The 140,973-nt window shown below is 42.8% G+C and overlaps 13 protein-coding genes across 24 annotated transcripts in view; 6 read left to right on the top strand and 7 right to left on the bottom strand.

Annotated features, from left to right (window-relative positions):
• Positions 1–30,481: 30,481 nt before the first annotated feature.
• Tl (toll like receptor) lies at positions 30,482–78,419 on the top strand. The gene is given in 5 exon segments (XM_086840276.1): positions 30,482–30,914; positions 60,115–60,220; positions 73,721–74,211; positions 74,213–74,997; positions 75,102–78,419. Coding segments are annotated over 3 exon segments (3,303 nt in total). The 5' UTR covers positions 30,482–30,914; positions 60,115–60,220; positions 73,721–73,770; the 3' UTR covers positions 77,179–78,419.
• A 137-nt stretch (positions 78,420–78,556) lies between these two features.
• Lerp (lysosomal enzyme receptor protein) lies at positions 78,557–103,664 on the bottom strand. 7 transcript variants are annotated; one of them, XM_086840277.1, is made up of 19 exons: positions 103,574–103,632; positions 103,285–103,502; positions 103,150–103,226; positions 103,005–103,079; positions 102,404–102,620; positions 102,177–102,340; positions 101,834–102,117; positions 101,633–101,780; positions 101,429–101,550; positions 101,249–101,361; positions 95,831–96,300; positions 95,548–95,661; positions 86,809–86,955; positions 85,922–86,101; positions 85,723–85,849; positions 83,681–83,748; positions 79,642–79,915; positions 79,432–79,562; positions 78,557–79,371 (listed from the first exon to the last, which is right to left on the bottom strand). In XM_086840277.1, the coding sequence occupies exons 3-19, from the start codon at positions 103,207–103,209 to the stop codon at positions 79,291–79,293; spliced, it is 2,775 nt and encodes a 924-aa protein (XP_086696403.1). In that variant the 5' UTR covers positions 103,210–103,226; positions 103,285–103,502; positions 103,574–103,632; the 3' UTR covers positions 78,557–79,290. The 7 variants fall into 7 exon arrangements, 6 of the variants coding, with proteins under 6 accessions (XP_086696403.1, XP_020811995.2, XP_086696405.1 ...); XR_015273333.1 differs by having other exon boundaries at positions 79,738–79,915; positions 85,922–86,523; positions 103,150–103,502; positions 103,574–103,647; XM_020956336.2 differs by lacking the exon at positions 103,285–103,502 and having other exon boundaries at positions 103,574–103,664.
• Positions 103,665–103,922: 258 nt separating this feature from the next.
• IntS12 (integrator complex subunit 12) lies at positions 103,923–105,152 on the top strand. Its single transcript, XM_020955972.2, has one exon. The coding sequence runs from the start codon at positions 104,071–104,073 to the stop codon at positions 105,067–105,069; it is 999 nt and encodes a 332-aa protein (XP_020811631.1). The 5' UTR covers positions 103,923–104,070; the 3' UTR covers positions 105,070–105,152.
• On the bottom strand, positions 105,141–107,443 carry ball (nucleosomal histone kinase 1). Its single transcript, XM_020955691.2, has 2 exons — positions 106,906–107,443; positions 105,141–106,848 (listed from the first exon to the last, which is right to left on the bottom strand). The coding sequence occupies exons 1-2, from the start codon at positions 107,146–107,148 to the stop codon at positions 105,211–105,213; spliced, it is 1,881 nt and encodes a 626-aa protein (XP_020811350.2). The 5' UTR covers positions 107,149–107,443; the 3' UTR covers positions 105,141–105,210.
• Positions 107,444–107,790: 347 nt separating this feature from the next.
• Positions 107,791–109,638, top strand: His2Av (Histone H2A variant). The gene is made up of 4 exons (XM_020955719.2): positions 107,791–108,085; positions 108,423–108,500; positions 108,711–108,824; positions 109,081–109,638. The coding sequence occupies exons 1-4, from the start codon at positions 108,083–108,085 to the stop codon at positions 109,309–109,311; spliced, it is 426 nt and encodes a 141-aa protein (XP_020811378.1). The 5' UTR covers positions 107,791–108,082; the 3' UTR covers positions 109,312–109,638.
• A 130-nt stretch (positions 109,639–109,768) lies between these two features.
• On the bottom strand, positions 109,769–112,740 carry SPARC (secreted protein, acidic, cysteine-rich). The gene is made up of 3 exons (XM_020955717.2): positions 112,554–112,740; positions 110,732–110,903; positions 109,769–110,676 (listed from the first exon to the last, which is right to left on the bottom strand). Exons 2-3 carry the CDS (start codon positions 110,888–110,890, stop codon positions 109,924–109,926), a joined length of 912 nt encoding a protein of 303 aa, XP_020811376.1. The 5' UTR covers positions 110,891–110,903; positions 112,554–112,740; the 3' UTR covers positions 109,769–109,923.
• Positions 112,741–113,272: 532 nt separating this feature from the next.
• Positions 113,273–117,040, bottom strand: Rb97D (Ribonuclear protein at 97D). Of its 2 annotated transcripts, XM_020955603.2 has the most exons (6): positions 116,855–117,040; positions 116,451–116,680; positions 116,145–116,389; positions 115,234–115,995; positions 115,006–115,171; positions 113,273–114,440 (listed from the first exon to the last, which is right to left on the bottom strand). In XM_020955603.2, exons 1-5 carry the CDS (start codon positions 116,966–116,968, stop codon positions 115,011–115,013), a joined length of 1,512 nt encoding a protein of 503 aa, XP_020811262.2. In that variant the 5' UTR covers positions 116,969–117,040; the 3' UTR covers positions 113,273–114,440; positions 115,006–115,010. The 2 variants fall into 2 exon arrangements, with proteins under 2 accessions (XP_020811262.2, XP_020811261.2); XM_020955602.2 differs by having other exon boundaries at positions 113,273–115,171.
• A 2,025-nt stretch (positions 117,041–119,065) lies between these two features.
• On the bottom strand, positions 119,066–125,658 carry Kif19A (Kinesin family member 19A). Of its 4 annotated transcripts, none has more exons than XM_086840275.1 (6): positions 125,482–125,658; positions 121,698–121,908; positions 120,174–121,614; positions 119,965–120,113; positions 119,567–119,910; positions 119,066–119,514 (listed from the first exon to the last, which is right to left on the bottom strand). In XM_086840275.1, exons 2-6 carry the CDS (start codon positions 121,806–121,808, stop codon positions 119,271–119,273), a joined length of 2,289 nt encoding a protein of 762 aa, XP_086696401.1. In that variant the 5' UTR covers positions 121,809–121,908; positions 125,482–125,658; the 3' UTR covers positions 119,066–119,270. The 4 variants fall into 4 exon arrangements, with proteins under 4 accessions (XP_086696401.1, XP_086696399.1, XP_086696400.1 ...); XM_086840273.1 differs by lacking the exon at positions 125,482–125,658 and adding an exon at positions 122,544–123,556 and having other exon boundaries at positions 121,698–122,436; XM_086840274.1 differs by having other exon boundaries at positions 119,567–120,113.
• Positions 125,659–126,492: 834 nt separating this feature from the next.
• Abi (tyrosine kinase Abl) lies at positions 126,493–129,257 on the bottom strand. Of its 2 annotated transcripts, XM_020955809.2 has the most exons (7): positions 129,091–129,257; positions 128,570–128,936; positions 127,839–128,467; positions 127,693–127,783; positions 127,606–127,617; positions 127,347–127,534; positions 126,493–127,290 (listed from the first exon to the last, which is right to left on the bottom strand). In XM_020955809.2, the coding sequence occupies exons 2-7, from the start codon at positions 128,923–128,925 to the stop codon at positions 127,127–127,129; spliced, it is 1,440 nt and encodes a 479-aa protein (XP_020811468.1). In that variant the 5' UTR covers positions 128,926–128,936; positions 129,091–129,257; the 3' UTR covers positions 126,493–127,126. The 2 variants fall into 2 exon arrangements, with proteins under 2 accessions (XP_020811468.1, XP_020811469.1); XM_020955810.2 differs by lacking the exon at positions 127,606–127,617.
• Positions 129,258–129,419: 162 nt separating this feature from the next.
• On the top strand, positions 129,420–131,072 carry twf (twinfilin actin binding protein). The gene is made up of 4 exons (XM_020955811.2): positions 129,420–129,566; positions 129,626–129,703; positions 129,803–130,578; positions 130,643–131,072. The coding sequence occupies exons 1-4, from the start codon at positions 129,542–129,544 to the stop codon at positions 130,790–130,792; spliced, it is 1,029 nt and encodes a 342-aa protein (XP_020811470.2). The 5' UTR covers positions 129,420–129,541; the 3' UTR covers positions 130,793–131,072.
• 140up (RPII140-upstream gene protein) lies at positions 130,832–132,161 on the bottom strand. Its single transcript, XM_020955812.2, has 5 exons — positions 131,887–132,161; positions 131,657–131,822; positions 131,504–131,592; positions 131,058–131,444; positions 130,832–130,999 (listed from the first exon to the last, which is right to left on the bottom strand). The coding sequence occupies exons 1-4, from the start codon at positions 132,057–132,059 to the stop codon at positions 131,078–131,080; spliced, it is 795 nt and encodes a 264-aa protein (XP_020811471.1). The 5' UTR covers positions 132,060–132,161; the 3' UTR covers positions 130,832–130,999; positions 131,058–131,077.
• A 420-nt stretch (positions 132,162–132,581) lies between these two features.
• Positions 132,582–139,634, top strand: Nup205 (nuclear pore complex protein Nup205). The gene is made up of 10 exons (XM_020956288.2): positions 132,582–132,711; positions 132,799–132,944; positions 133,011–133,436; positions 133,497–134,059; positions 134,125–134,616; positions 134,680–136,216; positions 136,277–137,619; positions 137,702–138,763; positions 138,828–138,985; positions 139,066–139,634. Exons 1-10 carry the CDS (start codon positions 132,705–132,707, stop codon positions 139,497–139,499), a joined length of 6,168 nt encoding a protein of 2,055 aa, XP_020811947.2. The 5' UTR covers positions 132,582–132,704; the 3' UTR covers positions 139,500–139,634.
• A 1,122-nt stretch (positions 139,635–140,756) lies between these two features.
• Positions 140,757–140,973, top strand: part of Polr2B (RNA polymerase II subunit RpII140) — a 4,059-nt gene continuing 3,842 nt past the window's right edge. The window contains exon 1 of the mRNA XM_020956289.2: positions 140,757–140,963. Within this exon, the coding sequence (XP_020811948.1) occupies positions 140,942–140,963 (22 nt within the window). The 5' untranslated portion in view covers positions 140,757–140,941. The remainder of the gene's footprint in view (positions 140,964–140,973) is intronic.

Raw genomic sequence — 140,973 nt, 5'->3', positions numbered from 1 at the left:
GCGGCAAAGTCTGCGTGTTTATAATTCACACTTCTGTTGAATGCCATTCGGGGAGTGCATTTCGCAATGCAATTTCTTGCCGGACATGGGGCATAGGGATATCGGGATGTAGTAGTAGTTGCTCCTGTTGTGTAGTCCTGGGGCTGAAATGAAGTCATTACCTATCGCCTGGCACTAGTTGTTGCATGACAGACTTTAGTTGTCGTAAATAGCGGGCCAAGACAACGCCTTTTTTGTATACACAAAACAAAAATGTGTTATACCTGAATAACTTCCCTAACTTTTTACTTAGGTTTCAGATAATATTTTTCCCCAAGTGCACATAGTTCCCTCTTTTATTCCAATTAAAACATTAGCATTAACCCATTTAGGGGGAATGTGTTGCGAATCACTCACATAACTCATCGGGCATTGCGTGTCCTTAGTTATCAGCGTGTGGCCCGCTTTGACATTTAATATTAAATCCCGAATAAGTTTCGCAGTTGTTGAAAGCTTAGCTGCCTTTTAAGCTGAGCCCGTCGAATGCCTCGCTTACACGCAACAAAGGATCCTGCGGCGTTTTAGATTTGCGTATTTATTGCCAAAAGGCTCGGCATAATTTCTATTTGTGTTTAATGTAAACAAATGTCTATGTGTGCAACGACTTCCTTTTGTTTTCCATAATTTGCGTTTGTTCTCAGTTTCAAAATGTCGCAGATTTCCCTACATATATATGTATACAAATCTATGTTTATTTTTTGTTGTGTTGTTGTTATTGTTGGTGGTGTCCTATTTTCGCCCCACGTGTTGACACTTGCCAAGTGGCAGAGCCCGCGGCCATTTCACAGGGCCATTGTGCATCAGCATTCGGAGCCATTGTTGGGGTTCCACCCACTTCTTAGCTCGTTAGGCTCAAGGTTTTGCAGAGAACAGAGCGAAAAAAGGACGTTTTAGATATAAATCTCCTTTAATTTAAATTTCAGAAAATAAAAAATCTTAATTCGCTTTTTGGCCTTTGAATGCAACCAAGAAAGACCAAAATATATCTATTCTAGGTATATGAAATCAAGATTTGTATAAGCTAATTTTTTGGTTAAGTCCAAGCTTTTCAAATAGCATAACTTAACCAAAAATGCATTATATTTAATTCGGAATATTTTTCTTTGATAGTTTTTATAGGGCTAACAAATATGCAAGCTTAGTTTAAAAATTTAAGAAATTCAATTTTTTTTGTCAAATTTTAAAATTTTTAATGATGTAACCCCTTATAAAATTGTCAAAATTTTGAAACAATTAAATTCTGTTCAGACATAGCTAGATCGATTCAGCTAATGATGCTGATCAAGAATATATATGATTTATAGGGTCGGAAATGACTCCTTCACATAGTTTAAAGCTTCTGACTAGAACTATAATACCCTGCAAGTCTAAAAAAAATATGTAATTATATTTTAAAGAATTTTCTTCCTCTGTACCCTCGAGAGAAACGAGGACATGGATGAGTGGGTAGTGGTGGTGGTGGTGGGCACTTGAAAGCGACACGACTAATTGGAACCAGCTTTCTTACATACGATTAGACGTTACGTATGCGCCCCGTTGCTCGGCATGTGCCGAATTTATGAGGGCCTTTTTAGCCATCAGGGCACTGAGCTCTCTGCCAGAGCACCACAAATGGGTCACAAAGCTGTCGTCGATGGGCGGGTCATCGGCGAGGACAGCCTTCAAATGCAGGAGCGTCGGGTAATTAACGACGAGCGACAAGAGGAAACTGCTGAAATGGCGCTAATTGCAAAGCAATCGTCGCACGTGAAGCGCGCGCTAAATCACGGTCTATATATCTCCGATGGCCCACACACGTTCCTGGCCAAATGGCCACATGCTCTCCGATCCGATCCGGTTCGGTTCGGTCCGCTCAGCATTATTTGCTCTCGACTTGTGGCTCGGGAACTCCGCTGGGAAATGGCCGAGGAGAAGTCCAAAGAGCCTGAGGTGGGAGTTGGCCTTCTTGGCCTGACGCTGACGAAGGTCAATATGCCTACACTTAGCCCGATTTGCTTTCGCCTTTCGGGGTGACCTTCTTGGCCCCTTTGTCTGTGTCTGTGTGTGTGTGTATTCGGGTTTTTATTGACAAACGCATAAAATTCGCTTGAACCTTTTGTTAACCTCGGGTACACCTTTGCGGAAGGAGGGTCCTCGGTGCCATTTCCTGCCCAGGTGGTCCCTTTTCGGTAGCCAGTCACCGGGTTTTGCCTTTCATTTCGCTTACTTAACTATTTATGAGCTAGCAATCCCTGGAATGCTGTGTGTCTTTATTTGTGCTGCTACTTTGCTGCCTTCTGGGCGTTAAATTGAGTTGGCCCACACATGGCCACACCTGAGCGATCTTAGAGTTTCACTTAAGTGGGAATCCCTGGGTTTGGTTTCCCCCTGTCGTCTCGGTTTCCGATTCAGCTTTTCGTCCTGGCCCTTGCCTCTTTAAGTGCCGAACATTGAAACTTTAAGGACCTGTCTGAGTAGCAATAATTTGTAGCCACCCTTGCCCCGATTACATGAAACTTTAGCGTGTAATTTCCTTGGGAAAATTTAGTGCAGTCGCTAATTTTCTACCCAAAAAATAAAACAGATAGAAAGGAATCGCTTAGTCTGCTCTCTAAGCTGAAACGGTTAGCGCTCTCTTTTTTTTATCGCCACTCCTGTGCCATAAATATGCCTAGCCGGTTGACAAGGCTAGAAGAAGAGGGGACTAGTGGCCAGGTTCACGATGTCTCTAAGTAGCTACAGCACTCCGGGGACCAATTACCCCATAGAGCGGAGCAGCATCGAGTCAGGTAACAAGCTGGGTTTGACCCGCAGCTGGGAAAGCCAAAAAATTAAGTTACGTTTAGGCAAGCGAAAAAGTTTTTTTAGGGCCAAAGAAGGAAAGGTCCGTCTCGCTCCGAACGGCCATATGTTTCACTAATGGTCGCGCACATTGCGGCCATTAGGATACGGCGCCCAGCAGGTGGGGGACATCCGACATCAGCCCAATGCCTTTTGCAACCATCTCCAAGGTTTTGGCAGTGAAGCCAAGTTTTTCTCTCCATATTGAGTGCTTTTTTTGTGGTTTACATTGAGGGTTCTTTGGCAAAATCCATATTTGGAAAGGAATACAAAGATTACAGGACAAAGAAGTTGCTGGGATATAACATATATGATAGTATGTATAAATAGATTTCAGAGAATGTTATTATGAATATTGAATGTTTGTAAATCTTTAGGGTTTAACCATTTTTAACTTCTTGTAAATATCACTAAGGATTATGTGATTTAATATTTTGAATTTCGAGAACTTTTGTCGATAAATCATATCGGTATTATAAATTATAGTAAGTCCTTGCCAACCACTTAACTTTAAAGTCCTGGCAATCATTAGGACCTTGCATACTTTGCTTCATATTGACACAACAAATTAAAATGTGTTTGATTAATAGCCATTTTGTTGGCCTTTAGCTTAACATTAAATGAAAGACAACCAAGAATTTAAGATTATATCTGACGAGTACCATTTGTACCTGCCAAAAAAGTCCTTCCCCCTTCTTAATCTCTTAATTATGAATCTTTGGCTTACCACATTGAATTCGAATTTGGGAGATTAAAGCCTGGGCTCGTCATTTGGAGATATAAGTAAATACAAATTCGGCTCAGTAATCCAAAATGTTTAATTAAATTGCATAATTGTCTGTATTTAACTTGGCATATAATGGACAATATTTGAGATAATATCTGCATTGCGGACAGAAGGCATTTTGTGGAAATATTCCGCACTACCTGATGCTGTCGCTTAACAGTCTCCCATTAGTTATAAAATCACTTATTTGCTATGCAAATTGATTGAAGTCAGATGCGGTTGAACATTTCGTCTTGAGTTTCAACGAAATTGCATTTGTGCATGACCAAATTGCCAAAACTTGGGCAATCATAATAATAATTATGCAAAGTAGCAGGGACGTGGAGGCGCAGGGAACACCTGGAATTACGTACACACACAAACAGAGAGGTACTTGGGCTTAAGGGAGGACAAGGACGAAGGCTGCAGGACGACAAGTGCAAATTACTTTGGCTTTGTTTGGCCGTCGTGACTGTGTTTATTTACTCATGGGCGAACAGGAGCATTATACACACACACACTCGTGGTGGGTGCAAATAATTTCCATTATCAATGGAAAATTCAGCCCCCTTAAGTTTGCCATATTGATGTCGAAAAGTCATCTCGAGTTTTCATTCAGTTACATCATCGAATATCGGAGTTTGTCAAACTAATTTGGAGTACTCCTCGCTCTACTATACTATATATATATGCCCTATAGTTTCCTGTCCTCCCACTTTCTTGTGTACTTTCAATTAAATAATTGTCAGCTCGAGCATGTGTCAATAGAGCCGACAAGGAACTGCACTCGAAGTCAGTCAGCAATTTATGCCTTGTTAGGTTCAGACACTGCCAATCCTGCCGACGAGACATTAATCAAGCTCTGTAGGTCTTCCTTCGGCCAGGTCTCGACCTAACCCAAATCACAAAGTAGAATTTTATGCAAAGAACCCTCCAATCTCTCAAGATAAGGCAATTGTTCAGGCAGAAGAAGGAAAAAGGTATTCGAATGCCCAGCGCCAAATTGTATGCAAATTTCGAAAGGCACTTTTACGAGGGCTGCTCCACTTTTTCGATCAGACGCTCCGCCATATGCCGCTGGGCCCTTGGCTAATTATGATATATGAAGGTGCGAAGGCATTCAAGGAGAACGCATAAAAACCCATTTAAATTAATATTAATTGCGGTTCTAGACTGGCATCTCTCCGCCTAATTGTTTTTTGTTCATTACATTTTTCGCCCCCTTACCCTGGTGGATTCAGGGGTTTCATGGCAGACAGCAAACATATTTCCACAACGTCATTAAATCACAGCGAAGAAGTAAAAGCACAAATAATCATTTAATTGCCTTTTCAGTCTCGGCTTGAGTCACAGTCGTTACCCCGTGTAGCCGGCAAAGTGTTGGCCATAAATAGTAACTACTGCTCAAAAGTGAAGGGCTGAGCCGTGTATCCTGCAGGAATGCGCAGGACCAGAGGGGAATGCCGGGGCATGTGAGGTAACCAGGATGTTGGACACACCAAAGAGCAATGGCGCAGTCAAAGTGCACTGCGAATAATTTCTAAGACTGTACATTTGACATTTGTTTTGTTTTGGAAACTATCTTGCTTTTTCCAGCTTCTTTGGGCTTTTGTATTACATTTTTGTTGGGTTTCTAAAATCTGTTTAAATATTTTCTTCGAGTGCTTGTAGAGCTCACTGATGAGTGGGCAAAAATGTTGCTGCTTAATCATGGGGCTGGAATGGTGCTACTGGGAGGCGGCAAAGGAAGCGGAAATGATGCTCGCTGGCAATTTATTTGAAACCGCATAAAACAAGCGACGAGTAAAAATGTAGCCGCCACTCCTTTGGCTGTTTCTGTTGCTATAGCTGCTGATGTTGCTGTTGCCGCTGCTGCCGAGCGGCTAATGAACAAACAGAGAAGCGCAGATAGGGAACGGATGATGGAAACCTCAGTAAACAACTGCAGTGCTGGTAAATAGACGGCGGCAAGGACTTGGCCCGTAAACAGGCCCGGCTGCATAAGCAAAAAGGAGGAGGGGGAGGTTATGGAGAGCCAGCGGAAACGGCAAACCAAAGCTGCCAACTAGAGCAACGTTATTAACTTGAATAAAAATATTTACTGCCCGTCGAGCACTCGAGTTATCAATGGCGTTGCAGCAGCAGCAGCTGCAGTTGCCTTGCGATGACAAGTCGAGGGATCCTGCAATCCTGCAATCCTGCAATCCTGGACTCCTGACGATGATGAAATGGAGCACTTAGTGCTCGGCTGCCGGCATTTACTTTGCCACTCGCCGCTTCTTCTCACTTTTGTTTATCCACCCTGATTAAAGTTTATTTTAATTTGTTGCTGTTGTTCTTTGCCTGGCCTGGCTTGCTGTTTTTTACTTTGACTTTTTTGCTTCTGCTGCTTCCCCTTTAAGTGGCACAATTTGGTGCCCGTCCTGGAAGGGAACAGGCTCCGCCTGCCTCCATCTCACTTCATAACGCATCGGCGCTCAGGCGTGACCCAAAGTGCAACCGAGTGGTAAAAGCAACCGCGACTGATGGCTGCGGGAGGTGCCAAAACGCGGGCAGCCCCTGCCCATATCCTTTTCCCACTGCGATGCCACATGCCACCAGCAGCCAGGCTCAAGGTGCCAGAGCTGGCAATACATGCGCGAATTAATCTTAATTGAAATTCCTTGCTGCCGCGTTGCACCCACCCACATATGCCACATGCGCCTCTGTTTGCTCATGCAGATGTTGGGGCCTTAATGAAAAATTAAAGGAAATTAAAAAGCTTACGCAAAACAAGCATCTCAAAAAGTATTTGCACCGCATTAAATTTTATTTTCATACTTCTGAGTTCCCTCGACAATTGTGAGGGATGGCAAGTACTAAGATATGTACTTGTAACTTGGCTAAATTTCATCGTATATTTCTGGAAATGACTTTTTGTTTATTTTATACATGCATTAAATTTTGTAAATTTTCGGTTTCACTCTCCTGTAAATTGTAACATATTTTGATGCTCTTATTCCCATCTCTAAATACTGAAGTATTAGGGTGGCAAAAGCATATACATGTGCGAATGGCATCCACATCCTTAAGCTCGGTTTATGTTCCATTAAAATGTTTTAAAATTCTATACCACATGAGTCCCCGAACGCTCCCTGTTCCCCATCACTGCTCAGCTCTGCCAACAATTAAGCAAGATGCTAATTGTTTCACAAAGCATTCGCACTTCGTCGCTTTCCAAGGACCAAAAGCACCCAGGATGGAGTCCTCCCTCGATTCCGAAGCGTCCAGCTTAAATTGAAATTTAATGCTGGGAGCATAAGGAGCTTAGCTCCCTGCTGGATATGGTTGTACACATGTTAAACACTTTTTTGCCAGCACTTGCTCTGCCGTGCCGAGGCTTGCCCTACCTGCGTTTCAAACTCCTTCTCCTCCCGTCGGCATCCTGGCAGAGTTTTTAGTCGGAAATCCTTTGGCAGATTGCTAACCAACTGCCTGGAGAGCTCTTTCTCCCGCTTTCTCCTCATCCCTCTGTGGTTCAGCAGATTCTAATTTGTATGCAAATCAAAATCAATAGGATTAACCAAGTTACATAGTTGGAAGCATTGTTGAGTTTTCCACTGGCTGTGCAGTGCCATGGAGCTGTTTGCTGTAAAATTGTTTTCTCAAAAATATTTCATTGTCTGAAAAGTGTGTGGTGTGTGTGTGCGTCAATTGCGGATAGTGTTGGGCTTACCAAACTTTTTGTACTTTGCCTTATAAGTGCGAATTTATGTTCAAATGAAGTTACCTGACTCGATTGTTAATGCCAGAGGACAGAGTCTGAGAACAGGATGTGGTCTTGATAAAGTCAAAAAGGATCAAAAGGAAGGGTTGTTTCGAAACAATTGCACAGACTTTGATAAGATTTAGAATAGTTGAAAGATGAATGAGGAATATATTTAAAATATTAAACATTTAAAAGCAAGAAGCTAACTTTTTATAATCATTCTTGCTTTCTTATACTACCAAGAAAACTTAAAATATGTGTATTCTACATATATTAAATAGATATTTTTATATGCTTAGTTTTTGGGTAAATCAAAGTATTTCAAATAGCATAACTCAGCCAAAAATGCATTAAATTAGATTCGGAATGTTTTTCTGTTTTAATTTTTGTAGGACTAATAAATCTGCATACTAAGTTTTGAAATTTAAGAAATTTAATTTTTTGGTCAAATTTTGACAATTTTAATGATGTAACTCCTTATAAAATTTTCAAAATTTTGAAAAAAATTAATTCTGCCCAGACATACCTAGATCGATTCAGCTTTTGATGCTGATCAGGAATATATATGATTTATAGGGTCGGAAATGACTTCTTCACTGTGTTGCAAGCCTTTGACTGAATTTATAATACTCTGCAGAATTGCTAATTTAACTAATATATCCAAATATTATCATTTAAAATTCAACGCAAATTTAATTTAAAAACTTTACAAATTATAGTCAATTTCGGCAACAATTAGGTAACATAAAAACTTTTAATAATAATTTTTAATTATATTAAATAGTACAGTGCTACAAAGCGAATTGTTTTCACTTCAACTTTAGTAAACTTTCCTCCACTAAACAGAGTCCGTAAAGTACACACTCACAAATACAATAAATATAGAGACTCCCCCGCACATGTGTAAATATTAAAAAAGCAACGACTGCCAGCGAAGAATAAAGGGAATTACGAGTGAGGGTGGTGTGGCTTACGTTTAGCCAGCGGGACTGCAGTGAATATGCCAGCCTGACACTTTGCGATTCCACAGTGCAGACATAATCCCGCGGCTATATGTATATATTTTATTTTCCGGGCCGCATCTGTGTTCGGTTGCGATGGTCCCGATTCCGCTTCAGTTTCAGTTTCACAGCCATAATCGCCGATGTCGTCGCACTGGGTGTGGTTGTGTTTTGTGTCCTGATCCTGTCGCAGGTGCTGCTCCTGGCCATGTGCTATGCGAACTTAAACTGGCAGCGCAGCTGGCAAGGATTATCGCCCACCGATCGAGCCCAGGAGGGAGTGGGTGGAAGGGGGGGCAATTAATTAATCTAATTAGTACACAGAGTAGGGATGGGCGGCAAAGAAATCTCTCCAGTGTGCAAAAAAACACTTTTGCTAATTTCATTAATTGTTTGCTCGGCTCTCGCTGCCGCGTGCCATTTTGCGTACAAGTGGCGCATTTAATTAGACTAATAAAGTAATTCAGGCAGCGAGTGTAAATGAAACAAGCGGAGCGAACTGCGAACGGCGAACGGCTCCGGCTAGAGTTTCCCGCGCAAACTGCTAATAAAACAGTTATAATGAGTTAGTAGTTGGGCGGGAGGCGGCAAACAGAGGGGGCGGGCCATGGGCCGAGGGCCATTCATGCAGACAGTTAACAATTGTGGCTGGTAGAATAGCACTTATAAGTTAATATCCTAGTAAAATCAGAAGCTGATTTATGAAAGAGGTATCAGTACGAAAAATGTCCTTATAAAATGTCATAATATTTTTTTATGGTTACGATTTACTTCATTTATATTCTCTGGTAAAAGTAATAAAATTTACGTTATATATTATACAAAATATCGGGTTTAGAACAGTTCAGTTTTAATTGTAGACTGAAGAAGAAATTAAATGCAATTCCATTATGGTAAATATATTTAAAAGATTATTTGAATTAGTTTACATTTTTCCCAACGCACTTAAGAATTTTCTTCGTATAGAAAAGATATCCCTTAAAAATTATTGCTTATAAATATATTAAAATAATATATGACAATGTTCCTAAAATTTTTTTCACAAAACAAAGTTCTTCCTGGCCAATCTACATTTTCCTGACTGATTATATTGATTCCCTTAATCTCAGACCTATTGTTGCCACCTCAGCTGTTCAATTTATTTCCTTGCTAACCGTTCGTGCCTGGCTCAATAAAATTAAATTATCTTTATGTGTGTGCGTGTGTGCGTTGGCTGAATTTGTTGCAAGTGATAAAGTGATTAGCACATAGTGCCACCAATACGTGTGTTTGTGTGTGTGCCTGAGCCTGCGCCTATTGGGTATGCAACAACATTTTTAACACCGCATTGTACGTGGCCGGTAAATCCGTTTTTAATTAATTTCATAAATCAAGCTCAATGCATATATTTATGCGTATAAATCATGTAATTAACTGGCGCATAGTCACATGAGTGTGTGTGTGCAGCCATTGCTGGACCTGGGTCAACATATGGCCACCACTGGGGCAATGGCCAATGGCCAATACTATGGCCACCGCCATCCAGAAGAGGCAGCAAAGGCAGCAGAGGCAGTAGCAGCGGTAGCAGCAGCAGCAGCAGAAGTGGAGGCCATGATAAACAAGATATTAACGACTTAATTTACTGCAGCCCGTGTGCCTTGGTGAGTGTCTGCCTGGCCATAAAGTGCAGGCACGCAACACAAATATAAATGGTTGAATAAATAAACGCCGGATGAGCTAACGAATAATGGACGCCTTTTAGGACTCGGATATGCAGGACGAATGCAGAGTGTTGGTATAATAACCATAATTTATTTTAATATATTTTTATGCTGAGTAAATAATAAATAAATTTATTTTCCCGGAGGTCAAAAGGAAAATATTGAAAATATTATTTTACATCAAAAACTAAGATATATTTATATTTAAATGTAGCTACAGTAATAAATTTTAGATAAAATAATATAGCAGTTTCAAAATATAAGAATGTGTATTAAATGGTATTTACTAAGTTACAAATTATATGAGTACCAAAGTAATTTAGAAAACAAAGTGAATCCTAAAAAACCCAGAAATCAAAATGTTCTTATATAAGCTTCTGTTTTAATTTCACCTTTTAATTTCCCATATTTTGTATACTTTATTAATATAAACAATTTAGTAAACCGAAATGCCTTAACAGATCAATTGTAGCGCATTAAACTTTGCGTCTCTTGTGTGAAATTAAAACGCTTAACGGTCGCGCAAATTTCCCCGCTCTGGCATTCCGCTTACACTCTGCTTCTGTGTTCGATAACCGCCAATTTTTCAATAAACTGCAATAAATGTTTATCCATTTATATGCTTGATGCAATTCTTCTTTATGTTGCTACTGTTGCTGTATGTTTTAAGAGCAAAGGTTGCAAAAAGAAAAAAAAATATACCAACATCCGTATTAATGGCCGTTCCGTACTGTTGGGCAACCACGAACTCTGAACCTACCGCTGTCCACTCTTTTGATGTTAAATTGACTGACTGGAAATAAAATATGGCATTCCACTGTTAAAACTATTACGGAAGAGGATTTAACAAACATTAATAGATGATAAAAAAATGTTTTTTTAATTATAAACTTGGAGTATAAGCAACTGATCTTGACTTGAATCCTCTGAGGAATGTTTGGCCAAAAGCAAAGGATATAGTAAGTAACCTTTAGAACTAATCTGTAAACAAAACTCTGATTTATGACAACGATTGGGTGTGGCTAATGGACCTCTGGGAAATTTAAATAATCACCGCATGAGTCAGGCCTCTTAGTTTATGAGAAATTCAATTACAATAAAATTATAATTGCTGTAATATACATTGCGGTAGGAACTCCTCCAAGGAAGTTATGTTAGCAAAAAGAAACCAACTCCCAGGATGTTGCATGTTGCTACTGCTGCTACTGCTGCTGCTGCTGTTGGTGTTGCCATTGCCATTGCTGGCCAACTGGCAACTACCAACTGCCAGCAAGGAAATGAAAACGCCCCCCATGTGAGGCAAAAAGCCAACGACCTGGGCAAGGCAGAGCAGTTGCAGGAATGGGCACGGGCACGAGAAAAGGAACGAGAACGGGAACAGGAACCAGGAAAAAAAATAAATACACCAGAGTCAGAGGCAGAGGAGAAGCCGGGACATCGTTGGTCGTCCTGCCGCAGAGCAACTATAAAAAGGACTCCCTGCATGCAGAGAAAGTTCGCACCTTGGTCAGTTTACTTGGAAAATATTTAAATATATGATTAGGTCTCAAAATTACATTTTTAATTATTCATAAAATTAATCATTTTCCTTTGATTAAATTCTTTTTTTCTTTAGACTATATTAGAACCATAAATACCTCATTTTTCTCTCAGTGCTTTGCTGTGTACTGAAGCTTCTGTTGGTGTCAGCCGGCAGCTTACAAAGTCAGACGCATGTGTGTGTGTGTGTGTGTGTGTGTGGAGGACGAGGACGCTCCCAGCTTTTAAGTATAATTTTCCAGATACCGAGGCCGACTCGTAGCCGGCGTCTGGAGTCCGGGAGTCCAGGAGTCCAGGTGGCAAGTGCTAGACAAAAACGATGTGCACGCCCCCACACAGGAGCTGCAGGAGCTGCAGCAGGACTCCGAGGACTAGCAGGACAGCTAAACGAGTAGGTGGAGAAAATTTAATATGATTATGTTGAAGTAAATTGCTTGAAACAAATGTTGCATGGGCATCCGCCCTCTGATCTCGCTCTACTCACCTGCTTGGCAGCCAGACGTTGACTTGATTCGGTCTGTGCCCGGCCTCTTTACCCAGTTGCTCCTCCTGGCAGGACCTTTAAAAAGCAATTAAGGACAATACGATTTGGCCCTCAAAGGCTTTGGCTTCGGCTTTGGCTTCAAGCTGTCAACGACTCGAGACGGGGGGCAAGTCGACCGTTTATTGTGTGGCCAATAAAATTCATTTTTTGGCCCAGCCACTGTGTGTATGTGTGTGTGTTATAAACTTGCTATATAAATAATAAATTCGAGAGAGTAAAAACAAAGCGCAGGCACCCCGGAAAATTTAATAAAGTTGTTCAAAAGTTAAGGCTGGAACATTTCCTTGGGAAAAAGAGGGCGACGCCAGCGATTTCTGTGTAATAAGTGGCAGCCGGCACAGCATGTGTCTTCGCACCACCACCACCACCACCACCACCACCCCCTCGTATCGCATTTGGGCCAATATTCACAGGCATTCGAAGGCATTCGATGCCGTGGCAAAGCGAAGTCGCAAATTCTTGCCAACTGCCGGCATGCCGGCTTGCCACGCCCCTCCGTGGGCGGATTTGCATGCCACACAAATGGAATTTACGGCAATGGTTATTGCAACACAAAAATGCACCTAAGCTTGCACTTGCCGAAGGTTTTCCCATTCAGTGGGAGAAATACTTTGGGGTACAGAGTTCTGTGAAAATAACGAGGATTAAAAAGAAAAAGGTGTGCAATAAAAAATACATTGAGTTGCTAATATTAAAACAATATAAAATATTTAAATTATATAAACAAAATATTATTAATAAAATTAGTTAAATTATCACTACAAGTATCACTGTAGATGCAAGCACTTTGAACGCCGCGGCCAGAATGAGGGCAGGGCTACCGGCGGTGGCTGTATTTATAGTGTCCGAGTGAAGAGAATAGAGAGAGAGCGAGAGAGAAAGAATTATCTCTAGAGATTGGTAGAGAGTGAGAGCGAGAGAGAAAGAAAATTTTTAGAGATTGGTAGAGAGTGAGAGCGAGAGAGAAAGAGCCTTCTCCAGAGATTGTCAGATATATAGAGAGATAGAGATAGAGAGAAAGAAATCTGTAAAGATACACAGATACAGATAGTCATGCATTTAACGATCGTTCCAATGGGATCTGTATAATATAGTCTTTCGATCTGGCCCATTTCGACTTACACATATACTAGTTTGCTTTCCAAACTTTTCACTAAAGTTATAATACCCTCCAAGGGTATTTAAATTACGAATCAAAAGAAATTTCCAATTAAAAAAAAAATAAACTAAAACTAAGAGAATAACGCATAGTTAGAGCTTTTATTGCTGCCTCATTTGCATGCAACCAAATACCGATATGCAATTATTTCAGCCCATCCCCCCAATTGATGGCCAACTAACTTTTAGCCACTGCAACACTAATTAGCAAATGAGGCAGCCAACACAGCCAACCCCAAACCAGCTTCCAGTTACCAACAATATCTGGGAAATAGCAAACACGGCAACTGTGACAACAATGTTGTCAATGTCTGGGACGCGGCGGCATGCCAGCATTCCAGCTTCTCTGCCAAATCAATTGCCAGGCATTCCCGTCAACGGCCCTCCGCCCATCCACCAATGATAATTAAATTGCACATCGAATTTTAATGCAATTCAATTAAAATATAAAATATTTTTCAATTGGTTCACTGAAGCGGTTAGCCTCCGCCCCGGCTTGAGCTTCGGCTTCGGGCCACGTAATTAAATTAATCAGCGATGCTTTCACTCATTGCCACCAATGCAGCCAATGTCGATCTGCTGCTACCACTTTTGTCTGCATATTTCCCCATGAATTATTTATATCGGATTATTCAAAATGTGATTGCCAAGTTGGATAAGCCAAGGCATTGACAGACAGGCAGTAATTTGAATGTAATCTCTCGAAACTATAATCCTTGTGAGGGGTAAATGAAAGCTATATATACATAGATACTATATATTTTATAATATCCTTGCATAGGAGGAAATTTTTGATAAGTTTTCTAAGGTATAAAAAGGGGCATTTCCTATTTAATATAAACTTTGGGCTTATTCCAATGACTTCTGAATCCGAAATCATTAAAGACTCATCGCCTTGGCTGATTTAATAGTCTGATTTGTCACATTTCCCTTTCCCCAACCATTTGGTTTTTCAGTTTTAAATCGATTTTTTTGTCACTGGTCAACCGCACTTGCAATTGAATGTATAATACAAAACCTAAAACCAAACAGAGAGTTCTGATGCCGTCTGCGGCTTTGCCTAATCGAAATTAGCTTTGGCCTCAAATAGGCGGTGGCAATTAGCAGTCGCGGTGCACCGGCGGATGGAGGTGACGGTGGCTTTGACAAGCGAATGGCTGATGTCACATTCAATCGAGAGCAAAAGCCCAACATCCATTAAGCCACTGTCACAGAGTCTGTGCCCTTTTTTCGGTGGGATCCCTTCCCTTCTCCATTGAGCTGCACAAAAGCGAAACAAAATAATTTAAAGCCGGCACACAGGACACAGTCATTGGGAGCAGCGGCGGTGGCAAAAAAAAAACAATTATCTTCGCACTAAAGCCAGTTACAGGCTGCCGCAGTGGCAAATGATTGACACAAGGCTGACAGGCATTGCAGCGCCTGACAGGAGCAGGATCAGTCCGGGAAGTAGGATTCACCAGCCAGCAGCCAGGAGCCACCAGTCAGGAGCCAGGAGCATGCTGCCCGCTCTCTGACAATACCCATTCCCAGTTGATGTTCGTCCTGCATGCGCTTGTTTTGTAATCTGCTTAAATGTAAAGTTAACAATTTCACCCATTTGGTCAGGGCACAATGACAGCAGGAAAAATAAAAAAAAAAGGAAATGCAAGAGCAAAACATTCACAGTCGGCAGCAGAAAACTTTTAGGACTGAATACAACATACATTTGATCCTGTTTTTCTGCCGGCTAGAGGAAAATGCATTCAAATGCATGGTCGAGTGGATGAGGGACGAGAGTGCTGCACATGGAAAATAAAATATGTTTTGGTGTTTCACAGATAAAATAAAAATTCTAAATATAATAACAGATTACATTAATATACAACATTGTTAATAAATAAATAATCTTTATGCTGTATATATTTGTAAGTTATGTTTATTATACACGAATTATAAATAAATAATTCAAATAAATATTCTTTATGCTATATATATTTGTAAGCTATGTTTATTATATACAATTTATTAAATGCTCAGAAATTATACAGATATAGGTAAAAGCATTACAATCCATATCGAAAATTTTAGAAATATTTAACAATAAATACATTACATGGATGTATCTCACATTTATGCATTTATGATTTATATATTGATTTTTATATTGTCCTGTTATCTATTTATATAATAAATATAATAAATAAACCTATTTTTTGTATGTAAAATTAATTTAAACCTTCGGTTTGTTGGGACAGTTAAAAATATTAGATTAATAAACCAACACAAGAGTTTCCTTTATTTAAATGAAGATTTTCTTTGTGTGTGCAGCCATTTTAGGGTAGTACCACTTTGCCTTTGCCTGTTTCAGGTCAATGGTTGAGCATACGCACACACACACCTCCACACACACGCACACCCACCAACAAGAACCACTTGAGAGGAGGCATCCTCTTTGCACGGCCGCCACACGGGGCGTATGAGTAATGCGAGGGAGCCGCATAGAAACGCTTCAGTTTAGCAGACTTCAAGCAGGGAATTCTGAAAAGGCAAGAGCAGTTGAAGAGTTGGAGTAGAGAGGAAAGCGACACCAAGACGTTGCGGGCTGTTAATTTGATTTCTTGTCAAAGCAAACGGCAGGTGCCAGGCAGCGGAATCCAAGGCGTCCATGGCCGCACTTTTGACTTTCTCTGGTTTGCCGTTGACGTGACAATTTCACACACAACGCACACAGTCGCACCGGCTCGACATAAATAAACAATGGCTGGCAGGAGACAGGACGGAGGAGCACGTCCTGGGCCCCGCCGCCCACCGTAGCATCGAAGCGTTAAATGGTTAACTCATCTCATTTGGACGTATTAAAGTCAGCAGCATAAAGCGTTCAGCAAGATGGCTGTCAAGGGCCAAAAGAAAATAACTAGAAAAACACACTTCCCAGTGCAGCGGGTAAAAGTGCACTTGAAGTGCCTGGTTAATTATGCAAACTGCAGCATTTAATACATAATTAAATAGCTCGTTTAGGGGGGAGAGGACAGAGGAGCTGGCATTTGCATACAGACGAACCCCTGGCCAATGGCAGGGCTTAAGTCTTCCGCTTACAAAACCGCGATGCGCTTCATGAATTTCAAACAAAATGATGGCAAAACGTTGGCTCCAAAGCGCATTAAAATCATGAGCGCATAAAAAGAATATTTTAAGCCAGTAGAAATGGCCGCAAAGCGGGTAGGTTGGGGTCCAGCGGAGAAAGAATGGGCGCTTAAGCCAAAACGCTTCCCCAAAAATGGCCGACAGCAAAGCGAATGATAAGAGTCGTTTTTTATGGAGCCTGGCAGAGCGAACGATGCATGCATAAAGCTACAAAATGGTGACACATTTCAATTGGCGGGGACACCGAAATAAAAGTGTGTGTAAAGTGTAGTCGAATTGCAAACACTCTTCTAATATCATAGGAAAATCAACTACAATGTTTTCTGGCTACCATAAATTCCGGGAAAAAATCACAGTTTCTGCTTTGTAATTTCCGTAAATCTTGAACTATTTGGGCTTGGCATTGCACCTGTTCCAGTCGCTTTTGGAGGGCATAAATCCCGGCCAGAAATAGAAAGAAATCAACAGCCAAGAGCTGCACTTTCCCACCCTCGATAGCTGCTCGCTCTCTCACTCTTCACATGGCTGTGAAATTGACAATATTTCACTGGCAAAAGCCGAATTTAGTTGCAGCTTGGCATCCGTTTTGGCCCATTGAACTTTGCCGTTGATTGCGGCAGCCCTCCGAACAAAGAGGCTGAAAAAAACCGAGAATGAAATCGGAGGGGGGAAAAAAAGAAACTCTTTAAAGGCCCAAAGGCCCAGGTCCTTTAAGATGGGAAAAAATAAAGCGCAGCCAGGCGTGTAAAATGTTATCGCAACATCAAATTTCATACATCATAAAACATATTGGCTTAGAAAGTAACAATTTTGATTGCGGTAAGACGGAGCCCACAAAACGGAGCGTGGCATGCAATGAGCCGAGCACCCAGAACCAGGGACCAGGGACCAAGGACCTCGGGCCCCGGGTCCGAAGCGGATTTGGGTCCTTCTTGTGCTTTTTTTTCCTCCCCGTTTGTCTCCTTATCGCCGCCAATGAATCTGTAGCAGGCTTCACGGCGCCAGTAAGTGGGTCATTTGGGGGCCATGGCGACGTCCTGATGTGGTAGTTTCTGGCTCTAAACCCGCTCAGACGAGAGCGAATGACTTTATAACTAGTTGCCAGCCATAAAGCAACTCCGCCCACCACCAATCCAATTCCGATGCTGATTCCAAGGCTGCCTGCTGCTAATCATCGATTCCACTCTCTCTTTGTATAGTATAACTTTTCACTTTCCAAACTTTGGCGAAAGTCATGCCCGCCGAAAACGAAAGAAAGAAACTTTCGCACGGGAAACAGGAAGCGATCGTCTTGGCTGAGCACAGGCACTTCATTTCGGTGTCTCAAAGTTAAGGGCAACAGATGCCCATCCAAGCAGTGATGGCATTATGTCCTTTTCCTTGGAATTTTTAAGTTATGCTTAATATATTTATGAAAGAAAGCTATTGTTTTTAATCTGCAGAATAGCAATCAAGGCAAAAAGTCATAGAAAACAATTAAAAAATATAATAGAATAAATAACTCCTCAAATCACTTCTTGGCAGCACTGTTGTCTTATGAATAAATCTTCAAGGAACTTCCCTGTGTATGAGCCATGTTCGCAATTAATTTGGCCCAGTGCGAGTGCGTGTGCTAACCCGGTAACTGCAGCCGGCGGAAATAGTTCAAAAGTTCAGAACGCTGGCAAGAAAAACGGGTCGACAACCTGGGTATATATCCTTTGTATATATATATATATATCTCCTTGCCCACGCACAGCATTGTCTGCCCGCATTGTTGTCAACATTTTTGTCGTTATATCCTTTAGTCTGTCCGCAAACGTGGCCAAGTGTGGCACACACACATCCAGCATGCTGCAGCTTCTGCTTAGACACATTCACTTTTACGTCACTCAAATTGCAAACAGCAAAGGTCATGACAATAAACCAAGAAAGGTGAGAGTATTGAATAAATACTAATTAAATAACTGTACAATTAGAGAGATTCCTAACACTCTGCAAGTTCAGTTATTTTTAATCATATATTTATTTTTAATATAATTATTCAAGTCAGCTCAACATTCCTCTCCTAATCATATCTGTATAAGTTACTGATGCTCAGTGCTCAGTGCTCATCTCAGCTGGCTGTTCATTTGAATATTTTATCTGACTCTGAGGCTGCACTTACTTTCGTTGCTCGTTCCGGGTGCACTTTAAGCAAGCTCCTTGCCAGTGTTTATGTCACCGGAAGTTAAGTTTTCACATGCGGTTAACGTCGCCTGGAGAGGAACGGAGCGGAGCAGAGCTCCTACGGGATGCTCCTTCTCGGTCCTCCTACTTTTTTGACCCATTTGTTGGCAGAGCAGAAGACAACAGAGGCAAACTCTGGCTTTGGAAGGGGAGGCTGTCTGGTGTTCCTGTCTGTGGCCGCATCTCCTAGCCAGTTTCAGTCATGCATCTGAGGCCTGTCGGCTGCATAAATGTGAATGCAAATGTGGTGCACACAGATACACCTACCATGCATTGAAAAAAAACAGCAGCAACTTCCGAATATATTAATCAAAATTTTGACAGTAAATTAGAAGATGTTTAATGATATTTTATTTGAAAATAGAGACCTTAAAACAGATAAATAATAAAAAATAAAAGGTTTTATCATCTGAAAAGCTTCTTGTTACCTGAGGTAACAAACTAATGCTCAACAAAACCAAAATCTCAACTAGTTCTCATCCAAACACTTAAGACCTCTTATTACAGTGTATAAATTGTGTAAATATGAAGAGTACTTAGTGCAACAATGCCAGGATTATAGTTGAATTTATTAGCTAGTGTGTGCAGCTGGCAAATGGGTTGATAGCATCTTCATCCCATCCTATGGAAGCTACTCGTCTGATCCTGCTGCCAGGATAAAACTCGCCCATGTTGAGTGTACACTTTCCTGACTGACTTGGCTGCTAATTAGTTTTGCAAGTTGTGCACTCGGGCGAAGGCAGCCCGTCTCTCGTTGCCGCCGGCTTAGCCAAGTGATAAGTGATAAGAGCTTTGGCCAAATTCAATTTGCAATGCAGCCGCAAAGCGTTGTTTATCCAACCGATGCAGCCAGCTTCCTCCCTCGGCTGCTTTTCCACAATGAAATGGAGATGGGAAAACAAAATCTCGGCAGCAGTTTCCCCCAAACGACTGACGTCGAGCTATAATTAATGATAAAGATGTTTTCTACTAATTGACATGTGTCCGAGGGGGAGTGAGCATTCGCATCCGCATCTGAGAGATAGAGATACTCGCAGACAGACAGACCAGACACGTGGAAGTGGCGGCAGGAAGTCGTCGTAACATTAATCCCAAATTAATACCTACACAGAGACTGCATAAGTGATAAAATATAATTGGAAAATCCACTTCACAAATCGGAGAATGCCTGGTAATTATCAATTTGGAAAGTGAAAGAAGATATAATCGCACTTAAAGACCTCGCCCGGACTTCGCTTAAAGCACAGCAGGAAGATACATTTTGCCTGGCTTTCCACTTTTTCCGCTCGCTGCGCTCCATTTGTATCTTTTATTCGTCCAACTGTCAGCAACAGAATCTGAATTTCTGTGTCACTAAGCAGCAAGTCCTCCCTCGTTGTTGTAATTGTCCTGCAATTGTATTGGAGGCTCCCAGAGGCGGGGTTTATGCCATATCCTGTATCCCCGGCATAGAACACTGCGAAAAGTGTACAAGAAGTTCGATGATTGCTAAACTTTTGCCTTGCCATTGCTTTGATTTCTGTTGCAATTTATTGTGTGACAATCGCAAGTTTTATTCCTGACATTTTTCCCATCGAGCTAACATTTTTTTGTTGCTGCTTTGTTATTGTTGCGATTATTATGATTCTTCAGTTGACTGCCGGCCCGTTTTTTAATAAATCATTTCCGCTGCTTGAGCTGGGGGAATATTATTTCCGCTTCCGCTTGGCATCGTCCTTTATCCCTCGTTCCGGTCAGCCCATATTTTGCATGGCTGAATTTAAGTCCAACAGGACAATAACCTGAAAACGATGGAGAAGTTTTGCTGGGCAGCAAAAGAATTGCTTGAAATCGTTTGAATAATGGCAAATCGATTGAAACTCTATCGACACAAAAAACCAACGACCATTAGAAGATTAAAAACTAGCCAAGGACTTGCAATTAACCAAATGGAGAAAGGATGAAGTTAATGGAAGCATTCAACCGACCAAAACAAGCAATCCAAACTGCTGTCGATGCTATCCATACATGTGAATCTATACACGGACATAAAAACTATGATTCATAAGCATTTAAACCTTTCTTAATTATTACAGGATGTGTAATACATCTTGAAATCTTCTTCAAAATGTTTCTTGTATTAAATATATCTATGTTTCGAACTACTTCATTCCTCTATCTTATCCTATATAGATAAACTTCCATAGTTTTCCTCTCTGCACATCCTTATCCTCGGAAATAAACAACTCGGGCGGAGCTCAGCGTGCGGTGGCAAATGGCAGTAAAGCAATAACTGTAACCATTTATTTTTTGGCCACCCAACAAACACACACAACACACACAAACGCACAGCGGGTGTCCTGCACTAATGTCACCACACACACAACAGCAACACAGGCGCAATTCGATCTGACCTCAATGAGCGCTGGGATTTGTTCTCCTCTGGCTACCAAGAGATACAAAAGACAAAAAACAAGAAGGAATGATATAAATAGTTCAAGTGGCTTGCCGTTGCCGCTGCCATCTCGTACTCGAAATTTAATTCGTTTGTTTGGCAACAATTTCGGAGAAAATTCCGCCAAAGAATTGGAACGGCAGCAGTGCCCCAGCCAGACAAAGGAAAAGCGCACGGAAAACTCCACCGACAAGGCAATCGACAGATGGGCGGACGCCACTCGCTCCGTTTCTGCCAATTTCGAGGGCTGAATGTAAGCGTTAAATGCATTAAACTTGCACAAGACAACTCGAAAGGCCCTAGGAAGGTGAGTGAAGGCACTGAGAGAAAATTTTAGAGATCAAAGAACAAAGGAAACTAAAATGTCTATACCCTTGCACTGAAAATCCATCATCACTCGGCCAGAAATGTATTCATTTTTAATCGGAAAGCATTTTTGAGTAAGTTTTTATTGGTTTAATAAATCTGCATACTTAATTTAATCTTTGAAAAAATTCAAATTTTTCGATCGATTTTTGCCAATTTTTAACGATGTAAAAAAATGTCAAAAAAATATTTTCTTCCGAGCTAGGCTAGATCGACTCGCCTGTTGATTCTGATCAAAAATATATATGACATGTAGGGTCGGAAATGGGTCCTTTATGAATAAGAGATAAAATATGTCCATTTTAGAACCTTTAGATGATTGTGTTTTTATATATATTTTTTTAGGATGTATAACTCTTTTGCAAATATCATAACTAAGCCAAAAATTCATGGATTTAAATTAAGAAAACGCCCCTATGTTATTTTTTTTTTAGATTAATAACTCTGCTTACTCAATTAATAATAATAATTTTAAAAATGTACAATTTTTGTAAATTTTTTTTTCAGTTTAAACGATGTAACGATGTTATAAAATTTGGAAAGAAATTGGTAAAAAATGTTTTCCTGTCGGAGATGGCTAGATCGATTCGGCTTTTCAAGCTGATCAAGAATATATATGGTTTATGGGGTCGGAAATTACTCCTTCCCAACATTACAAGCTTCTGAACCATATTTTAACACCTTGGAAAAGTATCAAAATACCCCTTACAATATAGATAGATTTACGTCTCAGCCCTACTGTATCATTATTTCATTCAAGTGCTTGAAAAGTATTTTTCTGCGAGTATATCCTGCGCACAGGATGTGCCAGCCGAACGGTAAGCGGAAACGGAAACTGCTAAATAAGCTTACCCGGCTGAAATGGTAGAAGGCGAGACCGAGACAGCAGCATCTCCTCCTGTCAGTTGGCAGGTGCAGGAGCGGAGAATCGCTAACTTTAACCACCCATAACCACACCATCAGAGGGCCGAGCCGAGTGCTTCGCTCGCAGTTTGATTGTTTAAATATTTCATGGGATTTTATGGCAAGTACATGCTCACCCTTTTTCCAGCCACCTTTCTCTCCATATTGATTCCGAGTCGAGTCTCGCGTGCTGCCTCTTTCTCATTCTGCAAATAAAATCAACAGCTTCCACTTGAGCACCCCCCACAAGGCTCAGATCGCACATAAATACCGCGGTGGCAAAAAAAAAAAAGGAATAGCAGCAATCCTCCCAGATGACGAGGAGGGGGCGAAGTGCATTTAAAAATTAACAACCCATCATAAAACAGGGCCAACAACACGGAACAAGTCTTGGCCATAAAACAATGTCGGATCGAGTGCCACTCAGAGCTGAAATATTAATTTATATATTCCCGCTGTTACGTTTTTTTCTTTTTGTATGGATCTCATAAAATTCCAGCGTTGGCATAAATTTTAATTCTTGACTTTTATGCGGAAGAGCTTCCCAGTTTCCCCCCATTTAATGAAATGACTCCCCACAAAGTGGTCAGGGCTTTGGCAGGACTGGAGCTTGATCTCTTACCTGACTGGATCATCCGCTCAAAAGTTGGGCTATCAATTTCAGCAACTACCTTTTGCCGCGTAACATGAACCAATTAAACGATTAACTCAAGTGCAGTTTCAATGGCAGCAACTTAATTTACCGCAAACAACCGCCGCAGCAGCATCATCAGCAGCAGTTCCAGTTGCAGCATCACAAACAAACAACTCAGCAGGACTCGAGCTCTCAGTCAGAGTCCTGAGTCCTGAGCGGGAGTATCCGTGGCAGCTGAATGTCCGAAAGTTGTCGAAAAGTTTTCAAGTGAAATATCAGCAGAAGGCGGAAGGAGTGCATCCTGTGTCCTGTGCACTTTCGAGTCCCCGTCGCGAACTGCTAAAAGCCAACTAAGAAACCCGGTCACGTTATGCACATTTCGCTGCACTCGGCCAGGATAACGGGGCCAGGCATGGAAAACAATAAGCGACCGGGGAGCAAAAGGACAACGCTCACGTACAGAGGCCAAAAAACGCATTTCATGCACACGGACCGGGGGGAGTGGGAAAGCAAGTACAGCAGAGAACGGGAAAAGGGCCAGGACAAGGGTCAGGGAAAAGGAAAAGCCAAAGGGATACAACACCAACAGTAGCGATGAAGACGCGGCTAAAATCAACGGCCAACATGGCCAGAAATATTGGTGGCAACAGTTTCGCCCAACGTAAATTACCTGGAAAATACGTGACTTTACCGCGGAACGTGCGAGGCGGACAAAGAGGTCGCAGCCGGGGGCATCATCAGGGGGCAGCATCGGCAGCATCGGCAACATCGGCAACATCGGCAACACCGACAACAACTGGACGTGAGGCAGGGCAGGCGGCGTTCAACTGCAAACAAACAACAGCCACCTCGAAGCGAAAAAGACAGGCAAACAACTGCAAGTTGGTGTTGCCATACATATATCCTCGGCTCGAACGCCTTCACAGGACCTCTTTTTAAGTTTGCACTTCCTTTTTTTTCAGCGGCACAGCGAAAAATCCATCTTCCATCCATCACTTAGGGATAATGTGTAATTTATATTCTTGTAAGATATTTTCAAAGGTTTTAAGTATAAATAAATGTTAAAAGTGTAATAAGATATACTATAAAATAGTGTTTATTAAAATACTTGATAAAGGATATTAAGAAAATGATTTTACATAGATTTTTGAATCAAATATGGAAGAGATTTTAATTAAGAAAAATTTTAAGAAGAAAGGTTGTTAAAAATGGAGGCTAAAAATGATTTTTAAATTATTAAATTAAGTGTATTTGTTCATTTCTCTGAGTGTAGGACCCCTGTAAATGGACGTGATTTTTACGCGGCCAGTGCACTTAATTCAATTTTTGAGCCGCCACACCGCTGATAAGCCACCGGCACCACGTGCCTCCACCCCCCTTGAAATAAGGTCCACTTCGTGGATGAGTTTTCCATAATGCGTGCGCCCCTTAAATCAATTAGAGCACTCTGAGCCGCCCTCATAAACGTCAAAATTAATCCACTATCCAGCTGCAGGCTCCCCAGTTTCTATCTATGAATATTATTCTACTCGAGCGTACGTCACACTTTCTGGCACTGGCAGCAGCTGTAATGACTCTTGAACTTGACATTTCCCAGTCCCAGTCCCAGTCCAGAATCCGGAGTCCCTCAGCCTCCTTCGCAGGGCTGTCACTTATATTTTTAATCTCCAGCAGCAGCAGCAGCAGGCGAAGGGCTACGAAAAAATACACTCCGCATATTTACATCTATATATCTTTGCCATGAGGGAGGCGAGTGAAAAGTTAAGTTCGCTGCCATGGAGATGGCTCGAATCTCCCTGTTCTTTTTTTTAGGGCGATTAACGCGAATGCGCAATTGAAATTAATTGTCAGTCAAAGTGGAGGGGAGACTCCCCGTCAAAGTCTAGAGTCTGGAGTCTGAAGTTGTTGCATTCGGGAGCTGTTTCTCCCCCCAGGGCTAGCTACTTCTCGCACGTGTTTAAAACGAATTTTTATTTTTAACTTTATCCAAAGGAAGCGCTCTTCCTGGCAACCGCTGAAACGTATGCCACAGTCTGTTGGATGTTGCTCGTGATGTTGCTGCTGCTGCTGCGTGTTGCACACACATGTGGCGCAAATTATGTCAACGTGGATTTGGTAAGTCAACTCCGTTTCTGGGGATATCGCATACGAATCCCCCACTAACTTCGCTTCTGTTGTTTATTTTCATGCAACAGCTACTGTGGCATCAACTCTTCCCAAATGGCCCATGCAACACAATTTGAATTAATAAATTTTCTTATAAATTACGACTCCTCCTTTTGTCTTTGGGCTGTCTCTCGAATGAATGTTTGTAGAATGTGCGCCTTGATCTTTGCCAGCAGCGGAAGCATCAATTAGGCATTGGGGAAATTTATGAAATACTTTGGGATAAAGCCGTGAATCGTCTCAAGTGGAAATCCCAATCGTTGACGCCACGCGACAGGATGTTTATATGGTGGCTTGAGATACTCTATACACCTCTAAAAAAAGGGAAAACTATTTACACCAAGATATATACATCCTTTGGGTTCTGTAGGAAAAACCAGCAACACCTTAACGACTTTCCCTTACTCAAACCTGCTTTTGACACTCTTCTTCTCTTTATTTTTCTCTCTGCATTGAAACTAGAAATGGCATAAGCCCTAGCACCTAGATAATAACTAGCTACAATGACATCAACTGGTCTAGACCAGTTTTTGTCTGATTTGCAGTTCCTGCCCATGGGCAGCCACCTCTTTTCCCGAACCATCCACGCTTCATTTATCGCATAATTTGCATGAGCCGCCTCCGTCCCTTCCCTTTTTCCTGATGTGAAATTATTTTTACATTCGCGAAAGTCATCTGGAATCGGAGAATGGCATCTGCTTTCGTGATGCTGCGGCTCAGAGATGCGAAACTTCCGGCCAAGCTCGAAGTTGCAACGATCCAGCAGATTGCAACATTCATACAGATGTTGCGCATGTGCCGTGGCATCAAATGCATCGCTGCCACTTGAGATGGGCATGGAAATTGGAAATGGGGAAGTCCCTTATGCATATTTCAACGCCTTTTTTGGGTAAATACAATCGAGTACAAACCTGAGAAGACGACAACCAGAAGCCGACGAACCGAACGGAACTCACACGAAATCGTATCAAATATCGAGGGAAGCTGACAGCTATGGCATAAACAACAAAGAGTCAAAATATGAAAAAACAATAAGGCCGAAATGGGAAAAACGAAAGGGAAAGGGTCCCAAGTGGGTGGAGGAGAGGGTCCAAAACAAACAAATATGAGAGTTCGGAGTAAAAAAAGAGAAACAATGCGGATATACACTTGCACTGGTAAGTTAAATATGCACAAAAAGAAATTATAATATAAAATAATATATAATATAAAAATTAATTTTAGTTCATTAGTAAATAAAATTTAAGTCACATATTAAAGTCTGGCTATTTAACTAGCTGGTTTGTCATTTAGAGAGCATCATTTAAATTATTTTATGACACATGTGAAAATAAATTTATAATTGGTTTAAGCTACATTTGTTTTGATATTAAAAGTAATACTACAAATCTTAACAGAATGTATATAAAATAATTAATTTTTGATAACTAAGCTAAGTTACTTGTATAAAGATCTTGATCCTACCATTAAGGAACTCTTCCCTTAATGTCTCAATCGTATTTTATATTCATAAATTCAGTAAAAGAAAGTACTTGTTATTTATTATTTCAGTGTTGTTCCCCTATAGACCGGATCCATTTCCAAGCCTTTGTTTGTTCCTCGCCCTCTCTCCCCCTCTCTCCATGTGTGTTTGTCCAAAAACTTGGTAACTTCTCCGACTTGCCATTTGCATTTCCCACGTTGCCAAAGGCTGGCTGGAAAACCTTTGGGGTACAGGGAATGCCAAAGTCAACGTCAAAGTTGAACGTGTCAGATACAATTGTTGTTGTTCTTGTACTTGTTTCGGTTATGTCTTTGTTTTGTTTTTGAGGCCAAAGAAGCTGGCAAACTGTTAATTGGAATTCGGACCCAATCCCCGTATCCCATACCCCATGTCATTCCCGATTACGTTGAAATTAATACAATCTTTCTATTTGGCCGGGGAGCAGAAACCCTGAAACAGAAAGATAAATATACAAAATTAACACGTACTCAGGTGAAAATGAGCAGGTAGTTTACCCTTGTGTGAGTGTGTAAAAGGACGGGACACACACACACAGAGAGAGAAAGCCGTGGCACTCGTAGAGCAAATAACCCTAATAAATAAGCCAAGTCGCTCGATTGCCAAGCCAAGATGTTCATGAAAAAAGTTAATTAAGGTGTTTGCCCAACAACAACGCCGGGGCATTATATGAGAGATATTTATCTCCCGCCGGACACCACACAAGGCAATGAGGATGTGGCTGGAGGGGATCCAATGGCCGGAGGGATCTGGATCTCGTTCTGGTTGTGGGTCCCCGGGAGGGTCTGCTTATGGCTCGGTTGCATGCCTCGGAGTGTTTGCCTTTAAAATGTTTGTCATTATCGTCGTTAACTTTTTGATGAGTCGAACGTGTGTGATAAAAGTGTCACAAGGATTGAAAAGAGACCGATGCGAACAAAGAGAGAGAGAGGGAGAGGGTGGAAAATGGGAGAGTGAAAGGAAAAACTAATAACGGAGGCAGCAGAAATAATTTTGTACGTGAGTGTCGGATGTTGGAACCAGAGATGACGCTCCTTTTTAACAAAAATATTCAATGTTTTTGGACACTGCTGGGAAAATAAACTAACTGACGTGACTTTTTCGGAATTATTTGTATATCGAAGGATTTTCTTGATTTTCTACATTTTTATATCCTTGCAAGGTAAATAATTTTAGTCAGAAGCATGTAAATATGTGAAGGAGTCATTTCCGACCCTATAAATCATATATTTTCTTGATCAGAATCAACAGCCCAGTCGATCTAGCCATGTTTGGAAGAAAAAAAATTTTGAAATTTTTTAACATTTCATTTCTTAGAAATTTTGGGAAAAAAAAACGATAAAAATTTAAAATTTTTTACTTTTTAAATTGAGTATGCAGAGTTATTAAGCTACAAAAAACTAACATAAGAGTGATTTCCGAATTAAAAATAATGTTTTTTTGGCTTAGTTATGAGATTTTTAAATTTGATTTGTAGAACATATTTTCATATAAAAATATGGATAAATATCGGCTTAAAGAATAGTATTATAATTGTAGTCAGAAGCCTAGAACAATGTGAAGAAGTCATTTCCGACCCTATAAATCATATATATTCTTGATCAGCATAAAAAACGGAGTCGATCTAGGCATGTTTGGCAGAAAACAAATTTTTGAAATTTTTTCAATTTTTTTTTTAAGGGGTTGAATCATTAAAATTGACGAAAATTTGATCAAAAATTTTAAATTGTTAAAATGGTAAACCGAGTATGCAGATTTATTAATTTGCTAAAAACTAACATAGGAGTGATTTCTGAATTAAATTTAATTAATTTTTGGTTTAGTTATGTGATTTTTAAAATTAGGTTCTTCGAAAAAAATGCCATATAAAAATACCTATAATTATATTCTATATATATATTGCAATTATATTAAACTTGGCTTTATATTAAAAAAAATCTCTACTTTATTCAACATTTACAAAAACAACATTTTAAACTTTGCTATTTACTTAATATAATTCCTAAAAATATTCAAGCTTATATATTTAGAGTCGAATTTAGTTATAAAAAAATATTTGTAATTCAATATATCTCGGAAAAGTAGTCAATCCCGCATCTCTGGCCAAGAAGGAATGAGGCACAGTTAGCGAGACAGCGCAACGAATGTATCTTTCGGATACCAATTGCCATTAGTTTATTGAGAATCTCGAATTTATGGCACTGCGTGTCGTGGCCAACCACGCACAAATGGTCACAAATCTGAGCCTGCAACACATGTGGGCCTGGCCAGGCCAGTGTCTCCTCCTCCTCCTACTCCTCCTCCACCGCATATATTTACTCTGGCTCCTCCGGCATTTGTGGCACGTACAAAATTCATTTGTTGCACTATTTATGTGTCGCCCTGATGAAAATGAAATCAAATTAAATTTTCGGCACAATTCAAAGTGAAATTTTGCAGGAAGAATAAACAAAGCAAATGAGGAATAAATCTCTCGAAACGACGGCTTACGTGATGTGCGTTTTCCCATGTGGGAACCGTGAATGGGAAATTACAGGAATTTCCACACTGGTCGAAATTACATACTTAGGTAATATCCGAAATACTTATCCTGCCTAAGGATACGGATACTAGGAATTCCAAATGAGAACCGTAGGGGGAATAGGTAAACGGTTAGGCGGAATAATAAAACAAACAATTACAACATATTCATGGTAAACTACCTGTACTCTTAAATCATTTTGGAAATATATAATTACATTTTAGGAGTAGAATTATTACTTTGAATATGCGCAAGAAATATATAGCAGGTCGTAGGACTAATTTCCCTTTCAATGTCAAGATTCTGGGAGGTCCTTATTTTCTAAAAGCCGTTAGTAATTCGCAAAAGGGATATAATTTCCATCTCACACTTGGCACTCCTCCCCTCCCCTCCCCTGGGGACGATGCCTCTCATGAGGAAGGAAGCACACAAACAATTGCATCGCTTCCACTTCATTTAAGTCGCATGATACACCGGGCCGGGGGGAGCGAGAAGTTGTAAAATTAATTGCCAACATGTCTCTTACGTGCGCTGCAATTACATTTTACATTTTACATTTACGACTGGCACGCTGGCCGGGGACAGGGGGAGAAACTAACTAATCAACTAATAAATCCATAATCACTGTTATTAGGCAAGATGCTCTCAACCGGTCCAGCTTGGCTAATAAGAACTAACGTGGCCAACAACAACTGCCGGCATTTTCCCCGAAAACAAAACAAATCTCTCTTCAACTCTTATATTCACCGAACACCTTTCGTGGGAGTTTTACTCTCTCTCTCTCGTGTTTTCTCTTTTATCGCATGCGATTTTGCTTACTCGTGTGAGACTCTCTTCTATGATATATATGTATATATATTCTGATTCGGTCTTTGATTATTCGCTCTTTTTGATACCTATGAGTGATGGAAGAGGTATGCTCGACTGGTGGATAACATAACATAACATAATCTCGCTGTTAATGTCCCTTTGGGACAACATTTCGCGATATTATTTAAAAATAATATTTTTCATTATTTGACATCTATTTATCATGCATTTACTTTCCATCATTACAATTTGTAAACATATTAAGGACTTGCATATATCCTCTTGTACTTAAAAGTTGCGTATACGTAATGGCTTTAAAGCTCATCACTCATACGCCCTGTTATTTTGTGAAACTCAAGAACAAGTCTAAAACTCTCTGTAATTAAATTTAAGCTGATAAATAACAACCGCTTTGAGTACGGAGTATCATGACGGCGACTTATACGTTTCCACACCCTGCCTCGGACCGAAGTCAGAGCGCTCGACGGCAGCCAGCTCTCAGTTTTTTCCGAAACGCCGACGTGAACGGACGCAAGCGGACGTGCTGTTCGCCGTTTTGAAAACTTTGGATTTTCCCAAGCCAGACTCGCGCGTTCGTGTGTTGTGGGCCGCCTTTGTTTGTCTCATTTAAGCGGCCAGCGATTTGGCAACCGATGCGAAGGAGCCAAAAGGCCCCGAAAAACAAGACACGGCGCGCAATTAAATGCAAATGTGTGAAAGTGAAGCGCCCGCTCAACCAAAGGCATAATAAGCATAAGCTCCACAGTGCGAACAAGCGCGAAGCGGGGGAGCAAGAGACAAGTGCGTGATTGTTCGCGAACAAGTATTAATATTTGCGAAAGAGATCGCCAGATCGACATATCGCCAGATCTGAGCAGCAGCAGCAGCAGCTAACCTCACATCGCATCGCAAAAGCGAGTATTTAAAACGGTAAGTTTTTACGCCGTCTTGTTCGCATTACACTTTGAGCCTAGGCCCAGGCCATCTCGCTCTGGCACACACTATCTCTCCGCGTTTTGTGCTTTGTGCTAAGCTTCGCTTGGCGCGCGTTTCGCGCTCTGCCACTCCCCCATTCCCCATCCCCCCACCCGCAGATCAACCGATATTGCCTATTACTGCGGTTCATTTGCGTGTCTCCTAGCTCCATCTCTTTCCGGCGAGTGCAAAAATAACTGTTACAACAATCATTGCTGTTGTTGCACAATTTTCCCATACGGTGTGTGTGTGCGTGTGTGTGTCACTTGTTGTTTGTTTCCTTGGTTTTCCGGTGGGAATTGTGCGGTGGAAAGTCTGGCACTTTCAGGTGGAAAACCCAGCCCAGCAAGTGCATTTCGGCCTTGGCTTAAGGCCCAAAAAAAATCAAAACAAAGAAGAAATCAACATTTTCAGGCTTACGCACCCAAAGCTTTAGCCACTTAGCAATGCGATTTTGGCCAAAATAAAAACCAGTTTCGAAAATCAGTAAACCACAACAAAAGTTTATTTACTCCGAAAGAGAGCTTCGCTCAACAGGTTTTATTTTTATTTTTTTTTAGCGAGAGGGGACTTTTATTGGCTCAGAAGCCTCAGACGATGGGTATTTCTGGTTAATGCAATTCCGATTTGTGCAATTAAACGAACATGATTTATAGGACCTTTGAGGTTGAGGATGCTGAATCAAGGGAGTATTATAACAATATTCCCGGTGTGGTTTTTCCAAGTTTAATAATCTTAAAGGTTTAGTATTTGTATATTATTTAAATATTTACAAACCTTTGACGTTGAAGACTCTGATTAAAGGGAAAACAAAAGAAAAATTCTTCGTATTTTGCAACAGGTTTTCCAGAGCTTACACATGTAACGGATATAGAAATTCTACAGATTTTCCACTTACTATATAGTTTTTATAGAATTTTATGATAAAGTAATTTGTATGCTTTTAAAAATATTCCTTATTTAATTTTAAAATAAAAGAATTGAAAATATAATGAAAATAAACGTGTATATTTTTGTTTCTCGGGTTTAATTTATTTATTATAATGGTTTTTCTTATTCTTTGTCTCGAATAATTGATGGCTTTCTTTGTTTTTATAAAAACACAAATAAATGAAATAAACAGTAAAACTGATAAGCTGAATATACGATCACAAGTTCAATGCTTATCAGGCTGAGAGGCGAGCTTAATTCCGTATTATCAGTTCATGTTCCTAAAATATACTCTTAATTAGAGGGGTTTCTCTGAACCTTAAACTATTTTCCAGCTTCTAGGCATTTTTTAGTAAGTAGTTAAAGTAGGGCTTTGGGTTAAAATATTTCCTTTGTGGCCCAAAATCAAAGGCGAAAAGCTCTCAAAGAGTCTACAACAATGGCGCGAAACAAAACGAAAAAAATGCGAGTCTTTGAGTCTGTAAAGGTAAAACTGCGGAAGTCATTTAACAGTCTACTTAACTTCTGCCAAAAATGCTCAGAAAAAAGGTGAAAAAAGAAGCGGGAAAAGGGAAAAAAAATGAAGTTGAAAACGGCAAACTTGAAACGTTCAAGATGGCTCTTCGGTCTCCTCCGGTCTTTGGTCACGTTAGAAAGTAGCTGTAATTGCGGCTCCCCATAACTGTTATTGTTACGGCCGCCACTCGCTCAACTGCAGGCGGTAAAAGTTGCCCAAAATGAATTGTCATACACGACTTTTGTTATATATAATATATTTTTGCACTGTCTTACAATGAGACTGACAGACGACGGTCATACACATTTGAGATTCATTGTTGTGTATTCGCTTTTGTGGGCGTTTGTCCACTGAGCTTTGCTTTTTGTATTGTTTTCAAGACATTCAGTGAATTGATAAGCGAAAATACAGAAAATACGACAAAGAAGAAAACACAATAATAATAAAAGCTGACGAACTCCGGTTTTGGTTTTTACATCCACTGCCAAGTTGTTTTTTTAGCTGTTTTGCTATTTCACTCTTCATTATTGGCGACTTGTGTTTGTAATTAGCAAGTCGTCTTTTTCAATATTTCTATGACTTGCGCTCTCCGCTCAGCGGGATGAGTCAGCGGCTGAGACAGAGAGAAAAGAGCGCTTACGATCGTTTACCCAGATGTATGTGTCTCACTCTCCCGATCGCCGATCAGCGATCAGGTTAAACCCATAGCTGATCCGTGACGTCAATGGGAGAGCAACTGCAAAGCAAGTAAAACGAGATCTTAAACAAAGTAATATGGTATTTATGATGTTCTATAATTATAACTAAGCTTGAACATAAATTGTTATCAATTTAAGAAAGTATTTAGTATTTTTCTGGATAACGATAAGCAACCGAACAGCAGCAACTGAGTTTATAATTCCTGAGAGACTTAAGAGCTACTGATTGTACATTGTTTCTTTTCTTAAATAAAAGAACATCTTCTGGAGAGCTTATTTAAACTTTAAAAGAAGTTAAATGTTGAAAAATGAATTTACACAAAGCAAGAGAATAACAGTGGGATTTCTTCATCGAACCCTCATTTTCAATAGATTTTCCTATATCTCCGCCGTCGACGTGTGAGGTTTTTACTCTCGTCTAGCATTAGATTGAAATCAGATAGACTTGTCCGGTCAGTCTCGGGGTTTTATTGCGTTTCATTCAATTAATTAATTCCCATTTTATAGCCGCAGCTGACCATAAAAACGTGAAATGAGAAATAGAACCATCTCTTTGGTTACATAGTTTCCCACTGCGACATTCTCTAAAAATGAAATGAAATGAAGTCGTTGCACTTGCTTTCACCCTAATGCCTTCATCAGCTGCACAAACGAGGAAAAGGGAATCCCATTCCCATTAATTTTCCACCGTCTCTCTATCTCGGGGTTATCTCCCATTGTTTGCCCGCGTCCTTTTTTGTGTTTTCTCTATATCTACCTGCGTGCGGGGGTTTCCCTTTATGAACTTATTTCGGTCGCTGCCTGGACATGTGGCTCTCTGATCCGTGTCCTGTGCTCTAGTTCATTAGAAGGACTTTGCTAATCGATTTCCATAATCAAACAGCTGGCGTCTAAATGTTCTGGCTGAGTGAGAGACATGGCAAATTAAGCAGAGTAAATGTTGATATAATAAACCTCTGGTCGGGCCAATTAGACCCGATCCACCTCCCACCCAACCACCGGGCGGGCGGTAGACCCACATATTTTCTCATTTGAATAAAGAAACACATAGCGCACCACAGCAGGGGAAACATTAGACGAGCCTAAATGTGGAAATTAGCGGCCACGGTAAAAAAAAAAAACCAACAAAAAATGCCAAAAAAATAAAATGAAGCATACACAAAAAATGAAAAGAGAAATTTAATTAAAGCCACATAGAAAAAATGCATAAATTTAGTCACCCAGACACCCACCTGGCATGTAATATTTGTAACCTCCGCCGAGTCTGGAATGAAAAAAAAAACGTGTAATTTTCACGGTCCCCGAGCTGCAGCTTTTCACCAACTTGGCGCCGGGTCAGTCCGGCATAATGATTAGGGTCAACGTGGGGTCACTGGGGTGGCAGCGGCTTTGCCCGAAAAGGAAAACTCCTGCCGGACAGCAGCAGCAGGTTGCTTATAATTTTCGTTTTTCCATCCTCCTTCTCATTTTCCTTTGGCTTTGTTCTGCCAGAGATAAAAGCATTTGTCATTAGCATAAAATGTTCAGGTTCAGGTTTTGATCTGGAGTTTGCCCGAAAAGAATATTTGAACTTCATTAGTGGGCCAGTCAGGCAGCTCGAGGCCCTAATGGGCTCTTGGCTATAATTAAAATTTAAGCTAATTTTAATGCTCACAGCGGCATAGTAGAGCAGTAAGTCAGCGGCCACAATCTGGGCCAGATATTAAAAATACCTGAAATGGCAGAGAATGGTCTTTGTTAGCCGCTTGATTGCATTTTAGGAGAATTGAGCCCGTGCCCTGAAAACCTCTCAGATGAAAGATGAAGTGGGATATATATATAGGAAAAAAGTGGTCTATAAGAATCTGGAAACACAAAAGATTTTTGTGGGAAATTTCTTCAGGTTTGTGTTTCACCCAAGTCAATGAAAAATCTTGATCTTGACAGCTTCATGCTGAATTTTTAACATTTTATAAATTTACTTTCAGGACTAATTGTCTCACTTTAATCTATAATGTATGCAAGTTGTAGCCACTTAATGGATTCCCCTGCAAGTTCCAACAGTTCCCAGAAACCTTTTACCATACCCGTAGGAGGAAACATTCTTTCCCTAAGTCATTGATGGGTATTCAGTGATAAAAATCAGCCCACGCAAAGGTTATCAATAAAGGTTATGGGCAGAGAAAAGACAGGAAAAGCCTCTTTTTGACGGTGCAACCAAAAGACGATCGAGTCATCATGCCTCGCTGAGCACCGAGCAGTAAGTGCCCTTGACACAGACAAAAGAACCCTCGGCGGCGAACAAAGTGCAACGTCGCGAGATTCAAGTCGCTGATAGAAGTCAAAAAGATGGTGAAGACTCACCCCAAAGATGCCACAGATAGAGTGTTCCCAAGAGTAACCACTCAACGCTTCGCCCTTCGCTTCGATGGTCAGCAATTACCACTGCTACTGCTCCTGCTCCTGCTCCACCTTAATGATTGATATCCGTCCAGCGAGGCCTGGGAAACTATTTCCCCCGTACAAACACACGACACATTGCAATACATGATCCCCAATAACCGAAATGTCAGGCCCCTCGAATTTACATCAATGGCATATATCGGCTGAAAATTTAATAGCACATTAAGGGCGGACAAGGACTAACATTTGCATTCCTAATGAGACAGACACGCACACAGAGACACACACAACCCGGCAGCAATTGGTGGGGACAGTTGGAATTATATAGCAATCAGTCGTGGACTCGAATGTGTCAATATGTTCCATTTGGTGGGAGGTCGTCACACCGAAAGGGGAACGGGAACTATACAAGAGGAGAGGAGGCTTCAACTCTGACGGACTGTCTGCAATTTTTATGCAGGCTTTATAAACAATTCACTTCCCAGCGAAATCGGAGCAAGACTGATGGCGCGGGAACATGTAAATCAATACACAAACAAATTATAAATGCAAACACAGACAGGAGCGAAATGTCCGACTGTTTGCACAGATTGACGCCATTAAAATCAACATATGACATTTTTTATATGGACCCTTGGACTCTGACCTCTGCAAATACAAGTGGGAATAAGTACACTTAGAATTTATACCGATAATAAGTCAATTCCTTGAAAAAATCTAAAAGGATTCTGATGATGATTCCTTAGGAACTCGGAGAAACATAATATTAAATTATAGCCTTATTTTCAAGGCATTATAAACTTACAAATTCTTAAAGTTGCATAAGCTAAAAGTCCTTGAGTCCATTCCCTAATTTCTTAAATTAAAGCCATCATTTATTCTATATATTTTTCTCCAAGTGCACACATATATCCAGGCCACCTCTTAGATGGACAGTCAATGATAATCGGTCAACAGAACCAAAGCCCCAAAACACGAAGCCAAATCTGAGGCCGAATCCGAACCGGAGTTCGAGTCATGCATGTTTTAAGCTGCCCCGCTGTGTGTGGATCCACAAAAGAGGTCGTAAAGCCGAGTGTCATAAACATAAAATTGATTCTGATTTTGTTAGTCCCCCTTTGGTTTCTCGAGTCTGGTATTTCCCACTCTCTCCCAGTGTTACTATCAAAATCTGGTTCTGCGGGGTGTGCTTAATTTTTAATCGAGTCGCGTGGGCAGACCCGAAAGGGCCTCTATATTGATTTCGTTTCAGATGTTGAATCCGAAATTCTCGTACGCATTAATTGCTGTTATTATTAGGACAATGCACATTAATTATGAAAGAGCAAGCGTAGATTATATCACAAGTGCCTGCCCCTGGAGTGGAAGTAGTAGTGTCCATAGTCATACTTTTTAATGGCCCATAAACCCGTGGAGGCAGAGAGCATTATTATCGATATTCTGTGTATGCCCACGTATGCCTAATTTATGGCCCAGTCAGCACAGAAAGTTTAATGAACCTGCAGCTTAAAATCGTAACTTCTGCGGCTCCCGCCCCACGAAAGTCGGCCTATCTGCCGCCGCCGCCCGTAGAGTTATTAAAACTGACAAGTCTGAGAGCTGCCCCCGTCGCAGCAGAAGCTAAAGCCAAGACCCCAAGACTTGAAACATGAAAATATGTTACAAGATTGGGTACAGTGCGTCACGGTGTTGTTAGGTGAGTTTACGGAAAAGCGAGTCATTCATTGAGAGGAATTAAATGTTGAGAATGTAAGCGTATTGGGAGAGATATAATAATGATTGGTAGGTTTTTCTATATAAATTCTTTAATGGTCAATGACAGAATATTTTTTGGATTTATTTTTAGTTAGAAAAAGAAGCCAATGAATGTGTGATTCTGAACCAATTATATAGCTTGTTTTTCAATTACGATAAAATTGGTATTTTAACATTAAACGATATTTTAACATTAAACGATATTTTATAACTTTTATCAACATACTTTCTATCTTCATCCCAAATTAGGCTAATTTAGAATACCTAAAAAAACCCTCTTGTTTTTAGACTTATAGTTATGTTCTTTACACATATTATAGGCAGACTTATACCCTCGAAACGCAGTGTACTATGTGGTATGCAAGTAGGAAATGAGTGTGTGGCTCACTCACACATAACGGGGTCGTTGGCGGTTCGTTTCGTCGTGATTGCCGCGTTGTGGCAACACCTTTTGAGCTGGCTGCGCATGCGCGGTGAAAAACTGGCGAGGAATGCACTTTTCCAATAATAATTTGGTTAGCGCGATTAAGTGGCTGCTGGTGGGATATTTTGACTTGATGCGATTCTGTGGCTAACCAATTTACGGATAGATCAGGCGGCTCCTTCTGCCGCGATTATGTTAATCAGGGAGAGAACCATAACCATCGTGGGAATATGGCCCAGCAGTGCCACAGCCGAGATTTTCACGTAAGCCGCTTAAGCCAAACACAGTGAGCGGGGGCAAGTGATGGGAAAGGGAATGGGAATGAGATTTCTTTCTATTTTTTTGGGAACGGCAAACAGACGAGTCCAATTTTGGTCTCTGAGCCATTTGACAAATAAGACTTTTCATGTCGACAGCCATCGCGCTGTGCCTCGCCTCGTCTCGTTTCGTTTTGTAATTATTTTGCCAAGCAGCAAAATGAAAAGGAAAATTCTGTTTTCATGAAAACTGTCAGAGGCCAAAAACTAAAAGCAGACACAAGATAAATAAAGCACTGCTTATTGCTGCTGTCCTTTGGCTGTGTGTTTGTCATACAAACAGGACGAACGGAAAAAAAACAGTGCTGCGAAAAAGAAAATGAAGCGCTGGAGAAAACTTTCATCGTTTGGTTGAGAAAATTAATTAAAAGATAATGATGAACTCGCTGTTTGAGCACACACACAGATAGCTAAGAGAACGAGCAGATATTTTGCCGGAAAGCAATTAGATGAAACCAATTATGCCAAATAGTTTTGCCTTAAAGCCCAGCCCCAATCGGTATTATCCGTGCCAGTCCCGCCCCCAGGCACTCTGATGACCTGTTTGCATGTCTGCCACTTTGCCTGTCGACACAAAAGGCACTGCCCTGCTAAATATTGATCAATTATGACAGTCCTGCTGGGACTCTTGGCAATTTCAGCTGTCCCAGGCAAATGAAATGCATCCCCCAAGTCCATCCATCATCCTGGTTGATGTTTTCTTTTACTTCTTTTCTAATCCCGTATATTATATTCCTTTTTATTTGCAGGTAAGCACTGTTTGGAGGAGCTTTAAGTACGCGAATTTGGGTATTTTCCCATTGTTAAGTATGTGAGTATCCTTGAAGAAGGAGCGTTTCCTGCTTGAAACTTGATGCCTATTGAAAAGATTGAAGTCTGTTGTCTGCCATGAGAACTCGAGCATTATTTCAGAAACTTTCCCACACAAAATATTTGTATATATATCCAAAAGGCTTGGCCCCAGGATATTCGCATATAAATAATGCATAAATATAGATGAATATTTAAAAAGCTCTTTAAGAGCATCTTTATTTGAATTCGCCATCCAAAGTCCTCTCAGGCTGTTGTTGTGAATTAACATTCAGAACGCTTGAGGCCAGCCAAGGCACTACATGCGAAGAGTGTTTGCAGGGCATTTAAGTTAAGTCGACCTAAAAACTTCCACTGACATTAAGGCTCTTTTTACCAATCCCATTGTTGTGGCCGGGCAAAAAGCAGATAAGCCAAGTTAAGGGGATTTGGTATACTGGAAATTTCACGCCTCACCAGAATATCGATTAGAATTGTTCAATTTCAATTATCATCCTCCGGAAAATGTAAAGATTTTCCCCATTCCCCACCGACGATGATGATGACAACGATAATGAGAGAGCGAGAGAGAGATGGCCAGAAGGGGAGGATGGTCAGAGGCTTTTCCGACAAAGCCTGTTCGAGCGAGCAACATGGAAAACGTGAGACGTGAATTGCATAAAATTTAACACTAAATAGCCCCCAAAAAAATTGCTGACTTTCAGCCTCAACAGAGCGGAGCTCTTCGAGTCTCAAATTGGGATTCTCAAACGCCCCGCTGTCGATTGATGCGCCAATAAAATGAAATAAAACAAAATTAATGAGCAGCCGTTCGTGCTGAGCCTGAGCCTGTGACTGAGTCTGGAAAACGGAAAATTGCGCAAAATAAATTAAATTAAGCGTTTGTTTCTCAGGATTTCTACCCGGTCACAAAATCGAATCGAGCCGAGGCGAAGATGTATGGCATTTTAAAAAGTTTTAGCCCAATTTAGCCCAGTTGATTGTAAATAAGTACACACACAGCGTACAGAGCGACATCTTCAAAAGCAAAGCAAATCGAAAATCGTGACAGGAATGCATGAGAGCCGATGGATGTCCCAAAAGCTGGGAATAGGTCCAGGTCCCTTCGCAGACTCCATGGAGACTTCTGCCTCAGCCTGCTTATTTATCCTTAGATCGCCTTAATTGCTCCACACAACGGCACACATTTGATTCAATCAAACACAGTCATTGATTTTGTGTCTTATTATTTCGGCGTCTCTCTTTTTTTTCCATCGAGTATGACTTTTTCGTGTAATTGAAATTACTTTTACTTTTTTCTTTTTGGGGGAAGAACTGCCTCCTTTTGTTGGGTGCGATCTGGCTTGGAAATTTATTTAAAGCGCCAAAGCATTTTCAATTAATTTGCCGGCAGCGGTTTGGGGGGTGCCAGGGCCCGGCAACACCGCAAAACAGCCGCAAAGAATTTTATTTATTTATATTGAGCTCGTCGGAGCAAAAGTGTCAACGGGGAGAGAGAGAGCAGCAGCAGCAGCAGCAGCAAGGACCCCGCAGAGTCCTTTCTCCGAGCTTTTCATGTAGATTTTATTTGCGACAAGCAGCCGCGAGTCAACAAACATAAGCACACACCCAACCCAGGACCTCAGGACCAGCCCCAGCCCAAACCCATGCCAAGAAATTGAATTTTACATGTATTTTTAATATTTACCAAGCGGCAGCAGCCAGCCAGCAACAACAATAAAAAGCGAAAGGGACTTGTTTGTCTTGTTTGCGCCCCAAAGGCAGCTACAGTTTTTGATGTATGAATACCCTGGATATGGCCGCGGGTCCTGAAACTTGATGCCACAGTTTGCAGTCCTCAAATAAAATACTAAAATACAATTTCCTATAGTTTCGGTATTAAAGATTAATATTAATATTTTTCTACCTTCAATACTTGAAGAAGGAAGAGAGTTTGTGGTAGAGTTTTTCCTGAAAGGGTACTCAATATTCCGAGCTTTTCCTCTGAGACACAGCCGCATCTGCATCCCTTTTATCGTTTGTCTGCGCCAAAAAATAAGAAGGAAGGAATATGAAACAAAAACTGAAGACAAAACATATTGAATTTCCACCGCTGTCCCTGGCTCGACCCGCGCTTTGTTATCATTTTATTTTTTCCTCTCCTTTTGTTGGTTCCTCTCTTACCATAATAAAATGGAATGGAAAATATTTGTTAACGTTTTTATGCAAATCAATGACGCTGAGGCGTGGGCTAAGCAAATGCGGCCAAGATGCGGTACTCCGACGGGGGAATTTATAATAAAATTTTGACATGGCGACAGAACAACTTGACAGCCATAAAACATCAAAAAGTTATCGCTCCATCGCAGGAACACCGAACCAGATCCAAAGGATCCAAAGGATCCCTCTGCATCAACGGAGCCGCGGGCGAATGGGATGGACATGTGTCTTGGCTCCTCGGAGCAAACCGTTTTTCTTTTTTGGCTGCCTTTTCGTAAAATTTAAAATCAAGAAAATGCGGGAATTACGTTTGTTTTTTTTCTTCCCCCCTCCGAAGTAGTCCTTGTTTTCATCATCAGCAGTGAAATGCATAAAGTTTTTCACAAAAGTTGCTGGCTGGATTTGTTTGTCGCAAAGGGTCGACGGCGAGAATGGCTGGAATGGGATCGAAAAAAATAAAGGATGGGTATTGGGAGGACAAGGAGCTGGGATGCAAAGGAGACTGGGAAAGTTTTACCCGCTGTTCGCTGGGATTTTCCTGGGGTATTAGCATTGTTAGCCCCACGTTTTGACTGTGTTATGCTTGATTTTGCTTTGCTTTTCCCTCTCCGTGCTCACTTTTCTTTCCCTTCCTTGACTTGACTTCACTTTGCCTTTGGCCCGGCGTGAAATTTTCCCTGGCTGTGCGTGTATGTGCGTTTCTGCGGGAAAGGCGAAGGAAAGCCGGGAAAGAAGGGATTTGTCAGCGAGAGTCAGAAAGGCTCGGGAATCTTTTTCTTGCGGTTAGAGGCGAAACCAATTTGTAGATTTGAAAAGTTTCTCTTCGAAACTGTTAACAGGACACTTTGAATATTCCGCAAAAGGAGGGAGGTACTTCCTTTTTTATGGTTTTTGGCACTTGGCCGAGGAGGAAGGCAAAGGAAGTTGGCAGGCAGCTGACAGAGAACGAGAAGTTGGCTTTTATTAGCTGTGAGGGAGCCTTCAAGTATCTGGTAATAAGTTTGCCAAGATTTTTGTCCTTGATAACTGGAAGATAATGGAGAGTGGTAGAATATGAATCTGGCCTCGGATTCCTTTGTCCTTTGTCCCCTTTTCAATAGCTTACGCTCACCTTTTAGCATTCAGAGCCCGCTATTCAGGCCCTGCAAATACAGATTCCGAGATAAAAATCTATATGGTGTGCACATTTCGCGCACCTTGACTTGTTTGTTTGTTTGCCTGTTTTCCCCGCCCTCTTTCACTTTCAATAAAAAAGCATAATTCTTGTTTTACAACGCCAGGCTGCCAGCCGCCAAGGATAATGCCTTGAATCGCCATGCCAACACAGGGGGAAATGAAAAAAAATATATAAAAATGTAATCGAGGTGCGCGGCATATTTGCATGCGAGAGTGTGATAAAGGGGATTTGAGATTCACCACACGATAAATTGCGGTAAAAGGTGTCTCTGCCCTCTCTCTCTCTCTCAGTGTGTCCCTGCCAGCAAGGACCTCTATCCTGCGGCTCGGTTTTGCTGATAGCCAAAATCTTCAGCATTGAAAAACATGATTTTTAACTGGCAGAGCTGAAAGGCAGTTCCGACAGCCTCTCTCGTCCTAAATGTACATATGTGGGTACTATGTGTGTATCTGTGTGTATTTTGTTTGCACGGTGCACAAATGAAATGAGATTTCCCAGCAGAGATAGAAATATTCACTCAGTCTCACAATTGCAGAGAAAGAAAAACAGGTTCTTAGCTCACGACAAATAGAAATTTCGATTTAAGTGGCCTGGGATCTCCGTCATGTGACTGAGTAAGCAACAAATACGATTGAAGTATTGTAAAATTTAAATTAACATTTTTATGGTGAAGTATTAGGTATTTAAATATTTATAGATTTAGTAGAAATAAGTGGAGATTAATTAAATGGCAAGGGTTTTATATTACATATATATAGAATGTCAAAGAGATAAGCTTTAAACAAATTATTGTATTATATGAAATAAGAGTATACAGTATTTCATATCGTAGTTATTTAAAAAAAGAAGTAACAACTTTCTAAACATAATCAATAATCACCAATATGTCTGTAAAAGTACATAGATCAAAAATGCATTATTATTGTTTTCCGCTTGTTCAAAACTTCGTATATATTATTCATTTAAAATATCCTGAATACACCATCCATTTATTCCCTGTGTATTCGCACACACATACACGCGAAAGGAGACAAACACATGCGAAGCAAGTCACATATGTATGTACGTGTTCCCATTCAGGTGGAGCATATGAGAAATTCTCAATTTGAATGCAAACATGTAGGATTATTATGATTTTCTTCCTACCGTTGGCAGTTTTTCTTGTTAGTTTGCTTGCCATCTCTCTTTTTTTTACCGCCCCGCCTCAATGTGGTGGATCCTGAGCCAGGATCTGGGTACTCTCGTGTGAGTGTGTGCATGCCTTTGCCAGGAATGTTTGGTTTCTTCTCTTATCTTTTTTTTTGTTTGTTGCTTTATATGCGTTTTTTTTCCTTGCCAAGCTATGTGACAAGTATTAAGTGCAATCAAAAGAAGATTTACAAGCGTCATGAATGAAATATTTGCACCACATATCGCAGCATATATACACACACGAACGGTTTGCAGATAGTATCTGTGTAACTGCGTCTCTATCTCTATCTGTATCTGCATCAGCATCCGCATCTATAGTACATATCTACGTATCTTGGCGCATAAAAACCCATTTGACTCGCTTGATATTTATGGTGAGACAGAGGCTGGGGTCCAGAACCCAACCCATTAGCCAAAAACAAACAAAACTGGTCTATCTTGATCAGAGGTGAGTTTAATTATTGATTATAGCATACAGGGGATGTGCGGGGGAAGACTGGCGGGTCAACTGGCAAAGTGAAAGGATGTGACACTGGGAAAACTCGCTAATAAATTTGTAGCTCTCTGCTCTCTGTCCGTGAAAGCGTGGCTTTTGGCTTGTTTAGTGCTGGCTTGGCTCTGTTTTTCGTTACATTTTCCCAGGCGGCGGTAGTCGCATGACTTTTGAATAACCTTTCCCACAATTGTTTGTGCGCTGGTTGTGCAGCCAATTGCCCAGACAATTGCCAGAGTCTTTGCAGATGCAGATACCATGTATCTTTTGGTTTCACAGCTTCACAGAGTCGGAGTCGGAGTCGAAGTCGCAGTCAGATTCGAATTTGGATTCATTCGGGGGCCATAGTTGATTGGCGCAACTCGCTATCTCATTCACATTCGCATATTCATGATGACACACATGTGCATGCATAAGTAAGTAATCCAGCAATCCAGTGAATCCAACAAACTGGAGTTGGCCTCCATGATTTAGCAATTGAGACGACGACGACGAAGAACGAATGACGATTAAGATGCGCCATCTGGCTGTATTACATTGAATTGACTTTGGGGCTATAATTGATGGCTTTTCAATTCACAGGGAGGTGAGAGATGAGGAGGAAAAGTCCATATCCCTGAGCCTTTGATGTAATACAATGCGCGTTCTCTTTCTCCTTTTTGTCACTCTCCGAAAATTAATGATCTGGCAAGCCACAAAAACCCAAGTAACTCGAGTGTGGCTGTAGCTGGCAGTTAATAAACGAGTGCTCTCTCATGAGTGCCTCGTTTTGGCCCTGTTCAGACTGTTCACTTCTTTGAATTATAATCGATTGCCAATTGATAATTGCTGGCAAAAAAAAGGAAAAGGAATGAACACAAGAGTTCAATGGCCAAGCTCATTAGCATTCGTTTGGCACAGATTTGAGATATTATCTTTTTTGGGCATGGAGAAGATACACTTAAACATTAAGTAAACTTCCTTAAACATGATTTTCTTAATATATACTAAACTAATGGCTCTTATATTTTATATGACATGATATGATAACGTTTGATTCCTTGATATACGAGTTCTTTTCCTTTAGTTTTTAAGTAATACCTTTCCGCTTCTCTAAACTTTCTTTCTCTGTTACTTTATAGTTTAAAGTTTATCTAGAAAAGGAGCCATTTGGGTTTCAAATTTGTTACAAAACGCTTTTGGGGCAGTTATCGGAAGCTAATGGCTGCGCTGATAATTCCCCAAAATGCCTTTTTCTTGTCTTTAGAGCATAATTTACGCATCGTCGCGACCAAATGATGTGTAATATATACATACCTACATATATACACCATATGTGCCAGCTGTTGGCTTGGCTCGTAAAATGGCCGTCCCGAAAAAAGGAAAAATTGAGCTCACAGAAGGCAGTAAAAATCGATGCACAGCAGATATAAATGGTATATAAAGCGCACAGTGTGTGTGTATTTATGAGCAATTTGCAAGAGTGCTTTAAAGTGTAAAAAAGCGTATGCGCTCGGACCGAGACGTAACGATCCAAGCGACCAGCGCGCAAATATATGCTAAGGTAAAATGGTGAAAGCAAGGCAAGGCAAACAAAACAAACATTGCGCATACGCCGTGTTAATTTGCATTGTTATCAGACGCCGCCACTGCGGTTCGCTGATGCGCGTCTTTTGAGCCACAGCTGAGGGCAAGGAGACCGCCTGCCAGGCAGCAGTTACCAGCCATATTCATCCGGGCCACACACATTCCCGGCCATATTCCATCCACATTCACGTCTTCACATGGCAACTGTTCCACGCTGCGTATGCGTAACTTCATATGTTCCCGCCTCCTCACATTGTCGGTTTGTTTTTATGCCGTATGTGTGTATGCGTTATTAAATTTATTTGACTTGACGTGAGCACACACACACATGGACAGCAGGCAGGACGAGGAGCATAGAGAAGGGATATGTGGCTGGCTGGCAAGGAAATGGATACAACAAACATCGAAAGCAGACAGAAGAGGAAGTCGGGCTCAAGGTTTGCCCGGGTTTTGTGGCTGCTGTTGCAGGGTCTGAACCGGTGGCCATGCAACTGCCCAGGACTCCCGCTCCTTTACATTTCTTGCTCGCATTCTCATTCTCATTTAATATTTAAATTGCTTGTGGTTAAAATATCTCATGTGCTCTTGTGGCAATTTATATTTTAAATTATTAATTCTGCCTTATTACATTACATACAACATCTCCCAGGATCTCTTTCTGTTTTTTTCCCCCGTTCTTGTCTGGTTCCTTTTTCGTTTTGGCTCAATTTCAAGCTTGACTTCATATTTATTCAAAAGCAGAAACACACACACACAGCACACACACCACACACTCGACACATGACTTAGATTTTCGGGATGGGTGCGGATTTGCTTTTGGGTTTTCGCAATTGAATTTGGTCTCTCTCTTTGGATTTTCTATTTGCATTTCAAAAGGAATTTTCAATTAAAATGTCAACATAATTTAGAATTAATTTTTGCATCTATGCCAGTCGGTCATGCAAATCGCTTTCTAGGCTTTGTAATTAAATTTTAGTTTTGTTGTCAGGCTGCTTGAGGATATTGTTTGGAATGGAACTTAAAGGAGCTTGGGTTTGTTTTTAATTTAAAATAGATTTAATAATCTTACAGAAAATAAAACAAATGGTTATTTACTTGACAAATACGATTGAATTTTATGGTTTGATTTTGTTATGGTAAAGATTTTTATTAGTTAAAAAAGTATATTTTCATATCTATCCGGTATCCTCCTAAAAGAGTAGGAAATTTTGTGATATCCTTTAGGTTTATTTGATTATTTATTAAGCGAAAAGCCCTTCTACTTAAATTGTTTTTATCTTTATTTTTTACTTTATTTATTCGCTTGTGAAATATTTTGTACATTCAGTCCGTTTATTCCGCTTCTTCTTTGATATTCATTTTAAATATATTTCAAGAGATAAGGAACATACAAAAGTATGCCAGAATACCATTCTTTGAGCCCCACTCACTCTCCACTTTATACCCGTATCGTTCTCTGTTCATGATGGGTATTAAAAACAAATACATTTTATTCATGGCTGCGTGTCAAAGTTTTTGGAAATATTTATTTCGGCACCGCTTGTATTTATGCCATACATATAAATATTCCCATTCCCATTCCCTATTTTTTTCTGGATTCAAACTTTTCTGTTTGGTTTGGGAGTCGCATGTGAATTTTATATCCTTTATTTACGCACAACTTTTTTCCCCCCCCCCCCTTGCATGTTGGCGCATGCGCAAGTTGCGAAAGCCGCTGAAATGCAATTCGCAGGAGTTTGCCAGTTACTAGAAACATCAGAAACAGAAACAGAAACGCTGAAACAAATGAAAGTTTCATATTTATTCATATAAATGTACAATGGGGGCAGTCGAAAAAAATGCAGAAAGAAACGCAATAATAAATAATAAATGTGAGCATCAAAAGTTTGAGCGATTTAGTGTTTAAGCAGATTGTACTCTAATTGCGCCGCCTTCGCCGACAAATTACTTATTCTAAGAGGCTTAGGAGCTGCTGTTTCGATTTCGCATTAAAGCTCATCAAATGCTTATCTGTTATCAGCAGCCAGCCAACTGCTAAAAGCTGCACTAACAGCTCAGATCCTGGCAACGCATTAACAAACACAGGCTCACGCAGGCAAGCAAAGAAAAAATAGGGAACATGAAGGACCTCCCTTAATAAAAAAAAGGAAATGTCGCATAATCATATGTGTGTGCGTGTGTGTGGAGTCGTGACAAATGATACGAATATGGCGGCGGGAGGACTCGAGAAGGTTTAGCAGCAGTTCATAGACCCCCCAAAGGACTCATCCATAGAGCCACGGCTTGTATTTTTCATTAGGCGCGAAAAATATTAAACAGACGTCAGGCTGAAATTATTATCCTGAATCTGGCAGCCGGCGCGGTGGCGATGATAACAAATTACGTATACGCATCACACACACGACGCGTTGACGCTGGAAAGCTCATCAGCGATATAAATATATTTTTTTCCCTGCTCTCGCTGCTGCTGTTGCCGTTGTTATATTTAAGCATCGCTTTAGCCCCACTCGAGGCAGCGTCTGGCGATGGCAGTTGGCTCTCCTATAAGCCGCTGTGATTGTCAGTTGCGTTGCTAAGCTGTGACAGGAGGAGGTCCTTGCGGGTGCTGAAGTGAAGCCGAGAGAGAGAGAGAGGGGTATTCGCGTTGCCGCACAATTGTTTACGTTACGTTATGCGTGTGTGTGTGTGCGGCTCCTCGGGCACTTTATTATATTTGTAATATGTATTATGACATTTCTTTTATGGTCCTTGCTCCCCTCTCTCTCTGGCCACCTCTGATGATTTGTCGATACCGTGGCACACAGTGCGTTAAGTATTTATTAAACCACTACTGAGACTGGGGTTTCGGCATAAAAACCAACTTAGGACTCGCCAGGAAGTGGGCGTAATTGCGTTTCTATGTTTGCCATTCGTATGCCGGCTTCATGTGTTCATTTCCGCACGCAAATAAACAGGATCAAATCAGGCAATGGCCAGAGATTCCAGCCAGCGGAGTCAGCCTCGAATTATTGATCCATACTGGTAGGGGTGGGTACGGTTCTGGAGAACAGCTTTCCAGCAAATGATCCGAATGCCACATAAATTCATTTTTTATGAAACCCAAGCATGCCAGATTGAAAGGGGTGTTGACAAATCCAGGGGACCCTGAGAGAGGGAGAGTGAGCCTGACCTGCGGCACTTCATAAAACGTAATCCTGCCGAGAGGAGGGAACCGGGTCGCTTATGACAAACATAATCATTAAGCCATTATTATTATTACACTTACGGTGGGCGAGCGAGTTGCTGGTCCGCCCACACGCACATAAATTACGCCCGGATATAGTGGGGTTGGGCCACTGCCATCTGAAGCAATTCGCCATGATTTACGGTCCATATTCCGGGGAAAGGACCCCTGAAGGCGTCCTCGTCCTTGCCCTCGTCCTCGCTGCGTTGCCATCGATAAACAACTCGAAATGAAATGCAATTCCAAATGAAATGCAAAGGGAAGCTCGAGTTGCTCCTGGCTTCCTCTGTCTCGCTCCTGGGCAGGATCAGGATGTCGGCAGCAGAGTGTGTGCACAGAGACTTGGGTGTCCATCTATCTGTTTGTCGATATTGGAAATCTGATTTTATGGATTTTTATTTCGTTTGACTTTACGCTGATTTTCAATTGGTACGGCATCCACCCTTTCGTTACTCATACTTTTAATAATAACTTTTTTGCCAGGACCTGTCCAGGATTCCAGCTACTTTTCATCCCCCGGCTTCCGGCAAATTGTTTGTCTTTCATTCTCTCTCTCGTACTCTCTGTGTGTCTCTGTGGTCCTTTTGCCAGGACTAACCAATGCCTTATTTTTGATTTTATGAAATATTTATGCCTGGCTTTGGTCAACAGGGAAATTGATTTTTCTTGCCACCTCTCGGTCCCGGTGGCCGTTTCCTTTTCCACTGCCAGTGCCTGTCACATGCATGTCCTGCGACAGCCTGTTGAGAAACAATTACAGTTACGCCCGATGGCAAAGGGACCACGCCCCAAACAGGTGTTGACATGTGTCGCGGCGGTGAATTAATAAATATTTTATCATTTGTATAAACACAACATTTCATTTCATTAATTTTTATACATTTGTATTTGCTGTATATGTATGACGCCGCCGGTCGTGCCTTTGTCTGTGACTATGAATATTCTTCTTAATTAATCGCCCATGTCGCATTGGTCCTTTGTGTAAAATTATTGGTAAATGCAGCCAGCAATTAAATACTTAATGCCAAACTGTAGAGTTAAACAGCCGCAGCAGAGAAACCAGAACCAGAGGCATTGTCAACATCATCATGGCCATTATCGTTATGTTAATGGAGTGTCTCCCCTTGCCCCAAAAGTTGACCATAATAATAATAATAATAATAATGATAATAATGATAAAAACAGCAAGGATTTTTGCATACATTTTCAGTATTTATTGTCAAATGCTTTCAATTGGGTTCAGCCAATTAATTTTCATAATGAGCCAAAGAGAGGGCGACATGCAATTTTAATAATTTTAATTAACCATCAGCAGCAGACAGTGCTTAATTGTGGGCCTGTGAATAAAATAATCCGGCATCAGATCAGATGATAATCCCGTAATGCCGCTTAACTTGCTAATCGCATTTGAGCCTGGCATAAATCTAAATGCCCAAAGACATTAACCAACCAGTTTGACACTTTTACTCACTACGCTTGTCACTTGGTTACTTCTACATTCCAGAGTTGCATATTAAAATGATCATTTTTCATTTTCCCTAGGACATAGCATACACAGGAGAGGCGTGCGGCGAGTGGGTGTGAGTGGGTATGAGTGTGAAGGTCGATGGCACGCACATGACGACAGTCATCAGTCAGTTGGTTAACTCGCTGTGGCCCGCTTTTGGCCCACTCTATGCGTTTAAGTGCTTGTTTGAGGTTTACGCGCAGTGTGACCATAATCTGCCACAGACACTTACACACAGCGGCAACGTCAACAGATAAATAAACAGGCGACAGAGACAGACAATCGGGGACGAGACAGAGACAAAGACAGGCACAGGACACAGAGATGCAAAGGGAGGCCGGGGGGCCTCTCCAGGATATAAACGATGTCCTGGCATAGCCTGATTAATGATGTTGCGACAATAATTAATTATATGCCTGCATCGGGGGAGTGAGTGAGAGTGGGTTGATAACGGTGTCCTGGGTGAGTAGTGTGGCCAATTGGATGGGGGCTTCATGGGGTTTAGTGTGGCCAATACCGCAAGTATTTCATTTCATTCGCGCGGCTCTTTGCATGGTAAGCCACAAAAGCCACTAAATGTTGCCTAAGCAATTGCCTCAGCGGCGGGGATGTCAAGGGGTTGGAGATATTCTAAAATATCACAGGGAGTGGGAATACAAAATATTTGAGGCTTACATAACTTTAAAACAGGGATAGGGCTGATAAATGTAAATTAAATTTCAAATAATATTACTTGGCTTAGTAAATAAATGTAGTTTAATACAACCTCTTCTTAGAATTAAAACCCCTTAAGAAATAGTTCCTTTACTGCCCCATCAGTTCGAGTGGGTTAGTGGCACGTCAAAATATATTAGACTCGATTGTTATCCGGCACTCCTTTAGCCACTCGAGAGCTGGCAAAGCTTTGGCGTAGCAATTAAAATGCAATTTAAGGCATTTTCTGCATTTGCCTCGCCATTCGGCATTCTTCGCCCGTGTTTTTCGCGTTTCATTTGAAGGGAAGTCCTTTCTGTGTGTGTGGGTGCATGATTTAGACATTTCAATTTGCATGTGTTAACATGCGATGCAAAAAGGATTCGATTCTTATCGCCGCCACATGCCAAAGGCCAAAAAACACAGGCAACAGCAGCAGCAGCAGCAATGCCCGACTGAGTCCTGGCTAAAACTCCTCCTTTCTCCACTTGCATTCATTCCTTGCTCCTTCGAAGGATTCAAGGTTTATAATGGCACAACTGCCGGGGCATGCAATGTGTGGCACACACTCCCACCCACACACACACCCGTTGCCACACTCCATCTCGTCGCTTCAAATGTATGTGTATGCCCCTCCGCAATGTGGAAATTTGAATATCCTGCGGTAATTTCCACTATTTTTAGTACTTTGTTGCCCTTTTGAACTGTCATTACTGCGGCTTGCTGCGGAGTTGAGTGAGGGGAAAAGAGAGAACAAAAAATATATAAAACGGAGAAAGACGGTGCGACGCTTGGAGGTGTCACAAGGCGGAGGGTTAAGGGAACTGAATGTGGGGCGATAAAGGGTTAAGTGACTGCCTGCCGGCAGGGTGGCGCATCTTTTGTGGCACTCACGTTTCCTTTCGCCCTTCCGTTTTTTTCGAATCCTTTATTTGCATGCGAGTTGAGTTACTTTTTATGGATTCCTGCATAAGCGAAAAAATCCATATATACATTTATTCATACATATATACGGTATTCAAGGCAACTTGGCAAAACTCGCATAACTTTGATGGGGATTTTTGATTACTTCTCAAATGGCTTCCAGCTCCATCATGGTGCCCCGGCTCTCCTCTTTCGCTCTAATGCGCAATTAGAGCGCCATTCCTTGATTGAGAAATTAGCCAAGTTTGAGTCTCGTCCATCAAAAGAGCATTTCTGGCTGCTTCGAAGGACTTATGTGGCATTAAAACGTTCAGAAGCCATTCTTCATTATGCTGGCCCCGGTCGGCTGGCTGCGGACGTGGCCATTGCGTGAGCCTCCATTTTCTTCAACAATTTTTCCACATCCACATCCACAGCCAAGGACACTTGTGTGTGTGCGTGACAATTGTCCGTAGTTGTTGTGGGGGGAGGGGGCAAAAACTTCATCGGTTATGTCATATATGGCACACTATGCTTCTGTTGACTAGCAACACGCTAAATTGAAGTATTCATGTCGGCAGGATGTCGTACTCTAGTGAAAGTTAAAGAAATATAATTGGTTTTTAGATTTTTTATTTAGAAAAATAGTTCAGTAATCACAATAGATTGGTTTTATTCAAAGGTTTATATTAATTCAAAAAATATATCCTTGTTCAACAAAAGTAACGCTTTAACCTAAGGATGTTCCATATATCGGAAGCAAAGTCAAATATTATCGAAAAATATCGATTTATATTAATCTTATATAATAAGCGGAGTATAAATCACACTTATATTGTAAAACATTGATTTCATGCCAAATATCGAATAAAGTATAGACATATCGACATTTTCTGCCTTCCCTACGTCCACCTAATGAAGTTGTGTCTTTTTGGTTTTTCGAGTTTGAGTTTTTTTTTGGTAAAAATTGACCAAACACTGAGGCGATTTCTGGCCGCACATTAACCCCCGAAAATCGGTTAAAGCGCAGCGTGAGCCACACAAAATTGGCACGTTAAAAGCGTCTATAAAATGCATGTGTAAACAAGGCTCCACAGCTCGTGTCCAATTATGGCCAACACACACGAAGCTAGAGGAGCTGGAGGAGCTGTGAGAGGGTCGGAAGCCCAAAAGCAAACTTTTATCTAAACAAACAGCTCGTTTGGGCCAACTGGACGATGGAGAGCCGAAAGAGGGGAGTTGAGGCGCGGCATGCTAAAAATAAATGAAGACATTAGCGACGCTCAAATGACATGTTATCGACTTTGAGGGCAAGCAGCGGGCCAAGCGATGGCGGACGGCGCAATTACCGTTAGCCACACACACATAGCAGACAGGTGTGTGTGTGTGTGTGTGTATGTTAACCTGGCTCATAAATAAAGCTCTATAATGGCGGTAACCTTTCGGGGCGACTGACTGACTGCGTTTGCCTTTCAGCTTTTTTCTTTTTTTTGAAGCGCGCTTCAGATTCTTGCGAATGATATAGGAACATGCAAACTTCCGGCGGAAGTGCAGGCGTGCGACAGAGATGGCTAGAGCACTGTTCCGTTCCGCTTTACCCAATACATTGACACGAAAAAGCCATTAACACACACATACTACCCCCCTTTTCCCCTGCTTGGTACTCTTCACTTTTTTTATGTGTTTGCGATAAATTCTCATTTCGCCGAGCTGCGCTTTTTCGCCGCAATCAGTTGGGTGGAAGCAACATAAATATTTTACCAACCAGGCAGCTAGACTGACAGACAGACAGACAAGCAACCAGGCAGCAAAAGGGCCAAAAAGGACACACACGGGGGAACGGGTGATGGATCCAAGGCGATGCCACCACATAAAGTTGCAAAAGTTGCGGCATTTTCAAAATGCAAATTAGCATGTGCGAGTTCTTTGGACGAACTTCTTTGCCCCCTCTTGGGGCACATACCTTTTCTTATACCCCGCCCGCCAGCACTCAATCAAGCCGCACACGAGCCCATCAATTAAAGGTCATTTACAAGTCAATGCAGCGACCAGCAAAAACAACGAAAGCTCCAAACAAAACCGCAGTGTTTTGCACCCAACAAAAAACAACTCCTCTGTAATTGAAGCATTTTAGACCACGTCATTCCTCAGATTTGTATCGCCCAAAGGAAGGACAGAGGCGTAGGTGGGTGTAATACTTACAGGGATAATTGAGAAATAACTTGGAAATAAATTTCTACCTGGAATTGAAGGTATTTATATAAAAGTGCCTTAACTGCAATTAAAAATTAATAGAGAGAGGTTCCTTATAAGTAACTTGTAAGGGAGGGATAATGAGAGAATATTTAAAAAATCATTACCTTTAATTTACTTTAGGAAGTTTATTAAAATCAAACATAATCATTATAAAAAGCCTTTGGTCTTCTCAGAATGGCTCCAATAAAATGCCCAGAACACTTGGTAAAACTCAATCATAAAAACCTCGTATAAACTACGCCCCTGCATTTAAAACCCTTGCATGTTTATGGCCCCCTTTTGGCCCCCTGCTCCTTGTTTTCTTTTCTTTTTTTGTGTGTGTGGTTTGAGTGCAAAAGACTTTTGTTACGAAATTGCAGTTGCTGTTGCCAAATACTTTGCAGTTTGTAATTTTAACTGCGTTGCAATTTGTTAAGTGCATTTGCCCGGTGTTTTTATATTTTTTTACTATGATGGTGTAACCATCAAAAAATAAAGTTATTAAAGTCACGAATGTTGAGTGTGAGGCTTCCAAAAATTATAGTTTAATTTTGGTTAGAGTTGGGACAAGAGTTTGGTTTCGCAAATTTGAAATCGCTTTAATTTTCACACAGCATTAACACGAAAGCACATAGGGACAGGCAGACCGCTGACGGACAAACAGAGGCCAACAAACGATCCTTTGTTTCGTCAACATCATAATGTCGCCCGCTGTGCTGTTTCCGCGACAGCGACTAAAAGTCCACCCACCCTCCTCCTCCACTTCCGAAACCCACCCGAGCTCCACCCAACTTAACCCACCCAAACCACCCACTCAGACACGGAGTCTCGCTCTCTCTCGCACTTCTGATTTGCATTTTCGACATTGTTTGGCCTGATGATGACTGCCACGCCTCCGTTTCAGATGGGAAACCCATTACCACCCATCAGGGAAGAGCTCCCCCGTTGTTGCCGCTTTCCATTGACGGCAATTTATGTGTTGCATTGTTTATGACAGATTTATCGCAAGTTAATGACATGCGACCGCTGATTTATACAGCGAACACAAATATGCCAGCCAAATGACGCGCAGCTGACAGAGGAAAGCATATACTGGTCACCGTATAATGCTTCATTTTCAGTCGGATCTCGCAATATACCTGTTTGGATCGAAAAGGAATATATTCCATTTCATTTTCCGACTTTGAGATAAGTGCCTGCTGAATAAGCAAAGAAGTGTACACACAAAAGAAAAAGCTGTATGAGTAAAATAATTTGCACATTTACACAACTGGAGATAATTTGTTGTTTCGTCCTCGGCTTTTCACTTGGTCTTAATACCCTTTCAAGGGGCTTAACTATATTGAAGAAAAGGCCAGGGAAGGAGAGCACAATTTTTAGCAAAGTTGTATTTATTATATAGGAATATTCTTTGCCAAGTGTCCATCTAAGAAATGTTATAATTAATATGAAGCTGAAACTCATGTCTTACTTGGAAATTTTTATTATTCTTTCTACAGAAATTGATTCGTTTGATAAGGTTTAGATCATGTTTTGACTCTAGCTTAAATCGTATTGAATTCAAGTAACCCATTGTATTGTATTCATTGTTGTATTCTTTTTTTGTAGAATTATTTCAACACTTTCTTCCATTTATTCATAGAGTAAATAGCTCCTCGGTTTCCTCAAAGATGCTTTTCCTTCCTCTCATTGTTCTTGCATTTTCTTTTTCTCCTTCCGATGTTGCTGCTGCTGCTGCCGGGGTGCTGTAATTTTAATAATGAGAAATTGTCAGCGCATAAAATGAAGTCCAGACGACGACAGCTGACACAACAAGCCGCAGTAGTGAGCCACCAGCACCACCACCGCCACCACCACCACCTCCTTTCAGTCAGCCTCCACTTTTAATTTAAAGCTTTTGCACATTTACGCGTCAGATGCCCACGAACCTATTGTTTTTGTTGGAGTTTTCCATGGTGTTGTCAGTTGTTGTTGTTGTTGGCCATATATAATAATAAGTGCGCGGCAAGTTGGCCCTCTTCCTCTTGTTTGAACTTCCTTTTGGGTCCCGGCCATGCAAATATTTATATGGCAACGTTGGAACTTTGTTGATTACAAAAAACGGAATGAAATAAAAAGTAAAGCGAACTGAAGAGCCCAGCAGGAAAAGTGAAAAAATTGTATATCCTTCAGTTGGATTTTTGGGGTAATGTTTTTTTATTCGGGGGAAGTAGGTTAAGAGAAAGCACACAACAATTTTTCAAGGTCCAATGCAGAGGAGGAGCTCTTGTAAGAATAAGTTTATTTGGCCAAAGGTCAAGAGTAATATACTATACTATACTATGAGCATGATCCTTTTGCGTGCTGTGAGAAATGGAATGCGATTCGACTCCTTTCTGAATTTTTTTCGGGGTCAGCAGTATATTTCAATTAAAGCTGAACATGCAAAGCATCAAGAATAAAAATCGCAGAGGCCAAAGTCGAGTATAGTTTTCTTTTTTTGGTTTTTTGGGAGGCCTGTGAAATCCGAACTCATCGTGTGTTAAAGCTAATAAAAAATGATTTATGCGTGCGGAAAGGAAAGGCAATTCTTGAGGCAAAAAAAAGGCAAGAAAGGAAGGCATAACTCCCAGGGAACTTTGCGCGGTGGTTAATGCTTACGAGACTCCGCTTCCCTCCGAGACTTTCGTACTTTCCCAACAAAGTCGGGTAATTAACACGCTGCACAACGATGGCCACAAGAACCACGGAGGTGCAACACCTAGAACAATGCATAAATCTACTTTCCTGGTTCAATGCGCCGGCTGCGGTTGGCAAACGTGATTAGAAAAGAAAAACAACCAAAAGCGAGGGAAGAACTAGTTTTATTTTTCCTACCTTTGGCATAATGGGAAATCGAAGCCGAAGCAAAAACGGTAAAAAGCAGCCACAACACAGCATAAAGAACAGCAGAACTTTGGCCAACTATGGCTCTAATGAGTAGCGGGGAGGAAGCTTAGAAAGTGCCAGCACGAAGCCACTGGAAACCGAAGCAGGGCACCGCACACACCGCACACACACTGTTTTTGCTGTGAAATGAATCGTTTCTGCCACATTCAAAAGGCTTTCTTTGCTTTGCCTCTTTCTAACCAACCAAAGCTGGCAACAACTTGGCCAGCGAAGCGCGAATTATGCCCATGAAACATGTGTACAAGATACCGAGGGAGTTGCAATTGAAGTAATTACAATTGCATAGCCAACAAAGACGGCCAGATACATTCTAAATGCGCACAACAAAGGCTTAAAATTGCTCAAAAATGCATACAAAAGAAGGGAAAGAGCCAAAGTCGTGTATGAATGCAGAGCATGAATGAAGACCCAAATGCATACACAAATAAATTAGCAACTAAACAAAAAACAAAGGCTGTGCAAAGGGGAGCGATGTAATTATGTAAAAAAGCAGGGCGCGCGTGCATCCATAAGATACAAAGATACATACAGAGAGCCAAAAGCACATATGCAGAAATGCACAGAACGAAATTTGCAGAGTATTCTGACATTTATGAGAGATAGTAGCACTTTGGTAATAAAATAAATAACCAGACATTTATAGCCCCCGAGGCGAGAGTTTTATTGACTCGAAGTAATAGCTTTCATTCTGCATACTCTTCTATATTAATGCACTTGAAATATAAGATATATAATATAGAATTTAGATAATGCATCTCAATTTTCTTTCCTGTACAGAATGTATCTGCATATGTTCATGGTGTGTGCGCGTGCCTGGCAACCTGGCAACACATTTGCACATTTCATTATTTAAACAAAAGCAAAGACACGGCTAAAGGGCCGCTCCAGGGAGTGCTGAGTGTCGGTGCGGGGAGGGCAATAAAAATTATGCATGCCATACTTTTATTAACATCCATTGAGAGCTGAGTCTGGCCTAAGTAGCGCTCATTATGCCCAGCATCCATGGAAAGCCAGGCATGTCTATTAAAATTAAAATGCGCTCAGCTCTTTTTTTATTCATATTTTTTGTTCTCCATAATCTTTCATTCGCAAAGTAAGAGAACCAAAATTGCCACACAAAACGCGCTGGAGGAGGGGTTTTGGTGGGGAGCTGGTCTGCCACTTCAGTGATTTTCAATATGAAAATGCAGCCAGACAGAGCTGACAGTCGGACAGACAGGGGAGGGAGTTGTTTGTGCTGAATGCATATGTATTACCGCATGCTTGGCTGAATACGAATGCAGGAACATTATGTGGCAGGCAAGGGATTGCGGTTTTCAGCCCATGCAAATTAGCAGATATATATCTGCAATAAACGCGATACATGCGGATACCAAATACCAGATACCAGATACCAGATACAGATAACACACACAGCTTGCATTTATTGCAGCAATTTAAAGAAACTGCAAGAACAATGTACAAATCGGAGATGTTTGCTTTTAAGGATTTACTTGCACCGAAAAAAAAGGTATTTCTGTTTAAATTCAAGGAGAAATCAATACTTATAATAAACTATTTTCAAACGTATGGGTTTTATGAACAATTTAGATGTTTTCAGAGTGTTTCAGAGATGTTCTTTCAGTGTATAAAAGTAGGCAATCTGAAAATGTTTGGTTTTCACGATTTGTCTGCACTTAAAAATATTTGATTTAAGCTTATAGTTAAAAAAGAACTAGCTTTCTTTAATACTTATATTTTTCAATTTCTTAGAATTTTAAAACAACAACTTTCAGGCCTTAAAAAAGGCACAAACTACACTAAAGTTTATCATACAATGTTAATGTATAAAGTAACTTTTTAAGTTTCTATAAAAGATTTCTTTTTCCTCTACACTTTTTTCTCTTGGAAAATGTAGTTTGAGATGTTTATATCCATGCAGCATCTCAATAAATTGCATCAGCTAACGATCCATAAAAAATTGGTAAGAGTTGGTGAGCAAAGTGCTTCGATAATCCCTGCTAAACATGCGATTTGAGATGGTGAACAAATCGAAAGCCGAATCAGTACCGAAAGTCAAATAAATATTTGTGGAAAAATAACAAATTTCGTATTCATACAATTTTTGGCTTTGAATCCTTGCACAGTCGCTCTTTCCTTCACACACACTGGAAATGGCAATTGAATTACAAATGCTTCAGAAGTTGTCAGTTTAGATAACTGGCAATTTGTATGCGGCGAGCAATTAGAAATTTTTGGGCCTCAGAATAAAATAACACAATAAGAGGCAGGCAGGACGCTCAGGACACAGGACAGACAGACGGAGATGAGCTGATGAATTTAGTGAGGAAGAGCTGGCCATGCATACAGAATAAACAAAAAAATACAAAGATGTTTCCTTATTTATGGCCCGGCCAGAAAATATATTCAGATGTATGTAGATTTGCCCCCTCTATTACACATTTTTCGGGGCAGGAAATAACCGAATTACACACAGGACACAGGACGACCTGACCTTTACCAGAGAGAGATCTGCTGGGGGTGAAATTTGTTATTTATTTGCAATCCCAGCTTAGTTCTTAATTATTTTCTTGAAACTGTTTCGTAACCAAACAAGAGAGCTTTTTGCATTTGATTCGATTGGACGAGAGGTAAATTGAATAAAATTATTCTAAAAATTTGAATATTCTTTTTGGGTTTGCACAGTGGAGAGTTTCCAGTTCCCGAGCTCTGAGCTCTGAGTGATTCATGTCAAGTTGCCAGGAGGCAGACTCTTCAGCGTAATCCTTTGGCTGCCGCTCCGCTCTCGTCCTGCATTACACGCTCTTGACTTGCAAATTGTTTGCGGTTATGGCCTGCATTGCGAGTTCTAAGTAACAAGCAGCTTAATTAAATTAAGCATACACACATCCCGTCACGAGGGATGTGTCTCATGAATAGGCATTACGTATGCGTTGAAATTTAAGTGGCTTACACACACGTGTCTCCGCGCAGGACATGCTTGTTTGCCACTCTTGCATATGTATGACATAATTAGTGTCATAATGACAGCGCGTCACCCACACATATGTACTTGTCTAGCTCTTTCTCTTTTCGAAAGTTGAAAAGTCGCCGAGGAAATGAGAAAATGGCCCCGCCCTGAGCCACCTCATTTGGAATGCTAATAAGACGCCATCCATGGCCCTCTCTTTTACTAATTTGCATATTTTTCACGCTTTTTTATCGCAGTAAATTACTTAAAAATACATTAAAAATGTACAACCGGCTGCAGCTACATCTCTAAAGAAGGCGAGAGAGAAAAGGATAAGGGCGAGCAAGGACAATTCAGCGGAAGGTAAGTGAAAATAAATATTATTACTGCTCTTCTAGCCAAGCTTATAAATATTCATTAAAAATAATTATAAATTATGCAAGCATTGGGGGCCAAAGAAAACAAAAATTAACTAACATAAATGGCCAATAGAAGGAAAAAAAATTACCCCTTGCATCCATTTATTTATATATCATTAAATATTACAGCATTCAATTGAGCTCAGTTTTCAATTAGTTTTATTTTTTCCGTCAATTTTTCCTTTGGTTTCCTGTTTAATTGAGCATAAAGCTCACTGCAAATATAAATAAATTGCATTAAATAAATATGTTTTGGGAAATGGACAAACAAAAAATTACTGGAATGAAAACCGCAATTATTTTCACAAAAGTGCAATGCTCTTAAACAAAAAAAAAGCGTAGAGAATATAACAAGGAAAAACTTTAGCGATCAAACACACAAAAAGCACTCGAAAAAGCGCACACACAACACTTCTAAATTTTCAGCGCTTTTCCCAAAGAGTTCATAACTTTTATCACTCACTGTCAGCCGCACAACCACACACACACACACACTCACACACACACGGTCTTGGCACTTGTTGTTACTTTTTTATTGCCACCCTCCCTCCCGAAAAACGCTCCCGGCAAATGCAAAATGAGAAAATGCATTGTGACAGCCATTTTTTTGTTGTTTTAAATGTCACCAGAAGCAGGCAAAAAAAAAGAAATAAATACAACAAAAAATACGTATACGCCACAAACACTTTGTCGTTGGTGTTGCATAAGGAAAAACACTTTTAAAACATTTTCAGCGGCACTAAAACAAACGCGAAAATGAACGAAAAAAAGATGACTGAAAGGCCTTATGCGGTGGCTCCAACTATTAATACACTTTTGTTTGGTAGTAACACCCACAATCCCAGCTTTCTTTTGTCACACAGAAACCTTCTGGCCAAGGAAAATGTGTGGAGAAAATAATCATTCTTCATGATATACATATATAGTTAAAAATAAACCCAATTACATCTGTTGCAGCTTAATTTAATTGCATTTCTTTATGAAAAGGAGAATAAATATATAAATATAAATATATTAAGATATACTCCTCCTCTTTCCCTTCAAAGTAAACTTTCAAATTACATTTAGAAATGAAGAAAAATTAGTTTTTCAAAACCATTTCCTCTGTGTAAACTGCCCCAAGCAGTATGCAACACTTTCGAGCAATATATGGCTCGTTGGAATATACATTTTTCGAGCTTAGTTGCAACCGCATCCTGGACAGAAGTCCTCGAACCCAAACTGGCAGACAAATTATGCGTTAAGGGTTGCATCCCTGCGGCTCAAAGGGCTGAAGAAGAATTTAATTAAATTTGCACAAAGTTAGCAGAGGGCAGGCGGCAGCATACAAAAGCCAAAAAACGGACCAGGAACCAGGAAAAAGCCCAGCACTGACACAACCGAAGAGTGCGAAAAAAAATCCATGGTGAAAAATGTTTAAATTTCGCAAATGGTTTTCAATTTCAAGGCAACTCTCGCGATTGCCTAGAAAAGCGCCAGCTTTAGAGGCCACTTAATTGGTTTTCCGCGCACAGGGAGCTGCTGACCGCAAATTAAAATAAAAGCGTTTGCAGATCCAAAAGACCAAAAGAATATCCACATATAGGTAACCACGGACATTTAAATGTTGTAAATAGCATGTGGAGTCAGCGTCACAGGACACACAAGGACAATGTTCGACGGTTTATTTGACTTTATGCAAATTGATTGCATAAATAATTTATGATTAAGGATCAAGCGAAATAATTTGCCAATTTAAATGCACAATTAGTTTAATTGATGCCCCGTCACGACTACCAAAAAAAAAAGAGAAGAACTACATCCACACACCCACAAATAGCTGCAATCAGAGCGCATCGAACTCGACAATTTTGTATTTGACAAATAAATAATGAAATGTTTATTTCCATTGCGAAATTGTTGCCATGTTGACAGTCCCCTGGCCGCCAGTACATAATTATGCAAAATTCAGCGATGGCAACAACAAATGAAATAAATAAATAAAATAAAGTTTCAAACAAGCGACTGCAATTAAAATTAAAAATTAACAAAATATTTTTGCCATCGCACACACATTCGGACGGACGCAAAATTAACACCCGCGCATGCTTGGCATCGAGTTAAAGCTCATTAAATTTGCATTTGCATACGAAATGCATAGTTTCAACACCTCCCCGAACCCTCAAACAAAAACAAAAAATAAAATAATAATAATATGTAAACTGAAAAACCCATCTGCCATCAGGCAGCAGGGCAACCCTTCTTAGCCGGGAAATATTTTAACGAAAAAGCAATTAATGCCGCTCCTGATGATGTTGGTCCTGCCACTGAAATATATTTCCTAAGCATAAGCATGCTCATGTGTGTGTGGGAGTGTGTGGTTGCAAAAATATGTAAATTTAGAGAATTTCGTACGAATTACCATGAAATTATTATTATTTTTTGCTTTGGCTTTTCCGACTGCCTGCCAATGGCACTGACCAACAATTATGCAAAATATTTCGATGTGTTTACAGTGCAGCTGCTGCTCGAAATATTAAAGACTAATTAAAAGGAAATTACCAGTCTGGAATCTAGATGTAACTAATTACAAAAAATAAATCTAGAATTCTAGGAATTTTAATACCTTTGAAGATTAAGAAAAGTTCATGAAGCCCATTAAAGTCCTTTGCTATCTCTATTCGTGCAACGTTTCCTTTTATTCACTTATGCTTTTTATGCAGTCCTTTCATTACTTTCGAGAGAGAGTGTGAGTGTTGGTCACAAACGCTGCGCATAAAGTGCACTTTGCGAATTCGCGCATTTTTATGACAAGATTTCAGCTTTTCATTTGAAACCAAAAGGCCACGCACCCGTCCTGTACACTCTGGCCCACCTATTAAGGCTGTAACGAACATTTTTATTTACTTTCTTTTATTTCTACTTTGATTTAATGGCCATAAAATGTGAGAGGGAAAACGCCAAGGGAGACGAGGGAAGGCGCGTGCATAAAAATCACAAGGCACGCTGTGAATTTTAATACTACGCTGCGTATACGTAATGATTTCACTTGGTCGTCGCCATTTTGATTTTTCATTTGGCAACAACTGTTGTTGCCATAACTACCGACAGCCAGGCAGGCAGGCAGTCGAGTTGGTGACTTTAATTCTCCCTGTTGTCCTTTTTTTGCGATTGAAACATGAAATTGCATTTATTGTGCGGCGACAATGCAAACAAATGCACACACGCACTGGCATCCTGGGATGGGTCCTGCGTACTGCGTCCTGCGAGCAGGGTCCTCGAGCCTTGCCTTGTGACACCAAAAAGTAGGCAACGATTTTTGATTTATCACCGCTGCATGCATGTGTCTGTGTGTGCGTTGCGTATAAATATAAATACTTATGCACATAAATTGAAATGAAGTGCCAGGCACTTTTGTGACCGTTTCAGAGATTTTAATCTTTATTTATCGCCATTGCGGCCTGTCCATTGTACCCAGGTCTCATCCTTCCTTCCTTTCGCGGCTATTTGCTGAATTTATGTTAAGCAGCAGGGTCCTGGCCTCGCTCCCTTTTCTGATTCTGATAAATGTTAATGTCTCTATAAATGCGTGTGAAACATATATCAACACATATAACCATAACCATTTTAAATGTTAATCAAAGCGTTGACCGAAAATCTATCAATATTTATACATATTTAATGCCAGCCCAGGATCCCACTGGGAGCCATAGAAAAAAAAAAAAAAAACCTATAGAAAATAGACGGCAATAAATAACCAAAATCAGTGCATAAAAATCGTTGAAATTCGTTCGGATTTGAGCTGGAAATGAAGGACAAAACCCCGTGCATTTTTTGGCTTTCACCAAAAACCAAGTCGGACATTCATTGGTTAGATTTTTGCTGCAACGGATGTGGTGACGGTCGCTATATATACAATATAGTATATCCTGCGCAAATATGCACACAAAATTGTGCTTTTACAAATAAATATAGTTTGTGGGATTAGGCCTGGCCGTCACAGATAACACGGTTTCCAGGGAATGATTTCGGAAGCATCAGACGGAAATATGCTACCAGACTGAAAAACAAAAAGGACTCTTAAAATAAACTTTACAAGTACCTTGTAAAACAAATGTTATGGTTATGTATTTTTATCCAAATAACAAAATCGTAAGAGGTTACGATTTATATTCATTGAAAATCTCTTCTCAGTTTTAACGAGAAAAGTATTAAAGTTTGGCGACGCCAAGCTAAGAGCAAATGGCGCCAAGGAAACTCGCTAAAGTGTCTTAATTATCGCTGCAACTTTGGCTTTTCCGTCTGCTTGCCAAAAAAAATATGGCCCCTATTGAACTGGGCCCGAACCCAAGCCAGTCAGGGCTTAAATGGGCAGACTGGCCTGGATCGTGTGCGTTTATTTATAACAAGCGCAAAATGTGCACAATTAGCGCTATATATGGCATCGGCCCAGAAGGAGATTCTTCCTCCGATTCCGCCACCATAATCATGGCCAGCAAGCATGCCATGTAAAGCCCCAACGCAGAACTTTAAACGTGACTCACATTTCAACGTCGAACTAAAGCAGAACAACTGAGGCACAATCGGATTGGGGCAGGAGGGAGTTGCCTCGAGAGTGGGGGGAGCGAATTAAGCTGCATACAATAAAACACAGCGCAAATTATGAGGGCCAGCAGCAGGGAAACAGGCAGCAAACAAACAGCAAACGCGAAACGGCGACAGCCAGAATAAATAGAAATCAAGAAAGCATAAAAATGCCCAGAGACAAAGCGAAAGCCAAACTTTGAATGCAAGCACGTTTACGAAAAAAAATTAAGTAGTTGTTGGAACCTGTCCCCAAAGATTAAAGGCAACCCAGTGCCCGAGGCTCCCATGTCGTCGTCCTCGGTACTGGTAATTGAGATATGCACTTGGAAAGAATTTTCAAGTAAGATATTATAAATACTTTAATCGGAATTAAAAAGTGGTATATAAAATACTAAATATTTGTTTTAGTCCCTGAAATTCAGCATTCTCTTACCTATTCTCAAGTTGTTTTTGTGAGTGTACTCAATACCTCTTGTGGCAATTGGACTTGACCACACTTGGCGGCTTGTCGATGGCTTGGATGGGTTGGCCCAAACGGTTCAGATGGGATGGGTTGGGTTTGGTTTGAGTTGGCCTGCAGAAGAGACAGAGCAGCAGCATTATGCTGTATTATTTACAATATGAGGGCCAATGGTGGTTAGCCTGCCACTTAGATACGTACTATCGTATCCGTATCCGTACCTCGTACTCGTCGACTCGTAGCCATAAAACGCTGTTTAAACGAACGCCGGCGGAGCGTGCAATGGACGACATTTTCATTTACGATGCCAGGCCAGGCTCAAATTGAATGCGAATAGGGGGAACTACTTTCTGGGTGTCTATTATTTTATTTTTGCTATTCTGCCAGCGGCCAGTGGTGCTGCTGCTGTCTTCCTACCGTCGAGTTGTTTATTTATGTGATGGACTGTGCGTGTGTGGAAGTTGCAGATAAATTTACTTAGCCGCCCGAGGAGAACTGAGTGCGGAGTGAGTGAGCAACTCTGGAGCTTAAGGAAATGACAAGTTGCAAGTGGAAGAGTGGACTTGGACTTGGACCTGGACTTGGCCGGGGAGATTGATGGTGCTGCTCCAGAAGCTGCTTCTCCTGCTGCTGAAATAATCAAGCAGAGATGTCCCACCTTTGCACGCCCACACAGAGATAAAAAAATACTCCAAATGCATTTAGCTTTAGGTTTTAAATATATTATAATATATTCAATGATTTATGGGATAATTATTGACTATCACGAATTAACTTATTATAGTTTGATAAAAGATTATTATTCAAGTTCAGAGAATAATTATAGACAGGCTTATATGAACCCATTTTGAAATATATATCTACTCTGGATATGTAGTTTATTATATTATTATATCCCAGGCTTGTGCCTAATTTATATAATTTTTCCGTCGTGTATACTTGAGGTTGTTTCTGGTGTGCACCACCACGTCATCGCCTGGTGAGTGGAAATCAATTTACGTTAAATGTTTGCCCATCCACCGAATCTAAACACGGCTGGCCGCATCAACCTGGCTGACAGGATGTGCGCTAAGTGAGCCAAGGAAGGAAGGAGCTGTGTGTGTGTGTGTATATATGTATGGATGCGGAGGAGTGGAGAAGCAGTCAACCGCAGAGAGTATCCATTTGAGTGACTTTGGGGGGCTGGGCAGGGCCACAACAGTTCGATGATCGGTTGGGGTCCAAAAGCAAACTAGGGTAAACAATTGGCCGCTGGCGCTTCTGCGTTTTCTGGCCAACCTTCAAGGCGTGTAGCATAAACAGCAATTGCTGTGCATCGACAGCGCCCCATCATCAACGTCATTATCATCATTGTCATTATCAATATCATCGACGAAAGCCTGGCCAACAAACAAGACCGGGTCCAAGGCTTATTAAACTTGAATGCGTGACGCATACTTGCTGGCTTGCTGGGCTGCTGCCTGTTCCGCTGTTGGCTTAAAAGAAGCACCCGGCATCCGGCCATGGGCTCAACAAGTTTTTGCATTTGTCTCGGGCACGAGCGCATTATGCTAAAAAACTTTGCGAAAAACTTGGAGACTTGGGGACTTTGGGACGACAACATGATTAACAGACAAATGACATTACAAAGCCTTTCACTTGGCGACTTCTTGAAGGCGAAAGAGGCGAGGGCAAAAATAAAGCTATTTGCAAGACGAAGTTTTTATGCTCTGACAGTAGGTATTAAATATAATATATTATATAAACATTTGTTAATTTTAAAGCCTTGAAATAAACTCCTAATGCAACCTTTTACTTACACCCTTGCAAGGTATTTCAATTCGAATCAAAAGCCTAAACCAATGTGAAGGAGTCATTTTCGACCCTATAATATCTGAACAAAAATTATTTTTCTCAAAATTTTTCCTAAATTTTATAGTTTTATTTTACATAGTTAAGAGTCAAAAATTAATCAAAAATTTTAACTTGTTAAAATGTTAAATTGAGTATGCAGATTTATTAATCTAACAAAAACTGACATTGTAATTCTTTCCGAATTTAAATCAATTCATTTTTGGCTTAGTTATGATATTTGAAAAGTGTGAATATTTCCTAAAAACAATATACAAAAATATTAATCTAAAATACCCATAATTGTTCAATAATTTATGTCTTATTGATGAAGAAGGCATTTCCGACCCTAACATACATGTCATATATATTCTTGATCAGCATGAAAAGCTGAATCTATCTAGCCATATTCGGAAGAAAATTATTTTTTTTCAATTTTTTGCAACATTTTTTACATTGTTAAAATTGTAAAAAATTTTAAAAAAATTGCAATATTTTTAAATATTAAATTTAGTATGCAGATTTATTAGCTTAACAAAAACTTGTATAGGACAGCTTTCCGAATTAAAATTAATGCATTTTTGACTTAGTAATGAGATTTTTTTAATTTGAATTGTCGAAAAAATTGTCACATAAAAGAATGATTCCCTTTCTTTTTTTGATTACAATTTCATATAAAATTCAATATAAAAATAACATTTTAAAGAGCATTACAAACTCTGTGACATTATAATAATACCCCACAGTAAGTGTGTTCAAAATGCAGCCGTTGCCTCGCCGCCTTTCTATTTCCCAGACAATGAGCTGGCTTTCAACGAGATCTGGAGAGGCCCTTCGCGAAAATATATATGTATATGGAAGAGTGTGAGAGTTGGGGGGACTCCGAGGAATACGCAAATCAGGTCTTAACCCCTTTTTCTTTCATCTGCTGTAAGTTGAACTTTCAGTGAGCTGTGCAGGCTGCCAAGAGTAATGAGTGAGCGAGTATCTTATGGATTTGTCGCTGACTTTGAAGTTGCTTTTTGTTCGTCTGCTCCAAGAAGTTGAGCCTGAGCCCTGCTTGATGCGTTTACTAATAGAAAATTTTGCATTTAAATGGGAGCATTCCCTGACACTTCCCCCACTGCCTGTCTTCAGATTGTGCACTTGGGCGACCCTTCAAGCCCGTCGGCGGTTTGCACTTAGGCCAAGGCGTTATAGCGAAAGCAGCTTCGAGATATTTTCAATTCACAGCGACTCGAGTACTTTTGGTAGCTCCTTTCCTCCTTGGAAATTTCACGCAAAAAAGAAAAATTCGCAGAAAGTGTGAGCCATAAATAATGAAAGCGGATTTAATGTATTCAACTGAGGGAAGTCTTAACCTTGCAACGCGACGTTTGTACGTAATTAGCCAGGATGTTTTACCTTACTTTAAGGAGATTATTTAAACAAGAATTGTACACAACTCTTGATATTTTAATTAGAAATATAAATCATATTCTGTGATTATATATGAGATAATAATAAAGACCAGTAAATTATTGTATTATATTATTAAAAATATAAAGAAGATTTTATTTGTACATATGTGAAACCGCAATACAAGTATGTTGCAGCTGTTGTGCTTGTGTTGCCACATTGCCAATCACACATATATATTGAACAGTTTCCAATTTGGCGATATTAAGACCCGCTTAGAGACTCTTCACATGCTCCCTGCCCACCTCCACCCAGAGTACATCTTGGGTGAAGTGATGTTCGCTGGTTGCTTGGATGCTCGTGGTCCTCCCTGAGATGGTGAACACAGATGTTTACTCAAAGCTTCGGTTCGGCAATACATTGGCCCATCTGGCTGGCTATATAAACATGTCTCGGCTGCCGCTCACCAAAGTGTTGGAGGCGATGCCTGTAAAACCAGAAACATGGGGCCAAAAGACTTGCAAAAGTTTTTGGGGGAATTGAAATCCTTTGGCAAACACAACCCACACACACACACATGTAACATAACATGGAATGGGGGGAGAGGAAAATGAAACATTGCCAGTGCACTGGCAGGGATACAAAAACCGCACTTGGCCAGACTTTTCGTTTCCTAGGAGCTGGAAAATGGGTAAAGAAAAGCCCCATCCACTTGCTGACTGTACTTCACATGCGTGTAAGAACTTTTCTCGAGCATTTGTAAGTTTTTAATAAGAAATTGTTAAACAACTTGTTTAGCTTTTTTCTACCACTCCGCCTTGGCAGCCAAGTTGGAGCAGGAGCAGGAACAGGAGCTGGATCTTGGCAGGAATTGTAGTAATTAGTCATGTTGATTGATGAATGTGAGCGGAGAACTCTGGAGCTCTCTGGTCCTTGCCAATTTCACGTTGGCATGGCAATCGCTTCTGCACATGAAAATTGGGGAATTGAAAAATTCATTTAAAGGGCGCACACAATATGTCAACGCCATTTAAAACGCTTTGGCATTGCCGTAATCCCCACCGGCTGTGTATTAAGAAAACTTAACCATTTAATGGCTGCCACGACAATAATAAAATGCTCTGCGGCAGGCAGGCAGGCGGGCATCCCGAAAGCCAATTTTCCACGAGCACGCTGCGGGCGGTGCGACGACTATTAAACATCAGACAGAAAGCAACACGGAGCGCCTTGAGTGGTTCCTTGGAATCCTCCTGCAGTTCCGCTTTTCGAAAGGAGAAGGCTCACACATTGTGTACTCCTTGGGTGAGCAATAAAAATCCAAGGTGAAAGGGAGCTCCGGTTCCACGAGTTGTGGCGCAACCTCATCATGCCTGCCATGCCTGCGGTTGTAATTTAGTGTGCCTAATGAATTTAGTACCGTTACATACCGGAAGCGAGCATGTGAGTGCAAAAATGCGCACTCAACTGGAATGTCTGTGAATCTTTGTAAACTTGTGTATGTGTTTCAGGTACGTGATGGTATTGGGGCCCTGCCACAGGACTCGTGTGAGACCTGTGAAAATGTGTGAAAAATCTGCGCGTTGGCAAAACTTCGTTAACCTTTATTAACGACACCGAGCGTCTAATTAAACAAGACAAAATTTTAAATCGAGCAGAACACACACACACCATGCTGTGTGTGTTCATAATTTCCCGGCATGTGTGTGTGTAAAATGAGCAATTATTTTTAATTGCCTGGCGGGATTAAATTGGGTGCCAGGGCAGGATTCAATTAATTGCCAGGACCCCGCCGAGAGTAAGGTTTGTAGGTTTGGGGGAACTGGAACTGGCAACACTTCAAGCCTGATTGCGTCCTAGTCCTGGCCAGGAACCCGTTCCGCTTCAGGCAAGATGTCAACAAACAAAGCAAAAGGGGAGGAACCCAAGATTAGATTGCATAAACAAAACGCGCTCGGGATATCAATGCTGCGGATTGAACATAGCCAGGTTCCAGCTCGTTGCTGGATATTTACACGGCCAGTGTGGCATAAAGGCGAAAAGTAATTTTCCTAAGTGAATATAAATGTTTAAAATCTTGCCAAGAAAAGCAGCTAAGGCAGAGCGCCAGAAGCAGCAGCAACAACAATAGCCAACTTGGCGAGCTTTACCAACGAAATGCACCGAGAGAAATTACAACGTGAAATGAAGCTAAACTGATACCCTTGAAAATGGTGTTTTAATTTTAGTCAAAAGCTTATAACTCTGGTAGGAGTCATTTCCAACCCAATAAATCAAATATATTCTTAATCAGCATTAACTGCCGAATCGATCTAGCCATGTTCGGACAAAATTTATTTTTTTCAAAATGTTGCAAAATTTTATAAGGGGTTAAAAGTGTGAAAAATTTGCATAAATTCTTAATTTTTTTAAATTTAAAATTGTTTATGCAGATTTATAAAACTACTAAAAACTAACATAAGAGTGATTTCCAAACTAAAATTAATGCTCTTTTGGCGTAGTTATGAGATTTTTAAACTTTATTTGTAGATCATATTTTCATATAAAAATATAGTTAAATATCGGCACAAAAAATGGTATTATAATTATAGTCAGAAGCCTAAAACTTTATGAAGTAGTCATTTCCCACCATAGAAATCATATATATTCTTGATCAGCATCAAAAACTGAGTCGATCTAGGCATGTCCGGGCAAAAAATAAATTTTCGAAATTTTTCCTGATTTTTTCATCGTTAAAATTGTCAAAAATTGATCAAAATTCTTAATTTTTTTAAATTCAAAATTGAGTTGGCAGATTTATAAAACTACTAAAAACTAACATAGGAGTGATTTTTGAATTAAAATTAATCCTTTTTTGGCTTAGTTATGAGACTTTTAAACTTTGATTTTGTCGAAAAAATAATCATATAAAAATATTTATTCCAAGAATACGAATATTTTCAATTTATTTATGATCGTTTTCTGATTCGATCATTTAATTAATTGTAAGTCAGCAAGGATATAAAACTTCACCGTCCCGAATTTGGTTAGTTTCTTGTTTTCTAATTAAAAGGTTTTAAAATCTAAAACATTACGTAGAGATATAACACTCATCCATCTTTTTTCTCTCCGTGTAACTGACTGGCTCTCACTAACTTGACTCGACTAAGAAATTTAAAAGGCAAAACACAGCACGTTTTGTAAGAGAAGGTAGTTTCTGGAAGGGGGAGGGTCGGACTCATTGGGTGAAAAGTGCTTAAAGTTTTATGCGAAATTGAAGTCGGCTACACAAATAGCAAGGATGGAAGGAGCAGGAGTTGGAGCAGCAGCATCACCATTAGCTGCCAGAGTGTACGGGGGAAGAAACTTACTTTGCCTTGCATAAAGCCAGGCACGAATCCTGGGCCACGAAAAACAAGGTGTTGAGTTCGGAAATGAACCCGAGCCCCAAGGCAGCGGCGTGTCTATCCTGCCATCTTATAGCTTAAAGGCAACTCTGAACTCGATATCTGCAATCTGATGTGGCCAGGCAAAAACATTTAGCCAACACAATGCCTTCGATTTGCAATAACTATCAGTATAAGCATTCGACAATATTTCGATAGCAAAACACTTTTTAGAACAAATAAACTGTCTAATCAATGGGCTGAAATTCAATTTAAAATCCTTTTTCTTGAAAAATCCAAAGGATATTTAAAGTGTGTCCAGCAGATGCAGATTTTATGCTTGAACGGGCTTTTAGCAAACATTTTGCTGACCCATCTGAGGAGGTGTAGAAGGAAAATCAATAACAAAATTTTCACAGCCCAAGGCAAGCTCGGCGAAATTTCATCATTGTGTCCGGCAGTTGTCCTAATTAATGAGGAAAAGTCACCAATTTGAAAATCAAATTACGGCGCGCATAATTAAATTGCCTTATCAAAATTTCATTCAAAAGCGTCCGTCGTCTGTCCTTTTTCTTTTACACAAGTCCTTCCAGGGGGGAGGAGGGAGGCGACGAATGCAATCTGGCCTAAAGTTGCCATTTTTAGAGAAAAAGACTACGAGCGACAGCTAGGAGGCCGAAACTTTTAATTGAATTCCCTTCAAATTGTTCGGTAATGGGCACAATTAAATTGTCACCATCAGGATTGAGAGGCAGAGCACAGGACGACATCAATGGGGAACGGAGATTGAGAGCAAGGACTTGACGAGAGGCTTCAACCAAAATCTCTCGTATTATGCAGCACTCGAGCGCATGACAAATTCATTAAATGCACAAAGACCGTAAAGTGCCCCGATGTCCACTTGCCACACGGAGCAACAGGAAGTGGAAAAGGACCAAGGAGCACGAGCTCGAGCACAAGCAAGAGCGTTTTACAAAATTTTATACACTCCCTGACCGTAATTACACCACACAGACGGTTGGACGGACTCTGGCGGGGATTACGGAGGAACAGAAGCTGGGCGTGGTTTCGAGGTGAGCCAACCGTGAAATGCAACATGGCCCAGGAAGCGAGCGAAAGGATGTGTGTGTTATGTCCGCTGTTCGTGCCATATTTTTACCCCAGTAGGTGTCGCTTTGTGTGCGCGAGCGTGTCCTTGCCCAGGAGTCGAGATTTTCCGCCCCGCAGCGTCCGCACATTTAAATTGAATTCATTTTTCGGGCAATGTATGCGTGTGTATTTGTGTGTGCCACTAATGAAATATTTTTGCCAGGCTGTCAAAATTTTTGACTGGCGCTTAATTAACTGTCCCTGATTAAGCCGCATTCAAAAGACTTTACTCACTTTACGCACAGCACACACACACACTGTGCCAGAGAGCCGTAATGAGCGCACATTTTCCACGGTTATTCCATTAAGGAATGGCAAATGTTTATATTCAGTTTTATTTCACTTTCCATATAATTACTCCAAAGTTGCCACTCCGCCCACAAAGTCGCTGCCTTTTCATTTATATTTCGAAAATTTCTGTGTGCCTTTGGCTTGTCATTATGATAATGACAAATGTCTACCGTCAACTATTCCTCAAATTAAACAATTATTAATTACAGAAAGTAGTAACGGGGGGAAGAGTATAGAGCTACAAAAATTCAATTCTATTCAATGAGAGAAAAAGGGGGAACGCGAAACTAAACTAAACTACAGTATTTGTAATAAAAATATATATATCACTAGTAAATGTTCTTCAGTAATAACCTCTTGTTAATTAACATTTTTTTCTAATTTTCAGTCCTAAAAAATAAAAGGAAAGCTCAACACACAACACAAAATTCATCCATCATGCGGCGACCTAAAGCAGCTATCGAGCTGTCGCTGCTACTCCTGGTGGTGCTCCTCCAACTGGTCCATTGGCCAGCTGCAGAGGCATCCTTTGGCCGCGACGAGTGCAACGAGCTGAGCGTGAGCACGTCCTGCCAATGTGCACCCATTATGTCCGAGTACGAGATCCATTGTCCGGCCAACGAGGAGAACCCCAAGTTCCGGCTAAACATCCAACCCAGCCGGAACATTGTCTCGATCGTGTGCAACCTCACAGACACCTCGGACTACCAGCAGCTGCCGAAGGTGAGAATCGGTGAGATTGACATGGTCACCATGCAGAGATGCCTGTTGCCGGGACATACGCCCATTGCCGGTATCCTGGACTTTTTGGGCATACCCACGCCCAAGATGCTGATCTTTGAGAGCGACAACCTGGGCATGAACATCACGCGGCAGCACTCTGGAACGTCTACACAACCTCAAGCGTTTGCGGTTCACCTCACGCCGTCCCACGCATATTCCGGGGAACCTGCTCAACGATCTGCATAATCTCAGTGCCCTGGAGCTGATGGCCAACATTGCCGAGATGCCGGCTCATCTGTTCGACAATCTGGAGAACCTGGAGTCCATTGAGTTTGCAAGCAACCGACTCAAACGACTGCCGCCTGGGATCTTTAGCAAAATGCCCAAGCTGAAGCATCTGAATCTGTGGAACAACCAGCTGCACAACCTGACCAAGCATGACTTTGAGGGTGCCACCTCGGTGCTGGACATTGATATCCATGCCAATGGGATCGAGCAGCTGCCCCATGATGTCTTCGCCCTGCTCACGAATCTGACGGAGATCAATCTGAGCGCCAATCACTTCCGCTCCCTGCCAGAGGGTCTCTTTGAGCACAATCCGCACCTGCAGCAGGTGCGAATCCTCAACAATCGGGTGCCACTCACAACGCTGCCATCGCGCCTGTTTGCCAACCATCTGGAGCTGAAGGTTATACTTCTACGATCGGAACTAGAGACACTGCCAGGCGATCTCTTTGAGCACTCGACGGAGATCACAAATATCTCGCTAAAGGAGAATCTGCTGACCACGTTGCCTGCCAGGCTGCTCGAGCATCAGGTGAATCTCCTGAATCTGGATCTGAGCAGCAACCGGCTGACTCATCTGCCGGACAAGCTATTTGAGCACACCACCAAGCTGACGGATTTGAATCTCGAGGATAATCTGCTGACAGGGATTAGCAGGTAAATTCAAGTTTATAAACATATTGTTACTGTCTTTAGAATAGGTTTCCTCCTTAACATTTAGTTTAATTTATTTCTATATATTTTCTTTTTCTTTAAAACAGTGACATATTCAGCAGACTGGGCCACCTAGAGACCTTGACTATGAGCTGGAATCGTCTACGAACCATCGATCCCAATGCCTTTGTGGGCGCCACGGAACTGCGACATCTGCATCTGGAGCACAACGATATCAATTTGCAGCAGCCCCTCTTGGAGGCAATCCTCGAGGTCACTGGCAACTCTCCTTTTAGCCCCCTGACCGAGCTGGAAACCCTTAATCTGCGCAACAATTCGGTGTTGTTCATCTATTCGGACTGGAAGTTCCTATTGACGCAACTGCGAGTCCTTGATCTGAGCTACAACAACATCAGCTCGCTGTCCTACGAGGATCTGCAGTTTTTGTCCAAGAACCGGCTGCATGTGAACTTTACGCATAATCAGATCACAAGGATACAAATGCCAACGGACTTGGAGGTGAGCGAGGATATGGGCTCGAAGGTGGTGCACGTGGATCTCAACGATAATCCTTTGGTCTGCGATTGCGTGCTGCTCCGATTTGTCCAATTGGTGAGGGGCGAACATGTTCCGGCGTATACCAGGCAGTTCAAGTTGCGCACAGACCGGTTGACCTGCAACCAACCCAGTGCCCTGCAGGCCATGCCCGTGCGTGAGGTGCTGCCGGAGAAGCTCATCTGTCCGCTGGACATCTCCGACGATCCGAGAGAGCGAAAGTGTCCGCTTGGCTGCAGCTGTTGGGTTCGAACCTTCGACAAGGCCTTGTTGGTGAAGTGCAACAGCGGGAATCTGACCGAGGTGCCCAGACTGCCGGATCTGCACAACAACCTGGACATAATGGAGCTGTATCTGGAGAACAATACCCTTGTCAGCCTGCCTTCCTTCGACACTCGTGGCTACGACCAGGTGACCAGTCTCCATCTGGCTGGCAATAATCTCACCAGCATTGAAGTGGATCAACTGCCGAGGCACCTGAACCACCTGGACGTGAGCCGGAACCAACTTCAGGCACTGAACGCCACCGTTCTGGGCTTCCTCAATCGCACCATGCCGTATCGCTCGCTGAGACTGGCCGGGAACCCCTGGAACTGTGACTGCAATGCCAAGCCCCTGCTCCTGTTCACCCAGGACAACTTTGAGCGGATTGAGGATCGCAATGAGATGATGTGCATGAATGCCGAGTCGCCCACACGGATGGTGGAGTTGTCCACCAACGACATCTGTCCGGATGATCGCAGTGCCTTCATTGCCCTGGCCGTGGTGATCGCTTTGACTGGCCTTCTGGCCGGATTTACGGCTGCTCTTTACTACAAGTACCAGATGGAGATCAAGATCTGGTTGTATGCCCACAACATGTTCCTCTGGCTGGTCACCGAGGAGGAGCTGGACAAGGATAAAAAGTTCGATGCCTTCATCTCGTACTCGCACAAGGATCAGAGCTTCATCGAGGACTATCTGGTGCCGCAGCTGGAGCACGGTCCCCAGAAGTTCCAGCTGTGTGTGCACGAACGCGACTGGCTGGTGGGCGGACACATACCCGAGAACATCATGCGATCCGTGGCGGATTCGCGGCGCACCATCATCGTGCTGAGCCAGAACTTCATCAAGTCGGAGTGGGCACGCATGGAGTTCCGGGCAGCACACAGATCGGCACTGAACGAGGGTCGTGCCCGCATCATTGTCATCATTTACTCGGACATTGGCGATGTGGAGAAGCTGGACGAGGAGCTAAAGGCCTACCTGAAGATGAACACCTACCTGAAGTGGGGCGATCCCTGGTTCTGGGATAAACTGCGCTTCGCTTTGCCGCACCGCAAGTCCCTGGGAAATATGGGCAACGGAGCATTGATCAAGTCGCCCCTGAAGGGCTCCACCGATGACAAGCTGGAGCTGATCAAACCGTCGCCAGTGACGCCGCCACTGACCACGCCGCCGGCGGAGGCCACCAAGAACCCGCTGGTGGCGCAGCTAAACGGAGGCACCACTCACCCCGCCATGATGATTGCCAATGGCAAGAACGGACTGACGAATCTCTACACACCCAATGGCAAGGTGCACCATGCCAATGGCCACATCAATGGCGCCTTCATCATCAACACGAATGCGAAACAGAGCGACGTATAGGACTGGGAGAAGGCGGAGCTGTTCCAGTTCGATCCCGACGATGAGCTATTGTTCCGTTAGAGAGACGAGAAGAAGCCGCAACCCACTGCCACGGACGGAGGCGGAGAAGCACCCAGCTGAATGTATAAAGTCTAGAGAATATTATCGATTTTCCCCCCAAGCTCCTCCTAGCCTGCGCTTCAGGAAAAGTTTATAGAAGTTTCCAATTTCAATATTTCATGTGGCCTTTGTTAAAGAAAGAATTATAAAGAAGAAATAATAGTTTGAGGAAGAAGTGCAAGTAGGAGGCATCACTCTGTTAAGTGTTATTTTTAAGGCTAGCCTAGACCCTCTCGTAAGACAGCAAATCTCATTTAATTAGTAATTATTTGTACATTAGGATTACCTTAAGCTGCCGCCGCTAAACAAACTGAGACTAGCTCAAGGCTTACCTTACCCCATGACCACATTTATTTAAATATTTTACCTTTGAACGAAGAGGAATCTCAGCCGAAAGGGAGTCCAACTTTTGAACAAATCGAGCTTTATTTCAAACTATATAACTACTTATTATTTGTTAGAACGCAACCTACAACCTAAAACTACTACGAGTAAGAGCCGCATGCAATACACATACGACGTATCCAAATAGTAGTATAGAATCTCTAATTGTGAACACAAAATAACGACAACAAATGCTACCGAAATGAGAAATACAAATTGCCTTCTTTGTATGTATATGTATGTATGCTAGATATTTAGGTCCTAAGTAACTATTATTCACCCAAACACCTCTCTGTACATACGCTGAATGAGAATTTCTGTACTTTCCAAAACAAGAAAAACAAAGCAAACAAAACGTAACGCACCAGATTTCCTATCACGAATATCAATTGTAATCTCACGCCCATTTAAATGACGCTATATAAATAAGTACATACCGACCCCCGAGACTATCCAATTTCAACGAATTCCCATTACCACGTCATCTACCATCTAAACATTAGGCTAGCCTCTTCATTCATATGAAATATATAAAAAAAAATAAGAATATCGTCTATGATACGTAAATGTAATTAAGCTAAAGTATGTGTATATCGTCTAAGCTATAGATTGTCTCTGATATGTAATACCTAAGGTACCTACAAATTTACGCAGACACACTCATCTACTCTGTAACGCATTTGAGTAAATTAATTCGAATTGTATATGAGAAACACACATACATACAACGCAAAATAAAATATATATTTTAAAAATTATGCATCACTTAGATGTTTTTACTGGGTACTGGGGTATTTTTTAATATTTATGTAAGATTATTTCAATTTTATCGAAGACTGTCCCGATCTCGCTTTTCTTGCCTTCACATTAACATATTTAAACAACACTTTATTAATTATTTTTTTTATAATATTTATTACTTTTATATATATATATATAAGTGTATACATTTAAAATTGTACATTTAATAAGACTCGACTTAATTAACTAAAACAAACAAGACGAAAACAGAAATGTAAGTACAGATTGCATTGGAATAAAATACAAATTGTTACAAAAAGGACACTCAAGCTGCACTTGAAGTGGCCAAAACATAGGAAATCACATCGTTAATGGAAGGAAACAAGCTGCCGCGCTATATAGCAAATATTTATATATATATATATAGCTGCCAGCGAAAATACGATTCAAGCAATTGTCCGTGGCAATTCTCTTGTGAATGCATATTGCACTTATCTATATCTATGGGTTCATCCTTTTTCATACGAAGGGTATATAAAATATATAGTGTGTGTATATATAGTTGCGTTAATTGGGTTGTGTATGTCGTCGTTGTAGCCTACGCATATTGTACAATTTTTGTTTATATCAACATCCTTAAGCAGTTCATTCGTTCCCTTATCCTTACTTGTCTTCTACGGTTTTATAGTTCTTTTTTTTTTGTAACTCACAATCAGTTCCATTTTTCAGTTATGTCTTTGGTGTTCAGTGTTTCTCACTTTGGGATCTTAGTGTCTTTATCTAGCTACCACCGTTCCGGTTTCGGTTCCGTTCCACCACTTTGTTTTCCCCCCCTATTAATGGCCAAGACGTGTCCTCCTTCGACGACTTGGATTCACGTTGGTCCACCTAAAGCAGCATGTCATCATCGCTCTCAGTGAACTCTCCATTGGGCTCCAGCAGCAGGTTGGCCTCCTCGTTGGACTGCACCTAAAGGGATGCAAAAGGGTTAGCTCCTGGCTCCGTCTCCTCCTGGCTGGGGGAACTTACCCGGGAGTAGCGAACCGCCGAGTTGCTGCGCCGGAAGAAGCGACGCACGCGCTGCCTTCGCGCCGGCGAAAAGGCGAATAGTCCCAGGCACGTCACACAGAAGGTTACCGACAAAATGGCCGCCAGGATGGCTGCGAAAAAAGAGACACGAACAACGGGGCGGATGAGTGATGGATGGCAGTGCAATCAGAGCGGGCCAGCTGCACTTACTGCCCACGGAGGCCGTCGGCCCGATGGGAGTAGCCGCCGGATCAGGGCCAGCTGTTGTCGTTGTAGTTGTCGACGTGGCTGCCTTAGTTGGCTTACCCGCTGGCGAAGCCGTCGTCGTTGTCGTGGTGCTAGTGGTGCTGGTGCTGGTGCTGGTGCTAGTCGAGCTGGAGCTACTGGAGCCACCGCCTTGGGCATCCTGCTGGGCCACATCGAGGGAAAGGAACTGGCAGATGCTCGGCGTTCGCTGCACATAAAGCAAATTGCATTGCTGGTCCTGCAAGGAAACGGATTCTTGTAATTAGAAACTTTCTTCATTAAGTGCAAGGAAAATAAATAAATAAATTGATATGGGGGACCGAGGGTGGACATAAATTCCGAGTAAAATACGACGCCCAAACACTTCCACCCCCCCGCCATCCTTGTCCTCGTCCAGTGGCCTGCACAAATTTGTGGCGCAACAACTGCTCGCAGCTTGTTTCCGGCATCCTGGGTCGCCTGGAAAAACCCTTGCTGTGTTCTGTGTTCTATATTCTGCGTTCTGTGTTCGCTGGCAACACTTTCACCCAAAGACCATTTCCGGCGCGACCAGCGACTGCAAAATGAAACAGCAAATGTGCGCATAATTTAAAAACTTTTGCGGCGCAACTGCAGCTGGCAACTGGCAACTGGAGCTCGGCAAAAACGCTCGCCAGCCCCAAAGCTGGCTCAAACTTTCCCGTCACGGCGAGGCGCCGCACCAGACACGAACATGTCCGCGAGGAGAACAAGGTTGGGTCCTTAGTTCGGGGTTGCCAGGAAGCGGTAAAGGGAGCAGCTGGAGCTGTAGCTGCTGGTGGAGGAGAAGGTGATGGAGGGAGCAACGCATTAAAAAGTTTGCAGCCATTTAAAATCCCATTTCATTGAATCGCTAATTTTCCAACAGCGCCTCTGCCAGTAGCAGGACGACGAGTACCAGGAGCCAGTGTACACAGTTCCTTTTTGTTGCTACCCAAAAGTTGTCCTTCGTTGTGTATATATGTATATAGTGTGCTATAATTGCACACATATACACTGGTAGAAAATATTCATTTAAAGGTCTCTCTAATAAACAGAATTATAAAACTAGTTCACGAACATTTTGTAAAGTGTAGCGAAAACTGCTATTTTCCGCTTTGCAGTTCAAGGATTAAAACGTGTTGGGGTTCTTTGGACGATAAGCTGTTTTGCACCCTAGTTTTCCTTTTTTCCTCCTCTGCTCCCAGCTGACCACAACATCTTGTTCGGCTTAACCTGTTGAGCTACTCAGATGTACATATTAGCGCTCTGCTTGGACAAGGAAATGCAAATATTAAAGATCCCAGGGAGTGCGGTGGGTCGAGCAATTAACATCATTGGATGATGCATGCCCATACCCATTCCCAGATTCCCAAAGCAGGGAGGCAGTACGTCGATAGAAATGTGGCATGGTGATTGGGTGACAGAGGCCACAGCCCGCATCTGTGACATGGGAACCCCGTCGGCAATGGCGGCATTTCGAAAGCGTTTGTCGGAGGTGGCAAACAGCTTGCAGCTGGTTTAAATTTGGGTCAATTGCCTGGTGCCACAAATGCAAAATCGAAGCCAAATACAGGCGAGTCCTGGCAGACTGCCTGCCTGACTGCGTCCTGTCTGGCCGGGGTAAAACATAAAACTATCGACCTAGGAAACGGGCACGGGAAATGTTTTCAATCAGCGCCGCTTCCTACGGCGTAATTTTTGCGTAATGGACTACAATGCGCCATGATGGAGTCCTTTTTTGGGGCGGGAGTCGACCTCAAGCACTAATTGCAAAACGTTTTTGGGGTCGGCGGCTAATGCAGTTGGACCTGCGCCACTAATTACGATGCATTGTGCTCGTGAAAATGGGGAAATATTTCAGCAACCTGCGGTTAATTGTCGTGCAAGCAATGCAAACAATTATTAATTAGCTTAAAGAGAATCCAGCCGGCATTAGGTCCATGCTCGGCATGCCCTGCATGCTAATGATGCTGGGGCAGTGCTTTTGGAAAAGCCACAACAAAGTCGGAGTCCTGGTCATTAGTCAAAGTGCTGCAGGCGAATGCAACTTAATTATATTATTACTCCCACAAATACACACACACATACACAGCAGGCGCCCGATAAAGGACCTGCTTTTAATTTAATTTTGCTCCTGCCGACTTTTAGCCTCCTCTAACCACAAGCCAAGGGTCACCTGGTCAATACATGGGGAGGTCACAGCTAACAATGCCTGTATATATCTTGCCAGCTGATCCTGCGTGCCCGGATGACAACAACAAAGCCGCCTGCGACACGAATGAACTCGGGGAAACAAAAGCTTCAACCAGCAGCTAAGAGAAGCTGAACAGGTGAACGGGTGAACACAGGTGAACGCAGGTGAGGGCCTTAGACAAGAAGCAAGCAAGAAATGCAAAGCGAACCGCAAAAACAGAAATATGAAAAGACAAAGGACAAAGACACAGCAAAAAGGGCTGAAAGCCAGAAGAAGATGCACAGGCAAAGCCGATTGCCAGGTGGTAAGCATAACAAAGGACACCTGCCGCACATTCCGTACTCCCTGGGCACCTGCCTAAGTCGCCGCCTCCCCCCCTAAAAACCGCCGCTTCTTGCAAGGTGGCGGCTCTCCTGCGGCAGTTAGTCCGTGTCCCTTTCCGTGTCCCTGGTTGCCCTTTTCCGCAAACATATTTCATACATTCTTACTTTGAAGCCGAGTAGTCCCAGTGCCTTGTGGCGACTCTTTGAGAAAGGACCCACCGACTGCCAAGACTTTTTGTTCGCTTACAAAAATTAAAAAAGGGAAACATGAACAAAAAGATAGGAGGCTAACTTTTGCAAAACCGAAATGCAGTTACCCTTAAAGTTAATGTAGAATATTGCTATGACATTTTTAAGGAAAGAATATATACTAGGGGTATTTAGAGAGCTATTTTTTCAAATTGCATATTTTTCTATTAAACATCATGATATATTCAATATGATATACTTCAGTACACAAATTAACGAAAACAAGAACGGAAATAAACTTATGGATCCCAAGGTTTATATGATGTTATAGTTTGCAATTACATTAATGGGTCAAATCGAAGATTTATCATAACTAAGCTTAAAATATTCACATTTCTTGAATCAATATTTATATGACAATTTTATTGCCAAATCAACTATTAAAATTCTCATAACTAGGTCAAAAAAGCATTAATTTTAATTCGGAAGCCGTTGCAATGTTAGTTTTTATAAGGTTAATAAATCTGCATACTCCATTTAACATTTTTAAAAATTCAAATTTTTGATAAATTTTTTGGTAATTTTAACCCTATAAAATTTAAAAAAAAATTAAAAAAAAATTATTTTCTTCCAAACTCAGCTAGATCGATTTGCCTGTTGATTCTGATCAAGAATATATATGATTTGTAGGGTCGTAAATGATTCCTTCACATTGTTATAACAATCTGACTGGAATTGAAATACCTTACATACACTACTTACATTATATAATATTTTTAAAAAATTGCCTTTTAAACATCTTCTAAGCAAAAATGTTGATATTTGTGAGGTTTATATATTCATTCACACAAATTAAAACGGAAAATAATCTATTTATATATTGGCGTTCGTATTTGTCATTCATTTACAAGAATAAATCTCCTAGAAGATGTGGGAAAACACTCTCAAATATCATTTGAACTAGGCCAGATGAAGTGACGCGTAAGTACATCCCTAGATAACAGAATAGCCATAAAAAGATGCCAACCAATACCACTTAACTGGATTGAAAGTGTCACCTTCGCAATAACAACGCTATAATCCCCGTCTGCAAGGGTATAAAAACAAGAAAAACCTCGTGTTTCTTTGATGCGCATTTGGCAGAGCGCTGAAAAGCGTGCTACACTCTTTGTAATCCTCCAAAGAGCCAAGAACAAGCAACGCCAGATGCCGTGGCTGCTGATTCAGGTAAGAGATTCCTTACTTACAACTATATATATATGTATATATATATATATTTAGTATCCTTGGTACTTACGCTTGAGATGAGACTGCTGCTCTCCGTCTGGTTACTGCATATCAGGCGGATCTGGACGTTCATCGTGCCTGCGAGGGATAACGTAAACGTAATAGGGCATTAGTTTCGAGAGCACTTTAATTAGTTCAAATGAACCCACATTCAAAACAATCTTAACCCTAATAAAAGCGTACAAAAACCAGTAGCAACAGCAGCAGACTCTGGCTGGCTTTCCATTTTTATGGGCCAGACAAAGGCTGGCTTCCCCCACTCACACACACACAGCTGTACAGTATCCTTATCAAAATTTCAAATGATACAGCACAAGGGGTTTGGACCAAAGTGGATTGGGCCTGGACACCGCAAAGTTATCGCATAAAAGCCAAAAATAATTATCACCACAGACGACAACACAGCTCCCAACTGCTTCTGCTTCCCCTTTTCTCCCTGGATTGTCCTGGCATCCTGCAGGGTCAGGCTCTACTGTTGTCGGTCAAATGCTCAGCATGAAATGCGTACATCTCTGGCTTGGTGTGGGGGAATCAAAGCCTCCAGCTTCGGTCGCAAAGCCACACAAAATCTACAACTCGTTGGGATTTTTGGGAAATGTTCCTCTAACGCCTCCTGCTTCTGCTGCTGCTCCTGCTCCTGCTCCTGCTCTGGCCACCCACACATTTCTGGTATCTGCTAACGCCTGTCACTGGGCATATTAAAATTGTCTGATCGCTTGCAGATTGCGCACTGTCGTTGGCCGAAACCAAAACAATGGCAACACAGTTTGTGCGCCACAGAGTTTTAAAATAATTCCATTTTATTACCAAGTCTGAGAGACAATGGAGATGTGTCATAATTAAATCGTCGTCAGTTTTATTTGTCAAAAATAAAAAGTTTTGTTTTTTAATGGCAAAGTTTTAAGTGCCATGCAATGGCTCGAATAAAAATCATTGTGCGAATATAAGGCAGCTAACATGGAGTGGCCCGGGGGAAATCTCGGCACAGGATGTCGACAAACCCCATCCCCCCACACACAGTCTTTCCCACCTGTCTGCTCTGCATGCATTAAATATTCATGCAGTAGTATCACATCTACAAAAATAAAATAAAATAAAAATAAAATCAAGAATGCCGAGAAAAAACAGGAAAAGCTCTAGAGAAAAAGAGAGATTTTCCCAAGTGCAGCAAGATTATTTTACCGCATTATCTCGTAGACAGTTTTTTTTCTCGTTCGCTAGATATATTTTTTTGTATAATTTCAAGCACTTTGCTTGCCTTTTTCATTTCCCCCGCAGACAGACAAAAAGAATCTTAGTTAAAAAGCAAACTACTAAAAAAAACACACAGCGAAAAGAGCCACCACGACAAGTGCCCGAAAATGTCGCAGTTGCAAGAATGGCGTCGCGTATAATAAAAAAAAAGTCAAGAAAAACACTTACATCAAAGGGAACGACTGTGAAATACCCTTTACTCAGTACTTGAGTACTTTAAGATACAAATTTTTGCTACTTGTATTCGAAGATAAATAAGAATGGAAGCTATAAGGAAACTATCTCGATTTCTTTTTCTTCATAATTTTGTTAAGAATTCTGTAAACTATACGATTAAAATTTGTTAAATAATAAATATATAAAACTTTCCCGACTCAATCATACCCGAACGGAATGCTGGCAATAAAACCATGAGTACCAGCGATAAAAGTGGCGTGATAAAATGCCACGAGGATCGCAAGGACGAATGGTGCAGGAAGCGCAATGTCACCGGGCAAAGAAAGTGCATTGGGCTGTACGCCAAATCTAATGCGATTCTCCCGTTTTTCCACAAAACACCCAAAAGCGCACCAAAAACAGAAAAGGGGGAGGGGAAGAAAAAAACCAACGAAAAGCCAGATAGAGAAAGGAAAACAAAATGGCGACAAGGCGCGCATGTTGCACCAGCGGAAGAGGAACCGGACGCGGAACCAGAAACGGAAACGGATGCGACAAGCGACAACGCGGGCTCCTTATCCAGTTCCCTTTCCCCGCCGGAATATGTAAATCGAATTAGCTGCAGCTGCACCGCCAACTCACCTTCCTTGCCGCAATTAGGTGACTCGTGTGTGAAGAATATGTTGACCAGCGACTGTGAATAGTCCGTCATCGCCTTGCGGCGAGCTCCGCAAATATTTACCGACATCTTCGTGGCATTGTAGTCGATCTGAGAGCAGGAAAAAGCCCAGTTAGTAGACCAACCTCCTACCACACGTAGATAGATGCCATTCCCTCTCACCTGAACCTTGCCGTCGTTGGTGAAGTGCGCACTCTTAAAGTTGAAGCGATGGCCCAGTTCGTCGTGGACCAGTTCACAGGTGTCCGCACTGAAGGTGCACTCGTGCGGCGGGCAAAAGATATTCGTCTCCCACTCGAATCTGTAGGTGCAGTCCTCGATTGAACGCAGCACCGGTTGCCCCTAAATGGAGGAGGGAAGGAAAGGTTAGAGAGAACAGCCATTAGGAGCGTGCAAGCAATTTGCAGGTGAGCGGCGAGGTCGTCCTTTGAAATAGTCGCATAAAGACTGTGACCCAGTCAAAGCTGTCCGCACAAATGGCCTATCAGAATCCGATTGCTTCTTGAATGTGTGGGTTCTTTTTGTCTATACACTCGAAGGATTAACTCTAAGTAATAACAAATATATATAGAAATTGTTATCCTTAACTCACACATTTAAATTTTTTAGATTGGAAAGAGTACCGTGTTTTAAAGAAAATCCTTACAACATTGTAAATATCATAGATATAAACAACAAAATAAGGTTCAATTTTGGCATATAATCTTTGATTCCCAATTAAATTTGTAGATACAGTCCTCAATCGAATGTAATACCGGTTGACCCTAAATTAAATAGAAATAAAACCAAAAACTACAAAATATAAGTTAAATAAATTAAATTAGGAAATAAGGATAAGCATGCCAAATAATATATTAAAAACTACACATGCTTTTTGGTTTAATACAAATAATTATTATAGAAATCAAAACTTAATAAGCATAGCAATAACTACTATTATATAATGTCACCCCCAATATTAATCTGCAAAGCAAGCAATTAAATGTATTCGTGTTAATGTTCAGTGCGTGTTGAAAATGTACCTATATTTTTTTTTCCTGTGTACTTACCCGACCCGCACGCATATTGCAATTGAAGAGCATGTGCGTGGACAGCTCCGTACTGTTGTCCGTCGGACAAGGATCGCCCTTCAAGTACAACAACTCGGCGGAGGTACGATTCCTTTGCGACAGCGATACCAGCGGAAATCCCATGCTCTGTGAACGAGACAAACAGAGGGGGTGAAAGTGGTGAAAGGGGCGCTTTAAGCATGCTCGTCGAAAGCGAAATGTATAACTTTATGTCTGAGATTGCGGCAAATAACTCGAAATCCCTGTCTGAGCCATGCACACGTTCCAATGTCGCCTGCTCCTGGCTCCTGGCTGCTGGTTCCTTGTAGCTTGTTGCTATCCTTGTTGCCGGTGTCCAAGCCAAGTAACTCGGAACCAGTGAAGTGGCCGGCACATCGATGCGATGATAACTGGCATGGCCAAGGATCCAGCAGGACATGCCGGTCCGAGTCAGCAGAAACGACAATTTAATGGATAGTTCAATGGCACCGCCCACCCGACAAAAATCAAGCTAGTCCTTCCGGCAATGAGTGTGTATAAATTTATCCTCTTTGTTTGGCAAACATAAAATACAAAGCTTACAGGCGCAAAAGGTAGACAAAGGTAAGTCTGAATAATTTAGTAACATAATTCCTGATATAAAGAGCTAGGATATTATAATATTAGAAACCTCTACACAGGTCATTGTTAATGGCACAAAATTGGGCTTTCAGTTTTAAATATATCCCATAAAGAAAAGCTTTTCATGAGACCTATTCTAATATTAAAATCCGACCAGCTCGTCGCCTGTGCAGCTGTTGCTGGCCACCCCTATCGATGGAGCTCGCTAACTGCTGCTATTGGCAATCAGGCAGCTTAAACGCTGCCAGCTATCCAACTAGCCGGCCAACGACGTGAGCTTAATGCGCAAAAAGCAGGGATACCCAACGATTCCGAAGGATAACAGGGGGATGCAAGGGAAACCCGCTTGGAGGCAAGTGCATTGGCGTTCGAGTGGCACAAGATTTATGCTCGGGTCAACAAGGTCGATGGCGGCGGCAAGCGTTGCACATGTTGTCGTCTCATCTTAAACGTATTAGTGGCAGAGGGTGCTCCAGTTTCCAGTTTTCAGTTCCAGGTCCAGACCGAGTTCCGACTCTGAACCGAACTCATTTCGTATGCAGCTCAGGCGATGTTTTAGCAGTTTGCTCTATTATTTATTGCTGGACGTTTCACTGGCGGATCGGATCCTTTGAAAATCCATTTGAAAATCAAAATCGCAGCTAATGCGCCATCAGCAAATACACAACGACTGCCGTCTGACCTTCAGTATCCGGCAGGCTCATTAGCATCGAGAGGTATCCTTGGGGTTCGGGGTTGTAATGGGGAATATATGGCAGATCAGGGGGACTCCCTTTGGCGCCGGCTTACTGACTTAGAACACAGGCAGGCAGGCAGGCACAGGACACACAGCACAGTAAGTTTCGCCAGTAGCTCTCGCTGTGCAAAATTTATTGAAAAACTTTCTTATCGCATTTGAACAAGCCAGTAACTTCTCTGTGTATGTGTGCCAGTGTGCGTGCGCCAGGATATTTGTGATTATTTTTTTTAAGTTTCGCAAAACTTTCCTCTCCAGGATACCAGGGACAAATAACAAAAAGAAGAGAAGAAAATTCCAGCGACGACTGGCTGGCCAGACCGAAAGTAACTTAATTGTTTGCAGATACAAATAAATGAGTTGAACAAAAAAAAAGCGAAAAAGAAAGCACAAAGGACACGGGGCAGGACAGGGCAAGACAAGGCCAAGCTAACAACAAGGAGCTGAGGAAAACAAGAAGAAAATCTTGACTTGATTGTTGGAAAATCTTTTGGCTCGGGCCAAGGGAAACAAATCGAAACTTTAATGCGCTGCTGCTGCGAGATTAAAAGAACTGTTTGGGATTCTCAAAAGGATTTCAGGACACGACATTTATTTAGGTTGCTCGTTCTAATTAGTGGGCAGTCCATAAGGAAGGGAGTGTATCGTTAACCTTAAGTTGTTTCCTTGGCTTGAGATAGGAATGTATTCTTTTCTAAAAAAACATTTGGAAAAAGAAAAATGTGTAAGATAAGAAAAGAGAGAGATTAAAGAAATTGTTTTGCTATCTGAAAGGACTTTTGGATTAAGAAATCTGTCGGAAGTACCAAGAAATAGGTATTAAAAGGTGTTGGATAATATATAAAAACTTAACTTTTCCATATTTCCCTCATTTAAATTTCCTAAATATCCCCCTAGTATCCAATACACATACACTTTTCTAACCCAAATCGAATATTTTTTTGTGGAAAACAGAATGACAAAAAGAAGAAACAAGACCATGCTCGAGTTGAGAAGCAATAAAGATTTCTGCTAGTTCAGCGATTCACTAGGAACATGCCAGCGGACATGGCGACCGTTCCTACCCCTACGTTGCTCATCCGCCCTGTGGCCTGATCGGCATTCAACCTACCAACCTACGAGAAAGCCATGAATGGGAGGCCGACGCGGCCACAACAGGCATGACATTGAGGGACAGGACAATAACTGGGATAACAATAAGCACAATGGCAGGCAGGCTGGCAGGCAGGCTGGCAGGCAGGGAGGCAGCAGGAGAAGGACGAAACGGGACTGGACAGTTGGGGACGAGTTATGCCCAGCATTGTGGAGCTGCTGGCAAGGCATTCAGCTGTTTGCACAACAATTTGATCAATTTCATTATTAATCCGATTTGATGGGGCGCAGACCCCCGACGGCAGCCATTTTGACGATTTTGTGGTTATTGTCGGAAGTGCAAATGCAAATGCAAATGCAAGGGGACAAGGAGCTGGAGATGAAGGCAGAGCTGGAGATGTAGATGGAGATGAAGCTCGAGCTTGGTCGGGGTAATGGGGTTGCCATTGTCATGCTAGTCACATGCCCGTTGCCAAATTTGCACTGGCACAAGTCAAATGCCGCCATCGAGTTGACAATGGAGTCGCTGCATGCCAATGAATTGACTCGCACTCGCAGTCGCAATCGGAGTCGCAATCGCAAATCCTTAGGGAATACCCAGAGAAAATCAAACGTGTCGCTGATCCGGCAGGGCTTCCTTCGAGTCAAGCGCCAATGGCGACAAATGTCTGCAGTGGCAATCGCTTAACCCTCCAGGGACCAACTAATATGTATGATATTTTAAAGGAATTTATTTAAATGTAAACCATTAAATGCCAAGACTTAAGGTATACTAATGTCGCGTAAGTCTTTTAAACGATTTAAGATGGTTCCTGAATGTATAGATTAGATAATGTATACATGTAAATATTTGATGGAACCATTAATGGGTGTAGCGAAACATGATTCTAGCAACATTTGCCGATTTTTGTCAACCTTTCGCCCTGTTTTATAGTTCTTATAAATCCTAGCACAATTGGATTTATAAAAATCCAAAACAACGAAGTATTTATTAAGGTATTAATCTTTAGCTTTATATAGATTAACTAAGATATCATAATTTCCCTTGTACAATATATTAAGCGTTAGAAGACACCCTGGCACAGTGGGTTAAATATAGCTTCTCCCACAGGATTCAGGCAATGCTTCTTTCCATTGTAGCTGGTTAGCCTGGGGATATATGCAATGGCAGCACATTAAAATATGTGCATGCGATAAGGGGCTGAAATGGGGGATTCAATGGATTCGATGGAGTTGGAGATGGGGTTGGGGTTGGGGTTGGGAATGCCAAGATGCCACTGCAAATGCAGGCGACAACGTTCGACAACTGCCAATGAGTGGGCGTGGCAGAGAGGCACCCAAAGCCATCAGTATGGGTTGAGTTTTTCTCCTTTTTGTTCACTCTTTTGGAGGACAGAGAGGAGAATGGGGTCCGCTCAAGTGCGCGTCAGCAGCTACGAGCAGCACATTTCCGTTTCCGCACACGAAATGCTCTGAAAACGAAGCATTTTCAAAATGCAAAACGTGGCGCAAAATGTCAACAGGAATGGAGGGACCAAAAGCTACACTTGAAATATTAAAATATATAAATATGAATTGCGGGGACACACTGATGTGGGGGGCTAGCCTGTTTATTCAAAAATAAACGGACTTCTGTTGAATTTTAAATCAAAAAATATAAAATTAGAAGAATTTTTATAGATAATATTATTTCTATATTGAATGAAAAATAAATATGAAGATTTCAGGACAATAGCAAAATTTAATTTAAATTCGAACTAGAAAATAACTTTTTTATGATAACAAAATAAATATTATTTGTTAGGTAATTTTTTTTTTGCAGTGCAAGCGATTCATGGCCAGCGGAGGCTGTCTGTAGCGAACGTCGACTACAAAAATAAAGCAATAGAATTTTTATAAAAATATATTTTTGCCCCGAATGCGTTATTTCTAGGCCAACGGCATGCAAACAAAGCCGATGGCACTTTAAGCCACCATTACCATCACCACCACCGCCATTGCCACCCATTCGGGCCATCTAGAGTCGCCTCCTGCCACAGGAAATGCTTTACAGAGCACGTCGCCGGTAGGCACACCCCCCTCACACACGTATACGCACACATGGCACACATGGATGCTGCTGCTGCTGGCCGCTAAAAGCTGTTTTTACAGATATTTTACCCTCGCTCTTCCCCCATCCAGCCGCATTTTGCCATTTCCTTCCGTTCCGTTTCGTTACGTAGCGCGACGTTACGTTGGCTGACCTTACGTTATGCTCACATATTTCACTCGCGTGCTGCCTGCCACAGGAATCCCCTTCTTGCCCCCACCCGTTTTTACAAAGCACAATTTAGGCCAGGGGCTGCACCGTACGGTTTTTTAGGGGGAATATTTCTCGTTATACCATTGCAGGGTATTTTAACGCTATAACACTGTGAATAAGTCATTTCCGACCCTATAAATCATATATATTCAACAGCCGAGTCGATCTAGCTATGTCCGGGAAAATGTATATTTTCAAAATTGTTTAAAGTTTAAAAGGGGTTAGTTACATCGTTATAATTTTGAAAAGTTGATAAAAAAATTGAATTTTTAAGTGTTAAATTGAGTATGCCGATTTGTAAACCTAACAAAAACTAACCGAGGATAGCTTTCCTATTTTAAATTAATGCTTTTTTGCCTTAGGTATGAGTTTATTAAGATTTGATTTTTAGACAACATTTTAATACAAAAATATTGATAAATATCGACTCAAGAATGGTATTTTAATTGTAGTCAGAAGCGTAAAACGCAGTGAAGCAGTCATTTCCGACCCTATAAATCATTGTGCTAGTCGATTTGTGCTAGTTTTGAAGATAATAATTTTGTTTTCATTTTACAAATTTTATAAGGGGTTAGTTACATCGTTAAAATGTCAAAAAAAAAAGTGGATAAAATTTGTAATTCCTTAAAAGGTTATATTGACTATGCAGATTTATTAATCTTACAAAAACGAACAGAAATTCTTTCCAAATTTAAATCAATTCACTTTTGGCTTAGTTATGATATTTGAAAAAGTGTGATTTTCCCCCAAAAACAATATACAAAATTATTGACCTAAAGTCTATATAATGGACATATTTTATGTTTTCTTGACTGAAGGAGTCATTTCCGACCCTATAAATCATATATATTCTTGATCAGAATTAGCAGGCGAATCGACCTGTGCTAGTTTTGATGATAATAATTTTTTTCAATTTTTTTCAAAATTTTATAAGGCCAAAAATGACCAAAAATTTATCAAAAATTTGAATTTTTTAAAATGTTAAATGGAGTATGCAGATTTATTAACCTCATAAAAACTAACATTGGAACGTTTTTAAAATTAAAATTAATGCATTTCTGAGCATGTTATGAGTTTTTTAAATTTAATTTGTTGCAAGAATTATCATATAATATCGATTCAAATAATGCAAATATTTGAAGCTTAGTTATGATCGATTTCCGGTTCGATCTTTTGAGTAATTACAAACTGCAAGGGTATAAATACTTCGTCTTCCCGACGTTAGTTTCCTTTGGTTGCTTGAAAAATATACTGCTTTTTCATTATCGAATATATCTTAATATCTTTTCTAAAGTTTTCAAGTGCTAGTAAAGAGAGTTCATATAATAGCTTTCCAAAGTCATTAAAAATTTCAAATATATCCTGTACACAAAAACATATTCAACGTTTTAGAGGCCCCCCCTGAATGCACCACTGCCTGGGAACCCCTACTTAACTGCCCCCCATCGCCTCGTTCTTCTAGCGAACTCCAGCGCATTGCCATTTCCAACGCGTACGTGCTTATTTTTTAGCAACTTGAACAATGTTTTTGCTCCCGGGAAATTTGTGCAGCTTGTGATAAAAGTTGAAGCCGGAAGGTGCCAGTGCGAGGGGATGGATGGATGAGTGTATGAGTGTGTGTGTTGCGCGGCCTTTTGGCCCCGGAAAATACGGAAAATGCGCTAGAAAGATTGCCTTTTCCTCACACCACCCCCTCTCTTGGCATGCATCCATTGTCGCATGCAATTATTGTGCTGATTGAAGTGGGGCGAGTGCGGTGAATGCGGTTTAGTGGTGGCTTGCCCCACCCGGGAACTTAGCGAAGGAACCTAATAATTCATTCTACTTTCGTCTAAAAACAAGCGGGCATTAAGCCGAAAAGAAAGGCAGCTAAATGCCACGAAGGACTAGAAAAAAAGAGGAAAAATAATATGGTTTAATAAAATAAAAATACCTAAGAATTATGAACCGAAACCAAGTTAAATAATACAAAAAAATATACCTAATTCTCTCTTTAGATGATAATAAATGATAAATATAAGCTGTTCACACATGAACACGTATATATAAGAAAATTATGTAAAAGGATCGAGCCGCAGCACTGCACTATTTAGCGTCTGCATATATATATATACATAAACGCTTATCGGACAATAAAACATAATTATACCTGCGATGCAATGGGACCTCCTGCGAGTGGTCACCACACGTTTGTATAGATAAGGATATCGGGCAGCGGAAATTTCCCGCTTGTACCTGAGTGGGATTACCTAAAAATAAGTCTATGCGATATTCATGTTAGCCACCTAAGCTAGGACTTTAAGAAAATAAAATCAGTTTGAAATTATAACTCAGCAAATGAAGACGTGATTTATTTGACATAGCTCTTTCATAAGCTAAACGTTAAAGCAACGCAATTCTAACCTTGTTTGTGATAATTAATGGCTATATAAATTGATTTAGAGTGATTAATAATTCAATAAATATATGACGAGTCAGTCTCTTAATTCAAAATTGCTTCTAAGATTTTGCATGTTAATAAATATTCATAATCATAACACATTATAATTATCCTCAAATTGCAGCAATTTTTCAATTCTGCAAACCAAAATAAATTAATTTCATTTTAATTACAATCCATATTAACAAAAATTAAAAAAAAAAAACAAGTATAACCTAATCCCCGATTAGGGATAATAATAAATTCTAAACACATTTCATTAGGCGTGCAATGATTTAAAAAAAAGAACGGGGCCCGCATTAAATCAGCACTAGACCTTATTTTTTCCACTCTCGTTCATGTGTGTGTAGAATGGGTTAATGGAAAAATGTATGAATTATTGAATCTAGCCAAATCCCCACCAATTATCCCATTCATTTGCAAAAGATTTGGCCCGGACGGTGCTTGGCAGCGTTTTTTGGCCATTTTGTGGCCCGGGGAGAAATCTCGTTTCAAGCAGATTTCATTGCATACTTTTGTGGGCTTAAGTATTTAGGCACCGGACTCGACAGAGTTGGCCCCAAAAACTGGACAGGATTCGGACCGGCGGCCAGTGGTCGGTCCATGCTCAGTGAGGAGATTTTTGGCATTAAACAACTTTTGGCCGCTGTCAACGGCAGACAGTGGGTGTCCGCATTCGCAGCCCAATCTGAATCAGAACCCCGGACCAGTCCCAGTTGGAGGCGCCTCTTAATGAAGCAAGCAAATAATCCACACTGGTCAGACCCCCCCCCCTGGGAATTACGGAAGCTGGCCGTACCGAGGGGTCGGAAAATTGAGGTTGAGCGAAGCTTAGCAATTAGATTGCTGCATATTTAATGCATGAATGGCGCCACAATTTTGGGCATTTGACCAAACGGCCACGGCGACGACGACCATATTGAGGCGTTTATGAGGTGGACGAAAAGGCGCACCGAGATGGTGTGGCAGACTGAGGGCTGAGGGCTGGCTGGCGTAAATTACGAGCGATCCCCTGGGCTCCCCTGGTTCCACTCATTGGATACACATGCATGCAAAGAGTTTTAAGCACATAAGCGGCTTTCTTTCACGTGGCCAGCACACTCTTACGCCGCCCTTTGAGGCCTTTCCTGAATCTACCATGCATGCACACAGTTGAGGTCAAAAATATAACCCAAAGGTTTGGGGGGATTCTGTGTTATAGAATATCATCATATTTGCAAGGAGAGTTTTCGAGAGAATTCGCCAAATAGGTAACATTTCACTCAAAGTTCGGAATATGCGCTCTAAGAACGAAAACTGTTCTCTACGGAACCATAAAAGATATATAAAGAGACAATAGCATGCCCTTTTAGGATCCTTTCGGAGGATCTTAGTTATTTATATTCCTAAAACTGTAAGAATTAAAGTCATTAATTACTTTCTTTAAATTCTATTAAATATAATGCTGTACTCCTTGATATTATTATCCTGACCTCTCCTGTACATTTATGCACTCTCTATCTCCTAAATGTATGTATGTATGTGAGTATATGAGGAGGTGGTACTTACACGCTCCTCCTCGGGGGCGCCATCGGCCGTCACTTTGGCCATGCAGGCAGCAGATCCGCCGGCACAGCCTAATTGGTATTTGGGCACTAATGGACGGCACACATTCAAAAAGAACTGCAAAGAAATAAAAAAGAAAGATGGGAGAATGAGGACAGGACAGGAGTAGGATTGGTCGTGATGATGATGATGGTTTGAGTTGAGCAAAGACAAAAGGCAGCAAATTACGGGCCAGCTCGGTTCCGGGGGGAAATCAAGGGACTATTCCTGCTGCTCTCCTGCTCACCTTGGTCGCTTTGGGCACCAGGTGCTCCATGCCGGTGGGCAGCTCCACTCGTGCCTCGTAGTTGTCGCTGTCGCTAATCAATGGCGTTAGATCGATCAGCTCGACGCCACTGCTACCCAGTCCCTCCGCGGTGTGGTCCACATAGATGGGGGCCTTGCACTTAATCGGCTCACGGCAGGCAAGCGGCGTCTGATATTGGATCAACAGCTGGCAATTGGAGTCCTCAATTATTTTCAAAGAGTCACCGCCTCCAGTTCCAGCTCCAGCTCCAGCTCCCGCATTGTCCTTGGTGGCATTGTTCGCACAGACAAACTCGATTTTCGTCGACCAGCGGCTGCTGCCTCCCGCCGCTGAGGGGCACTCGGCACCGTCCTCGTAGAGCAAATAGAGCGAGCCGCTCTGATTGAATCTCAGCTGCGAGTTGAAGTTGCCCAGGCTGATGGTTGTGGCATTCTGTTCGTAGCAGGCGCCTGCAAGTGCACGGAATCATGAGGAGAACGGATCAATGGAGGGCTTCCACGGGCAAGCGCCAAAAAGTCAGAATGAAAAACAAAGGCCATCTCAAAGGCAAACAAAAACATGAACATGGTCGGCGAACGCTGGCCAGAAAACTCTTAACCATTTACTAACTACACTGGGAAAAAAATACAAGTTTCAAAGAGATTTGCCAATAAAAAAGAGAATATTAAACAGCTTAAGGAAAGGTATTGTAATGAACCATTAAGAACCATCAGCTAGAAGAAAAGTATTATTATAAACCATCAAGAAAGTATAGCAAGTATAGATCTAGAATGGTTCTTAATTTTAAAATGTAAATACCCGAAAGTTAAAAATTGTAAATAAATTTCTCTTAGTGCAAGAATAGGGATAAGCAACAGCAGAAGGAGTAAAAGCGACAGGACATCAAAGACGAAATTAATTGTTCTCGTTGTTTGTCAACTTGCAAGGCGTTTTTTTCGCACATCCCCATCCAAGAGAGTGTCCAAGCAATTGGAATGCTTTTAGTCTAGCCAGGACTAGGCAGTAACAATGGACTCCACAGCACAGCACTTTGGCATAAATGGCATTGTGAATTTACATCGATTTCCAGAGCTCTGTCGCAACGAATTTAAGATTTAATTGCCTAAAAATAATATTAAGTTGTTGGCAGAACTAAAGCCGGACAACAACTGACAACTCAATTTTGTGGAAATAAACAGAATCTACGCCATTCTCGAATCCCAGCACTTGTCCTTTCTGGCTCCCTGCATTTCAATCTTTCAATCTTCCCTTTTCACTCGCAACCCCAACAATTTTGAGCCACGTCAGTCACATTTGCCGGATTTTGATTGAGCGCCCTAGAGCAGACAGCATTGTGATTGTGATTTGACTAGAGAGTATGGTAATTTCAGAGCCCCTTCTGCACCCTGCCTCCATCCTGCCTCCTTCGCCATTTTTATACTTTATTGCAGACATCGGACAAACACATATATATGCAGGATCAAGAGCCATGACCAACAACGAGGAGATATACAAAAAACAACCGGAGAAACGAAGAGAAAAAGACCAATTGAGGTGGCTTTTGGCAAATCGAAAAAGAAATCGACTGTCAACTAAATTGATAAATGGCATTCTGGGGCTGGGCTGCGTGACAATATATGTACATACGTTCGTCCGTATATTCCAGTGTAAACATGTATGGGCAAAACAGGTCCTGCCCGAGTCCTGTGAAAGCATGCAATTGAATTTAGCAGACCATCAGCCCAGAAGAGCAGAAGACATCCTCTAAGGATTTATTTGTACAGCTGCGGTCGAAATGCAATGTCTTAAATGTCACTAAGATATCTTTAAATGGAAAGCCAAATGTAAGAACTCAGGAACTTCTCATACATGAATGATTTGAACTGTTTTAAAATACTGAATTTAATAATATATCATTTCTGATTTGTTATCTTGTTTAATACGTATTTGCCTTGTATCACTATTATTATGTACCCTGCTGTGCTTTACAGCAAACGCAGGATGTATTCTTGTCCTTGTACACCTTGGGTGAAAATCATTTCCTTGTCTAGATTATCCAACGAGATTGACCTGGTCGGAAACACACAGAAACACACACACCCCCGTAAATTGAATCCCAATGCAATCTCGGCTCAAAGCAACCTCGCAGCATTGCGGTCATGAAACAAAACATTGTTTAAATTCCGCCTATTGCTGAGAAGGGTTAAATATAAGGAGCTGACTTTGTGGCATTGATAAGGCAAGTGAGCACGGGGCACGGGGCACGGAGTACGGTATGCCGCAAAAATATTTCAGGGCAAAAAGCGGCGACTGTAAATGGCTGAGAAGGAGACCCGGGAAAATTGAATTTCAATAAGAAAACAGCCAAGAAAGGGCCGAGCCAAGTAACCCTAAAAACATTGACCATCAGCCGCCAGCAGCAACAAAAAACAAAATATAAAAAAACGGCCGAGCGAGAAAAACAAATATAAAACGATTTAGTAGCTCCAGTAGCCCTTTCTCCCGACTCCCAAATGCCACTTGAATGGCGCATCCAGGCCAAACAGCTGGCGGCAAGTGTTAGTTACGGCTGCAGAATCGGGAATGGAGAATGGAGAATGGAGGAGGGTTTGGTTTTTGTCCAGTCCTGGCCAAATTGAATCTGCCCGCCGGGCAGCACTGCCAACACAAATAAGCTGGGAAACAAGAGAAAACCAGAGCCACACATAAAAAGGAGTAAAATACGTAAAAACATTGAAATAAGAAATTGAAAATTATAAACAAACCAGCAGCTCAAGCACAAAAGTGCGGTGCCATTGAGATTTGATACTTTCCAGAAGTTGCAATTATCTGTGACACTTGAACCCCTGCACTAAAAAGGTAAAATAACTTATCTGTAAAATCTTTCCGAATTGAAATTAATGCTTATTTGGCTTAGTTATGATAAAATACCATTTACACCAGTGCGTATACGTAATTTTCCTTTGGGACTACTACAAAGCATATAATTCAATTTTAAATTTAAGTTTTAAATATAGCATAAAGTTGTTTAAAAACAACGAGTTACTCTTACAAATTTGACGTGTTAAGGAGTAATTTCCGACCCTATAAGTCATATATTATATAGTTCTATGTTTCTATAGTTTTGCAGGGATATATAAACTTCGGCTTCCGGGAGCTGGTTTCCTTTCGATTTAAAACTTAAATACAAAATTTGTTAATAAAGTTTCCTGTACGCTGCGATGCCAAATATAATTCTCTAAAACTTTGCAAACAAGAACTCAATTTGCTTAGACAATTATGTTGACAAGCAGCAATTAAATGAAGCCTGCATCATCATATGCATAGCTGAAATTCCCGCAGCTGCCTCCCCACAAAAAAATGCAATTTGCAACGGCTCGCCATAAATAAATATAAAATGCAGAACAAAAACGCAAATGAAAATTACACAAAATGACAGGGCAACGCATGCTGCATAAGCAATTAACGGCAGCAGTAGAAGGCGGGATTTTATGGGTCCTGTTTTGGGGGCGGGCAAGTAGGGGGCGCGGCCATAACTCACTCGCAGGCCAAAGGGGCCAGGACCAGGCACAGGGCCAGGCCACTGCCAAATGCCTTCAAATATTGAATTCAACTATGTAAACCAGGAGATTTTAATGCCCCGCACGGTGGCGTAGCTGAATATTGGGGGATTGGCCGGGCGGCAGCAATATGCCGTCTGCCAGTGTCAGCTGGGCGCCAAATACCGACCAGCGGCAGCGCTGTTTGGATGCACAGAGAGAAAAATATAGGACCAGGTTAGATATAAGAGGTCTGCACAACCTCAGTTTTCTTTAATTAAAGTTCTGGTTTAATTAAACTTAACGATTTCGAGTAAATTGTATGGTAACAATACTGTTGAGCGTTCTAAACTTGTTTACATACAGGGGTTACATAGGGGTTATAACTCGTATAAATCGGAAAAAGTTTAATAAACACTATATATTATATAATATATATTATATATAACATAAATATTAAATATAACATCTAATTAACCCCCACTATATGTATAAGCAATTATTTCTCTGTGTGCATGTGAGCGCCAGCTTGTTTACAAAAGCCCTGCCATGTCCTACGCCCCAATTCCGCGCTCGCGTGTGTGTGTGCGTCTGCTATTTGCCTAACAAATGAAAATTTCATGTAGGTCCCAGCCTCATGGCCTGGACATCAGCTTGCCAAAAGGGAGCACACACTTATTTATTTGTTTAGGCCCAGCAGTGGGGCCATGATATCTCCACCCCGCGAGCGAGAGAGAGAGCCAGCCAACCGAAAAGGACGCGCAAACGGATATGCGTCTGCAGTCAACTGCGAATGCAGGACACCCCAAAAGGCACACCCAGATACACAGACACACAAAGAGCCGCGCTGCGTGAGCTGAACTCCATGGATACCAGACACGTTTCGCATGCCAACAGCCCACATCGGCAAAAGTTGTTATTTGCCACGGCGAAAGAGAGCCCCATGTCCCCCATTTGTTGATGTTGATGCAGCGCATACAAAGTAAATAAATAGGAAAAATATCAAAGCTGCCGATGTGCAGGCATTATATGCTATATAGCATAAGATTATGAACTGGAAGGGCAAATCAGAATGTTTGCAATGATAGAATACTCTGGTAAAGGTCTAAGGGAAAGGGTATATTTACTGATGAATACTATCTCCAATAATTAAAATTGAACGCATAACTCTAAACCAACATTAAAATACATATTTTAAAGCCTCTCATTTAAATTTCTCACCCAACAGAATATCAGGTATAAAACCAAATTTAAATAGAGCATTTTAGAGCCGCCAAAAACGTTCATTCTGCTTATTATTGACGTTGAAAAAAAATGTAAATTGAATTTTCACGTGGAGCGAACGGATGGATGAGGCGGAAGGCGACCCCGGCTAATGGTCTAACCACCTAGCCTGCCTGCCTGCATATATACACAGGCAAACTCGTAAATTATGTAAATATATGACGGACCACATCACAGATCTAAATCATTATCATCATACCCAGGCTTTAGCACACAAACACACTAACCCACACGAGTGTGCGTTCATATTTATGGACATACGTTGAGGGGACCTACAAATAGCCACTCGTGTGCGATTTAATGGAAACCGGATGAAATGGTCAACACTTGACCGGCCCCTCCCTTCTTTTTTTTGCATTTTCCTCCGGTTACCAAGACGATTATGGCCATGAGTGCCACTCGAGCGGAAGAGCAATAAAAAATCACTAATCCCGCTTAACTGGAGTTGCCGAGTCAAAAAATGGTTTAAAGCTTTGCCTGGTTACGACTTCCCTGCATGGAAGCTCTTTAATTACGACTCTTTTACGGCAAATAAGTTTCGCGTTGGCACTTAAAAACTTGTATTAATATCCGAGGCCGCAAATGGCCGACTTACCGCCATTTTCCTGGCAGGGGCTCCCAGCGTGGGCGCACACTGCAATTGTATAGTTTCTGCCATCCTTAATCAAAGTGCGGTCTGGCTTCGAGCTCAGCGGACTGAGATCCAATCTGTTGAGAGGAGAGTGGGTGTGGGCTTAGAGTGGAGTCATTAGGCTAAACGAGGGGCAGCACTCACAGCTCATTTGTGGCCGTGAAAGCCGTACAGGGTTTGAGATCATTGCAGGCCAGCGGCGTGACAAAGTTGAACTGGTAGGTGCAGGAGTCCGCTCCGAGGCCTGCGTACTCGGGATGGGCATTCTGCAATAGAATTTCGGGATATTATAGATAGAAACAGGATAGTTTTTAGGAGTTGCTTAACAAGATAACAGATACTACTCACGCGTATAAACTTGTCACAGCTGAAGTAAATGACACTGGTATAGTTAACGCTGGAATTCTTCGCGCAGGGCGTTGGTGACTCATGCCGGAGCAGAAGCTGCCCGTTTTCGACCACTGGACGCGACTGTACATTTCCGAAATTGATGAAACTATGGAAAGAAGCATTTCTAAAGTGCTCTAACAATATCCAACCAAGACTCACCGCTGCTTTAGGTCCTTGGCTTTAGGATTGAACAGACATACGCTGCTGCCTGGAGGACACATGCTGTTTTCACCATAGAGAACAGGCTTACAGACATTGATCACAAAAACAGCGTCCTGACGATTGCTGGTGCGATAGTTACTATCACTCAGAGGCATCAAATCAAAGGTTCCATTCGACTTGTTATCCCGTACGCTGCAACTATTCGATTGAAGGGCATCGGGAATGCGAAGGCAGGCCAGCGGGGTCTCATAGGAAATGTAGAAGGAGCAGGCGTCGTCAGACTGCAAAGGTTTAAAGGATTATCATTGATGAAGCCACATAATCTAATCCAAGACCTTACATAGGACGTAACATGCATGGGCTGGACATCTATGGTGTAGTCGCAGCTTAGCATTACATGAAGCTGATAGTTGGGTTTGTCGGCTGTGCCATTTTCACACTTGACGCCGCTCTTGTACTCCAGATACATCTTGCCATTCCTGTAGAAAAGCTCATGCTGGCGACCTAATCGAGATAACAACAGGTAAGGTTTCGAAGAATATTTCTTTAATTTGTATTGAAACTCACCTAGAATGTACTCCTTGCCCTGTTTCTTAAGGCAGGCTGCCACATTGCTCTCACCATTACAGGTTCGCGAAAGATTTCCGCATATATTAAACTCGAATTTATCTCCGGAAATTCTGGGACTTTCCACAACATGACCCAGATCCGAGCGGAGGCCACTAAAGTCAAAGGTACTGCCATATATGGGTTCCTTAATTTTGCATTCCTGAGTGGAAAATTTCTAAAGAAGAAAAAGGAAAGCTTTTAATTTAAAATATGCCAGATTTAAAACCCCCAGAAAATCATTTGTTTCTTTGTGAAAAACATGTTTTATATATTTGTCAAAGCTGAAGACTTTTGTGGTTCTTATCTCCTTATAACTTGGCTGATTGATTTCGTCCAACAAAGACTGGAACCGATAACCGCTTGTGCGTGCGTTTGTGTGTGGGTGGTAAACATGCACTTGGAATCCCAATAACAGGGTCTTGGCCAAAATGGCAACAAGTGCGCAGTGCCAAACACGAAACGAAAACAAACAAGCGGCGCCTCCGAGCCGCCCAGCGCCCCACATTGGCCCTACGCCGCCCACAGCCCACTGCCCACCGCCCACCGACCGCCCACTTACCAGCTGATCAACTGCGTCAGCGGCATAGCTCCCGCGGCAGCATAAACACACCAACAAAGAGAGGCAAGCCAGCCACTGCAAAGACAATAAATAACAAGGAATTTCTAGAAATTCAATATACGATAAAGGGAAAAGATGATCTCACCCGGTGTTTGTATCCGCGACTTGCAGTCGCCGGGGTATCCTTTTCTCCGCTGCAGCGCATTTTGTCACCTGCAGGTTCTGCCGAAGCACAAAGAATGATTGAATAGTCCGAAGGCAGAGTTTGTGTATTACTAACTCCCCCTTAAGATTAGCACTTTTTCGCACACAAAGCACTTTTATTGTCCTTATCAGAGGCAAACAGTTTATTTTGAGAGAGAGCCCCAAGTGCGTTGTTGCAGTTTGTTATTGCTTTTTCCAATGGCTCTCTCGCTTCGATTTTTCAACCGCCCCCTCTTTTTCTGGCCAGGAGGAACGGAGCAGCAACAGTATCTTGGCGCCTTGTTACACGACAGGCTAAACGCCAAACGAAAACAATAATCACCGCACTATTATTAATAATATTATTATTTTTTGCGGCTAATTACCTGGCCAAAAAAAGAAACAACAAGAACAACGGTAAAGTAAGCAACAGCTGACCAGTGTTATCGTCAGTGGTGTCATTTTTTCGGAGCAAAAAAAGCTGGATCAAGGAAAGAAAAGCTAAAAAAGGCGGAGTACCAAAGAAAATAATTTAAGAAAAAAAACTAATTATTATAAAGAAATGTGCTGTATGTTTTTCATTAATCAACCCTCCGTTCAATACTTAACATAAAATATACCAAAATTATTTTATTATTATTATTATTTTCTTAAATTTGCTAAAAAAGCCAGAATTCCCGCTATCCGCTGTTTTCATATTATTCCGCTATCACACGTCAAAAATAATCCAAATCTGACGGGAAAAAAACGGAAATGACACCACTGCAGCTGACCAGTGTTATCGTGCTATCGATAGTGTAATTCTTGGGCCGCTTTTTTTTTTGGGAAAAAATTAATACATTTTGAATTATTTATTATTTCGCGGAAGAAATTTGCCGGTTAGATGGCCGCCAACATAGCTGCCGCGGCTGCCGCCGCGCAGGAAGTGGACCCCGTGTTGAAAAAGGCCATCAAGCTGCTGCACTCGAGCAATCCCACCTCCGCCGCCGAGCTGCGCCTCCTTTTCGACGAGGCTCTGAAGACGCGATACGGTCCGGAGAAGAGTCTGACCAACAGCATGACCCAGCGCTTGGTTGAGGACGAAGCCAGCTTCCCGGGCCGGGCTGCCACACCACCGCAGCCCATCAATGTGGACGAGATCATCAATCTGACCAATTCGCCGGACAAGGAGCCCTCCGATTCAGTGGATACCATTGCCGATTCGGATGACGGCCTGAGTGCCGTGGGCATAGTGAATACGGGCGACACTGGAGACTTTGGCGATCTCAACTGCTGCGTGTGCGGCGAGATGGTTTTCACGGCCACCAATCGGTTGATAGAGTGCTCCAAATGCGGAGCCATGTACCACCAGGAGTGCCACAAGCCGCCCATTACGAAGGAGGAGGCAGCTGACGACCAGGAGCAGACCTGGCAATGCGATACGTGCTGCAACAAACCCACGAGTAGCAGTCGGACAGCCTCCTCCGCTGCGACGACAGTGACGCCCACCGTTTTCATAGCCGACGAGCCAATGCCGCTGAGCAGCAGCAAAGCCAAGTCCTCGGTGGCCTCCTCGCGCTCATCGAACTCATCCAACTCGTCATCGCCCTTCTATAGGCCCGAACCCAGCAGCTCCACAAATGCCAGTAGCAGTAGCAGCAGCAAACACGGTCACAAATCTTCATCTTCGTCGTCGTCCAAATCACACAAGGAAGAGCGCTCGAGCAAGTCGTCAGGGGCGCCATCGCTGAGTGCCATTGGGGGGCTGGAGAAGCACAGCAGCAGCAATGTCACATCCTCATCACGGCGCAGCGGCTCAAGCGCAAAGTCCAGCTCGAAGGGCAGCTCCTCCAAGCACCACGAAAGTGGCAGCAGCACCAGCAAGCGCAGGTCGAAGCAGTGACCATTATTTTGTTGAATTTTTAGGATTAAGTTAAATTTAAGTAAACAGATTAATTAAATTAAAGTGTAAAATTTGGGAAATAATATTACGAATTTATTAATCCAAAGCACTTAACTTACAAAAATAGAAAAAAACAATAACCTAACGCTGGTATTTGCGCAGGGTGACGGTTGGTGTGCGAGGACTCTTACCGGGAGATGAGGCATCATCGGCAACGCCGGCGTGTCCATTTACCTTGCGAAAATTAACACGAGTGACGGGTGTACCGCCCTCCTCCTTCGAATTGGCTATGCTGCGTAAGGAAGGAGTCCTAGATTCTGAAGTAGCCGCCGCCTGATCTTTGGCGGCCTTCCTTTTGCGCTTTACATTCACTATGACATTGGCGTCCATGCTCACGTCCAGCTCAAAGTTGAATTCGTAGGTCTTGTTGGAGCGTGGATTCGGAGTCAGATCATCGTTGACCACAGTCTTTCCCCCGGGCCGCCCGCGTACCGAAATCGCCGGACTGAAATTGATCTTGGCGCTGGCACCGGGAGTGTGAGGCTTTGGCGTCTTAGGCAGGGCTGCCGAGGGCGTTTGTTGCTTAGGGCTGGCTTTGGGACTGCCCCTGGTCTTCGGCGTCAAATTGGACTCAGTCTTTACACGCTTTTGCTTGGGCGTTGTAGGACCCTCACGTTTTTTGGGAAACTCTAGGGCTGCACTCCGAGGGGCGGGTGAGGTCTTTATGGCTGCACTCCGAGCTGCGGGCGAAGCCTTCATGGCGACTCTGCGAGCTGTAGGCGAAGCCTTCACCGCCGCCTTCTTAATGGGCTTCTTCTTCTCCTCCTCCTCTTCATCGCTGGCGGAGATTATTTCATCGATGGATGAATTTACCATAGGAGATTCCACCTTCTTGGCTCTCCTGGCGGTTCCTGCTGCTGCCTTGCTAGTAACCGGCGGACTGATATTATTGTTGCTGCTGGTCTGCGGCGTCATCTTAAAGTCAAGATCCCCACTATTAGGTACTCCAATCTGCTTAAGAGCCTTCTGAAACATTAGACGGCACTTTTCATATTCCGGGTCCTGGTTGTACGACAATTTGGCAACGTACTTCATGAAATCATCAATAGCAGCCGGTACTCCCTTGGGAAATAGCGACTTGAGACTGTTGCCAATGTCATCCATGAATGCCTCCTTGGCCTTTTGCACTTTCTGTGGAACGTCCAAGAGTTTTTGTGTCTCCCAGGGCAACTCGACACCCATCCATGTTATAAGGTTATATCCGAGTATCTCTAGATCGGATCTTCTGGTGGCTACGCCCATATGGGCATCTCGCGATGTGTACTCAATCGTTCCATTGTGCATTTTCTTGGGATCTGGCTTGAACTCTCCCGAAGTATAGTGGGATGCCAGGCCAAAGTCAACCAAATAGGCCTGTGCGCCTCCGCCTTTGCCCAGGCCCAGCAGTATGTTCGCAGCTTTAAGATCAGCATGGATATAGCCGGTGCCGTGCACAAACTGATAGACGTTCAGCATCTGGATAGCCAGTCGATAGACTGTGCCCTCGGGCAGGCGCTTTCCGTTCGCCTCAAAGAACTTGCCGATGTCGCTGCCGTAGCGTGGCATCACAATGAAGCGATGCTTCTGGCCATTCACATCCGTCGATCCGTTGCCCAGGATATACGGCATGCCCAGAGACTTGAAGCCGTTCTTCTGCTTAAACTGCTTTAGGTCGTCTAGCTTGGCATTGCGAAGGTAGAAGTGCATTTCTACAAACAGCGGCCCATTGCCATGGGGCTCCTGAAATGAAAGTTTTTAGCACAAATCTCTTACGAACCTACTTTCAGCCCAACTCACGCATTTCACAACAGCATCGAAGTTCTTCTCTCCCACCCTGCAGGCAGCGTAGATCTCGCCGAAGCCGCCCACGCCGATGGAGGGACCAATGCGCCACTGCACCTTGGCCAAATCGGTGAAGACAGTGCCCTCCGGCACCTTCTCCGGCATGTTGTACATATTCTTCTTGGCCTTTTTGACGGGCGCCGCCTTCTTCGCCGGCGCTGGGCCGGCAGCAATCTTCGGTTTGGCTACACGCGGCATTTTCTATGGACAACTGTTGGCTTCTCAAAGTGTGTTTGCCAATTCCGATCGAAATGCCGCCACAAACAAGGGCGCGCAGGGTTGCCACGGAAAGGGAAGCGTCGGCAGCAGGGTTGTCAGCATAAATGGCACGATTTGTTTGTGTGAGACCCAAATCGGGCTGAACTTTCTATTTCTTTGTAGACGACCTCCGACCTTCTACTTAAATTTTTTATATATTTTTTGCGTGTATTTTCCGGAAACAAAAAATAAATAAAGTTTATTTAACTCTTCAATTGCAACGAACGGCCACACTGGCCGCTCCTAGAGATGGTACTTTTACAGATACGGATAAAGTAACATAAAATAAATTGTTTCTAATTAGTTCTTCATTTAGTTGTCCAAATGTTTTTGTATATATAAATATTGATGGCAATATAACAGTTTAAACATAATTTGTTTTTTATTTTTCTGATGATGATTAAAAATACTTGTTATTATAGGGGTCGGAATGGACTCTTCACTGCGTTGCAAAATGTTGATAAAAATTACCATGTCCTGAATGGAAGAAACTAAATGTTCCCTTAAATATACATATTTTAGGCAAAATAAATGTTGGCGATAGTTTTTTGTAGAATACTTATTTACCGATATCACATCCCTAACTAAGCTTAAACTGGATTTTTTAGGGGGAAATTTGAAAAGCTCGGGATTTTTTAGGCTCAAAGTCATCATCATTCATCTGGCAACACTGTTGGCCAGCACTACCACATTAACAAAAATTTTCAAGTGCCGAACAGACGCGTTCGCTTCGAGGAGAATAATTCGCAGGAAAACAACCAAATTACGCTTCGATTCCGTGGTCGCAATCATTCCCATCGCGGCAGAAACCCCAGTGCCTAGAGCATTTTCGCAAGCGCATCTAGCAAACAGCAGAAAAATCGATTGAACTGAAATGGTAATTGCGGAACTGGGATATTTGAGCGGCAGCGCACGTCGCTTCTGCAGCATTAGCAGCCTCTGTTCGTATTGCGCGTGCCCCCCGCGAATCAAATATTGATGCAGGCCGCCGGCGGTGGCCACCACGTAGCGCGAAAACTGTGCGGTTCGTTGTCCCGCGCTCCTCCCGTGCGCTGTGGGCTCGGCGGCAAAAGAGCGGGCATTTGTTATTGCTGCGGAGGCGATCGGGCCTAACCTCACAATTGGAGCGACGGCCGAGGAGCCTCCATTTTGTGTTTGGCTGGCTTGTGTTTTCGTTTTATACTCAGAGTGTGTGTGTTCTTTCCCCTCGACAGGCTGGCGGCAAAGCAGGCAAGGATTCCGGAAAGGCCAAGGCGAAGGCGGTATCGCGATCGGCGCGCGCGGGTCTCCAGGTGAGTGATTCGTGATACGGCACTGCCGCTGCTGTTGTTGTCTGTACTTTTGGCGCCTTTTCCGTTCTCACCTCGCCCTGAGCATATTCCACCACAAACAGGGTGCCGCTTTGTTGCTGTGAGCGATGCCCTGTTTCGGGGGTGGCAAAACATAAACAAGTCGGCCGGTAATTAATGTTCTTTGTGTTTTTCCTCCTATTTGCAATTAAGTTCCCCGTGGGTCGTATCCACCGCCACCTGAAGAGTCGCACCACATCCCACGGACGTGTTGGAGCCACGGCAGCCGTCTACTCCGCTGCCATATTGGAATATTTGACCGCCGAGGTGAGTGTTTGTGGAGCGTTGTATTCCCGCCTTCTGTTTTCCGCAAAGCGGTACTTTTCCAAGAAGTCGTGTGAAGAAGAAATGGAATCTTTTTCGGAGAAAGCGGAATGCAATTTTAGCATTTGTGCTTGAAAACAGTAATCTAAGTAATCTAATCTTGGAAAATTGATCATACATTTGTAATATATTTGAAATGTATATATTGTACGTTTAAAAAATTATTCCACCTAATAAAACAATTCTTACCGCCTTTCAGGTTCTGGAGTTGGCAGGCAACGCATCAAAGGATCTTAAAGTGAAACGTATCACGCCGCGCCACTTACAGCTCGCCATTCGCGGAGACGAGGAGCTGGACAGCCTGATTAAGGCAACCATTGCCGGCGGCGGTGTCATTCCGCACATACACAAGTCGCTGATCGGCAAGAAAGAGGACACAGTGCAGGATCCGCAGCGAAAGGGCAACGTCATTCTGTCGCAGGCCTACTAGGCTAGCCCAGTCCGCACCTTTTTTGAAAGTAATTTTAAATTCAGATTTCAGCAGAGACAAGCTAACAAACCGACGAGTTGTAATCATTTCTGTGCGCAAGCACACACTTCTTATATACAACGTAATACATAAATATGTAATTCTAGCATCTGCCCAACACTCACAAGCATATAAACATACAAACAAAAACAAAAAAAAAAAAACACAAAACGTATTTACGCCCGCACGCATTCACGGCGAGGTTTAGTATGAAACAAAAACAAAAACGAAAACTAAATTTAGAGCAAAAAATTACACGAATAAATTTAATAAAAATTAAAATAAAAACGCCAATTCTGTTTATTTGTAACATTTTGCCAAGATTTTTACCGTTTACAGTTTACAATTTTTTTTAAAATAATTTCTTGAAGATTTACTTTAAATCCCCTGAATGAACCTAAGAAAAACCAAGTCTATGTTGACCCTTGAAAGTATTATTTACCTTTGTTTATTTTCATTAAACACAAAGCTCTTAGAATAAAGTCGTGCAAAAGTAGACATTTTTGGATTAAGGAAACACAAGTGGTTAGTGCTTATGGCATTCTACAAAAGTAGGGAAGCATTTTTGGGGGATTAGCCCAACATATGCGGCTTGGCCCGCTTGACGTCGTCGCATTGCTCTATGAGGTCATCGGCATCCAGCTCCAGACAGGCGCCCCACTCAACCAGGGTAATGCGATGGTCATTGTTGGAGTCGCACGACTCCAGGAAGGGGGCAATGCAGTGTTCCAGGCTGACGAGCGGAGCCCGGATGGGGAACAGTTCGTGGCGGGAGACTGAGCGATCGGTGTCGCCGTCCAGGTCGCACCATTTCCACACTGCGGCATTCGACCAGCGGCGCGAGTGGTTCGTCTCCGCCTCCAGCTGCATCTGCATGTAGTGCTCGGTCAGCTCGTCACGCTCGGCCAGGTCCCGCATCACGTTAAAGAGCCAGTCGCGCATGCGCCTGGGGAAGTCCTTTAGATCCTCGCCGTCGCAGGTCCTTGGCTCGTGGCAGGCTCCATAATAGTCGATGTGCATGTGGGCATTGTCCAGGTTGGCGCAGCGCTCGTCACGGCTGTCGCACCAGCAGCGCTGCTGATACACGGAGCAATCCGATGGCCAGGTTTCATTGGTGTTGGTGCAGACATGGCGACGGGTATCGATCTCATCCGGACATTCCGGGATGCACACGCACTCGGGCTTCTCGTCGTGAATCTGGCAGATGCGGCCCGCGCCGCAGGGGATCGTCTCGCAGAGATCCACCTCCACGACGGGATTGAGAAGATTGTGCTGAACCTCGGCCAGTTGGCTGGCAATCTCGTTCTCCCGTTGCACATCCTTGGCCTGGGAAGAGGATTTTAAAGCTATGTTTGATTCATTAAGCTAAAGGTAAACCCACCTTCGCCTTGTCCTCCAGGAGCCGCAGGAACTCCTCATCGTTCTCATCCATATCGGTCAGATCGAGATCGTCCAAGTCACCCAAAGAGTCCTCCTCGGAGGCCTGGACCTGGCTCAGGGCCAGCAGTGCCAGGCCGAGCAGCAGCCAAAGGGAGCGCATAATACAATGTCAACTGAAAATGTTTAAAATATAACAACTTTTCCCATCTTTGTAAAGATTGTTTGGAAATCTCCACTGTTCCTATCAGCAATTTAAACCAGCGACCCAAATCTGTATAAAGGTCACACAAAAATCATGGTGAAATGGGGAAATCCAAGCCGCCCTGAGATTAGCTTTGGCCTTGTCCAACTTCCGTTTCAAGAAGACGACGTAATAAGTATTTCTCAACGTTACTGTACTCTGCTCAAGGAAACGTAACGGTCGTGTAACTCACCCTTACGGGGTGGTTTTTACATCACGTTGAGCCTTTGTAAGGGAACCGGTGCCTTTATCCCATTGTGCACACAATTGAAGAAGCCGAAAGAAAGTCTTGTCGTTACAGGGTTCAAAAGGTCACTGCGAATATATGCATGCACATTTTGCGAAGAGGAAATTAATTTATGGATCTGTGGCAATCCCAGGGGAAGCAAGACAAAGCGAACTCATTGTTTACTACCTATTTCCGACTTAAAAAGAATTTGAATTTTGAATAAAATGGATACATTTCTGGAATATTAAATATATATATCAATTAGACTATACTCCTGGGTATGTAAATAAGATAAAAGGAAGAAATTCCTGGAATGTTAAATGTTTGCTTTACATGTTTCCAACCGCATAGAAAAGTTCCAGATTTTCCGTCAGGCATGTTGAATACATGTGTTGCCCAGTTCAAAAGCTACTCGCCGAGATTCGTTCATGAAATCATCATCATCTTCATCTTTAGTGCAAAATTCTGTATGTACCCCAAGTCCGAGTGTATATTTTTAAGTAGTAGCTCATCTGTCCCCGATTAAAGCTGACCTTAATGTTTCAAAAACCGAGCTATTTCATACACTTCCTTCATAATCAATCCAAGACGTCGCCCTAGTTCTATGTTATATATATATACATATGTATATATAGAGTATATGGTATATAGTACACTTAATTGCTCAACAACGACACATTTGGCTTATCATCAGGCCTGACTTGGCCCCAAGCCGCTTATCAGGATCTCTCGCTTCCGTTTTGGGGCACAAAGATTTGCTTAATCGTAGTTTTTTTGAATAAAAAATTAAATCCACTGCAAATGTATCTTGTGACTTCCAGGAATATCCGAGTTGAATGCTGCTGCTTGCAGTGCCAGTGCATTCCGCAGCGGATCGTATGTATATATACTGTGTGCTGCTGCAGTTTAATTATACCGACAAATCTAGAAAACAATGACGTGATGCAGCGTCCAAGATGCAATGTTTATGTTGGAGGCGGGGGAGGGAGCAATGAATGGAGGCGAGTGTGGGTCTGGTTCCCCCATAAAGAACAATTTAGTTGAATTTACGGAACAGCAAAAAACCAGATGATGACACTCTTTCCACACATAGTTGGCCTTGCAAAAAAGCGAACTGATTTTGTTTTGGGACTCACTAGAGTTAACTATAGCACAAGAGTTCTTGCAAATTGATTGGCAATTTTAAGCAATTTATTTAAAATCGATTCAATATCGAAGATCAATGAACTTGGGAACATGGCTGAGCTTGCAGTAATTTTAGACGGGAAGCACTTGCTTACGAAACTTATGTGCACTTATCAAGAGAGCGAGTTAAACACTTGATCCTTTGTTTCACTCCTATTATATACTCACTGTACGTAGGTTTTTATAAAATTATATTCCTTGTCAAATGTCTAAGCGCGTTGGCGGATGGCGACGGACTGGTGTGCCTCTGGGAAAGCTTCCGAATGTTTACGGATCGCTAAACTGGAGCGATCCCCCAATCTGCCTCCAACATGTTGCCGTTCCAACATGTTCGTTCGGAATGAAAACACAGATTGGCTCGATTTTGATGGATTTTTGTTTTATTATTAAAACAATATAATTGTAATTAAGGCAGATTCGATACATACCTTTGGAACTGGGCCAACTGTGGGTCTTCGTCTTGTGTGGTCTCTTCAGCGGAGCTCTCAGGTTTTTTCTCGGGGTTTTTCATTTGGAAAAGAAACATTTTTTGATTTAGAAAGAACTGAATAACAAAACAGGTGTTGTGGGGCATGCTACATAAAAAGCAGGTACTTAAGCGCACTTATCGAAACTAAATATGTGTATATGTATATGTGTATATCCTAAGGGAGAGATCATCACTAACTTACCTTACGAATAAAGCTTGGCTCAAGGAATGATGGGTTCTTTAAGAGTATAGTAGAGTTATGTTTAAATTAAATCGAAATTTTATGACTTGAGTGTTACCTAGGAAGTACCATAAAGTTAACTTGATCTTGAGGTAAATAGTTTAGTTTTATCGCTACTTAGACTGCACCCAACGATTGAGAGACTTACAATTCGGCGCTTCAAACAAATACATAGTGTTGCATTTTTTATTTATTTATTTAAAATAAATACGAATTTTCATATATGTATATAGATATATAGTTCGGTTAGCATATATGTATATAAAGTGTGTGATTAGCGTGTTGTATAGAGAAGCTCTCGATAGAGCAATTGGTGGACAGATCCTCTCCTTATCACCCCTATGTTTATATTATCATTATAATAAATAATTAAACACTTTTAATTCATAATTTCAATTCATAATGCTTGGCGTGCGCTACGGAACGTAAGCTTAAGAGAGAGAATAGGTCGTACATCTAGGTAAAGAGAGTAGAACTAGACTTAACTTAGAACTGTGTGTTTGTGTGTGAATACATATCAGAAAACTTAATATTATAATTTCATTTGTTTGTGGAAAATGAAAAGGTTAAACTTGAACATTTTTTTGTCAGTGTCTGCTGTTTTGGAAACCGTTACAAAATCGTCGAGTTTATAGATTATATATCCGTCTTTCCACATGAAAATTGACAATAGTTTTTGATATCAACTCTTGTGTCCATTAATAGGTAAGGCCACGCATCCGTGTGACGCCCTCCTGTTCAGTGTTATTTGTGTATTTGATTTTAATATATTTTCTTTTCTTTTTTTTTTGCTTGTGGACGAATCTCTTGTTGAAAATGGTTCAGATAATATAATGTATATCTATTACTAAGCTATGCCTTTTTTCTTTTTTTGTTTTCTATTTTTTTTTTTTTTTTTTTTTTTTGGCCAATAAGCTCAGGCTACATTTTTGTAATTTTCATTCTATTCATTAATTGCTTCAATTGCCTTTTCTTCATTTCGAGTTGCATACAGAGAGAGATAATAAGAGAGCTTTGTATTGTTATCGCATACGCTACGATCCGCGGAGTGTACATACATAAATATCTCCAAAGTAAAAACAGGCTGGACAATAGGAATACCAGTCTTCCTATACGTTCGGTTTAAAAATGTGGTTGTGGCATAGCTTAGATCGATCGTAGGGTTTATCAATGGTATAGCTTAATTGTACAGTAAACACCGTAGTTAGTTATCTTACGATAGAGAGATAGGATAGAGATATAGAGAGAGACAATTCGTCAAGTGTCCTGTTAGTAACTAAGCGAGTCTGGCCTAGCCTTATCAAAGAGTCTATTTAATCTTGAATCATGATCTCTTTCAGAGCATCTAAATTAAAGAGAACATTGCACATTAGTAAATAAATTAACGGGTCTTTAGACGTACACTGCATAATTTGTAACTAGCTGGGAAAAAAATCGATTTCAACAATGATACTAAAAATTTTAACTGAATCAATATATCGTGGACCTGTTAGTCCTTTAATTTTACTTGTTTTTTAATAATATACGCGAGGAATCTATTTCTTTCCAGCCTGTGGGGGTGTATGAGTAGTGGCAAGACGTATTCGGGTATCTCTTATTAGGAGTGGTACAGCATTTGAGAATAAGTCCGATACATACTTTAATCAATATTATTAAATTGGAATATTTGCCGTTTTAAGCCATGAAAGATCGTTAAAAGCCATAATATCAAACAATAAACAATTGATTTTCAAAATTTTTGAACCTTCGGATACTTTACGATATTTCCAATATGATATCGAGCAATGTATATATCGCATCTTTTCCTCTCAATACATATTCCTGTTACTTATGCTTATGCCACATTTATAAACGACTAATGGCGGGTACGATTGGGTTTTGCATAGGTTGCACCTTCATCATCTACTCACCCTTTCTAGCGACGGTACTTGCTGTTGGCACTGCCTCCGGTGGCCACCGAGCCATTAGACACTCCCACGGCCTTGGCGCCAGTTGATGGTGGCACATTTCCATTGGGCGGAGGTGCGGTGGCATTGTACGGCGGATAGGCTGCAGCCGGCTGCTGCTGAGGATGCTCTGTGGGTTAAAGTAAAGATTTGCCATAAGCGACACTTATTCGTAGGGCATTGTCAACATACGGTAGGGATTAGGAGGCGCTGCAGCATAGGGATTCATGCGATTCGCGTTCATGCTGTTGTGCTTGGTCGGCCCGCCTCCATAGGCTTGCTGATAGCCGGTGCCAAAGTTCGGCGGCTGCTGCTGCTGTTGCTGCGGCGGTGGCTGCTGGTGGGGCGCCGGACCCTGCGGTGGGGGTGCTCCCTGACCCGAAGTCGGTGCATTTGGTTGCATATTCCAGTTGCCAGGAGCCGGAGGTGGCGGACCGCCATGACGGGGATCCATCGAAGGTGGTACCACGCCGGCCGGTGGCACCTGTTGCACTGGCGGTGGACCCCATTGGCTGGGATGCCACTGCTGGGCACCGGGTGGTGGCGGCGGTGGAGCGTTCCAGCCATTCTGGGCCGGCGGATAGGGTCCCCAGGCGGTCATCTGCGGCGGCGGCGGTTGCTGGTAGTAGGACTGCATGGGCGCTGGAGGCGGTCCCCAGTAGTTGTAGTTGGGCGGAGGGGCATTCATGGGCGGTGGTGGTGGTTGCTGCTGCTGCTGCTGGTAGGGCATAAGTTGAGGCGGGGGCCCTGGCGGACGGTAGCCAGGGGGGGCTGGCATGTTGCCATTGTGCTGTGGCTGTGGCGGCGGTGCCTGTTGATGCTGCTGTTGATTGGGCGGTGGCGGCTTGTTGCCGTTGGCCAAGGCTCCCTGCTGTAGCTTGTCCTTCTTTTCCAGATTATAGATGGACTTCTTTACGTCCACGTGCACGTACTTAATGGAATGCTGCTTCTGGACTGCAAGTAGAGTACATAAGAATTGGGTAATCCGTTTATTGAGAGAAGATGTTCACAAAGGTGCAATAAACAGAGAACAACTGATAAAGAGATGGCTATCTCATCTCGACCATTGCTCGTGAAACTGAACTTGGATTTGGATTACTTACGTATGGCCTTGTCCACGGCATCGTAGTCGTCAAACTCGACGAAGGCAAAGCCACGACGCTTGCCGGTGGTTTTGTCAGTCAGCAGCTTGACGGAGACTACACGGCCGAATTGAACAAAATACTCGCGCAGGCACTCCTCATCATGGTTGTCCTTTAGACCACCCACAAACAGCTTCTTCACGGATATATTCGTCTCACGCGACTCGCGCTCTGGGCGGGGCAAAGCACGCTTAGCCTCCACAGTTCTGCAGACGAATGATATGATTCCTAATGCAGTTTACAGTTTACATTTTCAATTGTACTCACTTGCCATCGATAACATGCGGGCGATTTTCCTGGGCCTTGTCTACACAGATGGACTTTGTATATGTGATGAAGCCAAAGCCGCGTGATCGCTTAGTGGCCGCATCACGCATCACCACCACGTCCACCACCTTGCCCCACTGTCCGTAGAACACCTTGAGGCCCTCTTCGGTGGTGTAGGGCGCCAGGCCGCCGATGAAGAGCTTACGCAAGTGCTCCAGTTCGCAGATATCCTGCAGGGTGGAGCAAGTGGGTGGTAAAAGGGGAGGTACATACCCGGTATAACACATTTCTGTGCGTCATGAGGCAAGGCACTTGCACCACACCCACCCTTGTGTCGGTTTGTGTGTGTGTGTGTGTGTGCGTGCATTGGGGACTTTAAGCACAAGTTTTTAATTGAAACTTACATCATCCTCACGATCCGGCAGGACAATCACGTCCGGGCTGGAGCCATCGCCCACCTCGTCCTTCACCTGCACTGTATTGGTCATTGAAAACGGTTTAACAAACTTAAGCAACATAAAGTTTTCCCCAGGCTGTGATATAGATAGAAATAGATAGAGATGACAGTAAGGCTAGCGATGGACTTGTCAACAGTGGTGCCAATTCTTTCTTTTTCCCGTCAGATTTTAATTTTTATAAAGTGTGATTGCGGGAAAAATATGAAAACAGTGGGTGGCGGGAATTCCGGCTTTTTGAGCAAATTCAAGCGTCGAGCGGGTATTCAGCGAAGTTAATTTAATTAAAACAAAAATTCGAAATAGCATGAGCGTTGAAACGTTAAACGCTATACTAACAATAACTTTACTAACTATATTTTTATTTTTAAAGTAATTATTAATTAATTTAATTTTAATTAATTTTTTTTTAATTTTAGGTATGGGCTGTGTCGAAACAATAAGTGCTGTTTTAACTACATTCTACTACCCAGCTGCCTATCTTCAATTGAACATGAGAATTTATGTCCAACTGATGATGCCGATAATATTGACGATATATAAAAAATATACTATAGTTTTTAATTTTTGCACGTTATATATTCTATGTTAAATATTGGATGGATGGTCAATTCATGAAAAAAATACAGATTTATAAAAATCAGTTTTTTTCTTAAATTATTTTCTCTGGTACTCCGCCTTTTTTAGCTTTTTTTTGGTGATCCAGTTTTTTTGCTCAGAAAAAAATGACACCACTGCTTGTCAATCTCAATTTCACTTATCGATATATTAATTCCCAGACTATCAGCTTATCGAGTTTTTGACAAAGTAAAATAGTTTTATAGACGTGTAAGATGTAAAATTTTAAATTTAAAAAAAAAAAAATAAATCGCAACCTCAATATTACTATATAAATATAAACATTTTGAGAATAAAATATCGATCCCCAGTGGATATATTTGTCGCGGCACGACTGCAAACAAAATGGAGAGGATATGGCTAACTTGGTTAGCGTTTTCAATGTGTGCTTACGCCACCTCAGTACAACAGCAATCCCCTCTGGTAGTCCCTGCTGGTCCTGCGGCATCCTAAGAGCAGCCCCCAAAGCGGAAGCCATCGCAGAATCCAACGCTTTAAGATTGTATCTTTCGGTCCTTAATAAATAACTATGGTTTTCTTTTTGCCTTAAATTTGTACAATATTTGTTTATTTACGCAGCTTCTTCCCAATCTTTATTCTCTTCGAAACCCATAAAATTTTCTTTTATATCCCGATATTCAGTAAAAGAATGTGAAGTTATTTCACACTCACTTTCCGCCTCCGAACAGCTACTAATCGTGATAGCGGGCGATACACAGCGTACTGTTGAACGCTGCACGCGCCAGATATTTAGCCGCTCAATATTGGCCTTCTTGGTGTTGCAGGCGGCGATTTCCTTATACATCTCCTTCTCGCGCTCTGAATAAGGTTTTATCAAACTCCTTTGATGCGCCTTGAGTAACATTCTGTTAACCCACCTCTCTGACTTGTTATCTAGGCGGTTCTTCTTGTCCAAGCGCTTCTTGGCGTCCCATACGCTGTTCCACCTGTGCATCTGCACACGAACCTTAGTGCGCTCGCACAACTCCCTCACTTCTGCTGGTGTGTACTCCCGCGCCAAGTCCTCTGATGTGATTTTCTGTATGCAAATAAATTTGTAACTCCAAAATAAAAATAAAATAAAAGGACTATTACCGTTTTATTGTACAACCAAAGAATTCCATCTTTATTGGGATCTGTACTTATACGCGATATTATAAATTCATCTTCTTGCTTCAAAAATCTGACAAGATTTAATTTAAGGACTGTCCGAGCCATTATCCGAAGCGTTTAATTATTCACCCAAAACTTTATGACGCCCACGCCAACCGTCGATATACATCGTGATCTTTGATTCTTTTCATTAAGAATGGTGAGTTCCAATTATTTATCGATAAGCGATCCATGTGGAGAAATTCAGTGGCTTTTAAAGTTAAAAAAAGGATACTTTCAGATATTTACAAGCTAAAAAATGTTTTTTTTACGAGTGTTTGTAAGCATATGATTAAAGTTTGTTTCGTTTTGGTAAAAAAAATAAGAATATAAAATTAGCTCGGCGCGTCTCACTGTCTATCTTGGAATGACTTTGGTAAGCATCTTCAATTTTTATAATTAATTCGATTTATTTTAAATAAAGCTAAATAAGCATTTCTCGTCATCGATTTATTATTGATACATTCGAAAAAGAAATATTTATATGTGAGCAATGTAGATCCGTCTTCCATCTTTCATCTTCCTGTAGTCCTAATCCTTAATTAAAACTATTCCTGAGCACATTTCCGGCGCTGGCTTCCACTTGGCCATGTTCCTACGGATGTGGATGTGGATGCGGATGCGGATGGTTGCTCCTGGCCACACGCAGTGATGGACGCCTTGACCCGCCTGTGCCGCCCGGAACGGATGCATTTGATGCGGCGGTGGCCAGTCGAGGCAAACGCGGATTTACGGGCGGACCCATCACACGATCAACGGGATCCACCTGACTGTCAATGGGCGGCAGAGGCGAGGCCGGAGACCACTCCGAGCTGGAACTGGAGCCGGGGGAATCGGAGCTAAAACCAAAATGATGTAAGGATAATTTTTCGAAGGAAGGCAATCATTTACCCCGCCGTGTAGATGGGCGGCAGCTTCTTCTCATAGTTGCTGCTACTTGGCGTTACCACGCCCGCATGTATTTCCTGCTGATACAGCCCGTAAAGCTCTCGGAGCTCATCGGGCAAATCCACGTTGCCCTCCTCGATCAAACGGCGCTGGGAGCTTATAATATCCTCGCAGAGACGGCGCTGTCGCTCAGCCCGGAGCAGCTGGAGGTCGCGTCTACGCAGTTCCGCCTGGCGGGCCAGTCGCTCCGCCTGAAGGGACACCTTGTCCGCTTCCAGTTCATGGACGCGGCAGAGTAAAGCCAGCAGTTCGCGTTCCTCATCGCTACTAATCCTTTCCGGCAGCTCCTGACAATAGAAGAGCATAAAAACCACGGAATATTTATCAGAAAGTGAACTCACATCCTCCAGCTTGACGCCCTTTTGGCGACACTGCTCTAGCTCCTGTTCCGTCCGCTCGCGGATTTCCTTGTAGCGCCGGTTCTCCTTCTCAATGGCCGCCAGCTCGCCCCAGGCGTTCTTCAAAGCCACGGAGCCCTCGGACTCCATATCTGCGGGTGAGTACATTTTAATACATACAAATTCCAGGACGGGAAGGTACTATTAGCTACCATCTTCGCCCATGGCGTCGTAGAGCTTTCCGATGCGTCCCTGCCAGTGCGAGATGATCATATGCTGTCGCTCGGCGTCCAGCTCCAAGCCCAATAGATGGCTCTCGGCCTCCAGGAGCTTGCGACGCAACTTCATCTGCTGCTTGAATGTGAGCACGATCTGTTCCCGTAAATAGCGCAGCTCCGTCTTGCGCTGCTCATCATGTTCGGGGACAGCGCCGCCTGGTCCAGCCGTTGCTGAGCTGGATCCCGATGCTGCAGCCGCTGCGGCCGCCGCTGCTGCTGCTGCAGCTGCTCCACTGCGAGGACGTTCAGTAAGCATCTTGGTCCGCAGACGCGACACCTCGTCGCGCAGCTCGGAGACCAGGCTCTGGTAGTGCTTAGTGGGGAAATCCTTGAACTCGTCGATGTACACGGAGTTCTGGAGCTTGGTGGTGATGCTGTTGGCCCGATCCGCATAGACCAAAGTGTTTTTGGTCTCGTCCCGGTGCTTGCTCTCTGGCGCCACGTGGGCAATCATCACGGTTTTGCAGCGACCGCTGAGCGCCTCCTTGAGCAGCCGCGTCAGCTTCGAGTCCCGGTAGTTGACATATCTTGCTCCGCCGGACAAGGCGTTGATGCAGTTTCCCAGCGCCAACAAGCTGCGATTTATGTGGGCGCCCTCCTGCAGCCGTTTTCCACGATTCTTTGTCTTCTTGGCCCGCTCCGATCCCGCCAGATCGGTGAGGAACAAGCGCCCCTGCTTGGTGCCCAAAGGAGTCCGAGATTGAACAGTGATACTCAGCAGGGCGTGGCTCCGGGAGGACGTCTGATTGGCGGCCGTGGGCTCCATCGTGCGCGCCTTGTTACCCTTCATGAGCAGACTCACCACCTCCTTCCGACTGGCTGTGGTAATCTCCGAGAGACCCGCCACCGTAATGCGCTGGCCCCGATGATCCTCTCTTAGCTCCAGCGGCCCGCCAGGGTTTAGGAGGTCCCGGATCAGCTCGTTGTATATCTCAAGGTAGGAAATGGACACCCGACTTGTGTCCGCCTCCGCCGACTCGATGTGACTGAATATATCTTCGATGGCGCGCACCATCAGACCAATGTCCTGGCTGCTTACATCCGTGGCCTCGCAGCTGGCTGTGGCTGGTGGCCGATCTGGTCCGGTTTGTGGTTTCTTGCGCGGCACTGGCCCCAGCATGGTGTGCGTCTTCCCCGATCCCGTAGCTCCATACGCAAATACGGCTGCATTAAGGCCATTGAGAACATCCCTGACCAGCGGCGCCGTGGTGGTCTTGTACACCTGCTCTTGGGTGTCATTCTCCCGAAAGACGTGATCGTAGGAATACTGCCGCGGTCGACTCTTGCCGCCATCATCGTAGAGTAGCGATCCGCCGGAAACCACCTCGATGCAACGTTCAGTGGCTTCCAAGCTGGGACGAACACGGACGGCCACCTGGCGGTATGATATGATTATTTAGGTTTTTTTTAACTGAATCTAAAGCACAAACTATAGATTATTTAGGCACGTATTCTTACCACCAATCTCTCCTCCTGCGCTGGCTGGGCGGTGGCTATAGATCTTCCCTGGGATGAGTTGCTGCCGCCGCTGCTTCCCGACCAACTGCTAGCTCCAGCACTGGCCGCCATCGTGGCTCCGATCCTCCGATTACAAGGTGGAAGTGAAGGCGGACGTATGCGTCCTTGGCTGGCCACGTGCCGCCTGGCCTGCTCTGGCTGATGACCTGACCTGGACAAGACCATTACAAATCGTGTCAATTTGTTGTCAACAATCATAAAAATGCCATCAGCAGCGCGGGAAACGCCCAGAGAGCAGTTAATGGACTTGTGAATTTGCGCGCCAAGGCCTTGGCACCTGGAGAGGATTATGGGGAGTGAGGAGTACCAAAGGACCGCAGGACGCCATGTTTACCTGTGGCTTAAGCTCTTAGCTCAAGGAGCTGGCGTGAGCCATAAATCAAACCGTGAACTTGGAACACCCCGACAAAAAATGGGGCTGCGTGTTTTGGCATGCAAATCAATGGGAGAGCAGTCGATGGTCATCGAGTGACCACTGTACACTTGTCCTGGGGAAACCCTGGAAAGTCTATGAACCTTGGAATACGTTGAACCACTACTTGGACCCTATCAGGGGTTTTACCGCTGGTATATGATTTGATTTCCCAGAAAAAGTCCAATTTTAAGGCCTAATTAAGTAAAAAGCTGAGCTCTTAAAAATATGGAAATATGATAAAGCACACAACTTTGAGCATATTACCTCAAGAGATAAGCAAAGAAAGTCCAATTTTAAGGCCTAATTAAGTAAAAAGCTGAGCTCTTAAAAATATGGAAATATGATAAAGCACACAACTTTGAGCATATTACCTCAAGAGATAAGCAAAGAAAGCGAGATGCACAGAGAAGAGAGAGATAGACCTACCAGAAAATATTGAGATTAAAAGAGAGTCAGAGGTATGTCGTTCCCTCTGACTTTCTCTAGAGATAGCTCTTACTCTCTCGCTCTCACTTTCTCTGTTCTCTTCGCTCGGGAAGTATAAATAGAGGCACTGAAGCTGCGCTGGCCTCATTCTGTCCGTGGCGTCCCTAGTGTTTACATCTATGGTGATAGTGATTTTGATGACCCTTCGACCTCAATAATGTCACCTGAGCAATGGAATGCATCTGGATAATCTGGAAGAAACTCTGACGTGTCCTCTATTGCGGTAAGTCTTAACCATGACAATTATATCATATATGTAGAAATAAGAGCTGATCAGGCCTTGATCTAGAATAAGCTTTGCTAGCTATGAATTTATTTTGGAATTAATTAACTTTTTGTCATTAACTCCATTACCTAAATTTAACCCAACACCTGTCACTCGTTGGTACACACAACCAACTCGCTTCCCCAAACCCATATAATAATTTCATTTGCCTAAAAGCTGCTCAATTATAAAACGTGCGACTGCCCTTCGTGGGGGCGGCTGCATTATTAATTTTAATACCACGTTCCCATTCAGGTGCCATGAATATGTCATGGAACAGACCTGGGCAAGACTCATCCCCCCGGAATAAATATATGTACACAAATTACAGGCCTCGAGTGTCAACAAACGATGGGGCTGTTATATTGAGTGTCTCAATTGGGTGACGGTTATACGCACAAAAGTTTTAAGGCAAAGAAAATGTAATAATATTACAGGAAAGTCTTATTTAAAATTTTTAAACCATTTTGAAGAACAATTGAAGGATTTTCCCTTATTTTTCTCTCTTGAAGACGCTTTAATCAATTGGCAATCGAGTTATGATGGGTTTCATTTTAATGGTCCAAACTCCTAATTCAGATGATAATTTTTCTTATTTTGCATTATAATTTAAAAAATAGTAAAAATAAAGAATACAATATTTCTCAATTCCCTCTCTCAGGGGAAATTCTTAAAGAGATTCCGCTGCCACTAATTCGATAATATAACAAAATCGATTCGGGGTCTTTAATGAGCGCCAGGTGAACCAGGTGAACCCAGTACCTCCCGAAAGGGGGAGACCCGAGACTCCAACACTTTTGCCAGTTCTTGTTTCATATTCTATTGCCGGGCTTTTGTCGTTTATTGAATTTGTGTAAATTGCCAGTAGACACGACACGAAAGTCGCAGGACTTCTGTCCAACTTGATGTAGGGGAGGCGAGGATCTGGAAAGGGTGGACTAGTGGGGTGACTACTCTGTCTCCTTTGGCTCTGTTAATGTTTTTAATGCTTCGGTATGGCCATGTTTTGATTTGCTTTACTTGCATAGTTATATATGTGCCGGCTAGTGAACCCCATTTGGGGGTTCTGAGGGCGTGGCTCTTTGTTTGGGCCACAATCCGGAGCTCATTAGCGGAAATCAGGAGAGGGAACTGGGCCAATTTGGGCGGGGAATTGGAACTTTGAAAGGTTTTTTCTTTCGATGGGAAAACCCTGTGTAAAAGTTTCGTGGCTAAGTAATAACGCGTGTGACAGACTCTTTATCGCTAATGAGTTTGCTTTTCGAGCCCCGAGACAGCCCAGTCAAATGATAAAGGATAAAGGATATTTGCCTTTTAACTCACTCGACTCGACTTGATTGGATTGAGGTTCCTTAACAAAGAGGATTCCTAAGTAAACACAGGACTTTCGAGATTGGGATCTCACCGACAACAAAGGCAAATAAACATTGACAAATTGCTATACTATATATTGAATTGAAACATACATACATCCTGCCTACGGGGTAAACAAATAAAAAGCAGATTAATAAGCGTAGCTTTTAGTGTGACATATTTTTTAATGGGTTTTGTGTTTACTAGATTGCCGGTTTACCAAGGAAATTTCCATTGCTCTTGAATATTAAGAATATTAAATGTTATCTAAGCCATGGTTAGCCATCAAAGATCAGGCTTGAAGCTTGTTGGTAAGAACTCTGGGAGCTGAAAGACCAAGTGCTCAGGATTTAAAACATGGCTTGGCATTAAATAATTAGCTTAGAGCTTAGAAAGAGCTCTGAGAGCTGAAAGACCAAGTGCTCAGGATTTGAAGCATGGCTTGGCCTTAAATAACAAGCTTAGATCTTGTCAAAAAGAGTTCTGTAAGCAGCATAACCATGAGCTAAGGTATCTCGAGTCCCGATCCTAGACTGCAAGCGACATCCTAATTCACCTTGGGAATTACGTTCTGTTTATTGTGTTATTATTTCCACGAAAGCCCATAGTTGAACCAACAAAATCAGAGCTGGGTAAACCCCGAGAAATCGCCGGACTGTAATTACCTAGCCTCCCTGCCGACGACATTGCGTATACGCAGCGTTGGTTGATTGATGGTCCCAGTGACCTGGAGACGACTTAATTACCCACAACCATTTCCCTTCCACTTCGCCATCGGGTGTATTTTTAGAGGACCATCAAGTGGAGTAGTGACCACAAGTTGAATATCCCCATTTATGGCTTCAATGTGACGTCACTTTTGGGAGGAACTAATAAAGGATGCGATGCATGTGCCAAAGTGGGTAACCTTCGCGGCAAATTGGTCTGTGCGTGTCGCAGGACTCCTCTGGAAACTTGGTGCCCACTAAGTGGGTTAACTATTCCGCAGTGTTTCACCACCTTACTACAGCCACAAAGTGGCAGAGCAAGCTGTGGCCCCAATCTTGACATGAAATAATGTAATATTTTACACTTGAGGGGTAAATCCGGCTCCAAGTGGGTCAATTAAATGCGGCGCTCGGAGTCGGCAGATTATGTAAAACAAACATTTTGATAAAGAACTTTTCAGAAGCACCTCTGCAACGCGACGATGGCGGCTCACTTACAAATAGTTTTGTTTTGCACTTTATCCGCTCGGGCTAACTTTCCGGACACGCCAAAGATCCCGAAAAAAATGGTTTTAAAACTCGTCGACTTGCTTCCGTTTGGAGTTTTCTGCAAAATAACCGAAATAGCAGACTTGTTTCGATAGAACCATTCGCGTCGACGTAACAAACTCAACTGAATAGAGGTCCGAGGCTCGGCCGTGGTCAGAAAATAACGAAATTATAGGCATGTCCTGGGGGTGAAAGGAGTGCAGGAGTAGTGGCAGGTGAGCTTTTGGGGGTGGGCTGACTCCTCCTCTTGGCACGGCACAACAATCAATTGTGTTGTTGGTCGCGTTCTTTTGCCTTTTTCGGAATTGTTGAAATGCTAATGCGCCATTTTGCATACATTTCTGCCCCAAGTTTCTCAGCTGTTTGTTGAGGTCCACTTTAATAATTGTTGGACAAATAAAAGGTATTTCCAGAGGGCTTTCCGAGGGCCAACGATTTAGCACATTTTATGCAAATCATGCCAAGCACTCCAATTCTTTTTCTGTGGCATTTCCGCCACGTCAACTCCTTTTGAGTAATAACTCCTTGATAATATTTGTGGGTGAATAAAAAATGCTTAAAACCTTAAAACTAACTTATTTGGCAGGCAAAAAATCCTGAAAAACGGAAGCCCTATTTTCTAGGACAAAATATTGGAAGACCTACAATTTTCTTACTTGAAAGGCTTTTGGGTGGGCGGTGTTTCGATGATGATTGACGCCTTGATTGACTTGGCCGTAAAAACTGGGTTTTCGGTGTTTAATGTTGGCATTTGTAAATATTTCAAGCCATCCATCGAGGCGTCACTCAAAGTGCCTTGAATTTTGCATTCCAGATTTCGATTTTCAAATTTGAAATTTTGCGGAACGACGGAGCCTTGCCCCAATTACCGGGATTTGTTTTTATGGGCATCCGGCTCACGAGAAGGTCAGCTCGCGCAACGCAAATTACACGGTCTCGGAGGAGTCAAGGAACAAGGACTTGCGGTTTGGTAATTGAAATTTTTATTAGCTATTATTTTTTACCATATAAAGTAGAGCGTGTGTTTGAGTGTATATAAATTTGATTTGATTCCTTTGCTGCTGGCAAATAAGGTTCGTAAAACTGGACAATACTCGAGTATTCAAAGCTAACTGAAATTTATATAACCTACGGATATACGGATATAGGCGAGGGTGTGGGTTTAGGCAAAAGGCAAACACAGAACGGCGGCGATCAAATATTTAAAGTAATTGGACTGAATTCGTCTACGTGGAACACTTTTAGAACTGGCCCTTAAGTTGATAAAGGGTAACGCCCCTCGTAGCAGCGTTATTTTTGGCTACTAAATAGTGTAAATAGGTTAAGTTTCGTCCTGGGCCTGGGAATCCTGTGTTTATATTAGACTAAATGCAATGGGCTGATGCTAATGGAATTCTTTTCGCTCTCTTCGCTGTAATTGTATAAATTGTCCTTATCAATATGCTCAAAATTGTTATCGTCACTGTCAAACTAGTCTGTTTCAAACATCCAAGGACTCCCTCCAAGTCCTTGGACTGAAACAGACCAGATAATGCAGATTATTGTAATGGTTGGCATGTTTAGAATATATATAGAGTAGCGAGTAGGCGAGGCTTTAGACACAGGGCTCAACATAGTTGCCCGGAAATAGGCCAGTGACCCCATCCATGACGCCCTCCCACCAGCCATCGTCGTTCTTCTTGAGCACGTACAGCACCGAGCTCTCCTGGAAGCTCAGCTCGTCGTCCTTGTCGGCATAGTAGTCATAAATGGCCACAACTGTTATATGAAACCAAAAAGTTATTGAAGTTTTTAATTCATTTTCATTGTCGTACCCTTCTCTATAAAGTTCTTGGGCACCCAGCCGGGCAAATTCTGATCCTCCGGCACTATGGGCGCCAGCTGCGGTCCCGTCGAAGTCCTTGGTCGTCCAAAGTCCTGGTGCTCATCCTCCGGCGGCGGCGGAGGTGGCAAAGGCGGCGATTGCGAGCCGGGACGTGCAAAGTTCAAGCTGAAATGATTCCTTTTTTGGAAGAAATACATCAAAAACAAACTCATTAACTGTTCAAATTCAAAGGAAAACATGCAATTTACCGATTTGGATTCCTGGATTTTGCACAGAGAACAACATGAAATGAGTTATATGTACACACAGAACGAGATGAGGGAGCAAGGACTTACCTGTTGATGTTGCGACCCAGAGTGTGCATGCCAATGTGACTCTGCTCGGTCATCTCGTGCTGCGACACCGTCAACGGCGAGGGAGGAGCAGCTAGAAATCCGAAAAAATAATTCAATGACCCAAGAATTAATACCAGTTAACCTACGAGGCATGCTGCTCCGATCGTCATACGTAGTGGGCGGTGGCGGTGGCAGCGATTGCATCATGCCCGCCGACGGCAGGTTCACGTGTGTGGCTATCTGCTGGCTGGGCGGCATCGGCAGGGCGCTGTACCCAGCTGCCCGCTCATTGCCCGCCGCTCCGCCACCGGTGGTGGTAGTGGTCACCGACGAGGCCGTTGACATGCGCTTGGGATGCCCAATGGGATAGTTGGGAGCATAGTGCGAGGGCACCTGCGGCGGATTGACCACCGGCGGAGTGCGATACTCCCGGGAGCTCTTGCCCAACGTCCCGGTATTGCTAACCGATTTGCCCAAAGTCCCGGTATTCCCGGCACCACGCGACATTTGCGGCGGTGTCGGTGGCTTCGTGGTGGGCGGCGGGCCCACCACCGACGACGACGGCACCAGGGATTGCACAGAACCATGGCTGGAGCCTCGATGCTTCTGCCGCGCCTGAGGATGCGAGGCCGAGTTGATGCCATGGCCGATCTCGTCCAGAATCGAGTAATCAATGGGCTTGCGCACATACTTGATCGGCTTCTCCGGGTTGATGGGAGCCACAATCTTGAACTGGCGCGAGCTCACTTTGTTGGCCGTCAGAACGCCAATTTCACTTGGATTAAAAATAATAAATTAATAGTTACCTATCTCAAGCTTAGTTTACAATGGTGGACCAAATAATTTCTATCTATCCGCAGAAAGTTTATTCCCTTACCGCCTGGCCACCTTCTCTTTGTGTATGTGCACCGTCTGGGCTATGTGATTCATCTGGGACTCCATTTCGCCCAGCTGCTGCGCCTGCAGCTCCAGCAGCTGCATGTAGCTGTAGGCGAGCGTGTTGATCTGGTAGGCGACGCTGGCCAGCGACTGGGTGGTGTAGTTCTTGGTGGCCTCCAGTGCCGCCTTCTTGTTCTCGGCACGGTAGTAGGTGTCCTCGCAGTAGTCGGCCACGCGCTCCAAATTCGTGTAGCTGTCCCGCAGGCTCTGGCGGCCGTCGGGGATCTCGGTGCGTATCAGAGAGGCTAGTTCGTCCATGATGTTCTCGCTGGCCATGGGGGCTTCGGTCAACATGGGTATGGATGCTGTGTGAGGGGAGCACAATTAGTTTCTTTGCATTTTCGCACTTTCCACGCCCGTAAACACTTGGGGCGTGACTTCCTCTCTGCCGACGTCGACGCCAGCGCCCCAAATGACCAATTGGGCGCTTCAAATGACCGAATTTTCACCTGCACTCACTTTATTGACTAATCAATTGCACTGCAGAGGCTTTTCCGAGCTAATTAATATGCGTTAAATGCAGTTAAATGCAATTTTTCTTTACATTTTCCCGAATCGAATCGCTATTTTTTTAGAACACAGATGCACGTCTTGCAACACTATTTATAGAGCAGATCTTAATATTCAGCTACTTTCTAGCTAGTTTGAACCATCCAAAAATTTCATTTTCGCTAAATAAAACCAAGGAATTAACTATGTTTGAAAGATGTTTTATTTTAATTGTGTGTTAATTTTTGTTATAATTAATTTATAATGCTTAAATAATCAACTTAATAAAATTCCCAAAATTATCTTGTTTTTAGCTAATTATTAATTGCACACTACTTTTGGTATTTCCTTGTTATCGTTATCCGGTCACATTGGTTGTGAGTAATAGAAATTTCGGAAATATTTATTTTCTTTGCCAAAAATGTCTCACCAAACAGGAATAAGAGGTTTGCAGGTGAAAAGAGCACCTTAACCAGATTCTACACATTTCCATCTTCAATTCCAGCCAACGATCAGCTAGCAAAAGTGTTCGGCAAGGCGAAAAAAGACAAATATCGTGTGATAAAAGTTTCCATCGAGAACGGTGAGTGGAAATGCGGAATCTGTGATATATACACACGATTATATACTAAGTACGCCCGCTCTGATAACGCCGTTTCCGGCTGCACCCTTTCATTCACAGAGGAGCTGAGTTGCGGAGCCACGGCAGAGGCGAAGAAGGACTGGGAGCGAGACTATGACAAGCTAGTAGCTCCTCTGCTGGAGGCCGATGTGCCCTGTTACATCTTGTACCGGCTGGATGCCAAGATACCGCTGGGACACAGCTGGCTGCTCATTAGCTGGACTCCGGACACGGCTAGTATCCGGCAGAAGATGGTCTACGCCTCCACCAAGGCCACGCTCAAGACAGAGTTCGGGTCGGCCTACATTACGGAGGAGCTGCACGCCACCACGCTGGACGAGACGACGTTGGAGGGCTACCGGCGACACAAGCGGGAATTCGCAGCCCCCGCCCCGCTCACCATGCGCGAGGAGGAGCTGAAGGAGCTGCGCAAGACGGAGGTTCACACCGAGATTAGTACGAGCACACGTCACCAGACGCTCGGCGGCATTAACTGTCCGCTGAGCGAAGCCACGCTGGACGCCGTCCAGGATCTGGTGCGCGGCCGCTACGACTACCTGCAGTTCCGCATCAATCTCGAGGAGGAACGCATCCATGTCTCCCATGCGGCCAAGGTGGAGCTTGCCGATCTCCCCAAGCAGGTGCCCGAGGATCATGCCCGCTACCATCTCTTTCTGTTCCGGCACACGCACGAGGGTGACTACTTGGAGTCGTTCGTGTTCATTTATTCAATGCCCGGCTACTCCTGCTCGGTGCGCGAGCGAATGATGTACTCCAGCTGCAAGGCACCTTTCCTTGAGCAGCTTACGGCCCTGGGCGTGGAGGTCATCAAGAAAGTGGGTTAAATCGGGGCTTCACAGTTGTTCCAATCAATTAATTCGTATATTTCTTTATTTTCAGCTGGAAATCGACAGCGGCAGCGAGCTGACTGAGGCGTACCTGCAGGAGGAGCTGCACCCCAAGAAGATCCTGCACCGACCGGCCTTTGCAAAGCCCAAGGGGCCACCGAATCGCGGCGCCAAGCGCCTCACACGTCCCACCGAGGACTAAGTCTGAACCCTGATCCCATCGAGTCAATTCTATATTGTATTTAACCACCAAACCGTCTGTTCCTGGCAGAGCATTTAATTTATTGTACTCAAGCGAGTTTCGTGTTCATCCTATCTGTCTTTCTGTATCTATTTTGCGCCTCCTTGCCAATGGGGCGTCACGCATAGCAGCAGCCAATGAGGGCTTCCTTAAATGTATTTCTTGTCTCTATGTTTTAGAAGGACATATTTGCAATTTATTTAAATTAAATTAATAAAAAACTCACTAAGTTTATACTCAACATCCTCACTTGACCGACTCCAGGGTGACCTGGGCCTGCTTTTCTGGCATCTTTTCGTCGTGGACTTTGAAGAGCTCTGGTTCTTCGCCCTCGGTCATCTTTTTGAATGCCTGTTGGATATTATCGTCGCGTTCTAGCCGCCACTTGTACTGCCAGTAGCGCACCTCCTCCATCGATGTGCCGGATGCCTTCATCAGCAGCAAAGATGTAACTCCCGCCACTCCGCCCAAGAAGCCACCGATAATGCCGCCCGCAGCCATGCCGCGCAATCCCAGATTCATTTTGTACAGCGACCCAGTGAGTGAACCAGCGGCCAGGTACTCATAAATGGAGGATTTTCCGCGGTAAACGGAGATGCAGGTGATGATGCCGCTGTGAGGGGGGTCGTAAACAATTAGAAAAGAGTTCGAGATGCATTCAAGAGAACTCACAAATAGGAGGTGGTAAAGAGGCCCACTCGCCAGCCCCATTTGAAGCCGCCTTTGGCAAAGTTGACCGTAAACTGATCTTGTAGCTTTTTCTGTAAATTGAAGGGGCAACAACTTTTATAGCTTATTATATCGGAATTTAAAGTAAATCCTTACCTTGGCATCAAAGTGTGATTTGAAGGCGGTGGCCTGGTTGTTCTCCATGAAATTCATGTACCCGGTGCGCGATTGTGTAACGCCGCCGTAAATCGCTCCGATCAGGAAGCCCAGGAAGCCGGCCTGGTAAATCGAGTTCAGTTCGGAGGATATGCTGCCAAACTCACTGGAACGTGTGGAAAGTATTTAATTAGATTTTGTGCACTTGGAATTATCCAAAAAAAACTAACTCGATGGAGAACATATGCTTTAGTCGCTCCAGGCCGGTCTCCTCCAGCGGCTTGCTGGCCAGGAACGCTTTGTAGGTCTTGTTTTCCTTGTCCACAATATCATCCGGACTGCGTTCAACTGCCGGGAGGATGCCGGCGATTAGCAGTCGGTGTCCTTTTCTCAGAAAATTCATTTTTTTAAGAGAAAGGGACGTTGAATAACGTGGAAAAATAAAAACAAAAATCAGCTGTTTTCCGATAGGCTTTTTATACGATAAGTTTCTTGTACTGAAAAATAAAAGTCGATGTCTCGATAGCAACCAGTGCTGCCAACTTTTCCGTGCTAGAAATGGCAAGATCGAATTCAAAAATAGGTATAAAAAACCCATTTAAATATTGATTGAATATTTTTTAATATATAGATTTAATTGAATAATTATATTTAAATATTTTTGAGGCACTTCGAAATTGTGGCAATTAATTAAATAATATAAAATATAAATTATAATATTATTATATTATATATATATATAAATTAATTCATGTATAGTAAGAAGTTAAAATATTTATCATTGTGCTAAAAATAATCATTACCGTATGTGTAAAATCAGCTTCAATTTGTAAATGTTCATCTGGCTAAAAACTCGTTCGGAAGCAGCTAGTTTTTGTTATTTGTCCTGCATTTGACGATTGAAAGTTGCCAGATCTGGGAACTGGCCGGTAAAAGGCTAAGTTGGCAGCACTGATAGCAACTTCGTTGGATTTCCAGTGTTGGATAGCAACAGGTTCTACCGCGTTTTGTTTTTCAGACGCCGGCTTGCAGAAAAAATATTAGCAAAATGGATGGTAAGTGTGGTTTAGGACCGCCTGGAATCGCAGGATGAGCCATCATGGCAGAACACTTGACCTGTTGCCGAATTCTACGCTTTGCAGGTGTGACCGAGGACATGTGGACGCCGTACAAGCACCTCTACAGCGTGTTCCGGCAGACCATGTCGACTCAGAGCGGCGTCACCTCGGACTTGGAGCTGTGCCTCAAGAAGCATAAACAGAACTTTACAAACTTTCTGCGAAATCCGGTGAGCATAGCGTTGCTGCAGCGACCAATACTTATAATAATATATAATCATAATTCCCACAAATAGCCCAAGAGCGAGAAGAGCCGGAATCATCTGCGAAATGTGCAAAACGATGGCGTCTCAATGCCAGGACAGACGCGCAAGATGCACCTCTCGCAGGACCTCATCGACGAGGCCTTCATTTTGTCCGACATGTTCGATTTGGACGAGGTCTTCGCAATGGAACTGCTTTACACCGCCCAGCGGCAGCAGATGCATCATCCGGGTCTGCCGCGCGGTCTGGTGGCAGTGCTGCTCTACTATGACGGTCGTAAGGCCATTAGCTGTGCTCTGCGCGACATGTTCCAGGCGGTGAGCGGCGTCTCCTGGAGTACGGAGCTGCCCCGGGAGGTGACTTGCCTGATCACCAACTATGCCCAGAATCTTGTAGAGGATTCCAACATATTGGGACGCCTGCTGGAACTCCTCGAGGAAATGGATCTGGACAAGGAGGTAGGCTTTGAAATGTGACCTTTTGAGGACCTTTCATTATATCAATAATTTTCCCTTCAGTGCATCCTGCTAACCAAGAACCGCGCATTTGGCTCCAAAAAACACCAAAACCAAGTACTGGGTCTCTACGAGGACATTCAGCGTGCTTTGGCAATGGCTTTATTCCACTGGTCCGCCCAGCGCGGGCTTCCCCGTTCCATTGCTATCCGGCTGCTGCAACTGCTAGCCAATCGCAAGACCACCGATGCCGACGGCAACATTGATGACATCACCACGATCATGCTAATGGCGCTGTTGTACGCTTACGACACTTCGGTGCTGTTGGTCACCGATCACAATAATCCACTCACTGGCCGCCTGCCCATTCTGAGTGATCCGGAGTTTGCCAAGAGCTTCCTGGATGCGTTATATGCGCAGAACAGTTGGCAGATTCCCCGCCTGGACGCCGTCATCAAGTACAGCTTTGGTTTGACTCTGGCTAGCCTGCGGCATGCTCCTAGCCAGTTGCAGGCGGCTGCCCTGTCGGTGATCAACCGGGACGAGCAGCTCATCGATGAGGCCCTAGGCGCCAGCGTGTTTGCCTTCTTTTATCGTCTGTTGCTGGAGAAGGATCTGGTGTACACGTAAGTGCGCTTCTTATGTATTTTCGGGATATAGACTTATTCTTGATATCGATCTCTTGTCACAGCACCGAATTCATCTACCGACGCGTTCACCTGCATATCACCGACTTCATTGACTTTATGCATGCTAAGGTTTCGGAGCTGCGGGGTCGGGCAGATGAGTCGGCCCGCACGGTAATCAGCTTTTTGAACGAGGGTCTCGAACCGCCGCCCAATCTAGACGCCAACTACGAGGTCCTCATGCTGTGCGTGGCCAAGCTCTATGGCGATCCCCGAGTGACCATTAAGCTCTGTAATGAGTATTGGGGTCCCAGCGATCCCACAGCAGCCTTGAAGAATACCTCGCGTTCCGTGTCCCTGTTTAAGTTTATCAGTTTAGCCAGCGAGCTGCTTCCGCAGACTCTTTTCAAGTCCTACCTTAAGATGATCACCGGGTTGACCCGCACCGAGTTCTCCGCCCGCTGCGCTTTCAATATGCTAAAGCATCCACAAGTGTCCACCGCTACATATGCTGTGAGCTGGGATCACTTTTTTACGACTTTGGGAAACTATTACAAGTGAGTTTTACAGTACTTCGAATTTCGATCGAATTTACCTAATTAAGTTTTTTATATTTGTAGCCTAATGCGAAATGACTTCAACACCAACATAAGCACATCCGGCGACACCATTTATCGCAGCCGGTCCGTACCACGCTCCATAACGCAACGCGAAACGGAACACTTAGTGGCCGTGATGGGCATCATACAGGCTGTGGCCGAATATGACGAGATCTCGCGCATCATAATCTGTGACCAGGCTAACTGGCAGGTGCTGCAGGTACTGCTGGGTTTGGTGGCCTGCTCCACGCCGCTGATTCTCAAGGCAGAAATCCTTACCGCGTTGGCCGCCATGGCCAGGTCAAGGAAGACGGCGCGCGCAATTTGGTGTCATTTGGAGGACTCACAAATTATTGCCACCATACCCACGGCGAGCAGCTACGGCCAAAGCAGCTTGGCCGAGGAGATTGAGCAGAACGAGAGCCGCTTGGAGTCGTACAAGCTGACGAGGGGTATCCTGAAGTTGCTCTATACCCTTATGACTGGTCACATGCCCAAGAATCTGGGGGTTGGCACACGGAAGCCGGGCTACGATGCCTATCTTAACTTTGTGCTGGAGTCTGTGCTGCTGAAGTTCTACAATCGGGCGTATAAGGATCCCGCCGAGAAATGGCAAGTGGGCGCCCAGTGCCTGAAACTACTCTACTTCCTGCTGGCTACCTACCGGCCACGACCCTCCGACTTTCAGGAGATGCGCGAGGAGCATCCGTATCCCGGATATCACATTATGCTGCAGCTGCAGGTGAAGTCAGATGTTCTGCGGCTGCTCCTGATGATCGTAGAGGAAGCACGCGAGCGCCTGGACGAGTACAACCGCTTCAGGGGCAAGGAACTGCTCGAAGAGTGCTCCCTCTACGCCCTCCTACTGCTCGAAGCGGCGCTGGCCAAGCAGAATGAGTTCTTCGAGGCCCATTCGGCCGCCAACTGTCCCATCCAGCTTTCGGGACTTAATCGAATGCTTCTGGACCTCAATCCGCGCAGCCGCAAGCCCGACCACGTCCTGAACATTGTCAAGTTCGTGACGTACAACAGCTGGCTGCCGCGCCACACGCTGGCCGCCGTCAAGATCCTGAAGGCGGTGACCCAGCTGCCCAACGTCTCCGCCCAAATCCTCAGTATGTATGCCCAAAATAGCACCGAGAAGCTAGAGATCCGGCAGGGCTTCATCGAGTGCCTGGAGATGGATGTGCGAGCGAGCCACCCCAGTGATGACCTGCTCGATCAGCTAGCCCTCAACGATCACGTGCCCTTCATGGGTTTTGGCATCCAGGAAGGCGGCGACAAAGACCGCACCGAGACTGAGACTCAAGTCGAACTGTATGGGGGAGAGGAGTTTCATTTGGAGCGTAAGCCGGCGCGCATCGAGCTGCAGCTGAAGGAGTCTATTGTGCAACTCTTCGAGGTGAATCTCAGCCAACAATTGCCCAACTTTGTCTACTTCTTGCTTGGCGTGGACGTCTTGCGCGACTTTATGGCCAACGAGAAGCAGCATTTGGGCATTGAGATGTACGGCTCCTGCGTCAACTCGCTCGTCCTGCTGTTGGAGAAGTACCTGGAGGTAAGTTGGACCAGATTAACTGGTCTCTTTCATGTCTAAACAATCTTTCTGTCCTTGCAGCAACAGCGACACAGTGAGGATTACTGCGAGCACACGGCAAGCATCGTAGAGCGCATCTATCGTCTGTTCCATGGCCTTTGCGCCAATCGACGTACCTCAGAGACGATCCTGCGATATTTCCGGCTTACCTGCAACGATTTCCTGTTGCGCCACCTCAACTCACTGCCGTTCCGCCAGCATCGCGAGGATCATGTCTTGCATGCCATGGCCCACCTGCTGACCTGCGTGGCCATCGAGGTAAAGCTAGCAGCGACGCATGGCCAGACGACGCGCTACAAGCTGCTCTGTGACATCTTGCTTAATGGCGCCACTGGTTCGGATGTTCAGCGCTCGGGCCATGCCATGCCCATGGATTTGCCGGCATCTAATTTCTTTGCCATGGACCTTCTACCAGGCGGTGGCGGCTCGATAGGGATGATGGGACCAGGAGCGGGACCACCATCACTATCGGTTACAGGAGCCAGCAGCCTGAAGCCACCGCCGCTGCTGCAGGAAACTGCGGTGGGATTACATGCAAACCGGCTGCTCGACTGCCTCTGCCTGGAGATGGATTCGAGTGAACTGCCGCGCCTGGAGTTTTTTGACTCGCAGCTGACGACGACTCTGCTTCGGGACTGCGTGGGCGCCGGTAAAGGCGCTGGTAAGACTGGGACCAACTTGCCCGCTAACCTCATCAACATCCGTCAGCTCCATGACATCCTTTACGACGAACTGCGACTGGTTCAGAGCACGATAGCCAGTGGACAGCGCAAGGCTATTACCGCTGAGATTGCGGTGCTGCTGCAGCATGCCATCAGGCTGAATCAAATGCGGACGCAGCGCAGCGCCACGCTGGCGTTCATGGAGGCCTGGGGCCAGCTGGTGCAGGTGTTCTTTAGCAGCATGCCTGACGCCGTCCTGCCGTTAGCCTTGCGACGTCAGCATATCGTGGACATTGTGGAGAAGGTCATGATAAAGGTGCAACCCATCCAGCCGATCATCGAGATCTCGATTCAGGTCAGCGAGACGGTGCTGCTGCTCTTAGCCAATTTACGCTATTGCTGCTATCTGATTGAGGATCAGCGCGCTGACGATCAGTCTGAATTAACTTCCAACCCCAACGACACCCAGGCCCAGGCTAAAAAGAGCCTTGGCCTCGGCTCTCTGGGGGCTAGAGGTGAGAACGGTTCCTCAGGATCCAATAGCAACAACCTGCGGTTCATCCTCAAACGCCTGGTCGAGTGGATCATGATCAGCGAGGTCAAGTCGCAGAAGCTCCGTATCAACCTCTACGGCGCCCTGCTCAACTGTTTGCGAATTGTGAAGCGACAGCGCAGCGACGAAGAGCAGGAGTACCAAGAAACGTAAGTTTCACTTTCTTGAGGAGCTTCACATTACATTCCTTCCATCAACACAATTGAAACTTGATCTTATCCCCTCTCGCAGAGTCGCCAATCGCTTGGACAGCTCACGGATGAGTGGCATTGATATGCGCCGCGACGACCGCCAGCAATTGAAGGAGATGGCGGCCGCTGTAATCGGTCAGTTTGGCGAGAAGCTTATTGAGACCATCTGCCACGACGCTGTGACCGGACACGATGTCTGCAGGATGCTGGCTCTGTCCTGCCTGGACATGATATCCGAGCTGCATGCAGTGAGCACGCTAAGCGAATTTGTGACGATGCGCGGCTACCTCAAGCATATGCTGGACAGCTTGGCCAAGTCTGATGAGGCGCTATGCGGTATCCTGCTGCCGGTGCCGGACCACATGCGTCCGCTCTACGTGTACGAGGCCCACATGACTTTCTTTACGCGCATGGCCAACACAGACATGGGCGCCCGCCAGCTTCTCGGCGAGCGGGCCTTGGGGGTTTTGTCCAACATGCGAGTATACGACCTGCAGCCGGACCTCAAGGCCAGTGAACTAAAGCGGGACGAGCCGCAGGCCTTCATACCGCCCTTGGACGAGCGTTTCCGTGCCATTCTGCTGCCAGCCCTGTCCCTATGCGATGCCATTGTGAACTCGCTGGGACCACAAAACAATTCGGCGGCCCTGCAGGTGCTTAACTTTCTGTTTGCTCACATTGACATGGTGGAGGCCATGCTGCGCACGGCCACGCCCTTCATGGATCTGGGTCACCTGCGACAGCTGGCCGCCATTACGAGTCTGTTTGCCCGCACAACCACGCACCAGGTGACTGCTCTGGAGGATAGCCTGAATGTGGAGAACGACGTGGAGTTGCGCAATCGTCTGGGACGTCTACAGCAGTTGATGATCGTTGTGTTTGGTCGCTTTTCCGTTAACGAAGCGACCATCCGGCGCGTGCTGCAGCAGGAGCAGGTGCACGCCGAACTGGCCGAGGCCGGGAAAACTAAGCACGTCAAGTTCTTTTTGGACATTGCCGCCAACCTCTCGCTGTACTGTCGCAATGCGGTCACCAGCCATGTCAAAGACAGCATGACCTCCAAATACCTGCTGACCACCATAATCAACGACGTCACACCACTGTGAGTAATACACCCCAAAAATGGATCAGTTAAGAAGGCACATTTTTAATTAATCCCTTTCTAGGACTGGCGAAAAGGATGGCAAGAAACTGACCTCCATAATGCATGCCATTCTCAACCAGCTGAAGGGCTCCATCGGTTACTATCTCTCGCAGAAGTCCATAGCCGACAATCTGCTGCAGCAGCGCGCCTCCCTGCCCAATATAAGTTTCGGTCCCAACGGTGAGTTCAATATCTAATTTTTAATACGCGATACCGGTATCTAATTCTGACTTTTTCTCTCGATGTGTGATCTTCCACAGGCAAGCAAAGCTTCTTAGAGCTGAGCCAGCGTCACAACGAGAAACGCAGCGAACTGATGCAGGCCGTTTTCATTGCTGAACAAAACCTATATTTGCTGTGGATCCACCTGGACTTTTACCTGCGCAACGCCGTCGTCCATGCGACCGAGAACCGGAACGCCATCAACGAAAGCAACCTGATGGACGGCGCCGGACATAATGTGTCTGTTCTGAACGCTTCGCAGGACGAGATCGTGCAGCTGAAGCAGCTGCTTATCTCCACCTTCAACGAGACTTTCTGCACACAGCTTATCACGGCCAGCGAGGATTACACCGTCAAATGCAAGGGTTTCAATGCCTCGCTACTGCGACGTATCAAGGCGCTTGTCCAGTTCGCCCCGGTCTCTGCCAACGCAAACGGCAATGGGAACGATTCCACTGGGTTTCCAGTCTAGGTTAAATTGGCTTCTTGTTTGCGGTCTTTCTATGCGGCTTTCCAAGGATAAAAGCTACGCTAATTTCGTTGAGCGTCGCATGTATTTTTTGTATTTAATTAATTCAATAAAACCGTTGATTTTTCTGTGCGAAAACGTATTTGTAGATCATTATATCCTTGCAGGGTAGTATTATTTCAGTCAGAAGTTTCCAACGCAGTAAATAAGTCACCTCCGACCATTTCAAGTATATATATTCTTGATCAGCATCAACAGTCGAGTCGATCTAGCCTTGTCCGTCTGCCTCTTTCTTCGCAAACTAGTCTATCACTTTTAAGCTATCTCAACAAAACTTTGCAGTTAGTTTTCTATATACTCTCACTCGTATATATGTCGGAACGGGCCGGATCGGACGATTATACCATATAGCTGCCATAGAAACAATCGGATAATTTTTAGAAAAAAAATATAACTTTTTCAATTTTCTGTAGATTTTCATTAAATTTAAAATAAAGCCATTTTAAATTATTCAAAAATTTTGTGTACAACTTTATGAAAATCGGACTATTATAGCTCCCATAAGAACGATCGAAAAATTAATACAATTATATATTATAACCTTTTCAGTTTTCAACAGATTTTCATCAAATTTGAGATATAGCAATTTTATATAATTCTACAATTTTGTGTATAATTTTATGATAATCGGACGACTATATCATATAGCTGCCATAGGAACAACTGAGAAATTAATACAATAAAAAATTATAACTTTTTCAGTTTTCAATATATTTTAATCAAACTTGAGGTATAGACCTTTTATTTTGTTATAGAATTTCGATTTTAATTTTATGAAAATTGGACAACTATATCATATAGCTGCCATACAAACGATCGTTACATACAGAGAAAAATGCAAATCTGTGAATTATAGGTGAATGAAATGATCGAAGTTTTAAGGGTATATACACTTCGGCGTGCCAAAATTAGCTTCGTTTATTGTTTTTAATAATATTTAATTTAAAACGAGAAAGAAAAATACAGCCTAGATTGTCTTACGAAAAATCCTTGGGTTTTGCTGTGGTATCGTTTCAATATCGGCAAGTCTTGAAGAAAACTCCGACGCAAGCAATTATGTCATATACTGCGATGGATCACCAGAATATTAAAAAAAAAAGAAAAAACTATCTGTTGTAAGTTTTAACACTTAAAAAATACCAATTTTGAATTATTTATTTATATACGAGCTTAAACTTCATCGCAGTATTTTCTCGATAATTTTATGTATTTTTCACATCTCTAACGAAGTGCCATCTCTAGCGCAAATCAACAACAACGCACGCCGCTAGCCGCGGTGCCGAAACGTTTGTTGTGAAATTTACTAGTTTATTGATTTAAACAGCTACAATTCTTATTTTATTAAATACCTTTGGTGCCCGGGAGCACTTTAGAAACACAACAACATGATGTACGACAACGAGGAAGGTAAAATATC

The sequence above is a fragment of the Drosophila serrata genome, unplaced genomic scaffold (genome assembly GCF_035046125.1).
Source record: "Drosophila serrata isolate PLE 108 unplaced genomic scaffold, ASM3504612v1 contig_382, whole genome shotgun sequence".
NCBI lineage: Eukaryota > Metazoa > Arthropoda > Insecta > Diptera > Drosophilidae > Drosophila > Drosophila serrata.
The sequence above is the reverse complement of the archived record's forward strand: the minus strand, read 5'-3'. Positions and strand labels throughout refer to the sequence as shown.

Excerpts from the sequence above, each read along its gene's own strand:
- Lerp (XM_020956336.2), bottom strand. The coding sequence starts at position 103,649 with ATGACACCACTGACGATAACACTGGTCAGCTGTTGCTTACTTTACCGT. Across the intron at positions 103,227-103,573 it reads TTGTTTCTTTTTTTGGCCAG|AACCTGCAGGTGACAAAATG; the intron begins GTAATTAGCCGC and ends GTGCTTCGGCAG. Across the intron at positions 101,362-101,428 it reads TTCACGGCCACAAATGAGCT|ATTGGATCTCAGTCCGCTGA; the intron begins GTGAGTGCTGCC and ends TCCTCTCAACAG.
- IntS12 (XM_020955972.2), top strand. The coding sequence starts at position 104,071 with ATGGCCGCCAACATAGCTGCCGCGGCTGCCGCCGCGCAGGAAGTGGAC.
- ball (XM_020955691.2), bottom strand. The coding sequence starts at position 107,148 with ATGCCGCGTGTAGCCAAACCGAAGATTGCTGCCGGCCCAGCGCCGGCG. Across the intron at positions 106,849-106,905 it reads TCGATGCTGTTGTGAAATGC|GAGCCCCATGGCAATGGGCC; the intron begins GTGAGTTGGGCT and ends CTTTCATTTCAG.
- His2Av (XM_020955719.2), top strand. Across the intron at positions 108,501-108,710 it reads CGGCGCGCGCGGGTCTCCAG|TTCCCCGTGGGTCGTATCCA; the intron begins GTGAGTGATTCG and ends TTTGCAATTAAG. Across the intron at positions 108,825-109,080 it reads TGGAATATTTGACCGCCGAG|GTTCTGGAGTTGGCAGGCAA; the intron begins GTGAGTGTTTGT and ends ACCGCCTTTCAG.
- SPARC (XM_020955717.2), bottom strand. The coding sequence starts at position 110,890 with ATGCGCTCCCTTTGGCTGCTGCTCGGCCTGGCACTGCTGGCCCTGAGC. Across the intron at positions 110,677-110,731 it reads TCCTGGAGGACAAGGCGAAG|GCCAAGGATGTGCAACGGGA; the intron begins GTGGGTTTACCT and ends TCCTCTTCCCAG.
- Rb97D (XM_020955602.2), bottom strand. The coding sequence starts at position 116,968 with ATGTTGCTTAAGTTTGTTAAACCGTTTTCAATGACCAATACAGTGCAG. Across the intron at positions 116,681-116,854 it reads TGCCGGATCGTGAGGATGAT|GATATCTGCGAACTGGAGCA; the intron begins GTAAGTTTCAAT and ends TCCACCCTGCAG. Across the intron at positions 115,996-116,144 it reads TGCCGTGGACAAGGCCATAC|TCCAGAAGCAGCATTCCATT; the intron begins GTAAGTAATCCA and ends CTCTACTTGCAG.
- Kif19A (XM_086840272.1), bottom strand. The coding sequence starts at position 121,955 with ATGATTGTTGACAACAAATTGACACGATTTGTAATGGTCTTGTCCAGG. Across the intron at positions 121,615-121,697 it reads CGCAGGAGGAGAGATTGGTG|GTGGCCGTCCGTGTTCGTCC; the intron begins GTAAGAATACGT and ends TCATACCGCCAG. Across the intron at positions 119,515-119,566 it reads CCGCCCATCTACACGGCGGG|CTCCGATTCCCCCGGCTCCA; the intron begins GTAAATGATTGC and ends TTTTGGTTTTAG.
- Abi (XM_020955809.2), bottom strand. The coding sequence starts at position 128,925 with ATGTTGACCGAAGCCCCCATGGCCAGCGAGAACATCATGGACGAACTA. Across the intron at positions 128,468-128,569 it reads AAAGAGAAGGTGGCCAGGCG|TGAAATTGGCGTTCTGACGG; the intron begins GTAAGGGAATAA and ends TTTTAATCCAAG. Across the intron at positions 127,291-127,346 it reads CAAGAACTTTATAGAGAAGG|TTGTGGCCATTTATGACTAC; the intron begins GTACGACAATGA and ends TTCATATAACAG.
- twf (XM_020955811.2), top strand. The coding sequence starts at position 129,542 with ATGTCTCACCAAACAGGAATAAGAG. Across the intron at positions 129,704-129,802 it reads AAAAGTTTCCATCGAGAACG|AGGAGCTGAGTTGCGGAGCC; the intron begins GTGAGTGGAAAT and ends TTTCATTCACAG. Across the intron at positions 130,579-130,642 it reads GCGTGGAGGTCATCAAGAAA|CTGGAAATCGACAGCGGCAG; the intron begins GTGGGTTAAATC and ends CTTTATTTTCAG.
- 140up (XM_020955812.2), bottom strand. The coding sequence starts at position 132,059 with ATGAATTTTCTGAGAAAAGGACACCGACTGCTAATCGCCGGCATCCTC. Across the intron at positions 131,593-131,656 it reads AATCACACTTTGATGCCAAG|AAAAAGCTACAAGATCAGTT; the intron begins GTAAGGATTTAC and ends TTCAATTTACAG. Across the intron at positions 131,445-131,503 it reads CTCTTTACCACCTCCTATTT|CGGCATCATCACCTGCATCT; the intron begins GTGAGTTCTCTT and ends CCCCCCTCACAG.
- Nup205 (XM_020956288.2), top strand. Across the intron at positions 137,620-137,701 it reads GAGCAGGAGTACCAAGAAAC|AGTCGCCAATCGCTTGGACA; the intron begins GTAAGTTTCACT and ends CCCCTCTCGCAG. Across the intron at positions 138,986-139,065 it reads TATAAGTTTCGGTCCCAACG|GCAAGCAAAGCTTCTTAGAG; the intron begins GTGAGTTCAATA and ends GATCTTCCACAG.